Raw genomic sequence first — 144,179 nt, forward strand, 5'->3', positions numbered from 1 at the left:
TGCGGCCAGATAAGTTATTATATAAACTCATCTGTCCTGTAATTTAAAAATGGAATGACCATTTACTTCGAAACATGGCTACCAAGGAGGTAATTTGTACGTTCGTCCATCAATGCATTAATTGCTGGCCGCTGCAGTAATGTACTATTGACATATTCCAAAATAGTTATTCAACCGATATAGGAGATATCAAACCTTTATTCCTCCTTAAATATCCAGAGGAACTGAATATATAGATATCATATCGGTATTCATATTACCCATGCTTAACAGGTACCTAAGCAGATGACTTTTGTTCCTCTGGTAAAAATATAGTATGTTTCTTTGGGGAAAAATATCCAGTTTCTCTGATGAGAGACTCTCTTAAAAAATACCTAATGTTTACGATTACACCCTATATACGTTGAATACGTCAGTGCTTCGCGGCAATAAAGGGTATTATACCATACAGAGACGTAGGGGTGTCTCCCCCACGTACCATTCATAAAGTAAACTTTGTATTCATTGGAGCGATATGGCGTAGCGTTGGGTGTCACACGAGTCATAAATTCAGATTAAGGAGTGAAACGATAGTTCGTTGCTGTCGTTGATTTTGATACTGAATTATTAAATAGTATTTATATTTCTACTAATTGTTTGTATCTATAATCAGTTTACTGTTGTAATCTTTTGGAGGAATCAAGAGTATCTATCTATCCAATAATTGTTGAATAATTGAAAAATTTCGAAATAAGCAGGATTTATTTATGAATTAGCAATTATATAGTAAATTACCAAGTATTCAATTTATCATGAACAGCCGTTACTTATCCACTGCTGAACATAGACTTGAGCCACCTGCATCCATTAACTCGCTACAATGTATTTGAGGTCGTCACTTCATCTAGCAGGGGACGTTTTATATATACTATGTTTGCCCGTGTGAGGCCATCACTCAAGAAACTTTCTTCCCCATAGGTTGTCCGTTCTTCGAGCTATGTTACCAGTCCATTGCCAATTCAGCTTGCTGGATAAGCAGCTATGTCGACGTGGTCGTTCATTTATGGTCGTAATTATTTTTCATTTTATATCATTATATGGTCGTACTATAATGGAAAGATTTGATTTCATTTTCAACTGATTTCAAAAAGAAGGTTCTTAGCTCTCTTTTATTTTTGTTATGTTTGTTACCTCACAACTTCGTCAATTATAAACCAAATTGGGTAATTGTTTGTTATATGAAAGGATATACTTACAAGAGAGAAATATATCAAATACGGCTCAGTAGTTTAGTTTTTAAAATAAATAAAACTGATTTTGTGATAAATAAAGTGAGTGTTTTTTAGGGACACTGATTTTATCACAACTGAAGTTAGTATTTTCAGGGATACAATCTTTTCTTCACTAGTATATCCATGTGAAATCAAAGAGCTGGTTATACGGCGGTTGGTTATTATGAAAAACATAACATTCGACATGCCAACATTTCAACGAGAATATTAGAATTTAATTTAGTAGGAGATTGAGTCTCCTAGTACCATCGTCACTTGAATTAATTTATTTTACCAAAAATAATGAAGAAAGTATCAAATGAAGTGTGCATACCGTAAGTGCGAACTCCCACAACTAGAGTTCGTATAGTCATGTAGCACATGTTTCAAGAAACTTTCACCTACTGAAATTTGAGTGAATTTAGATTAAACTGCTGTCTAAGTTTCCTTTAAAGGTGTTTGTAGTTGCAGCAATAGCTTAACTTGTAACTGCATGAACCAACAACCTGCTGTACGGTACATAACAATATAATGCAGACTCGAACTAGTTTATTAATCTAACCACTGGGGAAATATGAGTTATAGATGGACATACCAAATGATAAGTAATTAAAGAATGTGCTTCGGCTTCAATTGTGACAAAATCTTTGGAATCAACCTCCAGCAGCAGTATTTCCGAACTGATACGACAACATAACCTTCAAGAAAAGAGCATATTCTCTTTTAAAAGGCCGGCAGCACACCTGCAATGCTGTTGGTGTTGTGGGTGATCACGGGCGGTGGTAGTCACTTACCACTAGGTGAACCGCATGCTCGTTTGCCCCCTTTGTTGTAATAAAAATATGAAATATGAAAAAAATCTGTTATTTTGGTCTAAAAATTTAACTACTAAACCAATTTAGATAAAATTTCTACAAGACTAATCACTAAATATATCTTTTCAGATAAAAATAGAATTTTCCGAATCGGTTTAAAACTGACGGAGTTCTGAGGTAAAATAACATAAAAAAAGAAAAAAAATATACAACCGAAATAATCCTTTAAGGATATGTCAGCCCTATCATACCCTAACCTTATAGGGAGGGGAAAGGGATTGTTAGTAATGGGGAGGTTAGTCCCCTATACCCTATCAGGTCGACCTCCACGCGGTTCCTCGTGGAAACTATCGTGACTAATTCAACGATAAATTGAGGCTAACTGACCTGTCTTTTCATCCTCACCTATCGCCTTTCACTGGTACCCCGCTAGTGTATACCAATAGCGCAGGCGAGGTGGATTTTCTATTTCATTTTCACTCATTGAAAAAAAAAAAACTTTATAGGGAATCTCCTTTTTTTGAAATTTGAATCAAAATTTGAAAAAAATTACAGCATATACATTTTTTTTTAATATCACAAAGGTGGTAATCAAGCATACAGTCCGTCTGATGATAACCGGTCAGTTTAGTCTATGGACGCCTGCAACACTAGGGATGTCGCGTTGCTGACCCTGTAGAAACCTTAATATATCCATTTTGAAGAACCATTTATATCAATTATATTTATATCAATACGGATCCGTTTTTTTAGCGATTTAAATAAAGTAGGAGATTCTTAACTCATCAGTATTCTCTGTACAAATGTTACACGAGGAAAATACCCCAGTTCGGAATTGGTTTTGATATTTTAATCGAATGGAGCGTCTTTTAAATGATTGCAGATCTTTTTTTATAATATTTAAATTGGCAAATAGGCTGAGGGCCCACTTGATGGAAAGTGGTAACAGTCGCCCATAGATATGAATTGTAATGCTCATAGCACATCTTCATGTGTCGCTGTTCTAGAACATCAGTACTGTTATGTACCGTCTAATTTCACTGCAATATCCCATTATTTAACCTAACAGATAGCCATGAATTTTCAGAGTATAAAGGAATAGTATTTGAGTCCACAGGAATGGCAACGCATGGGGGGTATCATGGGCGAAACAGTATACTTTGTTATGTCCATGGTACTGCTCATGTCGATAGGCGATGGTTACCACTTTCCATCAGGCGGGTCGTATAATATAATATATTAAATAAATATTAGTAAATGTATAATATATTATATTATACATTTATTGTTCTTTATAGTAAATCTATTCACGCAGCACGGATAAAAAAGTTGACCTGTTTCTGGCGAAGCATTTTTTTTATACCACTGAGGTGGCAATCAAGCATACGGCCCACCTCATGGTAAGTGGTTACCGTAGCCTATGAACGATTGCAATATCAGGGGTATTACGCGCGCGTTGCTGACCCTGAAGAAACCTATTTACCACCCTTTTGAAAAACCCCATGCTGTAGTCTCTTGGGAAAACCTCGGTAGGGAACTCATGTGGAGACATTTATATGGAAACAATCTATCTAATTACGTATAATCTTTGCGTATGCTCGCAAGGGGTCGCCATTTGAAAACGCCTAATTCCGAGTACCAACTAAGTAAATTAAATTGTGACAACTTACATTTCCAAGAAAACAGATTTGTATAAGTTATGGATTAGCAAACAAGTTGTACATGTGGTGGATAGTAAACGACGTTTATAGGAGTAGACAGGAATGGTAACCCCTTACGTTGCCCCCGAGGACTATGGTTTTATGCCATCACTTCCAGGAATTTCAATTAAGCTTTGAATTTGAATAATTGTAGTTCGCGATTGCTTCATCGAGACCGCCTGCGAGTTCCAACGAAATATCTCCGTTCATATCAAACGGCAAATCTGGAATCGAAGGGCGTCTTGCGTCAGTTATAAAATTTCGATTTCCACTCGATCGTAAAATGTCATGATTCCTTATCTCAGATGTCGAACTGAGATTTAATTTTAAAGCGGACAACTTGTGATGAAATTCGGTGCATGATTTATTTAGAACATATTCCTGAATCTGTAGAACGTATATCAACTGGGGGGAAAGGGATTGTTAGTAATGGGGACTAATAGCACCATTGCTGGCAATATACCCTCTCAGGTCGACCTCCACGCGGTTCCCCCTGAAAACCATCATGTTGAATTCCTGTGGAATTCATCATGGTGGGCCAACTGACCTGCATTCATCCTCACCTATTATTACACCGACGAAGCACCAGTGGAAGTGCTTCGTCGGTGTATACCGATAGCACAGGCGAGCTTACCATTACATTGTCATCCATAAAAAAAAAACATATACATATATCAACTGCTAACTGTCCATTGCTAAACATAGGTCTCCCCATAAGGGTTTTTGTCAGTAGCTGCCAGCAGGAGGGTTGGCCACCGTAGTTTTTTTTTAATGGTTGATAATGGAATGGTAATCCCACCTGCGCTATCGGTATACACCGGCGGGGCATCAATTAAGGATGATAGGTGAGGATGAAGCAGGTCAGTTGGCTCATCGTGACGAATCCAACAAGAATTGTTCACGATGGTTTCCAAGGGAAACCATGTGGAGATCGACCAATAGGGAATATTGCATGCAATTGGGCTATCAAACTCCATTACTAACAATCCCTTTCCCTCCTGGCAACCGCAGTTACGCTTTGGTGTTGATGAGGAACGCTGCTGCCTATCTTTCAACCATTAAGTTTCCTTAATCGCTTCTTACGACATCCACGGGAAAAGAAGGATAGCTTGTTTTATGCCGGGGCCAATTTGTATGTTTGAACAAAATTGCAAATGTTTAATACTATGAAGTAAATACAACAAATAATTGGTGTGGTCTAGCTTTGTAAATACTTGTGTTGTAAATACTTGAAGTTTCAAATTTGATACCAGGTTATAAATTGCATTGGACGCCTACAATCAATTTTATTATAATATTTGGCTGTTAACATGTTACCAAATGTTTTTTTCAAAATAAATATATAAAAATATCGTTTTGATTTTTTTTTTACTATTTTTCCCCACTAGTAAACACAGTAATTTGATTTAAAAAATCAGGCTTTTAAGGCGATCTGGCCTTCAACTATAGTATTTATGAAACTGTATAAATGTCTACAAGAAAGATTGAGTGTTGGTATATTTATATTCTATGTAAAACTCGTATGATGCATGAAGAGAAAATTTATGCATTTTAAAATTTATACACATATTCCTTAGAGAAATTTGTTTAGTCTCCTGGTTGCTGTCGTTGAAATTCAACTCTCATACAATTTTTTTTTATATTTTTTCAGTCTAGACAATACATATGTACTTAATTAGTTTTGGTTTAATATAGATGTGTATAATTTGTTTTAAAAGAACTATATAAAAATCTAAACGAAATAGTAATCGGTCCGACTATAAGGTACCATCAAACTGTGATATTCAATAATAGAAAAATGTAACCTTTAAGAAAAGAGCATATTCCTTTTTAAAAGGTCGGCAGCACACCTACTACACTACACGATAAATAACCCTTCTAGCATGGCTAAAAATATAACAGGTATATGTATATAAATATAAAAATTGAAGCTGGTAGTATAAACGTCTCCATTCTATTTCAAAAGAACTTAATACTCGCAATAAGGTGAAGAAGTTAGCTAGTTGTTCTTCACCTAGCTAGTTGAATTACTATAGAAATACTCTTTATATTAAATTAATAACAAATCGAAACATTTGGTCGTTTATTTTTTATAACATAGAAGGCAAACGAGCATGCGACTGACTTGGTGGTAAGTGATTACCGCCGCCCATGATCACCCACAACACTAACAGCATTGCAGGTGTGCTGCCGGCCTTTTAAAAAGGAATATGCTCTTTTCTTGAAGGTTATGTTGTCGTATCGGTTCGGAAATACTGCTGCTGGAAGTTGATTCCAAAGAGTGGTTGTGCGTGGAAGAAAGTGCCTTGAAAAACGTACGATGGCGGACCGCCTCTCGTCCAGATGGTTGGAATGAAATTTTAGTTTATGACGGGTTGTATGTATACATATTTTAAATACACTATCAGGACTTATCCTGATAAATTGAACGTTTTATATGTAAACGTTTCGACGTATCCGACAGTTCTGTTATGACCACGACGTGGTGCAATCCACGTTGCTACGTTGGCAATAAAGAAGCAGGTATGTAGGTACCTATTGACTTGCAAATTTTTCATCGCGTTAAGTCCCGATAGTGTATTTAAAATCTGATCTAGTTCACCATCTAGTTTGCAGCGGAATTGAAATGTCATCCAGTAAACTTGACGACTATCAGTGTGTAAGACGAATCTGCAGGAGGGAAAGGGATTGTTAGCAATGGAGTTTGATAGCCCCATTGCTAGTAATATGCCTTATTAGGTCGACCTCCACTTGGTTCCCCTGGAAACCATCGTGAACAATTCTTGTTGAATTCGTCACGATGGGCTAACTGACCTACTTCATCCTTACCTATTATCCTTCACTGGTGCCCCCCCGGTGTATACCGATAGTGCGATAATGGGGTTACGATTCCATTATCATGCATTAAAAAAAAATACGAAATTGCACGTACCGCAAATTGGACGCGCAAACTTGACCGTGTACGACTGTTTTTACAGAATTAAAACCAACTCTATTCATTTACCCTGGTGCCATTCGCAGACGTCTGCACGATAGATTGCCAAGTAAATACAGAAATAAAAGTGACATTGTCAAAGGAAAACTCCAACTTAAGGTGGAAAAATGCATTTTATTTGAGCAGAATATATTCAGATGCAGTGCAATGATCCAATACATACTGCGAATAGGTACAGACGTGTACTATGTAGTAGCTTACATATTAGAACGATCAACTGTCTGCTTTTAAAAAGTAGAGAGTGTTTATAGGTATTATATACATTTTTATGATAGTCGCGACCGTTCAGTTTTAACGACCTCTGCGGGACAATAACCAGGCACGTCGCTTAAAGAATGATTCTCGGTGGAGCCAGTTAAAGAATAGAATTGGAATAATCTTTCTAAAGATTGAAGGTTGTAAAACTTCTGGTGGTAATTATCATCATCTTTTCAACCATTATCCGTCCACTGCTGGACATACGCCTCCCCCATAGAACACCGTAAGAAACAGCCCTGAGCCACCTGCAAAAGTTGTACAAAAGTCGATTGCTTGGGTCCCTCTGTCCATTGTATTTGCATGGCTGTGTTTCGGTTTAAAGGGTGGGATATGGCGTAAATTTACAGGGTACAGAGGATTAACATCTGAGTCCTCAAGAATGGTAACGCATGGGAGATATCATGAGCGAAACAGTATATTCTGTTAAGTCCATGGTACCGCTCATGTCTATAGGCGACGGTTACCACTTTCCATCAGGTGGTCCATCAGCTTGTTTGCCATTCTAAGTTGTATAAAAAAAACTGACTCCCTGCAATGCATTTGACGTCGTCACTCCATCTAGTTGGGGGTTGTCCTACACTGTATTTACCCGTACGAGGTCGTCACTCAAAAAACTTTCTTTCCCATCAATTGTCGGTTCTTCGAGCTATGGGACCAGCCCATGGCCACTTCTGCTTGGTTATCTTTCGGGCTATGTCGTTTACTTTGGTTCTTTTGCAGATATCCTCGTCTGGTAGTAATAGGGGTGATCAATCTTCAAGTGTTGGCAGCCACACACATACTAATGGTAGCAGAATTAAACAAAATAATTCTAATCAAATAACCAAATGGACTTCCACAAGATAAAACCTACTTTATTAAAATAAAATAAATAAATGGATGATCATGCTTTTTTATATCTGTTTCGTAGGGACCATTTTTTCATGCGTATTAATCTGCCTTCAGACATTATCATCACATGGAATCTCTCGCAGTCGAACTGAAAGTACTTCCAACATCGCACTGTTCAAATATATTTGAGTCAGCAGTGCTAAATTGTATAAATAGCGGATATTCGTCGCATAAGTTTTAATTGCAAGATTCAGTTACATTCCAATTCGGACAGGAACCATTTGCGGTATGCATTGGCTCCGCTTCTAATTATTTCAGCGTTTTCACATTTTGAAAGGAATTTACTCTGCAGTCTCATTATAAATGAAAATTCTTAACTTATAAGTATTTTTTTGTTGTATGTTGAACACATCGAAAACTCAAAAATCCACTGACATATAAAACCAAAGATGGATACAAGCTACTGATTGCACACAATCTTAACATTGAATCAACGACTGTCAGAGGGATATAAAAACCTTTGATATATACAAAAGTCGATTGCTTGGTAAATAGTTTTTCCTATCTGTCTCATTCGTGTTTCTACCGTGAAGCAGTTGTGTTTGCATGACTGTGTTTCAGTTTGAAGGGTGGGATGTTTACCAACAATATTATATTAAGCGTTACAGGCCAAGCTTTGTATACATTTAGGACTTCTTGCTTAGGGCTGTAGAAACTATGGGCCCATGGGTTCCAGACGCATAAAAAAAAAAATCATTTTTATCATTCGATCACAGCGCGCCTCATCAAGCTGCTTTGACCCAAGAACCGGTAGCTACGAGTCTATGGCCCCTCAACGTTTAGAAATCCTTGGAACAATGAGGATTCAAACAGAAGATAAGTTTGGTATATTTTTATAATCCAAATGCTGCCAGAAAATTCTTTTTTTATCTTGGGAACGCTGCTATAGAAATTTTATTAAAATGGTGCGTTTATTTTTCTCCCAACGCTAGTTTTTTTTTATTTTTAATATTTTATATGTTAGTATTATTATTTAAGAAAATATTATATAATATTTTGGATGAAAAAAACCTTTGACGGAGAAGAAGCGAAGAAAGCTCAAACAATGGTTCGCTTCTTCTCCGTCAAAGGTTTTAATTATTGTATGATGATATTATTAAAATGGAATGGTAACCACGCGAACGTTCTTAAGTTACGTTAGCGGACTACTAGGGCGGCATGGTAAGTGAGGATGAAGTCACTGCAGTTGGAGCATCGTGTCAAATTCATTATAAATCAACCAGGATACCAGGAGCGTCTAGGTAGTGGTTAACTTGACACAGTTTATTGTTAGCAATAGCAATTTGTACAGGGCTGTAAAAATTAAGTAAATTATCCGACATAACGTAGCAACAACAAGAAAGGTAACGTACAAAAATTCAGTTATAATTTAATTTGACGGACGAATTTACTTGAGAGGGTATTTTAATGGCTTTGATGTGACAACTCGTCTAAGAGATGAGATAATAAGATTTTTGAAATGTTCCTTCGATAATTGAAATGAAATAAAGAATGGAATAAACAATGAAGTATTTATTTGTTGTGACTATAAAGGGAAGATGAGGTATATTAAATTTTAATATTTGAAAAATTTATATGTCAAAGGTATTTTTCAAGGGTCGTGTTCGTTAAAAGATACTTTTAAAAGCTATTTGTTTTAATGTAACGCTGATTATCATCATTATCATTCCAGCCATTATTCGTCCACTGCTGGACATAGACCTTTCTTCATAAGCTGCCATATGGAATGGTGAATTTGCGGTCGTCACTCCATCTGGCGGGGGGTCGGCCTACACTGCGTTTGCCCATACAGAGTCGCCACGCAAGAAGTTTTCTCCCTCAGAACGCTGAATAACATTATTAAAATTTTGATTACGTGATAGACTTTTTATGTGCTTTTATTTGAAAGTGTATAATTTTTATCACATTTCTTTGCGTAATGAGGTGTCCGGTTCAATTCTTGATCAGACCAAGTTTATAGGACATAACTTTTCTAAATTGGCTCAGATCTGAATAAAGTTCCCGTTGTTCGTTGTTTGGAATCGTAGTAGGTAGATCAGGCGATTAGTTTGTTTTTACTTTTTTGATTGTGTAAAAAAATTTCGCATTTGGGCGTTTTCTTTTTTCCATCTGTCAATATATCATGCTTATTTTTTATTTTATATTTGTAATAAATTTGTTAATGTCGAATTTAATTCCAAATTTTATATAAATTGCTTGAACTTCGATCCATTTTAAACGTCATTTTTAATGATAAATAAATAATCAACAAAATCAGATTTATATAAATACAAATTTATATATTATTTTGCGACTCGCCCCGGTTTCGCCTGTTTTTTTTTTTAATAAAATATATACCATGTTATTCTCTGATAATGTAGCTGTCTATAGGTGAAAGAATTTTTAAAATCGGATCAATATTTTTGAGTTTATTCATTAGTAATTAATATATATATGGTATTAATACGTGAAGCAAAAACTTTGTACCCATTTTTACTAAAATTGCGCGGACGGAGGAGTATGAAATTTCGTACACTTATAGTTTAAACAGAGAAGGTATCTAGAAATAATACTTTTGTAAATAAAAAAAAAATATTACACACACCAGTATGTATTTGACACACGCACACACACATATATACACTTTTGTTTATTGTTAAAGTCTGTTATTAAATTGAGAATAAATTAATATTGTTTCTCCTTAATATTACTTGTCTATAGTGTTACTGAATGTCAAACATAACCATAATATATTCATTTATTACAATATATGTATATAATGATCGAATTTCAAACACTAGTATAAGACCACTAGTATTAGATTAAATACATAAGAAAACTTTACGATAAAACATTACCAGATGGAGAGTTTGTACAAAAGTCGATTGCTTCGGCATCTCTGTCCCATTCGTGTTTCAACCGTGAAGCAGTTGTGTTTGCATGGCTGTGTTTCGGTTTGAAGGGTGGGATATGGCGTGATTTTACAGGGTACAGAGGAATAACACCTGAGTTCTCAGGAATGGCAACGTATCATGGGTATGGGTATCATGGGCAAAACAGTATACTCTGTTATGTCCATGGTACTTACTGTTCATGTCTATAGGCTACGGTTATTATTTTCCATCAGGTGGGCCGTTAGCTTGTTTGCCATTCTAAGTTGTATAAAAAAAAACATTATTTAATTACATTCTATTATTCCATTATTGTTATTTCATTTTATAATACAAGTAATATTAACAAAGAAAACTATTTAATAATATAAAAATCTTGCTAAGTTCGCTTGCTTTATCTTAGTCCAGCAGTTAGTTACACGTCTACTCTATGTACGGGCAACATCGCCCAGGTGCTCCCTCTGTCGGGCGTTGCCTTTACGCGTACAAGTTCTTTTAAAGAAATTTATTTCATTTATTTATTTGGGTAGACACACAGTTATCTTTACTAATATTACTATTTCCAATTTTTTTTTTAATATTTAAGGGTATTGCGATTGATCACGATCTCACCCGAAAGCGATTTGGTCCAAAATGGAGTACGCGAACCTACGAATAACCTATTCACATTTGCCACATAATTCTGTACTCAATTATTCTCCACTAGCGACCCGTCCCGGTGTCGCACGGGTGGACATTTTTACATTTTAAAAAGTGCCCATTAAGGCTGCACACGCGACGGTAGCTTAAAAATGGAATAACTTCTCCCGTTTTCCCAACATTTCCCTTCACTGCTCTGCTCCTATTGATCGTAGCGTGATGAAAAGTATACTATAACCTGCCCAGGAGTATAAAGAATAATTGTACCAAGTTTTGTTAAAATCCGTCGAGCAGTTTTTGTTTCTATAACGAATATACAGACAGACAAAATTTTACTGATTACATTTTTGGCATCAGTATCCAACCCCTGATAGTTATTTTGGAAATATATTTCATGTACAGTATTCACCTCTCTACAGATTTATTATAAGTATAGATGAGGTCTCTTCTTTCTTCTAATGTTTAAACTATTGATAATATTTGTCCTCATCTGTCTTATGTATTTATTTAAATATAATGTTATATGTACATTTGCATACATAAAAATATGTCTACAGGGCGGACTTAATTCCTAATGACATTCTCTACCAGTAGACCGTTACGTTAAAGAGAGAGAGAGAGTAAATGGCGGTGTATTAATGGGAGACTTTGTACAAAAGTCGATTGCTTTGGTACCTCTGTCCCAGTTGTGTTTGTATAGCTATGTTTCAGTTTGAAGGGTGGGATATGGCGTGAATTTACAGGGTGCAGAGGAATAACACAGGAGAGCACAGTGAGTCCTCAGGCATGGCAAGGCATGGGGGGTATCATGGGCGAAACAGTATATTCTGTTATGTCCATGGTACTGCTAATGTCTATAGGCGACGGTTACCACTTTCCATCAGGTGGGCCGTAAGCTTGTTTGCCATTCTAAGTAGTATAAAAAATATGTATAATAATTAATGTGACACAGTATGTATGGTACGGGAGAAAAGGGATTGTTAGTAATGGAAACTGAAAATCCCATTGCTACCAGGTCGACCTTCTCGCGGTTCCCCCTGGAAACTATCATGGTTAATTTCTGATGAATTCGTCATGATGGGCTAACTGGCCTGTTTTCATTCTCATCTATCACCCTTCACTGGTGCTCCGCCAGCGTATCACGTTAGCGCAGGCGGGGTTACCATACTATTCTCACCCATCAAAAAAAAAATGTAATAATAAAAAAATTTAATAAAAAGCTTTAAAGTGGAACCACGACATATTCTCAGCGATGCATACATCCATGATCTTATGAGATCCGTGTACAAATTGCCTGCAGCTTTACAAACTTAGTGCTAAAATACGAAATAAGGATTCCTAACCCTTTCGCGTTTAACGGAATGACAGTCCCGCCCGTTATAGGCGATCCCCAATTAATGTGCATTGCGTAAAAGAAAAATAAAAAAGGAATAATGTAAAGAAAAAATGGTGTCCGCTCGGGTACAAGGGAATCACGGAAAGCAATTTCCTGCTTTTTTTGCCAGAAATCCCTCGGTCTTGACGTGGAGGCATTTTGAAAGCGTGATGTTCGAATCACTTCCATAGTTTAAGTCCGTGGGATTCGCATAACGGTTGTGTTCCAAATTATAAGAGTTTAGCTGGTTGAGTGCAGAATTGTTTGTATTGTTTTTTATTTTAATAGAAAATCTAGCCATAATGGTTTGATTCAATGTAAAATTATAAACTGTAAAGGTTTATAATTATATTTCTTTGCCAGAATATGCGACACGTATAATGCATGTAATATGTTTTTTATATAAAATGGATGGGATATGAAATATTATATGTATAAAAGTAATTAAAAAAATTAACTTTTTCGTACGGGGTTAAAAAGTTGTGTTAAAGAAGCTACATATTTAAAAGTTTGACCATGAAGATCTTTGATTATGAAATTTTGAGTGACAAAAAAGAACAAGATTTGAAGGGTGGGATATGGCGTGAATTTACTGGGTACAGAGGAATAACATCTGAGTCCTCAGGAATGGCAACGCATGGGGGGTATCGTGGGCGAAACAGTATACTCTGTGATGTCAATGGTACTGCTCATGTCTATAGGCGACGGCTACCATTTTCCATCAGGTGGGCCGTCAGCTTGTTTGCCATTCTAAGTTGTATAAAAAAGAACAAGACAGAGTAAAGCATGAGGTTTACATATATGATATTCTGCAATAAGGTGGCACCTAAATAATGGAATATTATTCTGGTTTTATTATTTACCAATTGTATTCCGCGACTTCACCTGCTCAAAGAGTCTATTCATGTACTAAATTTTATTTAAATTCGTTCAGTAGTTTTAGGTTAGAAAGAGTAATCAATATCCATCCATCGTTACAAACTTTCGGATTTATTTATATTAATAGGCTAGGATATCGTGCAAAAAATGCCATATTATGTAGCCCCGGTATAGAATGGGCCAGTTCTTCCTTTTTCGTGGGTAACGTAAGAGGTAACTAAAGGAAATTTAATAATTATTTGATTAGAATTATTTTGTTTAATTCGGCTGCCATTAGCATATGTGTGAATGCCAACATCAGAAAATTGATCAGCATTATTACTACCAGAAGTTCCACTACCTTCTATATTAGCCATCAATCTCCGACTGCCGTTTTGTTCACGTACGTTATGCGACATGTGTTTGACCTTTAATCGAGGCATCTTCAGACAAATTATTGGATAGCTGCTAACCGTTTGGCGCCAAAACTACAAATTTATATTGGACGAGAGATGAGCAGTAGCGTTCCACTTAAAACACTACCAAATTCTAATTCTGATTGCAATATTTCTTAATCGCTATATCTTATGCCTTGGACCAGATCTTAACTTAGGGTTTAATTGAGTGTTCCGAGATGGCATCGCTTTACCATTTCGTATTTACGATTCTAATATTCCCGATGGTATAGCTTTTTTAAATATATAAGTAATTACTTGATGACCTCGCTAGTACAACCGTTAAGTACCTATATCGTAAAAGTAAACAGTAAACTTAACTGCTTATAACTGTTGTTTTGTCTGTCACAACAGACTAGCATAGGGTTCTTCAAAAAAGGTGTAATAAAAATTCTTAAGGGTCGACAACGTACACGTGACAACCCTGGTGTTACAGGTATTCATAGGCTATTGTAATCCAGTTTTATCGTCAGGCAGGCCGTATGCTTCTTTGCAACTGTAGTAGTATAAAAAAAAGACAATAAAAATGTAAACAGCCGAATAATTTTTTATGCCAGGTTGTCTGTAAGAGATTGCTTTTAATGACAAGGCCGCCTTTTGTATATGCACATTCTGTATAAATACTCCTTGTATACATCTCTACTGTGCGCAATAAAGAGTTTATTATTATTATTATGAATTGGCCAGACCATGAGACAAAAATCTATCAATTTGATGTTTCGATTTGCTAATAATTTATGAGTCTTTGTGTGTTAATTTAAAAAATGCTTTATTATCTTTTTGTTAAGCTTGAAATTGAAACTACCTACATTCATACATATTACATTTAGACACGCTTTTGTCGAATTACACCTAAACATATACTGAACTAGGTGTTGATTTTTTCGAAATTTCTACTATTTTGCAGTAAGACAGTTAATGACTAAAAGTCAATGATGATGGTACATCGTTACGCTGATACATTCCATTATGACGTTCAATCATCCTTCCCTTTGTTTGAGCGTAATCATGGAATCGCATAAAGTCATTGCAGTTTACAGCTGTTTTACAGTCCCAGGGGTATAAATGTCGGAGCCAAGTGTCCATAAAACTTCAGCTATTATTATCCTACACTCTGAAAGGCAGTTCCATCTTTCTTAAATTAAAAAATAAACAATTTTTCTTCTGTCGAACGTTTGTCTTAAATATCTATGTACGAGTAAGTCTTTATTTGGATCTTACTAAATAATTTATTAAATGAGAGAGATAAGTTGATTGTTTAACAATTTCAAATTCATGAATATAATCACAGAGACATCAGAAATGGTAACGCATGAGGTGGTAGATACAGTATACTCTGTTATATCCATGGTACTATTCATGTCTGGAAGTGATGATTATAACTGTCCAACAGGTGGATTGAGGGGGGGGGGTAAGGAATTGTTAGTAATGTGGACTTATGGCCCTATTGTTAGCAAGCCCTGTCAGATTGACCTCCACACGGTTCCCCCTGGAAACCATTGTGATTAATACTTCTTGCATTCATCACGATGGGCCAACTGACCTGCTTACATACTCATCTATCATCTCTCACTGGTGCCCCGCCAATGTATACCGATAGCGCAGGCGGGGTCGCCATTTCATTATCATTCATTAAAAAAAACAGGTGGGTTGTCAGCTTGTTTATTTTTTTTTATACAACTTAGAATGGCAAACAAGCTGACGTCCCACCTGATGGGAAGTGGTAACCGTCGCCTATAGACATGAGCAGTACCATGGACATAATAAAGTATACTGTTTCGTCCATGATACTCCTTTCGCTATGAGTATATTCCTTTTTAAAAGGTTGGCAATACACCTGTAATTATATCGATGTTACGGGTGTCCATGAGCAGCGATATTCACTTACCATCAGGTGAGCCCCATGCTCGTTTGTCCTGTGTTATAAAAAAAATTAAGTCGTTTCAAGGTTAATAAAAAATCAAACATTAGTGTGCCCTCATACGCGAGATATACAGGCTGATGTTGGAGCGACGAAATGAAATTGTTCACCGCGACGTTAGCACCTGGCCGGAAACCGATTAAAATGATAAAGCGATGTGCGGATTTGAGCCACGGATAAAGTATTACATGAAGTGCCTCATAGTAAAATAACGGTTACTTTTTATAAACTTAACAAAAACGAATTTAGCAAAATTTGCAAAAAAGTACTCGAAAATAGAGTACTCGTAAACGTTTCGTCTGTTTCCAATTAGGGTAGACGAAAAATGTCAAATGCTCCGATGCAAACAGACAGATCTCTTTCGCTTCCTACACATTCATTAATGTATTTACACGCTCGCCAGTTACGGGTACTTTTAATTTAGCCGTTTTTCAACATGTCGCCTATTTGGCCACCATACATCTGTGTAGAGCGGGCCCTACTGACATCTCCATTTATTCGTGCTCGATAAATCTCTTTTGTAATTCTTCTTTCTTCCATCCTCTTCAAATGACAAAATCGACTCAACTATAAGTATTGTCTCCCATGAAATGGAATTTAAATAAATAAAAAAATATATTAAGTTTTGCACACATGTGCACACATGTACATGCACAGACACGTATATATGCGCACGCACACGCGTTCAGGCACACAAGTGCCCAAGAACACATGTACAAATATGCACGCGTGCTCACCCATACTAATTCACATGCGTACACACGTATACACATACACACAAACTTAGTATTTTATGGATTACGACGTATAAAAATATTTAACAAATACCGCTTCCAGCGACATATTGGACGCTGTAGTCACATTGGATTTAATCTTTCATTCCGGTTGTATTCCCGGTTGAAATTTTTCAACCGTCGCGTGTCGCGTCAGTATGACAAATGTTTTTAGAGCATCCTGTATGTGCGAACAAATTACGATCTGTTCCGCTCTTTTTAATTGGCCGAGAAATATTGAGTTTGTCATAGAATAAGGTATAGATTTTTATATTTATATTTAACATTTTTAATATATTTATAATGACAATAAAGCTGATTGACCCTCTGATGGAAAGTGATAGCCGTTGCTTACAGACATGTACAGCACCATAAATATCACAGAATGTACTGTAATTCCCATATACCTCATGCGTTGCCATTCTTAAGGAGTATGGTTTTATGCCTCCGTACCCTGCAATTCCACTGCCATATTCCATTTTAATCTGCCGTTAAAATGACGATGTCGACGATGATCTGTACATAGAATTTTTTTATGCAACTTAGAATGACAAACAAGCTGACGGGCCACCTGATGGAAAGTAGTAACCGTCGCCTACAGACATGAGCAGTACCATGGACATAACAGAGTATGCTGTTCCGCCCAAGACACCCTCTATGCGCTGCCATTCTTGAGGACTCAGGTGTTATTCTTCTGTACCCTGTAAATTCACTGTCATATCCTATCCTACAAACCGAAACACAGCCATACAAACACAACTGCTTCACGGTACAAACATGAATGGGACAGAGATGCCCAAGCAAACGACTTTTGTACAAAATCTCCCTCTGGTATATTCAGAAAAAAATATATGATGAGCCTTAATAAAGCAATAGAAGACAAGACAATTACTTTCAGAAATTTTATCTGTCTGTCTATTTGTTCCGGCATCTCACGAAAAGTACCTCACCAAATTACATGGGGGTTTCACAGTAATATTCTTGAAGGTCTAACCTTAAAGTCTGGTATAAGTTTTGTCTTATTAGATACATAGCATATATCTAGAAGTAGCCTATTTAATTGGTTTTCCTATTTCTGAATTCCACCTGTACGAAGTAGCGTGGAAAAGGCTAGCATTTGATAAATTATAACGTTTTCAGTACAAAACTCCACTCAATTATACATTATGTACACAAATCGTTTGATCCTGTTTGTATATCATTAGTGACGAGAGGCCGGAATTTTGTTTTTTTTTTTATTTATTTATTTAATTAATGTTCAGAGAGAAGGAGCGTAGATCATTACTCGCTCTCAAACAGACTGAAGCGCTCGCAACCTAGTTGCTTCTATCGATTGGTGTCGATCAATGAGAACAGATTGAATTAATATACTTGTATAATTGTCGCATGAACACGGAATAGAATGGACATTCTAGGCGACTAAGGGAACTTAATAGCCAAAGGATAGGCAGCAGGGTCCCTCTTAAAACATCACCAAAGCCTAACTGCGGTTGCAAATCAGCCTGAAAAGAGAGTCAACTACCGTCATACTCGATTCGCTGAAATTGCGTAGAGATGTTGCATATCTGTGCATCTTCTATCTAATTTATCATGAGGAGTGCTCTGAGGAGTTGTTCGGATTGATGCTTGCTGCTGATTTTCACCACCGTACAACCCGCCATAAACTAAAGTTTCATCGCAACCATCTGGAAGAGTGTCTGTCTTCCATTCTTCTTCTTCTTTTCGTTCTTCCACTTTCTTCCCCGCACAACCACTTTTTTGGAATCCACTTCCAGCAACAGTATTTCCGAACCGATACCACATCTTAACCTTCAAGAAAAAAGCATATTCCTTTTTAAAAGGCCGGCAGCATACCTGCAATGCCTCGTTTATACCATGAAGATAGCAGGTAGGTAGAAGGTAGGAACAAGCATACAACCCATTTGGTGTGAACGCACTTTAGCCTATGGACGCTGGCAATACTAGGGATGTCACATGCGCGTTGTCAATTTTGAAGAAAACTTAAGAAGCCCTATTTGAAAGACTCTATGCTATAATCTCTAGAGAAAATACGATAGGGACTTCATTTCACAGTTTAAGCCTGAGAGGAAACCATTAAGTAAGAACTGACCTAATTCAGCACGCTCCCTTAATTCACTCAGTACGGTTATTAAATAATATTATGAACATCATTGATATATTTAGTAGTAGCCCGCCAAAGATATTAGAAGCGGCTCAGAAATATCTAGACTCAGGGTTAAATACATTTATTATAACGTTGTATGTTAGCACACTAGGTTTATAACATTGATTTGGCTTTTGCTGTTATAATGTTGTAATTATTTTTAATGAATAAATAAATAAATAAATAAAATGTTTAAACCACTCTGTACGCGGCCATTTAGTTACTAACATATTAAATTCTCTGTCAATGATGAGAGTTGCGATGGTAAGAAAGGTTTAAAATGATTAAAATTTATTAAGCTAGGTTGTCTGTAAGAGATTGCCCTAGATAAGACCGCCTTTGTACCTTTATATATATATATTTCGATCTATACTTCACGCTACTGTATTTCAGTTGAATTGTTTATATGTCATTGTTTATTTTTATGTTTTTGTTGCAATAAAGAGTTAAATAAATGAATCAGCAATTTTCGACTTCCCATGGAATTGGCTGTCAGTATGTTACTCTATGTATTTTTTTTATACTGGCATCATAGATATATTAGATGTTGCAAGAATAAATATAAATAGTTGGTCATGCATAACAGCTTTCTCTCCCTAACAGAAAGGCTTCACCGTAGTCTCGTCACGCGTGTGTCTGGTCTCCACGCGTACTGTACGCATATAAATGACCGGAGGTTTATTATACAAATCTGTCCAAAATTTCAGAACGACGCTCGATTTAGGATTTTTTTTTTAAATATGAAATGGTAAACGATGAATAAAATAAAATTCTGTTTAAAAAAAAAAAAACGTTCATGCTCTCTTTACTTTATTTAAGTAGTAAGAACTTTATATTATTCTCATTTTCGTGTACAACATAGTATATTTTATATATGTGTAAGTATATATGTTACTTATATATATCTATTCGTTTATAAATGTAATTTTAGTATGTATATACTTAAATAATTACTAGTACCGTATTCGAGTACGCTCACACTTCCCTACAGTTGACACATAAATGTATTAACGAATAAATAAATAAAATAAATGCTTCTGTAATGGTGCAATTTCTATCGTTGTGACCCTTTCCAGGAAAAAGGCATTGTAATTGTAAATTTTTTTTATTTATTTATCATTTATTTAAAAAACTTTATTGACCAGAAGAAAATATGGTACAAAAGGCGGATTTAATGCTCGTAGCGTTCTCTTCAATCAATCAACCTTTGGGATGAACTGTGACTCATGTTTATTGGTAGTCTTCGTGAATTAAATTTTAAATTATTTAAGACTTAACTCATTAATGTCATCTTTAAAACAAAACTTAAGGACTTTTATTTGGGCAAGTTGTCATTTTCTTAATTTGTTTATTTGTCTGATTAGCACACTTATTTCTTCAGATATCTAAAAATTTTATAACTTTGTGTTTCACGTATAGATATAGACGTATAGATGTATACTACTCACATGTCTACGTGAATACCGCACTCGTTTAAAGTGGCTCCCAATTAGACATCGTCATGAGACACATGTCCTAGCGGTCCTATATAATATCCTTAATAATCCCAATTCTCCTTCCTACCTTCGTTCCCGGTTCCAATTATTACCTCCTCCTTCCAGACCTAGACGTCTTTGTCTGAACCAGTCCAGGGTACTGAAGCTTCCCTGCTGTAAAACCCATTTTATGGGTAACTCATTTGCATATCGTGCTGTACAGCTGTGGAATAAACTTCCCGTGAATATTCAGAATAGCCCGTCTAGCAGTTCCTTCAAAAAAAGATTAAAATCATTTTATCTTTCCAATTTAATTTAAATATAAAAATGATTAGAAGACTGTCATCATTGTGTTCTCTTGTATTTGATATTTATATGTTGTATTTAACGTGTGTATGTATGTGTGTATATGTATGTGTATGTGTATATGTATATATATGTGTATGTGTATGTATGTATATATGTGAATGCATGTGTGTATATATATAATTATTTATAATTTATGTAAATATTTATTTAAATTTCTGTCTTGCACTACTACTGCCCACTCACTACTTCCTATGCCACTGCGTTAGGTTGACTGGAAGAGATCTCTTTTAGAGATAAGTTCGCCTTTGCTAACATTGTTATTAACTTATTGTTGTTACTGTATGTTTTTTGTGCAATAAAGAATATATATATATATTTTTATGTATTTGTGTAGGTGTTTATATGCATGTGTGTATATATATAATAGTATATAAGTTATTATATAAATAAGTAGGGATATATAATTTAAATAAATTTCATCGTGCCTCCGATCAAACTGTTTATAATTACTCCTCTCCATCCAAAGGTTGCCTGGAAGAGATCGCTTTTAGCGATAAGGTCGCCCATTGTTTTCTCATTGTGATTATTTCTTGTGATTGTTTATATTTATAATAAGTTTCCTACTGTAATCTTTTGGAGAAAACAATAAAGAGTATCTATCTATATAAATATATATGTAATAATTATTTATTATTGAAATATAACTTGATGACTTTCTAAGATATCCTGGATAGAGCTAACTACAAGGGACTAGATATTATTACACAATAAAAGCAAAACCAATTATTTTGATATAAAAACTACTAAACTGATTTTGATAAAATCACTATGACACCAAAATGAAAGAATAAATTAGAATTTTTCAAATCAAAAACAAAGAAATACAATCGAATTGGGAATCTCCTTCTTTTTTTGATGTCGTTTGAAAATGGATTATTTTTATCCCCAAGGATGAATGAAGAAAAACTATATGAAAAATGACTTACTATATATTTATATAATAAATAAATGTTACTACTATAAGGTGGGCCTTTTTTTTAATGGGTGAAAATGGAATAGTAACCCCGCCCGCGTTATCGGTATACACCGACGAGGCACCAGTGGAAGATGATAGGTGAGAATGAATGCAGGTCAGTTGGTCCACCATGATGAATTTTATAAGAATTAAACATGACGGTTATTAGGGGAATCCGCGTGGAGGTCGACCTGGAAGCGTATATTGCTAGCAATGGGGGCTATTTGTCTTCATTACTAACAATCCCTTTCTTCCTACTATGAAGTGGGTGGTGGGAAGTAGCTTCTTTGCTTTACGAAGACGTATATAAATATATATATTTTTTTCATTTCTACCTTCAAGGTTTCTCAAATTAGGGAATGACCTTGACTAGTGTGTCCACTCACAGGTCACGACCTCACCCCGTCCTAATAGGCAGTCCGCTCACGTCGTCGTATGGCCCTCCGCCTGTGTACCACGGCACTGATTTCTAAACTGCTCACCACCTCGAATTATTAAGTTACAAAATACTAATCCCTTAGTTTTAACACTAAATACGAATACCTAAATGTATTCGGTTGGTATTCTATTATAGTAGTTAAATTATAAAATTAAATATCAAAGTTTATAAATGAAATTTTGTACCTACATTCTATCTCCTAAATTAATACAATATAACAATTTTTATCTAAACTCATATCGTCATAGTCGTAGAATACTGACGGATCTTTATATGTAATCTTTGTCAGATCCGTCAGTATTCTACGACTATGACGATATGGGGGAAAACGCGGGGCATAACTAGTCTAAACTAATTAACTAATTAATAACTATTGGATTTCTTTGTTATTTTTTTCTCGTATATATGTTTGTGAATTTGTATATCTCGACAGTTGAGGTTGATCATAGATGACTTATCTTGTTTTATCATCCATTGTTATGTATCCTTACTTGTTACTTTATAACGCTTTAATGACTTAACAGTGAATTTACTGGGTACAGAGGAATAACACCTGAGTCCTCAGGAATGGCAACGCATGGCGGGTATCATGGGCGAAACAGTATACTCTGTTATGTCCATGATACTGCTTATGTTTATAGGCGACGGTTACCACTTTCCATCAGGTGGGCCGTCAGCTTGTTTGTCATTCTAAGTTGTATAAAAAAAAACTAATTACTTTGAAATTTGGTATACAAGAATTATATGGGATGAAGAAGGATATAGAGTACTTTTTATCCCGGTAAGTAAACATATCCCGGGCACGTGCACGAGGTCACGGGTAAAAGTTAGTCTAAGTATAAATTTAATACCGATTGTTAAAGATAGTTGTTATTGACACTTTGTTTGCACAATAAGAAGTAAATGCAAACTATTATATTAACAATAGGAAAATGCGATCAAAAGCGACAGACGCCATAATATTTGCTCGCCTGACCAAATTGTTTACTCAGTTGGTTGATATTGAGATTATATAGATAAAGCATCATGTGTTAAAAACGTGACAACTGTCAGTCAGTCAGACGTCATATTAGCTGTCAAAAGGATTTTTTTTTAATTAAATAAACACATTTATTTTTTAGTGTTGCAAGTTTCAAATCGGGAAAATTTTTAAATAACAATTGGGAACTATTTTTCTGATACGATATAAATATAAATATACAAATGTATATATCGCTTACAAATTAATATACATGTATTAATAAAAACGGCGGCTATTTTCAATATTTAAAGAAAAATTGTATAATTTTTGTTTATTAATTTATTCTTAAAATATATTTTTTCCATATATTGAGTAATCAATTAACATAATGGTAGCCCTATTTGCGGGGCATGGATAAAAAAGTTGGATCTGTTTTAAGCGAATGAATGAATGATAACTTTATTTATTTAAATACATTACAAGTATATAATGTTAAACACAGTCTCTCTGTATTCAACTGTATGAGTGCAAATAATAAATTTGCAACTTGTTCTTAAAATTTTAAATTAAACTACTGTTCAAGTGAGTAAAAACATTTCTTAGAAAGCCAATTAATTGTAATGTTTCTCATTAAATAAGCATGTAACTAGTGTGTATGGAGATACTCTATCTATATAATCTAAGGTCTGGTATTTGGCGAGTTGCTAGCGAAAATATGAGACGATCCAGGGGTAATATATAGGAAATATATATTGGCAGAAATTGTTTTGCGAAGCAGATAAATATGTCCCATCGTTGGAAGCTGGGACATCGATCAAAAATCTTCTAGTCACGCTGAGAGAAAATCTATCTTGGATAGATATGTCGGCAGAACTACGAATTTATATGGAGAAGGCATTAAGATTATTACGTGTTTTTTTTTTTAAAGTTATTTGGATTTAGTTACTATTACCTTACTTGATGTATCAAATGGATTTATGTATGAAAAACAAGAATATCAATCAATAGGGGAAAATGAGGTATAATGATCCCCTTAAGGGAAAAATTTAACTGTGGCTAAAGTTGAAGGCAAAGTCGCAAGATTTCTATTGTTGGAGATAGTGAATTTATTTAACTTTGTAACTGCATACTTATCTTTTATTATATGTATGTAATTCTTTTGTATTAGAGGTTTTTGTTAAAGTTTAGTAAAGGATCATTTTATACACGCCTATGTATAAAATAAATACATATAATAAAATCATAAGTGGTCGTTGTCTGTACATGGAAGATATATAAGAAAAACTATTATAGGGGGCTTTAGAACGCAAGAGAACCCAAAACAATTATTTTTAGAATTTTTGTCTGTCTGTATCTCTGTTTGTGCGCGCTAATTTCAGAAACAGATTAACCGATTTGAATGCGGTTTTCACTAATGCATTGCGGTTTACTCCACTTAACATTTAGGAATCGCGTGTAAAAAAGTAACTAGTCTTTTACCCGCTATTTCGTATGCGTGGATTTCAGAAGTAGAAAAAGTGACGACATAGACTACCTCTAAATGGCATATCAAGATGAAACACATGAGATTTTAAATTAACCTTTCAGAAACACAACTGTGATAACTTCATCGAATTTGGTGTAGTAGTTTTTTCCTGACACCGGAACAAAGATACAAACCGACAGATTAACAAAATTGCTACAAAATATTGTTTTGGCATTTATTGGTCTTATTAAAACCCTTCATATTAAAAGCTGATGGCCCACTTGATGGAAAGTGGTAACCGTCGCCTATAGACATGAGCAGTACCATGGACATAACAGAGAATACAGTTTCGCCCATGATATCTCCCATGCGTTGCCATTCCTGAGGACTCAAGTGTTATTCCTCTGTACCCTGTAAATTCACTGCCATATCCCACCCTTTAAACTGAGACACAGTCATGCAAACACAACTGCTTCACGGTAGAAACACGAATAGGACAGATGTGTCCAAGCAAATGACTTTTGTACAAAGTCTTCTGGTAAAGTCAGTTCAGTAATGCAAAAATTGCTGTTCTTTTCTGAGCAGAGTTAACATCGTGTGTAATAATGCCATATCTAAATTTAATTTCTCACTTCTTAGTTCCGCCTTCGTCGTATAAGTCGCTTGAGCGGATTACCGCATCGATGCGCGATTTATGTCACCGCAGTTAACGACTAGTCGTGCTATCAGCTCTTACTATATAGATATGTGCTTTCCAATTTTTATTTAATGTAGATATCTTAAAGTAAAAGCTGAATATTTACAAAATTGATAGATAGATAGATAGATAATTTATTTACTTACAGCACACAAATTACAATAAAAAAAAAAAAAACATACACATAATACACAGCAAAAGAGATAAAAGAATGAAAATAAAGAAGCAACAAAACAAAAAAAAAAACTAAATATATAAACCAACAAGTGTGCCATAGTAATACAAAATGGCCACAACTCAGCTTTTTGTTTTGTCCTAAAAAGAGCAAAACACTGATATTCTGTTGTGGCCAAAAGTGAGCCGCGAAATACTACTGAAAAAAATAATAAAAAAAAAGAAAGAAGATATATTTAATGTAGATATCTTGAAGTAAAAGCTGAGTATTTACAAAATTGATGTATCTAGGATATACATATATTGAAATGAGAATATCTGTAAAATAACTAAAATTACTGACATAGTTCGAAAGATAAGTAACCTGAATTGGTAATGGCTCACATAGCTCGAAGAACCTATCACCGATGACGAACAAAGATTCTTGAATCCCATTAGATGGGAGTGACTACCTCATATGTGTTGTAAGAATAAGTGAATGCAGGTGTTTCAAGATCATTCGTTATGGCAGTCTATGGGGGAGACTTATATTCAGTAGTGTAACATAGATAATGACTGAGATGATGATATATTTAAATATCTTGTAACTTAAGTTGAGAGCCTTACATTGCGTTATAATTTCGCTCATTTTTTGTTTAAACTAATTTAAGTAGCGAGAATTCTGATTCTATTACTGAATACAATATATAATTAAATCTTAACATGTTGATGTCTCCTGTATGGTACTTTTTTTTTTTTTTTTTTTTTACAACTCTCCTAGTACATTAGTACATTACAAGTCAACTCTATAGCAGGAGTGGAGGCTATTCCCATTGCTAGCAATAGCAATTTCTATCAGATCGACCTCCACGTGAACCCTAAAAACCATCGTGGTTTATTTTTAGGTGTTTTTGCATTTATTTTTTATTTTTTTATGCAACTTAGAATGGCAAACAAGCTGACGACCCACCTACTGGGAAGTGGTAATCGTCGCCTATAGGCATGAGCAGTGCCATGGACTATATCTATCCTTTTCCATTCCTTTTAGTACTTGTATACCAAATTTCATAGTGATTGGTTGCGCCGTTAAGACGTTATGAAGAAATAAACAAAGAAACTCACTTTCACATTTATAATGCTAAGACAGGTTGCCTGCTCTCAGTTATCCAAAATTTAGGGTTGCCTTACTTCCCTAAATATTAGATCAAACTCCGCCCTTAACAAATGGAATATAAGCAGAACAAATTTTCACACACTGATAAGCTGAGGAACACCCAAAAACACATTTACAACATGCAAGCCCGAGCGAGCAAGTGTACGCAACTGCAATCTAATTCCAGCTAGATAGCCGCAACGACAAATAGCCGTCCCGGATTCGCGTTATCGCATCACCCTCGCTCCCGGGAATCCCGCGGGACGCACAACACTTATTCCCGCTTATCCAGTTGCCCGTTAAACCCTCTGTCAGAACTGTTAGACCACAGTTTAATGTGGAAGTTGACGGTTTCGATGCAAATAAAGTACGTTTGTTGTTAATGATTAATTTAATGAGTTTGCGGCCTGTTTAAACGATTCCGTTTATGAATGTTAAAGATTGTGTTTGTGATGAATGTGGAAAATATTGTTTTGTTGTTTTCATATTAATTCTATTGTGATACATATTTTTTATTTTTTTTTATTTTATCTTTATTTGGTCTCCTAGCAATTGTTACATTGATAAGATTTAATATTAAAATCACTGTCTATTTATACTTAGTGTACAATCATTTTAAAGGAAACACAGCGTGCTAATTAACAAATAAACAATAATACGATATAACAAACTCTTGAGGTATTTGACATAGGTATAGGTATACCTATATATAATGTTATATGGACTATATAAAAAGGACTCTCTGTACAAAAGCATATTATAAATTAAATGACTATTTAAATGACAAAACTGCATGGATTTGAATTTTGTATTAATGTGAATTGTATTGTAAATGTAATTATTGTATTTTTTTTTTTAAATCAGTATTATTTTATATAGTAATTATTATAATTATAAATTGACGTATCATAAGAATCTGTAACAAATGTATATGAATAAAGATGATTGATTGATTGATTGATATCATTGTCAGTCAGTTACTGTTTTAAAGAATTCTTTGATGTTAGTAAACTCTTATAAAATGTAAAACTATATAAAACGTTCTCTTACTGAGTAAGTTACAAAGAGTTTAAAACGCAGAAATGTATTATATTTTCAATATTTTGTTCGGATGTATTTAATATATATATATATATATATAAGTCACGAGTAAATTCCAGTATTTAAGTATTTATACATTTTTATAAAGTACGGTTATATACGAGTATATATAAAGAAAATGTTATACCATTATCGCTCTTTCCTTTCATTTTCTCTAGTAATGTGATCTTTTTGCGGGATAAAAGTATCTGATCTAGCAATCAGTAACTCGAAATCTCTGAGATAGAGCTCTATTTTTTGATCGTAAACTCCTGTAGCATAATAGACACGTTTACTTTCTGATCTGTGCGGTAAAGTACTTTTATAACAATATAATTTACAGGGTACAGAGGAATAACACTTGAGCCCTCAGGAATGGCAACGCATGGGAGGTATCAATGGCTAAACAGTATACTCTGTTATGTCCACGGTACTGCTCATGTCTATAGGCGACGGTTACAACTTTCCATCAGGTGGGTTTTTTTAATTGGTGCAAATGGCATGGTAACACCGCCTGCGCTATCGGTATACACTGGCGGGGCACCAGTGAAAGGTGATAAGTGAGGATAAAAAAAGCAGATCAGTTAGCCCATTGTGATGAATTCAACGATAAATTAGTCACGATAGTTTTTAGGGGGAACTGAGTGGAGGTCGACTTGATAGGGTATATTGGTAGCAATGGGGATTAACCTCCCAATTACTGACAATCCCTTCCCCCATCCATCTGGTGGGCTGTCAGCTTGTTTGCCATTCTAAGTAGCATAAAAAATCCCGACAGTGTATTTAAAGATATAATATTTACTAGATCCAGGTCAAATCGAAATTAGGTGTTTTGATAAACATCACTATTAGACATACGGAACCCCAAAACAAGAAGAGTGGCCAATAATAACCCACGTTGGGCTCGTTAACCTTGTCGGGTCACGGAGCAGTCGGCCAATCAGCGCGGCCCACAGCAAATTGCTCCATTACGCGTCAGCAATATGGATGTCAAACATTGAACGAATCGGCCCGCTGGGGACAAAAGTCAGAATGGCTTTCTATTTCATATCGTATGTCTATACGGTTATATTATATACTAGCAACCCGTTCCGGCGTCGCACGGGTGGACATTTTTACATTTTAAAAAGTGGCCATTAAGGCTGCACACGCGACGGAAGCTTAAAAATGGAGTAATTTCTCCCGTTTTCCCAACATTTCCCTTCACTGCTCTGCTCCTATTGATCGTAGTGTGATGAAATGTATACTATAACCTGCCCAGGAATATGAAGAATAATTGTACCAAGTTTCGTTAAAATCCGTCGAGTAGTTTTTGTTTCTATAACGAACATACAGACAGACAGACAAAAATTTTGCTGATTGCATTTTTGGCATCAATATCGATCACTAATCACCCCCTGATAGTTATTTTGGAAATATATTTCGTGTACAGAATTGACCTCTCTACAGATTTATTATAAGTGTAGATATCAGATTTTGGCCGTGACTTTGTCTACATGACCGGAGTGAAAAGTAGCCTATGGTCTTTTGGATGGCTGAGTTTGTATGGCGCTATATTGCATCGGAGACCTCCACGTGGTCTCTCCTGGAAACCATCGTGCTGAATCCCAGGTGTATTAATCATGATGGGTTAATTGACCTAGCCTTTTCATTCTCACTTGTCATCCTTCACTGGGGCCCCGTCAGTGTATATTGTTAGCGTGGGTTAGGATTGCCATTCTATTATCAATTAAAAAAAAAATGACTCACAACGAATCCGTATCACTTGATGCAAAGTGATTACCGTCAATTATAGACATGTATTATTCGTACGATACTCGATACTGAATATCGGGATTTTTACCGACTTTAAAAAGAGGTGTTTATATGTTCCATTATATATATGTATATATATATATATTTTTATGCAATTTAGAATGGCAAACAAGCTAAGGGCCCACCTGATGGAAAGTGGTAACCGCCGCCTATAGACATGAGTAGTACCATTGACATCACAGAATATACTGTTTTGCCCATGATACCCTCCATGCGTTGCCATTCCTGAGGACTCAGATGTTATTCCTCTGTACCCTGTAAATTCACGCCATATCACACCCTTCAAACCGAAACACAGCCATGCAAACACAACTGCTTCGCGGTAGAAACAGGAACGGGGCAGATGTACCCAAGCAATCGACTTTTGTACAAAGTCTCCCAGTTTATTTTACCTGGGATAAAAAGTAGCCAAGCCCCTCTCTCTCTGACAAGACAAAATACAAATTGTTATTATTGTTTGTTTGTTTGTCTACAATTATAACTTTCATAAAAACAAAAACTTTCTTCGCTTTCCATGTTACCTATAAAGTACTAGGAGAACAGAATTATGTAAAAGATGTGTATAAAGGATGTTATGGATATTCCTTCTTTATAAAACTGCAAAATTTCAAGATTGGACAGCGGATGAATTTATAGAATTAGTTTTCTTGTTTTTAACCGACTTCAAAAAAGAGAAGGTTCTGAATTCGGTGTTTTTTTTATGCTTAGCAATCTTATCCTTTTGGAAGTCTTTTAAAAATATAGTGCCAAAAATGTAATGAAATTTTATGTCATGAAGACGGCAAACAAGCCCGTTCAATGGTAAACATTCACTTCAGTCTACGGACGCCTGCAAGACCAGCGGTGTCACGTTCGTGTTGCCAACCTTAAAAAAAAGAAACCTTTATGAGCCTATATGTACAATGCCCATACAATTTAAAACTATTGCACAGAGTAAAAAAAAATACCTATAATATTTTTATTTTGGCAATAAAAAGCTACTATCAAATTAATTGGATAAAATATTAATCCTTTGAAATGCTGACGAAATTTAATTTCGCGTCGGCCGCCGACTTTGAGTGACGTCAGCCTGTCATGGTTTCGTTGGTATATTTTTACTCAACTGCCAAATAAAAAGGAGTTACGTTTTTGGTTTTATGTATTTTATTTTCAACTTAGAATGGCTCACTTGCAAGCAACTTGCAAGTTGACGTCTCACTTAACAGTAAGTGGTAACTGTAACCAATAGAAAGAAAGGCACTATGAATATAACAACACAAATAGACGTCTATAGTACGTTTTTTGAGTCGCATATTCTTAAGGACTGCCGTGTTTTTGGGATGGGAAAACCGATGAGGAAGAAAGGTCCTTAAGTGGCGACCTCGTATAGGTAATTGTAGTGTAGGACGACCCCCCCTAAATGGGGTGACGACTTCAAATGCAATACAGGCAGTCAGTGTAAACACGTGGCTCAGGACCGTTCCTTATGCCAGTTTATGGGGTCGGTCTATGTCCAACAGTGGACGGATAATTAAATGATGATGATGATGATGAAGATATTTTTGTATTAATGCGTGAAAATAGATCATTAATTAGTCATTCGTAGTTTGGGTGCCGAACGGTTAACACAAGGCTCCGAGCAGCGATCTAATAATTTGCCTGAAGATGCCTAGTTTAGAGGTGAATATGTGTCGCAAAACGTGCGTGGACGAAATGGCAATCAGTGATTGTAGGCTAATATGGAAGGTTGTGAGACTTTTGGTAGTAATGGTGGTCAATCTTCGAGTGTTGACTGTCTATGAGTTTACGCTCGCGGGGTACTAGGGCGGGATGACTGGTGAAGAATAGTGAGTTGACCTCTCTTGACGATTTCACCAGGAATAGACCATAGCGACTTCCAGAGAATTACTAGCTATGGGCTGATAGTCCTCGTTAAGAATTCCCCCTCTAATATATAAAAGGATACCCCATTGTTGATTGTTGAAAATATGTTACGCTTCTCTTGTAGAATTACAATTTTTTGTTCTCAAAGTGAGTAGCGAATGAAGGAAGTTTGAGAACCTGTCTACACAGAATTAATGTCCCAAGATGTTTACATCAGTTATCTGGTGAGATTACATCGGCTTATTTATAACTGGGAAACTGTTTATCAAACCTTTAAACAGTAAATTCTTAGGGTTGTCGCGTGAATATTCATTAATTGAAAATTATTAACTTCCATTTAAGCCAATTTAGAGGCAAGTCAGTCAAAGTTACGGATTGAGGAGGATAAGACAAATATTTTGTAAAATAACTTGCATATAATAATAATTTTATTAACTGCCTCGGGGAAGAAAGCATTGTTAGTAACAGCGAGCAAATTTAGGTTTATTTCCACTTAGAAGGCTTATTGCTCTGACTACATCTTCACCTCTTATGCTTTCCTGGTATCTCGCTAGAGTCCCGTTTTTATTTACAAAACAAGTGCTTGAATCTGTGAATGCCGATTTTCGTGTTTCATTCAGATATTTCTTCCTATGTGGCAGATTTATCTTTTTTAAAATACAATTTTAAAACACATTATTTTTAATTAAATTAAAAAAAAAAAATTTTTACATTATACGGTTCTTTTTATTTTATTTATTTATTTACTCATTAGTACAAATATGTGTACATGGCGGACTTAATGCTAAAAGCATTCTCTCCCAGTCAACCATAGGGAAGTGTCAGAATACTCGAATGCGGTACTACTAATTATTGATATACATACATACTAGAATTACATATATAAACGAATAAATATATATAAATAACAAATATACTTACACATATATGACATATACTATATTATACACGAAATTGAGAATAATACAAAGTACTTACTGCTCGGATAAAAATAAAAAGTGTGCGTTAACGCTTTTTTTGAAAGATGGTTTTTTTTTTTTTTTTTTTACAACACAGGGGGCAAACGAGCATGCGGCTCACCTGATGGTAAGTGACTACCGCCGCCCATGGTCACCCACAACACCTACGGCATTGCAGGTGTGCTGCCGGCCTTTTAAAAAGGAATATGCTCTTTTCTTGAAGGTTATGTTGTCGTATCGGTTCGGAAATACTGCTGCTGGAAGTTGATTCCAAAGAGTGGTTGTGCGTGGAAGAAAGTGCCTTGAAAAACGCACGGTGGAGGACCGCCACTCGTCCAGATGGTTGGGATGAAATTTTAGTTTATGGCGGGTTGTACGATGGTGAAAATCTGCAGCAGGTATCAATCCGAACAATTCTTCAGAGCACTCCCCATGATAAATTCGGTAGAAGATGCACAGAGATGCAACATCTCTACGCAGTTTCAGTGGGTCGAGCCGGACAGTAAGACACCGATCGTCAACAATTCGAGCTGCCCGACTTTGAATGCGGTCTAACGGAAGGAGTTGGTACTGTGGCGCTCCTGCCCACAGGTGAGAACAGTATTCCATGTGTGGCCTCACTTGAGCTTTATACAGTTTCAGGCGGTTTTCTGGCGTGAAATACCGTCTCACCCTATTGAGCACCCCCAACTTTTTGGAAGCTATCTTAGCTTTTTCCTCCAGATGACCGCAAAACTGGACGTCGCTAGATATATCGACGCCAAGAATCCCCAGACTCGACTTATTATCAAGGGAAGTGCCCTGAAAGTGAGGTGATACGACAAACGGTGTCTTTTTTGCGGTGAACGCGCAGACTTGTGTCTTCTTAGGGTTAAAGTGAACAAGATTGTGTTCACCCCAAATCGAAACTTTATCGAGTGAAGTTTCGATTTCAGACACAAGTCTGTTCCGGAGCTCATCGGTATGTGCCCGCGAGATCTTTGCATGACCGGTGTATAATGCATCTCCTGTACTGTCGTCCGCATAACAATGAATATCACTGATATGTAACATATCATTGATATGCAGAAGAAACAGTGTTGGAGATAGTACACAGCCTTGCGGGACACCAGCATTCACAGGTTTTAAGTCAGAGCATGCTCCGTCGACTACGACCTTAATGCTACGTTCGTTAAGAAAGCTGGCGACCCAACTGCACAATCTCGCAGGCAACCCAAACGAAGGTAGTTTTGAGATTAGTGCCCTATGCCACACCCGATCAAAGGCTTTCGCAATATCCAGACTAACAGCTAAGGCCTCTCCCTTATTCTCGATTGCCACTGCCCATCGGTGTGTTAAATAAACTAAAAGATCACCAGCCGAGCGTCCCCGTCGAAAGCCGTACTGGCGGTCTGAGATCAGCTGGCGATCCTCTAGGTACCGGAGCAGTTGATGGTTAATAACTGATTCCATGACTTTCGAGAATAAGGAAGTGATAGCTATGGGCCTATAGTTAGCTGGATCTGAGCGGTCTCCTTTTTTAGGGATCGGATGCACCAGAGCAGTCTTCCAAAACTTTGGGACTATACCTGATGAGTAACAGAGCCGAAAAAGACGCGTAAGAACCGGAGCCAACTCTGGTGCGCACGTCCTAAGCACAATTGGAGGAATGCCATCGGGCCCGCTCGACTTATGGATTTCAAGGGAGAGAAGTGCTCTACGCACTGATCTTAGCGTGAATTTAACATCCGGCATAGAGCTCCTACAACACGGGATGGTCGGCGGTAGTTTCTCCCCGTCATCCAACGTCGAGTTTGATGCAAAGAGAGATCCAAGGAGATCGGCCTTCTCTTTGGCGTTCAGAGCCAACGAGTTATCCTCCCTGCGCAATGGTGGAAAAGATGACTGACAGAAATTCCCTTGTGCAGCTTTGGCAAGAGACCAGAAAGCTCGAGATCCCGAAGGTAAACTAGCCAATCTCTTGCCAATTCTACCAATATGCTCTGACTTCGCTGTGGCCAAAACTCTTTTGAAGGACCTAGAGGCAAAGTTATACTTCTTTTTAAGGGCACTGATGTTAGAATCTCGCGATGCCACACCTTTGGCCCAGGCTAGGAAGCACTCCTGTTTCAGGCGAGATGCTATTCTACAAGAGGCTCCATACCAGGGCTGGGATTTCCCACCGACAGGTACCACAGAGTTAGGAATAAATAATTCCATTCCCTGGAGCACCACATCGGCGATGGAATCGGCGATGGCGTTGGGATCCCCCAGTGCGAAGCAAACCTGCCTCCATGGGTAAGATGCGAAAAAAAATCCGCATCTCATCCCAGTCTGCCGACCTGTAGTGCCAAACACGACGTCTACCCGTAGAACGTGGTGGAATCGGACTCATGAGAGGCACCTCGCTCCGCACCAGACAGTGATCCGACGATCCAAGCGGAGCTTCGACGGAAATCACATAGTTGTCTGGGTGGGTGGTCAGCAGAAGGTCCAGCAGTGAAGGTGAATGGTCCAACACATCAGGTATTCGCGTGGGCGAGGAAACAAGCTGCGTCAGACCATAAGCCAAAGCAAAGTCATGAACAGATCTTCCCGCATAGTCGGTTGTACGTGAACCAAGCCATTCGGTATGGTGGGCATTAAAATCGCCAAGAATCACGACTTCAGCGGAAGGAATCTGTTCGAGCAGGGAATCTGTAGCCATTTGGACGTGCTCAATGAGTTGGTCGGTTTCGATGTTACCGCTGTGGGACCTGTATAGGCATGCATAGACGCGAGGATGGTCATTGCAGTCTACACGCAGCCATAAAATAGACAGGTCCGTTCCTTCAAGACTTCCAAGGCGGCGACAACAGATATCCTCTCTGACATACGCGCATACACCGGCACGCGAAACAAAACAATGTTCAAGTTTATAGCCCGGGTACGTCAGGTATGAAGTTTCGTTTGGAGAGGATATCTGTGTCTCCGTTAGAAAGAGCAATGCCGGCCGCGCCGTTTCTAGGTGGTGGTGGACAGCGTTTAGGTTAGAATGTAATCCCCTGATGTTGCAGAAGCTCACATTGAGCGAAGGGGATGCCGTAGAAATATTGCTCCGTTTGCCCTTGGTTCCAAAGAGCGGAATTTTGCCCCCCCAGAATACGCAGGGCAGCCCGAGCGTGGTTGCTCGAGGGAGGATTCTCCAGCAACATGGTTACTGGTACCTCCCTGGGGTATGTTATTTTTTTTTAATTCCACTGCCATGGTTGCGTGTTGTAAGATAGGGGGACGGGGTTGGGGAAAGGATTTTAGGAATAGGAAAGGGATGGGTATGGGATGGGTTTGGGATGGGCCACCGGACTCCCTCACTCACCATACGGAATGTGATCGCACTAAAAATGCAACCACTTAGCGTCGGTATTCTGTGAGGGTGTGGTACTTCCCCGGTCGAGCCGGCCCATTCATGCTGCAATACCATATAGGATTACAGCGTGGCTCTACCACAGTAAAAATGTAATGGTTTAGTCGGTAGTCTCTTAATGGCATCAGGAAGCGCGTTCCAGAGTCGTGAAGAATGTAGGAGAAAAGAGTTTGAAGCGTAACTAGTACGGTGAGAGGGGAAAGATAATTGGAGAGTATTATTGGAACGAAGGTTACGTTCGTGAGTTTCAAAAAGATAATGGAATTTACTCCTTAAGTAGTTAGGAGACTGGGGGTTTCGAAGAAGAGTGTAAAGGGTACAAAGAGTTCTAACGTTTCTGCGTTGACGAATGGAAAGCCATTTGAGCTGATACCGATATAAAGAAATGTGATCGAATTTGCGGAGGTTGAAGATAAAGCGTATGGCTTGGTTGAGGAGACGGTTGGTTGAGAGAGTTTTTAATCTTTTTAAACAAAAAAAAGTTTCTATGCAATTGATTAATTGAATTCATAATTTTTATTTTTAAAGTACTTAAGTCCAAAATACTAATAAAGGCATATGATAAATAATTATATGATGCTATGAATATTAATTTATTTTTTATTGACCACATAACAAACAAAAAAAATATACTATTTTTTTTTGTTTGTTATGTGACATAAAGACGAACATAATAATACATAGCAACTCTCAGTTAATTATTTAATTATTATGTTGATATTTCTAGTTAGTTGCAGAGATTCATTTTCCAGGTTATTTAATATAGAGTCATGCCAATTTTTAAAAACACATAGTAATAATTATTTGGGATGGGTAACAGAAAGCATTACCTGTATATTTTAGTTGAAATAAATAGATATTGGCACAATATAGAATATTTTAAATATCTTGTTACTGTCCAATATATAATATCAAAATAAAGGACCCGATCGAAATAAATCCGACTTGTATGAGAGTTACCAAAATTAATGATGACCTTTTTCACCTTCAATGACTACAGGAACCCAACATATAGATATTAAAAAAAATATCAATATTATACATGCCTAATAATAATTAAATTAAATCTTCGATTACAATGTAAATATTTTTTGGTTTCGTACTTATGATTGCATTGTCAGTCCGTAAATACGTTTTCCTACGTCTTGTCAGTCCGTAAATACGTTTTCCTACGTCTATGATTGAATCAAAATAGCCAAAAACAACTAGTAATATAATAAAAATTAAACAATAAATAATAACTCACACGACCTTTCGATAAATTTAAAAATTGGTCAAGGTTTTTTTTTATGCAACTTAGAATGGCAAACAAGCTGACGGCCCACCTGATGGAAAGTGGTAACCGTCGCCTATAAGCATGAGCAGTAACATGGACATAACAGAGTATACTGTTTCACTCATGATTCACTCCATGTGCTGCCATTCCTGAGGACTCAGGTGTTATTCCTCTGTACCCTGTAAATTCACGCCATATCCCACTCTTCAAACCTAAACACAGCCATGCAAACACAACTATCAGATATGACCAACTCTAGATTTAAGTATTTTTTTTATGATATTTAAAATGGAAGACATAAAATTATATTCAGGTGTATGTGCAGAGGCATAAGGAGTGTGGAAATCAATGTGCCTGTATTATGTTAAAGTTCTCTAAGCAGAAAACAATGTATCTCTCAGAAAAGGCCAATAAGAAAGGTCAAATAAGAAGTGACGCCTCTCATCACAGTACAAAGGTATAACCTTTATTAAATTGTAAACTTCCAAAAATCTGTCAATGGATGTTTAGTGCTGAGTGTATTTTTTATTAGTTTGTCCTCCAGAGTTCGTTGCCTTATTGCTCCTATCCTAGTAATATAGGCTGAGGACGAGACAACTGGACTCCTTTTACCTTTTTTTCTCTGAACGATATTTTTAGAGTTAGTGTTTCGTATCTTGACAGGTCATAAGTTAACAAAAGTAGTTACTGTTAACTTAAAAAACATGGTAGTACTCATATCTATAGGCGACGGTTACCAATTTCCATAAGGTGGGCCAGTGTCCTGGTTGATGATGTAATGGTGACCCCGTCTGCGCTATCGGTATACACTGGCGGGGCACCAGTGAGCGATGATAGGTGAGGATGAAGCAGGTCAGTTAGTGCATCGTGACGAATTCAAGAAGAATTATTGAAAATAGTTTCCAAGAGGAACCACGTGAAAGTCGACCTGATAGGATCTATTGTTAACAATGGGGTTTTTAAACCCAATTACTAATAATCCCTTTCCCCCCATCAGGTGGGCCGTCAGCTTGTTTGCCATCATTCTAAGTTGTATAAAAAAGTAATACTATCGGTTTATATTAGAGAAGTACCAGGCTAGCATGATAGGTGAGGATGCACTCAGGTCAGTTGGCCTATTGTGACTAATTCACAGATCACGGAACAGCGTGAATATCGCCTTGACATGTAATGGCGGTTGCTAGTGTTTTTAGAGTTGAGACATATATAGAAATATTATATCTATATATTTTAATTATAACATATTGGTCCAATAACGAATATTTTAAAAGTCTATTATCTAATCAATAATATTAGATAACAGATTTTTATTATTCGAAACTTTAGCTAACTATATTTGAAATTTTATCATAAGGAAGACTTTTTACTAAAATCGTTTTCTATAGGCATCTCTGTCCCATTCGTGTTTCTAACGTGAAGCAGTTGTGTTTGCATGGCTGTGTTTCGGTTTGAAGGGTGGGATATGGCGTGAATTTACAGAGTACAGAGGAATAACACCTGAGTCCACAGGAATGGCAACGCATGGGGATACCCCCCATGCGCATGGCCGAAACAGTATACTCTGTTATGTCTATGGTACTGCTCATGTCTTTAGGCGACGGTTACCACTTTCCATTAGGTGGGCCTACAGCTTGTTGGCCATTCTAAGTTGCATAAGAAAATATTCGAAAATAGAGAGGATATATTCCTATATTGGATATATATATATATATATATATATATATATATATATATATATATATATATATATATATATATATATCGGTACCCATATAACCTACGCCTAGTGTCTTTACTAACAATCCATTTACGTCAAAATCTATTAATTACTTACATAGCATTAAATACTAAAATACACTTGAAATAGAAACGATTATAAAATCAATACTAATTGGAGTCTTAGTTTTTGTTTACTGATTATAATGCCTCAGGCATAAATAACAACTTAATTAAATGTTATTAAATGCACGAAACATAACTGTACAAGATGAACAACTTACAATTAAGATACAATTGTCAGATTCATTGACTTTGCTCTAATCGATCAGTAATATTTAATAGATTTAGCATAGATATCTAACAATGAATTGATTTGTGTCTATATTGCCTATTTATTAATATGTAATATAGGGGGGACAGGGATTGTTAGTAATGGAGACTGAGAATCCCATTGCTAGCAATATACCCAACCAGGTCGACCTCCTCGCGGTTCACTAGCAATGGGATTCTCAGTTTCCATTACAAACAATCCTTTTCCCCCCTATTACTTAGGTTTAAAAAGTTTATTTTCTTATAAAAAATTAAGTTTAGTGCGATCTTGGTATAGAATGGATCACCACTTCATTTCCCGTGGGTGTAGTAATAGGTGACTAAGAGAACATAATGATCGAGCGATGAGCAACAGCGTCCCTCTTAAAACATCTAACTGCGGCTGCCAATCCGCAGGAACCCAATTCAGGGGGAACCGCGAGGAGGTCGACCTGGTTGGGTATATTGCTAGCAATGGGATTCTCAATCTTTATTACTAACAATCCCTTTCCCTCCGACACAGAAATATTACGTAGATTTTATTGAGGAGAAGAGGAGCAATATATCCTGTCAGGACGACCTCCACTCATAATATACTGTGTTTAGATGAATTGTTCAATATGATGTCCACGGCCGCTTTCTATCATAGTTCAGCCATCGCCATCGACAGGAAGCTCATCCTCGTACCCTAGAGTCTACATAGTCGCATACAGCGTGGTTTTAGAGATGTTTCGTCCCACCAACGCTTAGATTATGGAATAAGCTCCTTGTCGAGGTATTTGCAGGATACTACAGCATAAGATTCTTCAAAAGGGGGGTAAAGATGTTTCTTTAGGGTTGGCAACGCGCGCGTAAATCCCCTAGTATTGTAGGCGTTCATAGATCATAGTAACCGCTTACCATCAGGTGTGCCGTATGCTTGTTTGCCACCTTAGTGGTATAAAAAAGAAATGGTCCCTACTGAAAACCATCGTGCTGAATTCCAGGTGTATTTAAGGTGGGATAACTGGTCTGAAGTCTGCAGACATGAACACGAATTATTTAAAAATAAAGAATTAAAATATAGCGAACTAATAAAGGTAGAAATTTCAGTAAATTAGGTATAAAAGATGACACCCTATTACAAACAAAACAATGTAGTTCTTTGATATATTTAAAGTAGCAATGCCCGAAATTAATACAACTACTAATTATCTCATTAAGCAATTTTTTTTATACCACAAAAGTGGCATAATGCCATTGGTGTTGTGGGTGACCATGGGCGGCGGTAGTCACTTACCATCAGATGAGCCGCATGCTCGTTTGCCCCCTATGTTGTATAAAAAAAATAAAAACAAGCATAAAGCCCGTCTGATGGTAAACGGTTACTGTAGCCTATAGACGCTTGCAGCACTAGGGGTGTCGTGTCACGTGCACGTTGGTTATTAGTGGTTTAAATCAAATTATTAATTAGTAGAATCATTCGAGTACAAAAATTAGTATATTACTAATTTTGTAGTCGAATTATAAAATTAGTAATTACTAATTTAATAATCGAATTATAAAATTAGCAATTACTAATTATTCGAATAACAAAATCATTCGAATTCGTATATTGCTAATTTAAAGCAGGCTAGTGCTGTGATCGAATACTAATACCTATATAACGTTCGTTGCTAGACAGGTCTTGCGTCTGAGTTTACAGTTCCCATTCCCGCTGCCATTGATCCCACACGCGCGGTAGAATTACGACGTCACAATGTTTGTGGAGTTGCTAATATTTCTTCTAACATTTTTAATAGCTTATTATCTATATTTTTATTATAAAATACACGATTTCTTTAAAAAGAGAGATGTTAAATTCGTGCCCGGTATTCCTATGTTCGGAAATGTGTTTCAAAGTTCCATTTTGAAGAAGCACCTTTGGGAAGATGTCGACGCTGTCTACAGAGCTTTTCCGGACGAAAAGTAAGTTTTTATATTGTTTCTTATTTAAACTACAGTATAGTTGAATTTTAAACTTTATTTTTGAAATTTGACGTGACGCGATTTCGCAGTAAGTTACACTTGTTGCATTATTTTTACTTGTTTTATATTAATTATTTTTAGTTAATACCAAGTTTAATTATAACTGAACAAAAATAGTAAAATATATAAAATTACAAATTTATGTAATAAAATATAAATGTCTTAAATTATATATATATAAATATATATAAATTGAAACATTACTAGAAATAAATGTTTATTTAACATTTGTTACGATTACTAATATATGTTTATTATTTCAAAATATTTCTCTGCAGTTTGTTTATTTTTAAAATTGCAAAAATATTTGGCGATTTCGAAAGAAATATTTTATTATATATATCAAGATATTTGTCTGTCTGTTGTTTCTGTATTACGTAATAAAACGTACATGTATGATCATATTTCATATCATCATAATTTTTTAACTGTCCACTGCTGAACATAGGCCTCCCCCATAAGGGAGGTTTTGCCAGTAGTTACTTCTAACTTCAAAATTATATAAACCCCCTTATTTAAATCCCCTTACACAGCGTACTCATTTCTTGATTCTCGTGCAAAAACAATTCAAAAAGTTCATTGTTGTTCGAGCTGTATTGTTGTTTGTAGTCATAAATTCTGTAACCATTTACAGCTTTACAGCATTACAGCTTGCTTAGTAAATTTTAATAATCTATTTTAGCCTATCACAAATCAATTATTGATTGTATAAACTTTACCAGAGGGAGACTTTGTATAAAAGTCGTTTGCTTGGGCACCCCTGTCCTATTCGTGTTTCTACCGTGAAGCAGTTGTGTTTGCATGGCTGTGTTTCGGTTGGAAGGGTGGGATATGACAGTGAATTTACAGAGTACAGAGGAATAATACCTGAGTCCTCAGGAATAGAGACGTAAGGGGGGTACCATGGGCGAAAAAGAATACTCTGTTATGTCCACGGTACTGCTCATGTCTATAGTTCGTCTTTGAACGGAGAAACTTTTATAAAATATATAAAAGTTTCTCCGTTCAAAGACGAACTACGAGATTAGTCAACGATCCTATGTCACACGTAGTATCGAGCCCTTAAGTCTAAGGCGATATTTCGCCTTCCCTTTGCGTGTTCTACGGCTTGTATAACGGATTGTTTTCTTATAAATTGTTTGAAAACATACCCACAGCCACTTTTTGTCATCATACTGCTCGCCATCGATAGAGAATTCATTCTCACCCACTTGAACCTTCCACGTCACGTACAGTCCGTTTTCAAAGGGTTTTTCTCTTGCGAACACTCAGGCTGTGAAATGAGCTCCCTGCCGAGGTTTTCCCTAGAGACTGCAGTATGGGGTTTTTCAAAAAGTGTATATTAGATTTGTTCAAGGTCAGCACCGCGCACGTGATACTTCTAGTGTTGCAAGCATCCATACGTAACCGTTTACCATCAGAAGAGCTGTATGCTTGTTTGCCACATTCGTGGTATAAAAAAAGTATGTTAGCAAATTTAATCTTTAACTTCATGAAAGATTAATGACAATAAGTAATCGTATTGTAAAGACTGTATTCCTCACTGCATACTTGGTGACAAAAGATTTTATAATGAAATGATTTAAATTAGTATTTTGTAATTAATATGTAATTTAAAAATAATAATAATAGTTTTTATAATTAATAATATAAAAATAGTAATTAATTAATTAAAAGGAAATTTTTATCATAATAACAATAAACTATGGGTAAATTCCTGAAAATAAAAGATTTATTATTATTATTAATTTATTATCGTGCATATTGTATTAGATTTACCAATCGAAAATTGTGAAAAAAAATAATCATTTATTGTAATAATTAGAATTGTATTTAGCAAAAAAAATGTTTTAGAGATATATGGATTTTACATAATTACATATAAACAATTTATTAAGATATTTACGTAATTTTACTATCAGTATAACGTTTTATAATAACGCATATAGTTTGTAAACAAATGTGCTAGGTCACATATCATTTAGCCCTCTACTTAATAGTCATAATGTGTATTAAGATATGAGTTTTAAGTTATAAATATCGAGACGAGATGATTTAAAAATGAACAATTGTATTTTACAACAATTTAATTTTTAATAGCAATTTAAATATTTGCAGAATATGCAATGCAGAATAGAGCATGAATTAATGCAGACAAAATAATGCAGAATAGAGCATGAATTAATGCAGACAAAATAATGCAGAATAGAGCATGAATTAATGCAGACAAAATAATGCAGAATAGAGCATGAATTAGTTGCACCAATAAGAGGAAACTTTTAAATGAAAATAAGATGTAGGGAGTCAGTGGATTCTTTATGACAGTTTAAGGGTGAAGCCTATGTTCAGCAGTGGACAAGTAAGGGCTGAGATGATGATGATGAAATGTCGTCTACAAATGAATCTTTCTTAGACACATTATATTCTATATATTTATAACCCAGAGCTGCGAATAAAAATTTGTTTTGAAAATTTTGAAAATCAGTTTTTGCTCTGCAATGTAAAACGAATTTTAGATTCGTTACAATTACGTAGTGATTGTTAGTATAATTTTAATTTATAAGGGATCTTATTTATTGGATAGTGTTAGGACTGACTTAGTGTTGATGGAAATCGCTTTTTTCGGATGAAAATTTATCTACCTACTTATTGAACTGTTATTTCAATAAAAATAATTACTAAGATTGTTTATATACTTAGTATATAAACAAACTTATATATAACATACAGGTCCGGCATTCTAGAAAGATGCAAAATAATGACGTTACAGCGCGGGGATCATACCTTGTTATTTGATGTGCATCGCGTCGCGCCTAACTGCACGCAACCGGATTCATTCTGTCTCTCTCTCTCACATATTTGTCCATATACAAGGTTTTTTAATGGATAATAATAGAATAATATCTCTGCCCGCGCTATCTATTTACGCTGACGAGGCGCCAGTGAGAGATGATAGGTAAAGATGAAAGCAGACCAGTTAGCTCATAGAGACGATGATGCTCATAGATTTTTTTGTGGTAGAGCCACGCTGTCTATATGGTATTGCAACATGAATTTTCAGTAGTGGTTGCACTTTTAGTACGATCACAGTCCGGAGGCCCATCCCATACCCATCCCATACCCATCCCTTTCCTATTCCTAAAATCCTTTCCCCAACCCCGTCCCCCTATCTTACAACACGCAAGGGAACCTTGTGTGGTGGAACCAAGGGCAAACGAAGCGCATCCCCTTCGCTCAATGTGAGCTTCTGCAGGGGATAGAATGACACAGCTCTCTATCCATTGTTTTGTTTTGGGAGGGAAGAGAGGATTGTGAAGGTGCGGACCTGTCTATTTTATGGCTGCGCAAAGACCAGTTTGACAGTCCCATTGCTAGCAATATACCCTATTACGTCGACCTCCACGTGGTTCTTCCTAGAAGATATCGTGAACAATTCTTGTTGAATTCCTCACGATGGGCTAATTGACCTGCTTCATCCTCACCTATCATCCTGCATTGGTGTCCCGCCGCTGTATCACCTATTAAGAAAACCCCTTCCTTTCCGGTGAATGTCGTAAGAGGCGACTAAGAGAAATTAATGGTCGACAGATAGACAGCAGTGTCCCTCTTAAAACATCACCAGATCCTAACTGTGGTTGCCAACTCGCCTTTCTTGTGAGGGACCGCATGGAGGTCGACCTGATAGAGTATATTGCTAGTAATATGGTCGCTAGTCCCCATTAAGAACAATTCTTTTCCCTTCCCATATATGAGGATTTGTAGTTTCGAGTTTTGTTTTTTTTTTTCCACTGATGTATTTTGTTTTGTTCCTTTAATCATCTTTCATCATATTTAGGGGATGAAAGAGTTAAGTCGACTATCATCTTCTCGGAAACGATCGTAGTTAATTCCTAGTGAGTTTTATGTTAATTTCCATATCACCTTGAACTATTACATCATGCAGATTTAATTCTGTCCAATAACAACAATGATTGGAATTAGTAACGTGCCGACTGTGGGCAGGAGCGCCACAGTCCAGTTTGCTATATAAAAAGCTAAGTGATGGACGGTATTTCACGCCAGAAAACCGCCTGAAACTATATAAAGCTCAAGTGAGGCCACACATGAGGAGCTGATTCCGTTAGACCGTATTCAAGGTCGGGCAGCTGATTGTTGACGATCGGCGTAGGTACTAGCTTGAATACCTAATATGTACTCAAGTACTCGAATATTCGATACACGGAATTCGGGATACATAATACTCGAATACAGTATTCGAGTATTTTTGGTACTTATACCAAATAGTTCGTACTTACACGAAATAATTGACAGTCCGACGATCTGGACAATTGTTGTAGGCAAGATAGAGGGATAAAGATCACGCGGCCGATCACCTAGTCGATGGTCGAACCAAGTAACCACTGTTACAGGACTGTCTGTTACAGCTGACCTGCGAGAGACTGTGCGAAATGGAGTAATATCATAAGATAGGCAACATACACCTTTCAAGGACACGACCTTCAGTAATGAAGTAGACGAAGAGAGAGAGATACCAAATAGATTGTCAAGTACTCAAGTACTAAGTATACGAAGTTCGGAATACATAATACTCAAATATAGATCACGCGGCCGATTTTCGAGTATTTGCGTCTGTTACTTGCGAGAGATACCAAATAGCAACATACACCTTTCAAGGAGACCTTCAGTAATGAAGTAGACCCAAATAGATTGTCAAGTACTTAATATACGAAGTTCGGAATACATAATACTCGAATACTGTATTCGAGTACTTACGGTATTTGAATACTGATCATGTACTTATTGGAAAGTTTCATTTTATTATATTACTTTATTAATTCTTTCTTAAATTACCAAAGAAAAAATATCAAATGACTTAAAATTCATAAGTAAAATGAATTAAAAGAATATTCGAGTCGGATGAAATACTCGAGTAATATACTCGAAAAAAGAGCTGAGTCCTCAGACTTGAGTCTGTATTTGTTTATTATATTTTTTTAATCGGTATCAGAGTACTCAAATATCAAAAAAGACTGACATCACTAATTGAAACATGTTTATTAAGTACAATATTAATTTATTTCATTGTAGAGTTAACGCCATCCATTATTACATATTAACATTGTTTTTTTTTTATATTGGCACCATACATTGACTCCATAGCTATCTAATGGTAAGTAAATATGGAATCTATCTGTGTGAGCTACAGGTTCAACGCAAGATTGCATCTAACCTGTGACTCATACTTTGTCGGCTTATAAATGTAATAATAACAATATTTTGAGCAAAAAATATCGTTTAATGAATTAAAGAATGAATGAATGAATGGTTTATTATTCCCTTCACAAAATGTAGTACAAAGTAACAGTTTGAGGTACAATTAAATATGCGATTCCAATTTTTGCGAGAGATTGGTGCCTGCAGTAGGGTTTGAAAAGACCTATGTTACGAGGCACTTTGAGTTCTAAATTTTAAAACTTTCAATAGCTGTAGATTTTTTTTTTAATTAATTTAATTCATATTATGATACACTGTGAAAATTTTTTCACAACCAGTTCAGCCAATTTTACATGAAATACTAACACACACAAACAAAATAAATATTCTAAAATTATTGTTTTCAACCGGCTTTAGATAGAAGGATATTCTCGATTCGGTTATATTTTTATGTTTGGCACCTCATAACTCCGTCAGTTGTAGACAGATTTGGAAAATTATTTTTTGTATCTGATAGGATATATTTACAGATGTATCTTCGGTAGTTTAGTTTTTAAATAAAAACAACTAATTTTGCCACAATTTAAGTAATATTTTTTGTGAAACACAATCTCATATTCTATGTTTAGATAAAAATAATCAAAAAATTACGCAAAATTGATATACGACTCTAAAATTGTTTGATTGCATGCATCCTGTACAACAATGGAAAATTTGATTGCAGCAAAAACATACTAAAATTAGACAATCATTAGAGTTATTCACATTAAATAAAAAATAGATTACAGAGCCTCGAGATCTATCATTATCAGTTTTTAATGAAAATGTAGTTTTTATTTGCATGTTGCATTAAAATAATTAAATGTAATCATGCAACCATATGGTTAGTGTTTCCATTCTTGGGAACTTTATTTTGTATATTTGATTATTTGTTTATAACATTTTATTGTATAGTCAAATCTTAAAATCTACGTATTTACTAGGATGTACTTAACCCATAAAGAGGCAAAAATTTCGTCCAGTCAGTTCTCCTAATTGGAAATATATATATAAAAAAAATAGTCAATGAAAAAAAATAGAGAGAGTTTAGTTTTCGAAATTCATGTCACATATTAATCACTTATGTCAACTTAAATAAGTGAAAATTTTGAGGTTAAATTTGAAAATTTACAGAGTAGTAATACAACAAACAATGGATACGTTGTTAGTAATCCTTACTAATATGCACATTATACGTACAAATTATTATTATAGTATTAAACTATACATTAATTCCTAAAATATCAATTTAAATAATTGTATTATAAATTTAAATAATTAATATAAACTATAATTTCTCTTTAGAGATAAGAAATTCATGTAAATATTGCGAGTATATGTTAACAACTTGTTGACATATTTAAACTATGTAAACAAGTTGTTTACAGAGTTTAAGGTATTTTTATTTCATAACCTTCCAGAGGGAGACTTTGTACAAAAGTCGATTGCTTGGGTACCTCTGTCCCATTCGTGTTTCTACCGTGAAGCAGTTGTGTTTGCATGGCTGTATTTCGGTTTGAAGGGTGGGATATGGCGTGAATTCACAGGGTACAGAGGAATAACACCTGAATCCTCAGGAATAGTAACGCATGGGGGGTATCATGGGCGAAACAGTATGTGTGTGTACTGCTCATGTCTATAGGCGACGGTTACCACTTTCCATCAGGTGGGCCGTCAGCTTGTTTGCCATTCTAAGTCGTATAAAAATATATATAAAACTTTATGCCACTCCATATGTGTATGTCAGCAATAGAGTATTCATATAGATATAGCATATCTTCATACATATAATGTCATTGTAAAAGACACGTATTGTAATCCTGTCGTTGATACATGATGTAATGTGGGTGGGTGGGATGTTGTAGGTGGTTTTTGAGAATTTTGAGATGATTGTTTTAGTATATCATGGCTCATTTAGTCATCTGAGTGTTAATGTAATAAATATTTTTGAATTTTCGCTGGATCTTTTCCTCTCTTTTCTGCAACCGTACCACACGTAAATGTCAAAGGCTACATCAATTTATAGTACATGTAAATCGACCACGTACAGCTAAGTTGTTGTTAAGCTTTTTTTTCGTAATGGATGATAATGGAATGGTAACCCCGCCTGCACTATCGGTATACGCTGGCGGAGCACCAGTGAGGGATGATAGGTGATGACGAAAGCAGGTCTGTTAGCCCATCGTGACGAATTCCGCTAGAATTAACCAGGATAGTTTCCAAGAGGAAACGCGTGGAGATCGACCTGATAGGGTGTATTGCTGCAACAAGTCAGTTAGATCCCATTACTAATATAATACTAATAAATGGTAATAGACATAATCCGTCTCTCCCCCGTACAGCTAAGTTTGACAAATCGTACTTTTGTCGTACTATTAAAACGTAGAACGACCTTCCATCCTGCATTTTTCCTTCAACTTAAAAATTGGGATCTTCAAAAGACGCGTGAAAAGCTACCAGTAAGTCAACATAGCGGGGTTAAGCGGTTATGCTTTTTTTTCATTGGGTGAAAATGGAATAGTAACCCTGCCTGTGCTATCGGTATACGCTGACGGGACATCAGTGCGAGATAATAAATGAGAATAAATGCAGGTCAGTTGGTTCATCGTGATGATTTTAATTGCGATGGTTTCTAGAAAGAATCGCGTGGAAGGCGACCTAACAAGGTATATTACTAGCATTGGGACTTTTAAACTTCGTTACTAACAATCTCTTTTCCCTAAAGCGATTATGTTAGGTTCACCTAGCTTACAGGTAAACCCTGTTCACGGGTTGTGCATCGAATCTTGCTCTTGCAGGACATTTGCTGCACCATCATACGAGTACCTACGTGGAACTGTTATAAAAAATCTATGCACGTTACGTGCATACGAACAATTGTAAATTGTAATAATAGCAATTAATTTTACAGATATGTCGGATTCATCGAAGGCACTGTACCTGTAATCCTTATCAGGGAGCCAACGTTGATAAAAGCAATTACTGTTAAGGACTTCGATCACTTTGTCAATCACAAGGATTTCTTTGACAAAGATATGGAGCCCTTATTTGCAACCAGTTTGATACAGATGAAAGGTAGAGTAATCATTTAATATATCTATATATCTATGATATATTTTTAACAAAAAAAAGGTAAAAACAGTTGTTTGGTATATTGCACAAATGTTATAATAAAAAGCTATATAGTTTTATAAGGATTAGTCACAAAATAAGCTATGTTAAAAAAGATATTACTACAATTAGAAACTAACGAAATGTTTGAGAAACTAGCCACCTTTTGGAGACTGTTGTTGTTGCACAGTGTTGTTTTTTTTTTTTTAATTACAAAGGTAGCAAATAGGTGTAGCTGGTAAACGGTCGCTGTGGCTTATCGATGCCTGCAATATTAAAAGTATCACTGAAGAAACCTTATTACGTCCATTTAAAAGAATACGGTTCCTAGGAAAAACTACGACAAGGATTGCACAGCCTGAGTGTCCAAAGAAGGAAACTCTTCTGGGGTCTTCCATGATATAAAGTAATGGCTTTAGAAGTTCTGTACGAAGTTTTAGGATATTTAATATTTTTGTTTATTAATGCAAACAAAAACAAGACTATAGTTGAAATGAAACATAAATTTAATTGAATCTAATCTAACTAATTTTTAATTTCAGGATGGTACTTTATAGCGAATCTAAGAGAGATGTATATTTAGCAGTAGATAACGAATAATTTACAATAACTAATTATAATTTATAATTGCAGACGACAGATGGCGCGATATGCGAGTAACCCTCAGTCCAGCGTTCACCGGCTCCAAAATGAGACAAATGTTGCCGTTCATGACTGAAATCAGCAAGAATATTGTTGACTATATTAAAGGTATCGTTGTATTTGTTACTATTTATTAAAAAGTTATTATATTGTAAAATAGTAAATATATTAAAACATTTTCTATTCTCTTATAATCTTTTATAGTCTCATTAGATTAATTTAGAGATTTACAAGTGACAATACTTGTACTAGGTCAAAAGCACTTGCACGAAATTTATGCAACTTGTATATTGATAATTTGTAAATGTTGAACTATAAAAAAGCTAGATCTTTTATGGTAGCTATCATCAATGTTTTGAATAGAGGCATGTTACGAGTATAAATACATATTTCCAGAATATAATGAATATTTATTTATTTATATTATTGTATCGGAACTTCTAGTTGCTAGCATAAATTCATTGTTCAATTTCATTAATATATGGAATACAAACAAATGTAGAGGTTTAAATACCGCAGTGATTACTATTTATGTGCTTTATATTACTTCCACATATTTTTATTTCATTATAATAATTATATAATCATATTAAGACATTATTAATGGATGTATATATAGTACAATTATTTTCACTAATCCAATACAAATTAAAATTCACAAAGTGTCAAGAATTTCCAACAACAGAATGTACCTAAACCATTAACATCCAAAATTTTATATCGTAAACATGTCTTTTGTCATATCAGATCATCCTTCAAATGAAAGCCACGTAGACGACCTTGTTCGTCGGTATACCGTCGACGTCATAGCATCAGCCGGCTTCGGTCTCCAAATCAACTCTCTTAAGGACAGAGACAACGATTTCTTTAGACTGGGATCAAACTTATTCAACTTCAGCTACAAGCAGAGGGTTGTAGAGTTTTTATCTAATCATTGTCCGATAATTGGCAAGGTAATATAATATTTATTAGTTTCATCATTTCAGCCGTTATCCGTCCACTACTGGACATAAGTCTCTCCTATAGACTGCCATAAGGAACGGTCCTGAGGTTATGGCTTTACTCACGTAAATTAGCATTCAAAGTGTTTATTATGTTAATTAAGGATTATAGTATATCTGTGTATTAAATACCCTCAGCAATTTAAGAGTAATTAAGTAAATAAATATTTACATCTCTAAAGATCATTACATTTTTAATTAAAATTTAAAAAGCCGTATAGCAACATTTTGCAGAATTGTATAAAATACTTTTTGTGTTACATTTTGCATATTCAATATAACATTAACAGATATTTGGACTCAAATTATTCTCACAAGAGACAATGGACTTTTTCAAAAACACTGTTCGAGATACAATTAGTTATAGAGAGAAGAACAATGTTGTGCGACCTGACATGATTCACCTGTTGATGGAAGCTACCAAAGGTAAGATTATCAAGCAGATAATTATCAAAATAATAAGTCTAAATAGTCTCTAAAATCCTCACTGTTCTAATAAGTAACTTTAAGGTAAAATGAAAATAGAATAGAAATATTAATGTTGTATTAATATTTCTATTGCCATATGTTGCCATAATATTTTGCATGACATTTCCAAACTAAAATTTAATTCTTAGAATCAACTTTATTATTATAAGAGATATCGTTATATTATGTTGTTAAAACACAGAAAATGGTATGTATTAGCATGTGGATATAAATTTCATATTGATATGTCAAAAAACGCTATGCATAGACGAATTAATGTTACTTTTTAACTTTTAAATTTTTAATTTTTTTTTAATATTTAGGAACTTTGAAAGATAGTGACAATGAGAAAGATGATGCTAGTTTTGCCGCAACTGAAGAGGGTTTAAAATCTCGGAACGTTACCAGAGGTATGAAATTTGTAATCATGTTACAATTAAATGGTTTTTAAAAACAACAATAATTTTAATAGCTAATAGTATTTTGTGATTATATCAAGCAGTTGGATTAAATTAGGCTTCGTGCAAGTTCAAAAAAGGTGACATAAAGTAGCAGCACAAAACAGAAAAAATTAAGACTTGAACAATTAAAACATTTTTCTTAGTTTAAGGTTTAAAAAGGTCTTAACACGGCAGTGATAATAATGTTGCTAATTAAAAAAAAAACTTCAACCGCCGTTCTATCACAAATAACCATGAATATTTTATGATTTGCCATGTTGTTCCGGTACAGATTCTATCATGTAATGTTTAATTTGTTATTAGGTGAGTCTATTAAAAGTTCGATATAATATAACTAAAAAAAATTTGTTTTCTAGAATGGACTGCAAGGGAAATAACTAGCCAAGTGTTCATATTTTTTGCGGCTGGTTTCGAGAGCACAGCTGGAGTAATAACCATGTGCATTCACGAGTTGGCTTTGAATCCAGAGGTGCAAGAGAAGTTGTATCAGGAACTCAGAAACTTTAAGGAGGAACACAAAACTTTGACGTATGAAAATTTGAGCAAGATGAAATATTTGGATGCTGTAGTTACTGGTAAACAAAATTTGGAACTGCATAATTACTATTTTATATAATTATTTTAGAATATTACAGAGAACTTTCTTGCAGAAACATTGAGGAAATGGTCAATTGCTATTTTTATGGATCGTGTTTGCAGTAAACCATATGTACTACCACCACCGAGAGAAGGAGGAAAGCCATATCAAGTAAGTTTTGGCATTATTTTGAATGCTATTATCATTTGGGTCTATCAAATCATCATCAAAGTCTTACAAAATACTTTCTACGAAATAAACAAATTTAAAATATTTGACTTTTTCTCCTGACAGATAAGACCCGGTGATATTGTATACAACATGGTGAATAGTATACAAATGGACGAAAAATACTATCCACAGCCTGAAGTATTTAATCCCGACAGGTTTTCTGACGTTAACAAAGCTAACATAACACCAACTACCTACGTGCCTTTTGGTAATGGCCCAAGAAATTGCATTGGTATGTAATTTTTATGTTTATTTTCATTCGTATCTAGTGTAGGTTTTTAGTGATAATCCGATAATTTGAAATAATCTATTTAATTTAAAGGATTTATTAAGTTGAAGTAGACTTGAAGAACCGAAACAAGATGAATTCAATATAAATTATATTTTGTAATAAGTTTAGAGTTTTCTGCAGAATCAATTTACAAAAGAATTTAAAAAAGAAAAGTTAATAAGCATTGTAATTAGTTAGATCAGTTCCTTTATTATTTGAGGTTTTACGATAAACACAGATTATAGAAATCATGTTTATTATAGTTTATTGTAAATGTAACCAGATAATAATGCAGTTTCGTTGCTAAATTTTTTTTTTAATGAGAATATTATTTTAACTCAAAATGAAATTAGTGCCTGATTTGAAGATTGATCGTTTCTGAAATTCTTAGTTAATCAAGTTATTAAGTCAAAATCAAGAGTGCTTAATATGAGAACTCCTCAAAATGCTCGTATATAACTTAAATCAGTAATTTCATTTCGATAATATTGATATATATTTCTATTAGGTTTCACATTTGCATTAATGGAGTTCAAAATTACTTGATCCGTGAACTCTCCAAAATTTGTAAATTGATAAGTTAACAATTCCATTGTGAATAATGTAATATGTATGTTTCTATATTAGGTTCCAGATTTGCATTGATGGAGCTCAAAGTGCTAATATCTGATCTGGTATCGAACTTCAAGATACTCAAAAGCAAGAAGACCTCAGATCCTATTCGTCTTCATCACAATGATTTTAATATCAAAGCTCTAGGGGGTACATACGTTAAATTTGAGCCTAGAACATACAATTTAGTTTATTAATATTGCATTTTTATCGACTATAATTCGAATCTCAAATTATGAATAAGTTAACTGTTACAATATTTAATTTAGTTTAAGTTTTGTGTGAAATATTAAATCAGGATAAGTATTTAAAAATATTTACAAAGTTTTATACTTCTTTATGATACATGAAAGTCGACTTTTAATTTTCTAAAGTACTTAATACTTTAGTAGTCTCCGGCTAGGTCTTTTAGACTTCAATATCAAATTGGAAATTCTTTAAAAATAATATATCTGTTGGACTCGTTACTGGAATTGGTAGAAACTATTAATACTGAAATAAAAATAAATACATAAATCGATATAATATGTTTTACACATATTATATCGATAAAATAAATTTGGTTTTTGGATTTCATAATGAAAGTGTGATTAGTTCTTCAATCTAAAAAAAACTCTGAAGTTAAAATCTAAAGATAGAAATAATAAGAACAAGTAACATGTTTTTTACGATATAATAATCTTTACATTTTAATATTTAATTGTCAAAATATTGTTATACATTATTATAATAAATAAGAGAAAATGTATTGTATGTTTCATTGAAAATACCTTAGTGATGTTATTTTGGATTAATTTATGGTTGTATTCATGGAGTTAAAATTTGATTTAGTAATTGATCGTAACAAAATTAGTCGGATAATTGCACCACATTCCGTTACTGTTTATAATGCTTGTTATTCAACAATTAATACAGGGACAGTGGCATTTGACAGTTTACAAAGAATTAAAACATATAAATAAACCGACTCTTCTGCTTCATTATATTAGAAAACAAAAAAGATCTTTAATATTTTTATATATAATTCAGACATTCAAGTCTTAAAACAAAGAGTCTAATGTGAGTTATATGGATTTACGTTAAGACAATTAGAAGGCAGAAAATCAAGTTCCTCACATTTATACCGTTAGGCAACACACACAAACACACACACACATTTACACACACACAATTTTTTTTTTAAGTTAACATGTAGGCTACTGTGTTTAAATTGTCAATTTTTTTTTTTAATTATTGTAGTTTATTAGTATTGTAGTTGGTTGCTAGATATGGCAAAATGTCTCCGTTGATGTAACTAGCTACCATACGTTTTAAATGTTTATTTTGGAATCCTGCAATGAGGAGGAGGGCGTTGATATTCGCGACACAGTTTTATACTTCTGCGGATATCATCGTTTTTTAATAATATTGTAACCAATGTTTTTGTTCCAAATAAAGAATTATTATTATTATTATAATAGACCGAGAATTTTTTTTTGGTGAGTTTCGACTGATTGATAAGGTGTAGACTAAATTTATATACGTTTATGTAAACAAAATTTTTTTTAATGTTTAAAATGTGATCATAATTTTTTTTTTATAAAACTTAGAATGGCAAACAAGCTGACGGCCCACCTGATGGAAAGTGGTAACCGTCGCCTATAGACATGAGCAGTACCATGCATATAACAGAGTATACTGTTTTGTTGTATATAATTCAATGAGACTAAGATTGCGTATGAAGAAAAAGAATACAAAAAAATATCTACAGTATCTCATATAATCTATACTTATAATAAATCTGTAGAGAGGTCAATTATGTACATGAAATATATTTCCAAAATAACTATCAGGCGGTGATTAGTGATCGATACTGATGCCAAAAATGCAATCAGTAAAATTTTTGTCTTTCTGCCTGTCTGTCTGTATGTTCGTAATAGAAACAAAAACTACGCGACGGATTTTAACGAAACTTGGTACAATTATTCTTCATACTCCTGGACAGGTTATAGTATACTTTTCATCACGCTACGATCAATAGGAGCAGAGCAGTGAAGGGAAATGTTGAGAAAACGGGAGAAGTTATTGTCCACCCGTGCAAAGCCGGGACGGGCCGCTAGTATTTTAATATTTTTGACTTAAATCTATTAGAAAATTAGTTCCTATTAGTCCTTACGAGTATATCCGTGAAGGTCGATTTGCTATGATGGTCGATGTTAAGGAGATGTTTTCACAAGTTCAGATTAAGAAACAACACGAAGTTGCATTTAGGTTTCTTTGGAGATACAACAGGCTCATAAAAGACTTCAGGATAATGACCGTTATTTCTGGCATATGCCGTAGACTATTTATTGCATAATTCATGAAAAAGGACACTCATGGGTATGAACACGTGTAAATTAAAGCTACAAATGCTTATTGCATTATTACGTAGATGACTACATGAAATCGTTGTGTGATTTAGACCAAGTAGCACAATTAACATCTGATATTGTCACCGTTTGCGCTGCTGTTTTTTTCGAGGATGCGGAGTTGGATTTCCAATGAGCCCGCAGTTTTAAAACTTATCCTAAAGGATCTTCGCGCTGTTCAACCATCGGAAATTAATCTCTGTACCTCTGTCAATAACACCCAATGCCCACCACGGGCATAGCATGAAATTCTATAACAGACAACTTAGGCCTCCATACTGGTTTACCAAAATCTACCCAAATCCTTTTATGAAATTAAATGTCTAGTCTCTTGGGTCTAATAGGTCCTGTAGTCGTAAAGGGTTAAATTTTATTTAAACAACTCTGGAGGTCATTTTTGTTAATGCTGTTTTCTCCTAATTTCATGTAGTGGAAATAAGATTTCTTACTTTCAATTATAGACTATGAATGATAAATACTGAATAATTCATAGTCATGAGTATTATTGTAGGTTTCCTATTTCTTCTAGCCTCTTACTTTATTTTTAAAAATATGATGTAAATTATTCAAGAAATCGAATGGGCTTATGACAAGCAGTAGAAATGTTTGTAAGAACAATATGATATATGAGTTCATAAAATGTTTGTTCAGCTATTTCAACAACCAATTCAACCAATGTTAATGACCAATCAATGTTCTACGTAAATGAAACCGCTAGTTATTATACTAAAATACAATATCTTCTAGCTCACAGTTTATAATATTATAATTTGCGGAATTATATTTAAATCTATTCAAAGCATGGGTGTCAAATGTCATAGGTTTAAAATTAATATTAATGTACACTTAAAATTAAAAGTTTGTGATGATAATAATAATAATAAACGTTTATTTGTAATCTCCAATTAAACACATACAAAATCATACAGAAAAAAAGCAATCATAGTTTCCACAACAACATTATGGAAAAAAGAAGACTATAACTCTCTGCGCCATAACATTACAAAAAGGTTACAACTACAGATGGGCAAAGCACCGGGTTTAAACCCGGTGCTTTGGTAAAAACCCAATAAACACCCATAAACTCCCATAATCACCCAAAAAAATAGGTCTTTACGTATTTTTTTGAAAATATGTAAGTAATACCAATAAATTATTTTTATAAATTGTATTGATCAATTCTACAATATTAAATAAAACGTTAACTAATAATATTTCAGGAAATTTTAAAAATCTATATATAATAAAATGAAAGTAATTAATTTTCAGTGTTTTCATGTTGCAGTTGATCAACATGTTGGCCTTTTGCTTCCCGTAGATACTTTAAAATTTCTTCATAACACCTCGTTCGCACACATGGCCGTATATATTTAAATTCTTGAGCCACTAACAGTCCGAAATACTCATTTCTTTTATCCTCTTCTCCATAAATTAAGCATTTAGAACAGTTTGTTTCTTCTTTCAGTAAATTTTCTTTTACTTTATCCTCGTTTTTTTCTTTGTTGCGACGACGCTGGGTAAATCATCTGGACACTGGGTCTCACTATCGCCAAATATATTTGGAGATCGGCTTCGGCTACGGCTTGGCAGACATTTTTTTCTTTCTACAATTTTAAATTAAATTTATTAGAATAAATGCTTCGAACACACGCGATCTAAGTACCTTTTGTGTTTATTATACCTTACCTACCTAGGTATAAAAAGAGTACTTACGTAGATTTTCTTTTATTAACTGTTTTATACGAAGATCTTGATCTCTCAAATTAGCATCCATTTTACTTCCAGTGATTATCAACTAAATTAATAATCCACAAAGTATTAAATAACGTTTTTATGAAATATTTAGCACAAAAACAATACCCTTTAAATATCGATCGTCAGTAACTGTGGCTGACTTACCTATATTCTAGCAAGCAGGACTGCCAGATGTGAAGGGGAAATCCCCAATAAATTGTTGCATGTGACTGATGATGTGAGCATGTTCGTTTCATAATAAAAATGTTGCCAGGTAACCAAAAAGTCGTATGTTTTTGTGCGAATTACGATCATAATCTTTACGATCGTACATTAAAAAATAGACAAATAATAGTATGAGTACGATTTAAATCGTATATCTGTCAACCCTGCTAGCAAGACAGCGACAAAATCACGTTGCATAACAATGTAGCCCAAGCTTATATCTTATGAAATATACGGAAGAGATACGGACTTAGAAAAAACAGAAATGTTGTTCTTTGTGGAAGTCATTGATGAAATTCTATGTATTTTAGCCCGCAAACTTTCTTCAAACAAAAACAGCGCCATCTAGTATCGAGTTCTGTAATTATCTCTTTGTTTATGGATTTGAAGTAAGACCGCCACGCATGCAATACATTATGACTGGGGATTCCCCTATTCGTCGACGCTGAATATGAGGCGACGACAATCACTGTCAAACGTGTTCACTATTACTCTGACTCTGGTAACGTGACTTCCTGGTAACGTGTTAGGTAGGAAAAGCAGTAAAAAAGTGCATATTAAGGGAGCAGATTTGAAATAATATTTATACTTAACAAGAAATAATTAAAGGTAAGTGGATTTTTGAATGATACAATTATATCATGATCACTTAACAATTTTAACTTAAAATTAGATGTATTATTACAAGCTTTTATTTAGCTTGCGTTATGTAAATAAAAGTATGTAGGTATGTTCGTATGTTGATGCAATTATCCTCAATCCTCAACCGACTGGGATAAAATTTTCCATACACGTTTATTTTGGATGATAGTGCATAGTTAGCTGAGAGTCGTCATTGGATAATAATGGTGGATAGCCTAAGATGTGTACTAGATATTTATTTTTAACATAATATGCGTAAGTACCTAATCGAATTAAAGAAGTTGCTGAGAAAAATACAGAACAATACGATAATAAACTAGCGTCTGCGTTTAATCCTCCGAGGAGATGTAATTTTACAAAGGTTTTTTGTATTTATTTTATTATTTTTTTAATAAATTTATTGTAAATAACAAGAAATAATCATTGTAAAAAAATAGGCACTCTATTGTTGAATTTTCGTCAGACCAACTAATCATCGTTCATTTTTTTAGGTTCAATGGGGAGACCTAAAGATTTACGCATATGGGAGCACTACCGTACTTTACCAAACAAGTCTGTTTCTTGCAAGCTTTGTAATAAGGTCTACAAATTCAGTAATGCTGCCAAAATGCTTCAACATCTTATCACTTGTCCAAAATCTCCAGAAACATTAAAAGACTCTATGAAACTTATAAAAGATAGCTCGTCCAAAACCAAAATGTCTGGACTGTCAGAGATAGAGACAAATGATTCTTTTATAAGCCCCTCGTCGTCTGCTGACACTACAATAAATGCTGAGTTTCAAGACACCGATGATCATATAAAAACAGAATTAGCGAGAGCTATATTTGTAACAGGGACGCCATTATCGATGGTGCAACATCCTTTATGGATACAATTTTTCGAAAAATTGCAACCAAAATTTAAAATACCTTCACGTAAAGCTTTAGCGACAAAATACTTAGATAAAATATATAGAGAAATGCGTTTTGAGTTAAATGAGGAACTAAATGCTTGTAGTTACTTACACCTTCAGTGCGATGGCTGGTCTAATTTAAGAAATGAAGGAATAATAAACTTTCTTATATCAAAACCTCAACCTGCATACGTTAAAAGTTTGAATACAGAAAGTAATCCTCACACTAGTGAATACCTTAGCCAAGAAGTTGAAAAAGTAATGAAAGTGTATGGAGCAAATAAGTTTCTTGTACTTATTGGCGATAACGCTAGAAATATACAAAAGGCATTCGAATTAACAAAACTCAAATATCCACATGTTGTTCCTCTCGGTTGCTGTGCACATATCCTTAACTTGTTGTGCCAAGATATTGTAAAGATACAAGAAGTAACTGTGTTTATTATGCAAGCCATAAATATAATAAAAACTGTTAAAAGGAGTCAACGATTAAGTTCCTTGTTGATAAAATCAAGGCAGGGTGAAGATTCTACACAAACACTAAAATTGCCTTGTGCTACAAGATGGGGAAGTCATGTTACTTCGTTAAAAAGTTTGAAAGCAAATAAGATAGCTTTGCAAATATTAACAGTTAGAGAAGATGTGGTAATTTCAAGAGATATTAAAGATTTAATTCTAAGTGATGATTTCTGGACGAAGACAGGGGAATGTATAAGTATTTTGGAACCAGTCACTGAAAGCATATTTTACTTAGAGAGCGACCAGAATCGTTTGCATCGCACATACATTACATTTAGAGATGTACAAGCTAAGATACGTTTTGCATTAAATGAGATTTCGACATTGAGCGAAGAAAGCAAACAGCAGATTCTAACATCAGTATCTTCAAGATGCAATATGGCAATGAGGCCAATACATTTTGCAGCATATATTCTAGACCCCAGGACTCTAGGAGTCGAACTTACTCAAGAGGAAGAACTTAAGGGTATGGAGTTTATCTACAATTTAAGCCAACACTTAAGTTTGTCAAATGTAATGGCAGATTTGGCGTGTTATAAAGCTAAAGAAAACTTTTGGGCCAGAGGATTTGTATGGAGCTCATTAGATAGCATTGAGCCCCTAATATGGTGGAAAGGTATTTGTGGTTCCACTGAGTTAAGCAAAGTAGCGATTCGTATTCTATCAGCTCCCTGTACTTCGGCAGCCACTGAGCGTTCCTTTAGTATCCAAGGCTACATACATAATAACAAAAGAAATCGACTTACAACTGAAAGAACTGAAAAAATTTCATTCATTTGTTATAACTGGAATCTTAAACATAAAGCTGAATGCGAGGACATTCAGTTTAATGAAGAAAATACCTTAGAAGCTTTCATTGAGCAAGTAAATGAACATAACAGTTTAGACGAAATAGAGCCTATCGAACCTATACAATTCATCGCTTGTAATAACTCTGAATCTGACAGTGATTGACTGTAGTTTTACATTTTACTTTCATCTCTTTCTTAATAAACTCAAAATCAAATTAAAAGTTTTTTATTCTGTAGGCTGCATAATAATATTGTCTATGTCCAGTATAGTGGACGTCTTGCGGCTGAGATGACGATGATGAAGTACAAAATCATAAACACCCAAAAATTTGGGTGTTTATGGGGTTTAAACCCAATAAACCCAAAACACCCGGTTTTTACCCACCAGACTTTAAACCCACCCAGGTGGATTGCCCATCTCTAGTTACAACTCTGTGTGAAGCTTCGACCTATTAGACAAAACACTACTTTTCTGCTGGGATCTGTAATCAGATTTAGGAGAATATGTTTACTAAGCCATACAATGTTGTAAACATGCAACAATTAATGCATATAAAAACATAGTTACATTTATTAATAGTATAACATAAACAGAAGTATTAAATAATAATTTAATAATGACATCACTTACTGATAATAATAAAATGAACACACGAAGGTCATCAATTAATGAAAAACAATAGACAAATTATCTGTTATTTGATGCATGATACCAAGCAATTTCTCTCGTGCAGCAGGTGTTCATTAGTGACGGTAGCCGCTTTCTATCAGGTGGACCGTTTGCTTGTAGTAGTATAAATGGAATGAAAAAGTAGCTTCATGAAATACCTAATTTCTGCAGATCAATCAAGGATTTTTGGAATAAAATTTGAAGGTGCCCACCTTCAAAATTTAGTTAAGTGTCGATTAATCGAAATAATATTTTTTTGTGGCTCGACACGCTGTTTTATGGAGATAACAAGCTAGAAGAAAAGGTATCGCTCTAATGCTGTGATTAGGTAATCTTGCCAATTTATTTGTAATTATATAAGTATGTAATAATTTACAATTATTATCTAAAATCTTAATATAATAAAAAAGTAAATTCTTTGTGTTTCCCTCTCCTCGTTTATAGAGGCCAACTTACATATCTCAGGCATGACCATTTAGAATTAAGTACGTTTGTCTTGTAAGCAATCGTTTAGTGTGCTTATTTCATATATTTCAAAAACCTTCTTCATTAAATTTCTCTTAGTAAATACTATAGTAGTTATTATATATTTTACTTTACCAGAGGGAGACTTTGTACAATAGTCGATTGCTTGGGTACCTCTGTCCCATTCGTGTTTCTACCGTTAAGCAGTTGTGTTTGCATGGCTGTGTTTCGGTTTGAAGGGTGGCATATGACGTAAATTTACTGGGTACAGAGGAATAACACTTGAGTCCTCAGGAATGGCAACGTATGGGAGTATCATGGGCGAAACAGTATACTCTGTTATGTCCATGCTACTGCTCATGTCCATCAGGTGGACCGTCAGCTTGTTTGCCATTCTAAGTTGTATAATAAAAAAAAAAAACTTTATTGCTAGTTATTATTACTTCAATGTTATTACGAATGAACTCCTATGATATTCAGTTTTTGTTGCAATTTAAGTCAATCACGTTTTTAAAAGATATCTTAGAACTCACTACAATTACGTAAACAGTGTATTTTCATTGAAAAACAATGACACTATTCATAGATAACCTCTGTGGTATTATTGCGATGCATTTTGCTTACTGCTGTAATTCAAATTCACGAATTTGTTTCTCAATTAGGATAATTTTGGAAATGAATCTGGTTGTGTTGTGTTGTTGTTGTTAACACTAAGGCAATAGAGAGCTCCATATTTCTGCATCCACAATATTTTTTATTTATTTTATTTATTCATTAGTATAAATATGTGTACATGGCGGACTTAATGCTAAAAGCATTCTCTCCCAATCAACCATAGGGTAGTGTCAGAATACTCGAATGCGGTACTACTAATTATTGATATACATACATACTACAATTACATATATTCATCCAATTCTAGTGGTAATTTTATTGACAGAAATAGTTCTGGCCTTATTCGCCAAGTTCCAATCATGAACTTGTCTTCTTAGTCATCAGAGGTCAGACGATGGTTTCCAGAAGTAACTACGTGGTGGTCGACCTGGCAGGGTATATTGCTAGCAATGGGACTTATAGTCCGCATTACTAACAGTCCTTTTGTCCCCAGTCAAGTTGGTTAGCCCATTATGGTGAATTATTCTTAGTGGACAATAATGGAAATCGTCCTAATCATAGACATGGGGGGAAGGGATTGTCAGTAATGGGAAGGTTCCCATTGCTATCAATATATCCTCTGTAACATACAGTAATCTCAAGCGGAAATCAATGTGTCGCTCACAAAAGTCCACCTGTACAAATATGAAGTAATGACTTCCATTACAGTACCGAGATAGAACGTCTAATAAATTTTAAAACTGAAAAACCTATCAATCTATGTTTGAAGCTGACTATATTCTTTATAAGTTTGGCCTTCAGAGTTCATTGCTTTATTACTTTTATCGAAATAACATGTGTTGAGAATCAAACAATTGGTTTTGATAGTGTGGCGCGTGTTATTATTGTTCTTTTAAGTTTTTCCCCTGAATGGTATGTTTACATTTTGTATTTCGTAACTACAGATATTCATTTTACAGAAATAATTGATATAATGTGAATTTAAAGAAAAAATATTACGAAAGAAATATCGGCTAACCTATCGGTTTGCATTAGAGGAGTACCAGGATGACATGGTAGATGAGGATACAGTTACGTCAATTGATCTATTGTAACGGATTCAAGGATAACGGAACAGCGTGAATTTCTCCTTGACCTGTAATGGCGGTTATTAACAATCGATTTAGCTAAAAAGCTAAAATGTACAGAGGAATAACACCTGAGTCCTCAGGAATGGCAACCCATGTGGGTATCATGGGCGAAACAGTATACTCTGTTTTCTTCATGCTACTGCTTATGTCTATTGGCGACGGTTACCGCTTTCCATCAGGTGGGCCGTTTGCCATTCTAAGTTGTATAAGAAAAATAAATCTGTTAATTACTGAATAGCATTCGACGCTAAAATATGCCACGAATGGAAACGATTATAAAATCTATACAAAAACCAATTGGAGTCCATTTTTACTGATTATGATGTCTCAGGCAAAAATAACAACTGCATTAAATGTCATTAAGTGCACGATATATAATTGTACAAGATGAACAACTATCAATTAGGATCCGATTGTCAGATTCACTGACTTTGCTATGATCGCTCAACAATATGCAATATGAAATCAATATATCAATCGACACTAATATTGGGAAAGATTTTTTTTGTTTAAAATGGATAAACTCCAAAACCGATTTTAAAAATCATTTCATCTACTTTTGATTTAATTTTATCTACCCACACGAAGGAATGGCAACGCATGGGGGGTATCATGGGCGAAACAGTATGCTCTGTTCTGCTCATGGTACTGCTCATGTCTATAGGTGACGGTTACCACTTTTCATCATGTGGGCCATCAGCTTGTTTGTCATTCTAAGTTGCATAAAAAAGTTGTAGATAAAAATTTTACTCTGAAATTAGTGCTGCTTAAGTATTTCTACAGCTGCTTTTTCCTGCTCTAAGTATTACATAACCGCGTGCTCCTGATATAGAATGGGCCACCCTTTCCTTTCCTGTGGGTATTGTAAGAGGCGACTAAGGGAACTTAATGATTGAGAAATGGCAATGGCAAGCAGTGAGAAAAGAATTCCAAGGATACCCTGAATGCAAGTCTTCTCTTTCAATTCGATTTGTCAAACCGTTAAAGCGTTAAGAAATAACAAACAAACATACTTTTATATTTGTAATATTATACTAGTAAGAAATTAATAGTAAAATGTTCCAACGAATGAAAATGAAAGTGAAATAAATGCAGCTGAAATGCGAGGCATGCGAAGAATGCAGTAGACGTAAGCTCGCGGAACGTATTCCACCGAAGTTGCAAAGGAAAGTTGGTTCGAAAGAATTTGACGAATCTAATATCCCTAGTTTAATGCAAAATTTATTTATTTATTTATAGGATTACCAACATATGATACAGCTAAACATTTTAATACAATACACTGGCAGATTAGATCTTACTGTTCCTACATTTATAGGCAACCACAACATGCCTTGTGTTTGATAAACATTAAAATATAATTAAATTATTAAATGTCATTATATGAGTAAAGATATTAACAATATGAATAATACTTTTTTTTTTTTTTTTTTTATACCACTGAGGTGGCAAACAAGCATACGGCCCACCTGATGGTAAGCGGTTACCGTAGCAAATACAATATAAATAATGGAAAATTGTATTTAAATTATTATAAATTATAAATAAAGATAATGTAATGGGGAGGTACATCAACATTTTAATTTAGCCATGAATACAGAGTGACTATCTTTGTGAATATCAAGTTCAGGCTTTGTTTTTACAATATCGTTATACAGACGCGTTATGCGGACGATAGGTGATTCGCGACCAAAGTTTGTTCGGCAAGCTGCATTTTTAAATAGATTGCAAGAATGCCGTTATATAAAAAAAAATACTACGTTATATAAAAATAAATATTTACTAATATTATATATGTAAAAGTAAGTCTATTGTCACTTAACATCTTTATCGAATCAATCTTAATTAAAATTTGCTTGGTAAAGGACATTTCTTTCAGTCCGTTTATTAGTGTCATTATTAGTATACTTAACAATAGTTTTTTTTTTACAATACAGAGGGCAAACGAGCATGCGGCTCACCTGATGGTAAGTGACTACCGCCGCCCATGGTCACCCGCAACACCTACGGCATTGCAGGTGTGCTTCCGGCCTTTTAAAAAGGAATATGCTCTTTTCTTTAAGGTTATGTTGTCGTATCGGTTCGGAAATACTGTTATTAATACTGAAATATTATTAAGTCCAGGCTATATTTATTCTAGTTAATCAACTCACCCAAGATATGCAGACAAAGTGGCAGATAAAACTATGGTCTACATATGTGTTATATTGTTAAGCTATTAAAATAACGCGAGGTTAGAAACGATCGGTTCTTTAAATTGATGTGTAGTATAAATTATCGTCATGTTATCATTAACATCATCAGCAACATTAACATTAACATCACATTTATAAAAATTCAAGATCCAATTCGGGCTATCTATTACGCCAAATATTTAGCATAAGTATGCAATTACCTATCTATCTATCCTATTTAAGAGCTGCACTCTTGTCGGTGGAGCTCTTGCCACTCACTACGATTTTCAGCGAGTCTCTTCACCTCTTGATACGACACGACACCAACTCCTTCCTTGATCTGCCTGATGTAACTATGTCTCGGTCTCCCTCTCCCCCTTCTTCCTTCTATGCAAGTACATACACTCGAAAAACATTGTTCTTATTTCATTGGTATTCGAGTAATTGTATTACTAGAAATTACGCAATACTTACTGTTGAACATACAGTATTAACTTTATGTATATATTTACAGTAAGTTATTGAATGGTTTCTAGGAATCTAACAAGTTGTTATTATGTTTATTGTACTTACTTAACATTGGACATATGAAAAAGATTTTATATACAATGCCGAACTTATACCAAAGAGAGATTTAATATAGTCAACCTTTAAAGAGCTATAAGAAGTTTCAGCAAAATAAAGCAGAAGAATAGGATAAACTTAACTATGACAAAGCAGATGAAGCTCAACATGAGAAATTTAACTGGATACATGATCGCACACATTACATGAGTTTAGCTTATGAGACTGTAGATATTACAGTGTGGAATTGGAATCTATGGAGCATTTGGTGTGCAATTCTGGTTCATTGACAAGTTTATTTTATAAACCGTTGAGGTGGCAAACAAGTATATGGCCCACCTGATGGTAAGCGGTTATCGCAGCCTTTAAACGCAAGTGATAAGTATTGAGTGATTCATATTAGTCTAATGAAAATAGTATAAACAAAGTCACATTGTTACATGCGTCCCAGGTTGTAGGTGCATGCATATTGCTCTTTAAAATTAGTAACATAGTTGATAGAAGTGGTAATGAACTGTTCATTATTGCATTTGAAATATTTTACTGAACTCTATATTAACTAAACTTGCGGAAGTCCATATTGCTGGTTATTTGAACAAAATAATTTTGTTTAATTCCACTACCATTGGTATGTGTGTGACTGCCAATTTCAACATTCACAGTTTAGGTGCCGAACGGTTAACACTAGGCTCCGAGCAGCGATCTAATGATTTATGTAATGATGTCTCGTTTAAAGGTGAAACACGTGCAGCAAAACAGGCGCGAACAAAATGGCAGTCTGAGGCTTATGGCTAATATGGAAGGTTGTGGAACTTCTGAGTCTTGATTAATCAATCGAGTATTGGCAGTCATACACATACTAATAATAGCGGAATTAAACAAAATAATTCTGATCAAATAACAAGTGAAATATTAACGGTTGGAATGTATCTAAATTAATTAATAATAATAAAGTATTATAACTGTTGTTATGATAAATGACCTTGAGTTGCGAAAGTAGCCCTCATAACATTAATATATAAGAGTATATATTTAAATTGTATTTCTCAAAAAAGAACCAAATTCAGTTGTGGTAAAACCATATATTTTGATTTAAAACCTAAACTAATGAACTGATTTTGTTAAAATTTCTACAGGATTCTTACGTAAGTATCATTTCAAATAAAAAAGAATTTTCCAAATCGGTTTACAACTGAGTTATGAGGTAACAAAAATTAAAAAAAAAAAAAACATACAACCGAATAGAGAATATCCTTCATTTTGAAGTCGATTGAAAATAAAAACAACGTTGAAGTCAGAAATTACAAGGAGTTTTTGAAATAAATTTAGTTCGACCTAAAACCGATTTTAATTTCAAGAGCACTATTTCCATAATGGCAAAACCAGCTATTTTAAAAACTAAACTACTAAACTGATTTTGATAAAATTTCCATGAGATCAATTTGTAAGTAAATCCTTTTAGATGAAAAAAAAAAAATTCCAAGTTGACTTACAACTGACGAAGTTATGAGGTAACAAACGTAAAAAAAATATAACCGAATTTAGAGTCAATTCAAAACTTCCTTGAAGTCGGTTGAAAATCAGCCCGCAGATCTAGCGCCTGAGTTTTCACTTCCACTATTGCTTCCATACACGCGGTGAACATACGACGCCACAATGTTTGTGGAGTTATTAATGTTTTTTGCCACATTTTTAATATCATATTATCTGTACCTTCATTATAAAATACATGATTTCTTTAGAAAGAGAGATGTCAAATTCGTGCCCGGTATTCCTTTGTTCGGGAATATGTTTCAAACTTTCATTTCGAAGAAGCATTTTTGGGAAGACGTCGACGCTGTCTACAGAGCTTTTCCGGACGAGAAGTAAGATTTTATATTGTTTCTTATTTAAATTATATAATATAGTTGAATTTTGCTTAATTTTATTTTCGACAATTTGCGACGCAATTTCGTGTTAATTTACATATCAGGTTACTTTGAATTGTTTTACATTATCTTATTTATTCTGTCTCTCTCTCTCACGAATTTGTCCATATATAAGAATTTGTAAAGTCTGATAATGGAATGAGAACCCTGCCTGTGACATCATAATATGCTGGATGGGCACTAGTGAGGGATGATAGGCGAGAATTAAAACAGGCTAATTGGCTCATGGAGACGAATTCATCACAAATTATTCACAATGGTTTCCAAGGTTAGTTAGTACCCATTATTAATAACCCTTTACCCTAGCATATGTGTCGCTTACTTATGTTTTGTGCTTCATTACTTTATTCACCTTTATTGATATCTTGAAAATTCTTGCGGAGATTGTTAGTAACTAAGATTATGATCACAAGCTGCCAAAGAACCCAGTCAGGTCGAATTTCAGGTGGAATTCTCCTTGGAAATTATCGTGTTTGATTCCTTGTAAATTCACCACGGTGGCCCAGCTAACCCCTTTCAAAAAAGGAGGTTATATGTTCGGCTGTATATATGTATGCCCACCGATTTCTCCGTCAATTGTGGACAGATTTCAAAAATTTTTTTTTCTTGAAAGTGTATGAGCTGGCGATTCTTTGAAAGTGGTTCCACTGTCACCAAGTCAATCTTTAAATGCTTTAATCATGTTAGTCTGTTACTTGCTATACTCTCTTCACTTCAGTTACTGAGGTGAGCTGATTGTAGAAGGTCTAACTCCTCAAGGATTAGGAGTTAGGGGACCATTCTCTGAATATTATAAGCACATATAGACCGTTTCTTAGGTTTTATCAAGTTACTTGAATGATTGCTTCTGGGAGTTATTATTTCATGCTATTGAGATGATAATGGAAAGCACAACTCCTTAATGGTTAGGAGCTAGAGAGTAATTGTTTAGATACTATAGATACGTATAATCCGTTAGGTATTATACTCCCTTAAGTAATCCAGATAAGCTGATGATGGAAGAAGTTAGGAGTTTAGGGATAACCATAGTAAACTCCTCGGTTAATTTTTTGATGGGTGAAAATGAAATCGTAACCCCGCTTGCGCTAACGGAATACGCTGGCGGAGCACCAGTGAAGGGTAATAGATTAGAATGAAAACAGGCCAGTTAGCCCATCATGATGAATTCATCAGGAATTAACCATGATAGTTTTAAGGAGGAACCGCGAGAAGGTCGACCTGGTTGGGTATATTGCTAGCAATGGGAGTCTCAGTCTCCATTACTAACAATCCCTTTCCCCCCAAACTCCTTGGTTAGGAGTTAGAGAATAACTCTGCTATGATACAATAATAGTTCGATTGTATTATATGAAGTAGTTATTTTACTCCTTATATATATGTGAACTAATAAAAAGCAACTAAATTCAATAAAATATTTGATGTATGGAGCGTAAATCATTCTCTTTTCGGTTAATCGAGTTCATGTACCATATTGTCTCTGTATTCGCTCAGGATGGTGTGATGGTGTGGCAACATGTCGTTTTACAATAATAATAATTATCATCACCATATCAGCCTTTAACTGTCCACTGATGAATATAAGCCTCCCCCTTGGGGGGTTTTACTAGTAGTTGCCACGTTTAGCCGGCGGATTGGCAACCGAAAGAAAGAAAGAAAGAAACTTTATTTTACAGAAATATGCGACAACACAGGGGTTAAAAAAGTCATATATTAAGAATTATAATAAAGAATAACACAAGAAATATTTACATATATATATAAAAAAAGAATATAAAATTAAAAAAGAAAAATAAAACAATTCGTATTATAACAGTTTCATCAAAGATGAGTGTATGTGTGCATGCGTCGCAATACCTGCAAAATGAGGTCCGTGCTCAGCATTATGCTGTAGTGTCAGGGACACTACAGCATAATGCCGCCAGTTAGGCTTTGGAGATTTCAAAAGGGACGCTGCTACTCGTCCCTCGCATTCCCTTAGTCGGCTCTTACGACACATACGGGAAAGGAAGGGATGGCCTATTTTATAATAAATAAATAATAATAATAAATAGTAATAAATTAAAATACGAATACCTGTGTCGTGTTTTAATTTATTACGAAGTATAATATAAGTATAAGTAATATATAAGTAGGTAAACAAAGTGTTTCAATGAGTATTTTATTTGCTCAATTCTGACAGAATTTTCTGACAATTTGCAAGTTGAACAGTTATATTGTGCGAATTTATTAGTCCAATAAGAAAAATAAATGAAATACATTTGTTTGTACAGTTGTTTATATTACTACACTAACTTGTGTAATATAATGTAAATTCGTCCCCCATTTCCGCATCGAATGGTAACTCCGCCTGCTCTATCAGCATACACTGGAGGGGCACCAGTGAGGTATGGATAGTAAGGTGAGAATGAAAACAGGTCAATTGGCCCGTCGTGATGCATGACATACAATGTATACTATTTCGCCTATGATACTCCTCATGCGTTGCCATTCCTGAGGACTAAGGTGTTATTCCTCTGTACCCTGTAAATTCACTGCTATATTCTACCCTTCAAACCAAAACACAACCATGCAAACACAACTGCTTCACAGTCGAAACACGAATAGGACAGAGGTACCCATGCAAATTACTTTTGTACAAATTCTTCCTCTGATAGGGCGATTATGTACATGCAAATAATTATAAATCTTTAAAAGGTCCATTCATTTTGATTTACAGATATGTCGGGTTCATCGAAGGCACTGTACCCGCAATCATTATCAGAGAGCCAACATTGATAAAAGCAATCACTGTTAAGGACTTCGATCACTTTGTTAATCACAGGGATTTCTTTAATAGAGACATAGTACCTTTGTTAGCAAGCAGCTTGATACAGATGCATGGTAAAGTAAACATTTATATATGTATTTATCTATACAGTGTGTAAAGAACAGGTTGGCATAAACTAAAGTAATGAATTCAGACCATTATTTTGAACTGAAACCCAGTGGAAATTTTTCAACATTTTTCCTTTTTTTTCTTTTAAAATAATGTTATCTTTGATATTATGTTATATAACAAATAATAATACTGTATAGTGACATACTATGAAATATTAAAAAAATATAAATGTAATATTCATAGTAAAAACTTACCGCGACGCGCGGAATCAGCTGTGTAAGGTCAATGCCACTAGCATACGAAACTACCCACGAAGAAGCGCCATTGAGCGCTCTGTGTAGGTATCGCGCGTCGTGTGAATCGAAAAATCTCAAATACATTGGGCGGCATCAAAACTAATAATTATTAATTATATGACTGTGCTGGTTTTCCGGTAGGAAAATAATCTGCTATCAGATTCAGAATGTTTATCTGAATCAGCTGTTTTAATTTTGGCTAACCTGTCCCTTCCACCCTGTATATGATAAATTTTAAACAAAGTGGATATAGCAGTTAATTATATTACATAAATTATAATTAAATAAATTATAAAATGAATAATATCCTTAAATATTAATAAATAAATCGCTATTACTGTAGTTATCCCTGTAAATGGTAAAAGAAAACTACAATTAGAAATTATTAAAGAGTTTGTAAAACTGACAACCTCGGGTAGACTATCACTAATTGGGGTACTCCATGAGATAGTGTGGTGATTTGAAACATGCTATAGTGTTTCTCTGAATGTAGAGGGTTCAGGAATAATTGGAAATAACTAATTGTAATTTGCAGACGACAGATGGCGCGATATGCGAGTAACCCTCAGCCCAGCGTTCACCGGCTCCAAAATAAAGCAAATGTTGCCATTCATGACTGAAATCAGCAAGAACTTAGTTGACTACATTAAAGGTATCGTTGTATTTGTTACTCTCTCACTTTTTTCATTTAAGAGCTTTCCCTTGTCGGTGCAACTAATTCATGCATTCTCTTTCAGCCAACTCTATTCCAGTCCATATCTTTGACCTCCCTATACGACATGACACGTAGTATTTCCTTTATCTGTCCCATTATTTGTTATTACTTACTAAATAAATATTATGATGTAAAATTATAAATATATTAAAAAAATAGATAAATATACAGATTTAAAGTGGGAACACTAGTAATAGGTCATAAAACACTTATAAGAAATTTATGCAACCGGTTTATTAAACTTGTAAATTTTACAGTATAAAATACCTAGATCATTTATGGTAGTTATCGACATCGATATTTTGGGCACAGAGACATATTTATAAACAGCTTGTCGACACTTCTAGTTGCTGGCTTTAATTTATTCTAGTTTCGATAATAAATGGGTTACAATACAGTATGGCATTTTAAATAACGCAGTAATTACTGACTTTGTAACTTGTAATACTTCTACAAGCTTTAATTTAACTATAATAATTATATCATCATAAGAATATGCAAGCTGGAGTGGCAATGGACTGGCCACATAATTCGAAGAAGTCACAACCGATGGAAATGAAAGAAAGATTCTTGGGTAACGACGTACGAGTAAACGCAGTGTAGGACGACTCCCACTAGATGGAGTGACGACCTCAAATGTATTGTAGGGATTCAGTGGATGCAGGTGGCTCAGGACCGTTCCTTATGGCAGTCTATGGGGAAGACCTGTCCAACAGTGGACAAATAACGGCTGAAATGGTGATGATGATATCATCGTATCAAATATTATGGAAAAGATTTTGCCATCACAAAGATATGAAAACAATACAAGTATTTTCACTAATCCAATAGAGCTTTTAAATTTTACTAAGTTTCAAGAATTTCCAGCAACGAAATATATTTAAGATTATGAATTGTAAAATCGATGATATTATTCTTCTTGTCATATCAGAACATCCTTCTAATGAAAGCAACGTGGACGACCTTGTCCGTCGATATACGGTCGATGTGATAGCATCAGCGGGATTCGGACTTGAAGTCAACTCCGTTAAGGACAGGGATAATGAATTCTTTAGAATGGCAGCAAATTTATTCAACTTCAACTACAAGCAGAAGATTATGCATTTTGTTACTGCTCAGTGTCCCATAATTAGCAAGGTATTATTTCTTTACTAGTTACGTTTTACTCACGTTAATTAGGATTCAAAGTATTCTGCTGTTGTAAATGAATAGAATAGAAAATATTCATTGCCAGGAATACATGCAGTTACAACAAAAAATACAGAAATATTTTACATAAGAAGTGTCTCATATGTATTAGGCAAAAAGAACTAGATCAGATGATGTTGTGAGTGTCCCAGTGCAATGTGTACAGTTGCACAGCTCTGGTTTTCAGTCTCTCTCTTAACAAAAGTGTATTATTTATAGATTATGCTATATCAAATTTAATTGAAATCTACTTTGCTATTTATTTATTAACTTAATTGTAATTAAGTAACAAATTGCCGAGTGGTTTTAGAATAGGTCCTAATACAGAATAGGCCACCCCTTCCTTCCCTGTGGGTGTCGTAAAGTCGAGGGAGACTTTGTACAAAAGTCGATTGCTTGGGTGCCTCTGTCCCATTCGTGTTTCTACCGTGAAGCAGTTGTGTTTGCATGACTGTGTTTCAGTTTGAAGGGTGGGATATGGCGTGAATTTACAGGGTACAGAGGAATAACACCTGAGTCCCCTGGAATGGCAACGCATGGGGGGTATTATGGGCGAAACAGTATACTCTATTATGTCCATGGTACTGCTTATGTCTATAGGCGACGGTTTCCACTTTCCATCAGGTGGGTCGTCAGATTGTTTGCCATTCTAAGTTGTATAAAAAATAAATAAAAAAAAAAGACTAAAGGAATTTAATGGTTGAGGCATGGACAGCAGCGTCTCTCCTAAAATATCTCCAAAGCGACACTTCGGTTACAAATTCATCTGTCAAGCATGGCAACTATTGTAAAAACCCCCCAAGGGGGAGGCTTATGTTCAACAGTGGATGGTTAAAGACTCATATGATGATGAAGTAACAATTAGTCAAACATTCAAAGATCATAATAATCTACATCACCATTTAGAAAAGCTGTAGCAAAATTTAGTAATATACATACATTCTGCAGAATTGTATGAAAATATTTTTTTATACTTTATATATTTGGATACAGATATCGAATGTCAAATTATTCTCACAAGAGACAATGGACTTTTTCAAAAACACTGTTCAAGATACAATTAATTATAGAGAGAAGAATAATGTTGTGCGACCTGATATGATCCACCTATTAATGGAAGCTACTAAAGGTAATATTAACAATCAAACGAGAAATTTAACAAATTATTTATTTATTTAACTATTAATCAGAATAGTCTGTAGTTCTAGTAATAAGTAACATTGAGATGAAAATAAAAATAAAATAGAACCATTGATAGACATAAATCAACGTATTGCCATAAATAAGGCAAGCCTCATTAATATAATAACATTGAAACTAAGGTATATCTGTAGAGGAGATACTTAAGAGAAATTAATATGAGAAATCTTTATAACATCTAATGATCCTACCATTAGATGTTAAAATAATAATTTTTAGAAATTTAATCTGTCTATCAGTCTGTATATTTGTTTAATTGATAAAAATTTCATTAATATTATTATTACAGTGGTATAACATTTTATACCGAATATAAAATATACTTAATAACATATAGATATATTGGAATATGATTTTTATATTTTAATTATATTTCTACATAAATATAAGTTTAATATAGATTTAACTAGCAAACACCTGTATATAAACGATAACATTATATGTTAATAATTGACGTATTTCTTTTAATGAGTGATGATGAAAACGTACTCAGCCTGCGCTATCGGTATACGCTGGCAGGGAACCAGTGAGTGATGACAGGTGGGAATGAAATTATGACCAGCTGGTCTATCCTGATAAATTTACTAGAAATTGACGACGATGGTTTTCACGCAAAGGTTGACTCGATAGAGAATATTACTAGTAATGAGGTTGCTAATCCTCATTACTAATGATCTAACAATAATTGATTTTATAGAAACATTAAAATATTTTTACAGGAACATTGAAAGACAGTGGCAATGAAAAAGATAATGTTGGTTTCGCTGCGACTGAGGAGGGTTTAAAATCTCGGAACGTTACCAGAGGTATGTAATTTGTGTATAACGTTTTAAAAGAATAACAATTGTTTTATTAATACTTAATTGTATTCCGTGAACATGTCAAGAAGGTGAAAATTAAATTTGGTTTCTTGCAAATCATTAAGGACGAAGTAGCAGTAGAGCAGAGAAAATTAAAACTTGAGCAATTGTTATGTTTAAATAAAAAACGTAGCTGGAAGTCTTTACTCAAAAGAAATCTACTTGCTATTGTTTGGATCATCAGTAGTCTATTACAAGTCTGATGTAAAATAATAAAAGAAAACCTTTTTCTAGAATGGTCTGCAAACGAAATAACTAGCCAAGTGTTCATATTTTTTGCGGCTGGTTTCGAGAGCTCAGCTGGAGTTATAACCATGTGCATCCACGAGTTAGCTTTGAATCCAAAGATACAAGAGAAGTTGTATCAGGAACTCAGAGACTACAAAGAGGAACACAAAACTTTGACGTATGAAAATTTGAGCAAGTTGAAATATTTGGATGCTATAGTGTCTGGTAAGCAAAAAGTACAAAAAAATAGTTAAAATATCTAAATGTCATCATCGTCATCATATCAGCCATGTACTGTCTACTGCTAAAAATTGGCCACTATCAAGTGGGGGTTTTGCCCGAAGTTGGCAGGCGGATTGGCAACCGTAGTTAGGCTTTGGTGATGTTCTAAAAGGGATGCTGCTGCCCATCGCTCGATCATTAAGTTCCCTTAGTCGCCTCTTATCACACCCATGAGAAAAAAGGGAATCTAAATATTCTAATTACGTATATATACTTTTAATATATATGTTTATTTTATTGCAGAAACATTGAGGAAATGGTCAGTTGCTATCTTTATGGATCGCGTATGCAGTAAACCATATGTGCTACCGCCACCAAGAGAAGGAGGAAAACCTTGCCAAGTAAGTTTTGGTGACAGTTTAACTAATATTAATACAAAAGAAGTATATTAAACTAATGAATATCCTGAATTGTATTAAAAGTAATATATCTGTTTCTTAAAAAAAAATGAATATTAAACCCCATTACAATGTTTTCTACTAAATAAATAGGCTTTAAAATATTTATTTTCCTTCTCTGGCAGATAAGACCCGGTGACATTGTTTACAACATGGTAAACAGTATACATATGGACGAAAAGTACTATCCAAATCCTGAAGTATTTGACCCTGACAGGTTTTCGGATAAGAATATAGCTGATATAAAACCAACTACCTACATGCCTTTTGGTATTGGTCCAAGAAATTGCATTGGTATGTAACTATCGTATTTATTTTCAATAAATATTAAATCATTCTTAGATTCTTGGTAATTTAAAACGAGAATGCAGACGAACTAGAATAATCAATTTAGTTTGAAGGTTATTAGAAGTAATTAGCAGTTTAGTTTAAATAACCGATAAAAAAGAAATAGGAAACTTAATAGAAAATTAATAGACATTGTATATTGATAACTGTAGTTTAAACACTAGGCGTCATGTCGTATAGGGAGATAAAGGATATGGTCTAGTATAGAGCTGGCTGGAGGAAGATGCATGAATTAGTTGCACCGACAAGAGGAAACTCTTAAATGAAAAAAAAAAGTTTAAAAATCTGTTGAATCTATCATCAATAAATCAGATGGTCATTTTAGTAGCTTAGATCAGTTCCTTTATTATTTGAGATTTAAGAAACACATATGGCAGAAATGTAGATGATTACAGTTATATTTTAAATCTAACCAAAATTTAATATAGTCTCACAGCTAGATAACTAGCTCGTTTTTAGTACAATAAGAAGAGATTGTCACATTTTTTTCTCATTACCAAACTCTAAATTACGGTCGGTTCACCACTTGAAGGTTGATTGTTCGTAAAATTCTTATTTGATCGAGTAATTAAGTCAAAATTAAGAGTGCTCGATATGAGAACTCCTTAAAAGCTATAAGTTGATTAGTCAGCAATTTTATTCTGATAATTTAGACATATATTTCTATCAGCTTTCACTTTTGCAGTTCTTGCACTTGAGTTCCAAGAGTATTTGATTTTAAAACTTCTCAAAATTTAGAGGGTAAAATGGAAATTGTTAGCGATGTGTAAAACAAAGTATCATCCTATCCGAACGTGTTGGGTTTGATATTTTGTGTTTTTTTTTCTTTTTTTTTTTATATAACATAGGCCGTTAGCTTGTTTGTCGTTCTATCTAATGGAAATTGGTAACCATTCCCTATAGACATGAACAGTACCATGGCTATAACAGAGTATACGGCAGTCGCCTATGATACCACTCATGTGTTGTCATTTTAGATAACTAAGGTGTTATATTTCTGTACCTTGTAATTTCTATGCTATATCCCACACTTCAAACCAAAACACATACACACACCTATTTTAGACCCATATTTCTTTGGTGAAAGTGTTTCGTTGGTTTCATATATAAAATATTTACTCTATAAATTGAATAACCAATAACTTCGTTCTGAGTAATATAATATGTATATTTTTATATTAGGTTCCAGATTTGCGTTGATAGAGCTCAAAGTACTGGTGACAGATCTGGTACTGAACTTCAAGATCCTCAAAAGCAAGAACACTTCAGATCCTATTCGTCTTCTTCAAGGCGATTTTAATATCAAAGCTGTAGGGGGTACATATGTAAAATTTGAAGCTAGAACATAAAATAGTATCCTTTTACTTAAATTCAAGAATTCAAATAGTAGAAGTAAACGGTGTCAATTCTAGTGGATCTTATATTGAAATGGGTGTGCCTCAGGGATCTATTTTGGGTCCTTTTCTTTTTCTTATATACATGAATGACTTACCGTATCATGTTCAAGATTTGTCTGATATTGTATTATTTGCTGATGACACTTCACTAATGTTTAAAGTGAATAGAAATACACATAACCTTGACCATGTAAATGTTGCTTTGTCTAAGGTTTTGATATGGTTTACGTCAAATAATCTAGTACTTAATTAAAAAAAAAACTAAATGTATCAGATTTTCCATATCCAATACTAAGCAAGTGAATACCGCTATTAGATTAGACCACCAGGATTTAGACTTTGTAGATAAAACCACTTTTCTTGGCATAGTAGTTGATTATAAGTTGCAATGGGGCTCCCTTATATTTGAATTGGCCAACAGGCTGAGTTCAGCTGCTTATGCTGTTAGAAAAATCCGACAATTAACTGATACAATAACAGCTAAGCTTGTATATTTTAGTTACTTTCACAGTATCATGTCATATGGCATTATATTATGGGGGAGGGCTGCTGACATCGATACAATCTTTGTACTGCAAAAAAGAGCAGTTCGGTCAATATTTAATTTGCCTTCTCGGGAATCTCTTAGAGAATATTTTAAGCAAACAGGTATACTTACTGTTCCCTCGCAATATATATACGAAAACATTATGTATGTACGTAAAAATATAAATATTTTTAAAAATAACAGTGACATACATAATTTCAATACAAGAAATAAAAACAAATTGAATGTTCCTTGTTATCGCCTTAGAAAAGTCAGTACATCTTTCATGGGGAACTGTATACGTTTTTATAATAAACTTCCAGATGACGTTTTACAATTAAATGAAAGAAAATTTAAGACATATATAAAAAGGACTCTCTGTACAAAAGCATATTATAAATTAAATGACTATTTAAATGACAAAACTGCATGGATTTGAATTTTGTATTAATGTGAATTGTATTGTAAATGTAATTATTGCATTTTTTCTTAAATCAATATTATTTTCTATAGTAATTATTATAATTATAGACTGACGTATCATAAGTATCTGTAACAGATGTATATGAATAAAGATGATTGATTGATTGATTGAGTAATAAAACTTAATACAGTCAGCATTTAATTATTATCCACTATGAGTTAAATTTCATATATTAAGTTAATTATTATAATTTTTAAGTTTCGTGTGAATAGTTGAAACATTTAAAACGTTTATCAATGTTTTATACTTCGTTATGATACGTGGAAGTCGACGTTGATTTTTCTAAAGTACTAGTTACTATTCAATCTTTCAGACCTAAATACATAGCGTCTATGTATATATAAATAAAAATAAAAAGTTAATAACAATTAAGCCGCAATTGCGAAATAAAATGTTTTCGTTTCTTAATTTCAAACGTGCGACTTCTCAGTAGTCCAAAATGAGAATCGATAGAATAAACAAATATATACTAATAATTTAAATAAAGATCTGTTTATTTATATTCTAATATATAATAATCTTTATATTATATATTTAATTGATAGAATATTCTTATACATTATTATAATAAATAACAGGAAATTACATGTTTGTTTCATTGAAGATACTTTTGTAATGTTATTTTAGACTAATTAAAGATCGCGTACGAGTTAAAATTTGATTTAGTAATTGTTCGTAACAAAATTCGTCAAATAATTGAACCACATTCCGTTACTGTTAGTTATTCAGTTATTAATAAGGTAAGATTGTCTTCTATAATAAACTAACTTTAATTGTGATATAACCAGTTATGTAAATTTTTAGACTTTTACGCTGGAGAATCCAGCGTAAAACTAAAGGTCTAGATAATTCAAGTAAATTATCACTGTTTACCTAAATGAACACATTAATTCTTGTTTCATATATATAGAAACCAGCTATTTTAATTTTAAAACTAAACTATTGAACTGAATTTGTTAAAATTTCTATGAAACTGATTTATAAATAAATCCTTTTTGATAAAAAAAAAATCCAGTCTATTTATAACTGATGGAGTTATGAGGTGATAAACATAAAAAAATACAACCGAATTCAGTATTTCTTTCTTTTTGAAGTCGGGTGAAATTAATGACATGCGACAGGTAGCAAGTAGATAAGATCGTACAAAGTGTATCGAGTATTTTCCCATTTATTTTTTAACGGGGAAAAATGCCTTTTCACGTCTTTTGCGATGAAAATGCTCATTCTGAAGCAGACTTCTAGAATCATATTGCTATCCAAAGGTTGCTTGGAAGAGATCGCTTTTAGCAATAAAGTAGCCCATTGTTTTCTCAGCAGGCTGTTGTTTTTTTGCTATATGTACTGTAATGGATTGTAGCTAGACCCAATTTTAAGGTAGGTAAAAGAAGTTTTTAGTAGGGCAAAAGCCTTAATTAAGTGACTTCGAAAAATCTAAATTTGTCTAATTTTCTTGGAACCTTTCATTTTTAGGTAGGGTATTGGGCCTTTTAAAGTAGGTCATTGCCCCTCAAAGCTGAGCAGCGGCCATGCTTGCTACGTTTGGCAGTTTGCAGTTGCAAGCTTTGGTGATGTTTTAAGAGGAACGTTGTTGTCCATGCCTCAATCGTATAAGTTCCCATAGTCGCCTCCTACGACACCACCAGGAAAGGAAGGAGTAGCTCGTTCTATGCCGGACTACACGATATGCTGAGTACGAGTATATATGTCACAAAAGATCTTTCTTAATACTTTAAATACACAATCGGGACTTAACGCTTAAAAATAGTAAAACGTAAAAGATGTAAAAAGTAACGTTTGACAATAAATAAACAGGTATGTAGGTACTATTTACTTGTAAAGATATTTAAATCGCGTTAAGTACCGATTGTGTATTTAAAATATGTGTAAACAACGCGAAAGTTTAAAAATAACTACCCATCTTAATCTTTTTTTTATATAGAAAAAAGTTTGAATGGAAAACATTCAAATCTTAAAACAGAGAATCCAGTGTGAGTTGTATAAAGTTTGACGTTAATTAACATTTACCTTTATGTCGATAAGTTTGTATGGAAATCTGAGTTTCCAAAACTATCCACTAAAAGCGCAAATAAGTTATTAATACACATAATTGTTATAAACGCTAATGTTATTGTAACGTAAATCTATGTATATATAACTATCCACTCTGAACTAAAGCGTTCACGGTCAACATAGTATGGTTTTCAATGACCCCTTTGCCAAATAAATTGGTGGGAGACCGCTATATATTTTGCACGGAGTCTCATCAGTTTAGGGACGGCTCGGGGTCAAGATTGATTCAATATTGTATCTCTAAGAACAATGATGGGTAGAGTTTTGTGACAAAATGAGTAACAGTAGTTACCTCTCTAGTAACATATATAATAAATATATATGTTACTATATTTATTTATTTAATTCTTTATTGCATCATAAATAAAAATATACAATGAAAATTGAATAGTTCAAGTGAAATATAGTAACATAAATACGGATTGAAATAAAAATATAAAAATACAAAAGGCGGTCTTATCGCTAGGGCAATCTCTTACAGACAACCTCTGGTTAAAGGAGAACAGATAGAAGTGGGTAAGTGGCCCAGGAGTGATTAATAATACCTTTTACATATACCTATTATTATCTGTTTTTTTTATTATGACAACTGACGAAATGATGTCTAAAGGTAATAAATAAATAAATAGCTAAATAAATTAATAAAAGAAAATAAAATAACATTAATATTTCTGGCATTCATAGGTTATAGTAACCGTTTAATATCAGACGGGCTGTATGCTTGTTTGCAACCTTCGTGCTATAAAAAAAGTTATACATTAATCAAGTAACTATATTTTACTCCACAATCTATCATCTGTTAATCTGTCATGGTCATGGAATATACAATGGTGGGGGTGAATTGGTCATGGTAGGTCAATTTACTTGGCTTTATCCCCATTAAGCTGGATTTATAATAGGCTCGGCAAGACCGGCATTATATACATAATGCACTAGTCAACAAATAGAATAGAATAGAATAGAAACATTTATTGCCAGTAAACTTACAATATAAAATATAAATGACATATACAAAAAGTGTCCCACACCCGGCAAAAGGAACCGGCTCAGCGGATGCTGTGAGTGTCCCAGCGCAATGTGAACAGCTACACAGCGCTGGTTTTCAGCCAGTCCCTCTCTTATAAAACAACCAAAGTGCAGGGTACCACTGTACATTACTTTTTACAAGAATTATTTCTTGATACTAGTTAAAAAAAAAATACTAATATATATATACACACACATACATACACACACACATATACATATACATACATACATACACATATACATACACACACACACATACATACACATATACATACACACATAAGTAAAATATCATATTGAGGATCAGATACTACCGATAGTTATGTTCTCCTTTATTTTGTTTCTCCAATAGTACTCGTTTTAGTCTATATTTGAAACAGAGCTGGGACATTTCCTCGTGGAGAGGCGGAGGCAGATCGTTCCAAATTTTAGCCGCGGAGAACTTAAAACTTCCTCTGTTTGCCGACTTCCTATGTATAGGTAATGATAACCCGCTGCCACTCTTGCTACGTGTATTAAATTAACAAATAGTGGGTATAGCAATATCTATATATATATATATATATATATATATATATATATATATATATATATATATATATATATATATATATATATCGAACTGATACTGAAATGTCTTGGTTCATTCAAATCCAAATCGGTTTGAAACTAACAGTGTTATAAAAAACAAAAAAAAAACGACCTTCTTTCAGAAGTCAATTGAAAAGTTGTTATTTTTTTATATCCATTGTAATTGAATAATTATAGTACTGAATAATCTATTCACTTACAAAGACATATAAAAATCTATGACATAAACGCCAAAACGGTGACAGTACGGAATAGTTAGCGGTCGCGCCTGGCGTCTATGGCAGCGAAATTAGCATTAAAATAACTCAAACTGAACGCTAACTACCTGCCTGTGGTCTCACTTCCATTTGGAAGTTGGGTCTGGGCCATTTTCAAACATTATTGCAGTTAAAGTAGGCACCCAGGTCGACATATTTTGTGGTGAGTATTACTAGCCAAATTGTGGCAGAGAAGAATTTAATAGTCGACGAAGTTGATAATTATTGGTATACGAATTAATTTTTGAACTTCAAATTGTTATGATATCAATTATTTTAACTCCCAGGATTTCAGAGACGTATAGGAGATTAAACGTAAAATTATTTCAAAAGTATAAGACTTTACCAGAAGTAACTCTGTACAAAAGTCGTCTGCTTGGGTACTTCTGTCCTATTTGTGTTTCTGCTGTGCAACAGTTGTGTTTGCATGGCTGTGTTTCAGTTCGAAGGGTGGGATATAGCAACAAAATTACAGAATGCAAAATCAAAACACCTTAGTTCTCAGGAATGGCAAGGCATGGAGGGTGTCATGATACCGAAACAGCCGCTCTGTGTTGAATAAAAAAAAAAGCAATTTCTGTATATTATTATCATCTGTGGTATCATTCTTTAAATGTATTTAATTAATAAACATCACAAACTCTTGTGAAGTAGTAGAATTTCATTACCCTGGTTCTTTGAAAATAACTGTTCATATTTCATTTAATTCAGTCAATAGGATATTTTCTATGCATAATAATGATGAAAGATATTACCGTAAATATTTTACTGAACTACGTGTTATGTTTCGAGAGTCCATGTGAATGATTATTTAATTAGAATTATTTTGTTTAATTCTGCTACCATTAATATACTTATGTATGACTACCAATACTGGAAGATTGACAACCAGAAATTCCAAAACCTTCCATAATAGCCATCAATCTCCGCTTACCATTTGGTTCAAGTACATTTTGCGAGACGTATTTCGCCTGTGAGCGGAATTAAACAAAATAATTCTAATCAAATAGTCAGTGATTACAAATGTTTTGTTTAATTCCGCTAGACACTGAGTAAGTGTTGGCTATAGCACGCGTACTAATGTTAGCGGAATTAAAAAAAGTAATTCTAATCAATTAACTAGTTTTTTTTTACTGTGATTATATCGTATATATCAATTTCATCATCATCATCATCATCTCAGCCACTATCTGTCCACTGCTGAACATAGCCGTCTCCCATAGACTGCGACAAATAAACAAATATATTTAATGAAATATATATATACTGATTATGACAAAGCACTAACTGGTTTACAATATAATAACAACTAGGTTGATTATTTAGGACTCATTCATTTGCTTTGTTCAGCAATATTATGTTTCAAAATACCTTCACTGTGCAAATATTTAAAACAGGAATTATACCCGGCGTTGGATTTCCGGAAACCCCAAACTGCTTCGTGGAGTCAAGTTAAAATGTGCTTGTTCTAAAAACACGACTAAAGGCTGCCAAATGTATGCAATTTGCGTAAACATACGCCACAAAATTTTGTTTATTCACGTGGCGTTCTAACTTTTTCCTAATTACTTGTTACTGGTGTTTATAATGAATTTTTTAGTTATATATAATTTTCTGGCACTGGTTACTTCGCTACTGCTGTGTGGTCCAAGCAAAGAATGGACTATTTCTTCCCGTTCCGCGGATGTCCTAAGAGGCGACTAAGGGAATTCAATAGTCGAGGAATGGGCAGCAGCGTCCTTCTTAAAACATCATTAAAGCCTAACTGCGGTTGCCAACTTACCTGGCAAGTGTGGCAACTATTGGCAACAATATATTTCAACCGTAAAGCAGTTGTACTTGCATGGCTGTGTTTCGGTTTGAAGGGTGGGATATGGCGTGAATTTGCTGGGTACATAGGAATAACCCCTAAGTCCTCAGGAATGGCAACGCATGGGGGGTATCATGGGCGAGACAGTATTCTGTTATGTCTATGGTACTGCTCATGTCTATAGGCGACGGTTACCACTTTCCATCAGGTGGGCCGTCAGCTTGTTTGCCATTCTAAGTTGTATAAAAAAAAACACCCTCTTTATGATGGAGCCCTATGTCCAGCAATGGACTGTTAACGGCTGACAATAATAAATATGTATAATAGATCACACAAAACTCAACTTACATCAAATCTTGCCGAGCATATTTGAGATTAACGTGGCAGAAAAGGAGTTTATGATGTCTCTTTGATTACTTTAGTTTGTTTATAGTTTACTTGAACCGGTGCAAGCTTAGTAGGGTAAAACTTGTTGCAATCTGAAGGCGTAATAGAATCATAGTTTATGATTTTTTTAAATTCACACTCCATTACAGTTTACAAGTATAAATGCATTGAGGTAATATTTTACTAAACGCCTGAAAAACAAATTCGTATGTTTTTTTGTAAAACGCGTATGTTTATTTGTGTGAAGCTTGTGAAGTTTTTAATGTGCAATTCAATAAAATGTCACTTGGGTTACATAGAATTGCAGCGCTCTATATTTGTAGATTTATTCATAGAGTTATTAACAGATATTTAATTTGATATATAACTCCAGTTTAAGGACATAAGGTTTTAGAATGTTTTCTTTTTCTTAACTAGGGTAACGTTTACAAGTTTAGCTTTCACTGGTGGTAACTGTTGTTTTCAAGCAGTATCATTTCTAAACATTAAGATGTAATATTTATTATATTTGTTAAATAAAGGAACTTCATTGGAATTTTAGCTTTGATCACCTACTTCATCTCACATTAAGGTCGCTAATTCAGGACTCTTAAAAGGTGAATCGTCGATGTATATTTTCAATCGTTTATGTATACGTGTATAGAAAATAAATACAATAATAAATTATTTCTAGACTCACTCCAAATAAACTCACGATTTGCGAATATTTGCATCAAATTCCAAAAATAAAATGCAGGTCGACATGTCCGGTCTTCCATACAAAATTACACTACTGGCAGGCAGGAGTGTCCATACATTTCCGCAGGAGTGTTCATACATTTACAGGGACATATATATACAAGTATATATATGTCCCTGTAAATGTATATATATGTCCCTGTAAATGTATGAGAGTCTATTTTAAATCACTGTTTGGGTTTTATTAAAAAATACAAATAATTGTGCATATACATTTTTATAGAAAAATTTTAAAGTTACATTAATGTAATATTTATTTAATAAAATATAGGTGGTTAGCATTAGTATGCGCAATACTAATGGCGGTGGAAGTAAATATAAAACTAATAAACTACCTAACAAGATTGATATTCGTTTAACACGATTACACAAGTACACGTAAATCTGCATGCCAACTACAGTTCGTTAACATCTTCAATCTCTCGGTTCAAATTTAACATAAGTGCCACCTAAAGCTCTTATGTTGAAGTCGTTGCTGTGCAAACGAATTGGGTCCGATGTCCTCTTACTTTTGACGACCTTGTAGTGTAACACTAGGTCGTATAGGAATACCTTCATTTCCAGAATAGCAAATCTGGATGCTGTAAAAGAGAAATACGATTTTAGTGAACACAACATTAGATTTTTATTTTATTTTATAGTACTTAGAATGGCAAACAAGCTGACAGCCCACCTGATGTAAAGTGGTAACCGTCGCCTATAGACATGAGCAGTGCCATAAATATAACAGAGTATACTGTTTCGCCCATGATACTTCCGATGCGTTGCCATTGATGAAGACTCAGCTGTTATTTCTCTGTACATTGTAAATTCACTGTCATGTCCCACCCTTCAAACCGAAACATAGCCATGCAAACACAACTGCTTCACGGTAGAAACACGAATGAGACAGAGGTGCTCAGCAAATGACTTTTGTACAAAGTCTCCCTCTGGTAAATTCTATGTAATAATTTGAGATAGAAAAAAAAATTGAGAACTAACTTGTTATTGATTCTTTATTTATTATTCATTAAAATAATTATAACGTTATGATAGTAAAAATTAAATCAATATTATAATTCTAGTGCTTAATACAAAATTATATTAACGGTATTTAACCCGACTCCAGATATTTCTGAACCGCTTCTAATATCTTTGGTTAGCTACTCCTAAAAACATAATATACATAGAGACCTACGTTATTAATGAACAGCTAACATTAGTGGACATTAGTGGACAGTTAACAGCTGATATGATGATGATGATGAAATCAGTAGCTCCAAAGACCTTTGAAAACAAACCAGTTGTAATAACTTACCGATACAATTTCTTGGTCCCATGCCAAAAGGTACGAAGGTGAAGGGTTGTATTTTGTGCTTGTTCTCATCAGAGAAGCGGTCAGGGTCAAACACTTCGGGTTTAGGATGGTATTTTTCGTCCATATGTATGACATTCACCATATTGTATACTATATCGCCGGGGTTCAACTGAAAATTGTACAGATAACATCAATAAATTTAGATAGATGCTTTGTGTAGTTCTGTTATAGAAATAAACAAAAAAATGCACAAAGAAAGCATTAAACAGTCTTATCGCCAAATCGATCTCGTCTAGGCAGTTTGTAATCGACTTCAGAGACAATGAGGTTTTTAATTCGGTTGTAATTTTTTTATGTTGATTACCTCATATTTTGACACATACCAGGTAAGGTTTTCCTCCTTTTCTCGGTGGGGGTAGCTCGTAGGGTTTAGTGCATACTCGATCCATAAAAATTGCTGCCGTCCATTTCCTCAATGTTTCTGTAATGACAATTGCATAATTCATAAATTATCGTCTTCCTACTCTTATATTTAGATATAAGTATATATATATATATATATATATATATATATATATATATATATATATATATATATATATATATATATATATATATATATATATATATATATATATATATATATATATATATATATATATATATATATATATATATATATATATATATATATATATATATATAATTATATTTAGGGCTATGCTCTTTCACCTCTATTCTTCACTCCCATTCTGGCCATATTTTCTTTATTTTATTCTTATGGCCATCCACATTTATACCTAATATTTAATTAATAATTAATAAATTTTCTTAAAGAAAATCTTTCCATTCTTCATGTATGACATATTTATTTATTTGTATTATACCAATACAAACGGCGAGTTGGTTACAGGTAACCTATAAATATTATAATTATTCTAGGTATGGATGGGGTCAGCACCTTCGAGGGAAGCCAGTCTTGTGCTAAACTGGTAATGATTGGTCAATTAGCACTTAATCAGACGAAACTCAATCAAATATATACAGGATCTTTATTTTATTATTGCACTAATTAAATTACTAACTCATTATGTGTAGTTACACGATGTTTGCTAATTCCGAACCTTTGAAAAGTTATTTCCAAAAAATTCCGAAAATTTATTTTTGCAATGCATAAGGTTTAGTCCTATTTTGATGCAATATTATTTTGGCATGGCATGGATAGCAAGTGTTGCATTGTTCAAAAACTAACTCTTTACATAAAAGCATCTGTCTAGTTATTCGCTATAAGTTCCTAGACTGTAACCAACTGTAAGACCGTCATCAAGACGTAAGACGATCATCATATCGGCCATTATCTTTCCACTGCTGAACAAAGGCCTTCCCATAAACTACCATAACGAACGGTCCTTAGCTACCTACATCCAACTTTTTGCAATTCATTTGAGGTCGTCAATCTATTACATCCACAGTAGTGGGTATCCTACATTGCATTTGCACGTACGGGATCCCCATCTAAGAATCTTTTTCCCCATCAGTTGTCGGTTCTTCGAGCTATATGGCCAGTCATTTTAGTTTGCATATCCTTCGGGCTCCGTCTGTCATTTTGGTTCTTCTGCGGATATCCTCATTTCGGATGCTGTCATGCAAAGAAACTCCAAGCGTAGCCTTTTTCCATAGTTCACTAAATAATTTGAAGCTTTTCCATACAGACAATTGTGTAGGACCATGGTTCGGTTTCATAGGTCATCGCTCAGACAGAAAATGCATAAAATAACTGATGCAGCACAATATGCCGAAATCATTGTAGCAACAATTGACTATAATATTAAGTCAGAAATCGACAAATAATCGGCTAATGGAGTCAGTTAATTGGTTGATTGATTCCATAAGCTTTTTCTGCAATCAATTAATTGAAAAACTCATCATAATATATTTGATGTTGTTGCTTTAAAGAACGCCATATAGTGTAGATACTTGTTTTTTTTTATATATGACAAACAAGTTGACGGGACAACAAAATGTACATAGAAATCGTCACTTAAATAACTTCGAACATCGCAAAATATGTTGCGAAGTCTACTTCCTCGGATAAACTTTCTTCCCTCTAGGTGGTATGGCGTAGGAGTCTGTTTTGAGTTGACCTTCTCTTGTAATGGAGTACTGTGTGTTGTTATTTACTCGCCTTTTAAATTATTTTGGGAGTTAAAAGGAGTAGAATTCTTATTCTGTTGTTATATTTTTTTAAATATATATTTTAATAATTATTAAGTAACTAATAGATAACGACAAGCCCGCTTCGATGATTTTTCAATCACTCCTTATTATACTTATTGTAATATAAATTTCATATTTTAACGATATTTCTGAATATTTTCGATCTCAGTCAATGATCTAAACTCAAAACTTACCGTTGATGACACAATCCATATATTTCAACTGGCTCACATTCTCGTAAGACAAAACCTTGTTGATTTTCTCGAATTGTTTGATTTCCTGGTACAATTTCTCCTGGACCTCTGGATTTACGGCCAATTCGTGGATGGCCATAGTTATAGCTCCAGCGGAACTTTCAAAACCAGCAGCAAAGAATATGAATACTTGACCAATTATTTCATCTTCCGTCCATTCTGAAATTATAATTTTATATACATCACGTTTCTTTAAGATATTTTTACAACTTTTAATAATTTTATGCTCAAAAACACTATTTCTTCTTCAGAATTTCTTTTCGAGCATTAACTGTGCTTGTAAGACTTTAGCAATATTTAATAAAATCTCAAATATTTTTATGACACCTAGCAAAATATAAGCATGTGAAATAAATGCCATCATAATTTCAACACTCAACAAAAGTATCAGTTTACATAAGTTAATTTATTTATATCTTACGTTAATTACAATATTTACCTCTTGCAACAGTTTTTGATTTCGAGTCTTCTGTCGTGGTAACTTCATCTTTCTCAGTATTACCAGCTTTTAATGTACCTTGAATAATTTCAAAATTAGTTGCAACAAGTTTCAAATTCAAATTCAAATTCAAATTCAAAAATCATTTATTCATGTAGGACATTTTAGCCGCTTATGAACGTCAAATTTTTACATTATAATTTTATATTTTCCCTACCGTCCAGTTCGGTATATAGATCCAATTGAGAAGAACTGGCAAGAAACTCAATTGAATTACTTTTTTTTTTTAAAGCCAGTTTATTTACAATGTATATTTATATAGGTGTCTATGTCTAACATTAAATGAAAATTCAGTGCATGAACAACTATTGCCATGCACACTCGTCATTCAAGTAATCGTTTAGTGAGTAATAGGCTTTGCTCAGTAAATATGATTTAACAGATGTTTTGAATTTATTTAAGGGTAATTCCAACATATCCTTTGGTATCTTATTGTAAATTTTTATACCTATTCCCATAAAAGACCTATTAACTTTTTCTAAACGATACTTGGGGACAGCAAGTTTGTCTTTAAATCTAGTATTAATATTATGAATATTGCTGTTTTTTGGAAATAAGTCAAGATTTTTATGAACATATAGAATATTTGAATATATAAATTGAGAAGCAACGGTGAGAATATTTGCCTCTTTGAATTTCTCTCTTAATGAGTCACGACTCTTCATACAGTAGATCGCTCGAACGGCACGTTTTTGTAATATGAATATATTCTTAATATCTGCCGCTTTTCCCCATAGTAATATTCCATAAGAGAGTAAACTATGAAAATAACTAAAATAGACTAATCTAGCAGTATCAGTATCAGTGTACTGTCTAACTTTACGCACGGCAAAAGCTGCTGAACTTAGTTTCGCTGCAAGGCTTTGATATTAATGATCATATTAAGAACATACAAATTTATTATTCTAGAGTAGCTATGTCTTATATAAATGTAAATTAGTGTTCAAAATATTTTAAGTGCTAAGTTCTGATATAACCTACCCACATATACAATTTAATCCAATTTTTATAAATAGTTTTTACATGAAAGACTAATAAATATCCGTTAATCACTACAAATTTTCAAATTTATTATATAATAGAATATATTATAGGATTTATATTAATGCTTATTGACAAACCTTTTGTTGCTTCCATCAATAGCTGGATCATATCTGGGCGCACCACGTTATTATTTTCTCTATAACTTATGGTATTTTTAACAGTTGTTTTAAAGAAGTCCATAACCTCTTTTGAGAAAAGTGTCAATCCTAATTTCTGTAAATGTATTTTTATATTTAAGATCTTATTGATAATGATAGTGAGAATGATAAGATGAAGATGCTTAAGTCAAATTCAAATTATCTTTATTTCAATAGATCTGTTCACAAGCATTTTAAAATCGTCATTCCTTTCTAAATCTACTGCAGAGTTTGGAAAGAGCCCGCGAGAAACTCAACAGTTACTCTTTTAAATCTCTGTTAATATTATGCGTATTTATTTAAATGTATTATGTCTAAAATGACATGGTTATTAAAAGTCCATGCATGATCGACTAACACCATGCACATTTGTCATTCTAGCTAGTAATGATAAATTATCGACATAAGGTTTTCCTATAGTATGCTATGAGAGTAACTACAAAGATAGAGAATTTTATTTTATAAAAGTGGATGAAGCAAAAGATTTATATATAATATTAACTCTTCTTTTCATTTAAGAGTTTCCTCTTGTCGGTGCAACTAATTCATGCATCTTCCTCCAGCCAGCTCTATCCTAGGCCATATCCTTTATCTCCCTATACGACATGACGCCTAGTGTTTCCTTTATCTGTCCCATGTAGTTAATCCTCGGTCTTCCTCTTCCTCTTTTGCCCTCTATCTTTCCTTCTAGTATGCTCTTAAAAAAATCGTCATGTCGTATAAGGTGGCCCAGTATTTTGCCTATTCTATTCTTATAATATAAACTAAGATACGAATATTCATATAATCGATTCAAATAAAGGTCTACTAATATGTAGCAAAAACTACGCACAAGAAATATTAAAATATGCACGTAGCATTAATTAAAAATGTTGTGATTATGTTATACTAAATCATCATACCAATTGTCTGAACTTTATAATAGGAAATTGAATTTAAATTTGCGCTAATTGAAGCACAACTCAAAAAATTTTGACCTGCAATATTTCAAAAGTTTGTTTTCTAAATTAGTCAGATGGAAAGTTAAACCCGGGATTTTGTTTAGGCAAATCAAAATGTCCACTATTGTGCAACTGATATCGTTATATAAATAATAATAACAAAATAAAAAAAAAATCTAGGGTAATTTTATTTCGAGTTTATAGTATAGTCCTATGTAACATTTATAATAATAATGGCATAGGTTCCAATATAATTAATAGAATAACTATGGGGCAAGATAAGAAGAAGACAATTGAAAGAAAAATAATTGAAACTTTAGTTTACCTTTCCAATTTTAGGAAACTGTGTAGATATGAATATGATAATTTTCTGCTTGATGTTAAAATAGAATAAATTAATGCCCATTTTGAAGAAATCATTTTTTTTGTCTTTAACAGAGTTGACTTGAAGCCCGAAGCCTGCTGATGCAATGACGTCAAGGGTATATCGGCGCACCAGGTCATCAACGTGAATTTCATCAGAATTATTTTCTATAAAAAAATATCATATAAAACTCAATTTTATTGCTGAAGTTTTTCATTTGTAATTGGTTTCATTATAAACCTATGAATAACGAAACTGAAGTTATCTTAATCATTTATTGCATTGCTACTGCAGGCAACAGTTTAAAACAAAACTGGTCTCATATATTTAATTGTACCTCAAGTTACTTTTTACTACCTACTGTGAAGAGAAAAAGAAAAAATTCATTCATTTTTGTATCGATTTTGATGATTTTTAATCTTTACGAATTGTTTTCGTGATGTTCTTATATATTTTTTTTTATCAAACCCTAACTATTTTTTCCATACAATATAATTTATTATCTCTTACTATAATATTACTATTTTATCAAAATATACAGCAGCAATAAAGTAGTTTCATGAAACATGTCCCCCAAAAATTATTACAGCGTGTATTATTGCCATACAAGGTCATAACCATTCCAATTTATTCCGTTCGTGTAGGTATAAAATGACGGGCGTTGCAATCTTCCAATTGATCCGAGAGTTATAAAATTTATAGATGGCAGCAGTCACTTAGCAATACTAAGATATATATATATATATATATATATATATATATATATATATATATATATATATATATATATATATATATATATATATACAACCTGTATATAATATGTTCTAAAATATATATTTATGAATCTTAAAAGTAAACGAATATACCGAGTACTGCTTGATAAAATATAGTGTTTTGTTAACAAATAAATCGTTAATGCAATGGAAATAACTTTTGCATTGACAATAGACGATATATCAGTGATAAATAATAATCAGAACAGAAAAATAATAAATACCTTTTTCCAAAGGTTTTCATTAATAAATTGTGTAGAGAATTTTGTATAATCTCATTAATTATTTGTAGTTCATTTATAAACAATACAATATAGTAAATTTTTCTGTTTCACATTACCTTTTAAATAGTCCATAATGTTATGGCTGACTTCGCTCATAAAGTTCATCATAAGCCTCATCTTGGAGCCAGTGAACGCTGGGCTCAACGTGAATCGCATATCTCGCCATTTGTCATCTGTAAAGAATAAATTTTTGTTACTGAGTTTCACAAACTTCTTTAAATACTCTAATCAATCTAGCAGTAAGTAACTGTATGTATGCATACAATCCTTCATGACGTAAATCAAGATTGACTTTTACTTACTGTTTCCTTTCATGCGTTCTAATGTGGCCAATTTTGTTTTTGAAGATTTGGTCACACTGGCCAGGTTGGCTAGATTCACTGTACTATAATCAGTGATTAGTTTTTAAATGATCAGTGAATTGATAAATGAAACTCGGGAGTCAGACTAAGTAGGTAAGAAAGAATTGGAATGATATCATCCTGTGTGTTTTAATAAGAAGAAAAAAAATCTTCTTTGCTTTGTTAAATAATAAATTCGGAGTGCATCGTAATTTCAGGTCTCTCAAAGTTCTGTCGAACCGAAAAGCAAAGTATGGACAATTGAAAGTAAATACGAAATAGTGTTATTAAAATTGGTGGACCACAAAATTTGTATGTACCTTTCATCATGAAAAGACTACCGCCAAACAACGGATCAGTGTCTTTACTGAAGAAGTCCTTATGGTTAACGAAGTGATCGAAGTCTTTAACGGTGATTGCTTTTGCCAACTCGGGATCGCGGATCAAAATAATTGGTGTAGTTCCTTCGATGAAGCCCACATATCTGCAATGTTTTTATATATTATAGACAGGATTCATAAGATACATTAATTTCTTTTAAATTATATTAGATACTACACTAATATTATAGAGAGGAAAGATTTGTATTTTTGTGTGTATGTATGTTTGTAATGAATAAACTCAAAAACTACTTTGCCGATTTCAAAAATTTTTTCACCATTAAAAAGCTACATTCACCCTGAGTAATATAGGCTATATTTATTGCCAGAAAAGATTAGGCATCCTTACTAAAACTTTAGTAACATGTTACAGTGTTAAAAATGCTACAAAATATCTTTGGTCGCGTGCGCTGCGGAAACTATTGGTGATAGAACAAAAGTATGTTCTACAATATTGAAGAAAATATCAATAACTACAAAAAAACCTCGCGATACTATATGTCCCACTAATATCGTTATGTCACAATAACCACTTTTTAAAATGTTGTAAAAATGACTATCTGTACGAAGCCGGGACGTGCCGCTAGTTAGTAGATAATATCATATGACGATTGGTCCTTTTGCATAGAGTGGTTTAAATTACTGCTTACTAGTTAGAAAAAATCAATACGTTAGTTATTTTGTATTTAAAGTACAGATTCGCTTAGTTTAGTACTAAATGTTAGTGTATAACTTGCCCACTTGTATTTATTATTTTAGTATCTTTCGAGTTCAGAATACAAATAAGAAATAGAATAGACGTAAGTAATGAAAGAGAAATAACAATATTTTTTTTCCCATCAAATGTAGAAGCCTACATATTTTGCATGTCATTTAATGGTATCTAAGTACATTGTTTAAGAAAGGTATTAACACGAAAGTTAACGAATGTTACAAAGTAGTTATTATTAATAATTACTTAGTTAAAGTCTTTTTTACACTGCTTCATATTGTAATGTACAAATATTGTAGTATTTATTACATAGGTATCAACTTCAGTGTTTTTATGCGATATATCTCTCGTTGGCACTATTCATAAATAGAATTATCAGTAAATATGTGCTCAAAGGTTTTTATGTTATTTATTATTTTTTCTGGGTTAAAGATCGTCACCTATTCATATCTAGTCACCTTTTGGTTAACGGGTATAGAAACAAATATTATCTATTAGGTTAAAAAATATAATGAGATATATCTATGCCCATTAAGTCGTTATCTACTGTTGTATTTAGAATCTTTTTTACGTTTTTTTTTCCTTTCGTGTGTATATATATTGCGCCTTGTGTACATATGTACATGTATGTACAATCAAGCAGTTATTCTTGATTGGTTATGTTTTGGTTTAAAGAGTAAAATCATCATTTTCATATTAGTCGTTAACTGTTCATTGCTCAACAAGGGTTTCTCCTTCGGGAATTTTGCTAGTATCACGTTAGGTAGGCGGGTTGGCAGCCGCAGTTAGGCTTTGATGTTTTACGAGGGACACTGTTGCTTATTTCTCGCCCATTAAATTCTCTTAGTCGCCTCTTACGACACTTACGGGAAACGAAGGGGTGGCCTATTCTATGCCTAGACCTACACGGCTATGAAGACTAAAATATAGAAGTGAAATTACAGGATGTAGAACCATAACAAAGTTAGTTATTAGAAAGAGGCAGAGCTGCAGGGATATTAGGAGCTTTCCAGAATATTCTGTAGTATTTATGATATTGTTTAGATCTATAAGCGGCATTTAAAATTCATCAATAAATTTCTATCAGAGGAATCATCAGTTTGTTTACCATTTTTAGAATAATAAACTATAAAAAATAATAACAATTTTTAATTTAACAATTTGGTAATTTTAAGCTAAGTATTTATTTATTTATGTACACTTTATTGCACCATTTATAAAATAGTAGACACATTTAACTGTAATAAGAAATGATACAAAAGGCGGCCTAATCGCTAAGCAATCTCTTCCAGACAACCTTTTATGTAAAAGTAAACTGTAATTTTGATAAAATATTGTTTATTAAAATAGATATGGTAGCTAGAATTATTAAAAGAAAAAATAGAGGGGATAACGAAAAACCTAAAAAAGAACGATAATTAAATTAAAAGTAACTCACCGTTCATCAGGAAAAGCTCTGTATACAATTTCGAGATCCTCTATGAAGTGTTTCGTTGTAAATAAACTGTTACATACGTTTCCAAACATAGGTATACCGGGTAGGAATTTGACGCCTCTCTTCACAAAGAAATTATGTATTTTCTTATGCACGTACAAGTAATAAAAGAATAATGATGAAATTATGAATATTGCTAGTTCAACAAACATTTTTATTTCTTTATGTATTGCGTAACAGTACTGCTCTTTATCGCTCAGGCCAGGGGAATGGCGTTGAACGCAATGGATTCTGTATTGTTGATAACTAAATTGTTATGTTTCAAACACGCAGTTGTATTATCGTAGAGATTAGTTGATGCTACTTAATTTAACTTTTTTACTTTTGATTAGCCCTACTCGTTATCTTTTCCTATTCATAATAAAAAAAATCTCAAAATAATAAAAAAATATTTCTTCGTATTGACTGTAATCGACGTTTAAATACATCATTATGTTGATGAAGTTATTCATCTTATTTTACTGAATGATACACACGGTAAAGTACACAGGAATACACTACACTACATCTAATAACACACTCTTCATACATTTATCTCTAAAACTAAAATATCGTAAAAAAACTTACCTTCAAATAACTGTATTGATATAATAATATAGATATACAGTAATATAATGTAAGATCCCGGAGAGCCTAGAACTCTGTAGTACAGGTTTCGATCTAGTTCCAACTCCAGACTCTAATAAGAACCAATATTTAAAGAAAACAAAAGGTTTTTAGAAACCTAAATAGTTATGCACTGTAATGTATTCATTATGAGTGGTAAATAAAGATTATATATCCATTTATTTATTGTTATATACCTTTAAACTAATACCATAAAGACATTGATTTCCCTTTCCACTTTGGGTTCGCTGGGAGAAAACTCTTTTAGAGTTGAGCTCGCCTTTGTACATTTACTTACCTCTGTCATATTTTTATGTATGTACTACCAGTGTGTACAGTAAAATATAAATAAATAAATAAAGAAAAAAAAAATGTAGAAATCAAAACTTTTAGATAGGTCTTCTGTTAAGGTCGCCACAACAGAGAGCCATCTATTAAAATTCATGTCTGTTGTGATGCGGTTGCTAAATTGCACACATACATACACATACTTAATTGCACACATACAACAGGAGAGAATGAAAGTGGAAGATGAAGAAAGAACACGGGAAAATAATACTTAAAGGATTATTTGTTATATAATTGTAATATAGTTATACAGTATATGTTATTGTTTTGATGTTTTCTTCGATGAGCGTATCGGAAAACTGTAAAGTAAAAAAAAATCTTTTGCAGTCCGGCTTCAAGTTCTTGATTCAAATTTGACGTAAGTGCCACCACAGGCCTTGATTCTAAAGTCGTCCTTCTTTAAGCGAACTGGGTACGATGTCTTCTGACTTTTCACAATTTTGTAGTGGAGAATGAGGTCGTATAGGAATACCTTCATTTCGAGAAGGGCAAATCTGGAAGCTATAATCAAAATATTATGTTTCACAAAAAAAAAAAACCGACTTAATTTGTGGTAAAACCAGTTATTTTGATTTAAAAACTAAATTATTTAACTGATTTCGATAAAATTTCTATGGGGCATGTTTTTGCATCAGCCTTTAACTGTCCACTGTTGAACATAGCCCCCCCCCATAAGGGGGTATTGGCAGACGGGTTGGCAACTCCAGTTTGGATTTTGGTGATATTTTAAGAGGAGTGTTACTGTCTATTCCTCCACCATAAGTTCGCTTAGTTGCCTCTTACGACACTCACGGGGAAGGAAGGCGTGGCCTATTCTATGCCGGGACCTACACAGCGGTGGCGGTGACGGCATGGCGCGTGTATGATCTAATATATAAGTTCTATGATATTTTATTTATTTAAACTTTAATGCACAGCAAAATTCTATGTACATTTGGCGGACTTAATACTGGACGGTGTTCTCTACCAGTCAAGTATTGGGCAAACTGAGAAATAGGTAGGCAGTGCATTTTTGTATAGAGAAAAAAATAAAGCAATATTTGATACATTCATATAATATAAACATACACATAATATATTAAATAAATAAATGTATACATACAATAAATACATGAAATATTACTGTATAAAACAATTAAATAAAACAACTGCAATAGAAGAGCAAATAGTAATCTATGACTCGAACAGAGTGATGTCCTTTCAGATGGAACAATAATTTTTTTAAAATAATATTTCAAATCTATTTATAACTGGCAGAATTGTGAGGTAACAAACATAAAAAAATACAACCGAATCGAGAACCTCTATCTTTATGAAGTTAGTTGAAAACTAGAAATTTTTCGCATCGCTCAATCAAACTGATTACTGATGCTCCAAGGAATAAAAAAGTGTTTTGAGATGTTCGTGGTGTTGTTCAGCCAGTATTTTTGCTATTTCTAGTATCATAAAAGCATATTTATTGAATTAGATGTTATCTTGTGGAAATCTATATCATTAGTTATCTGATTAGAATTATTTTGTTTAATTCCGCTACCATTAGTATGTGTGCGACTGCCAACACTCGATATTTGACCACCACTATTACTACCAGAAGTTCTATGACCTTCCATATTAGTCATTAATCTCTGACCATCATTTGGTCCAGGCATGTATTGCAATAATTTTTGTGGTCATCTTCGAATGTTGGCAGTCACACATATACTGATGGTAGCGGAATTAAAAAAAAATTATAATCACGTAATTAATCATAATCGGTTTGAAGGGTGGGATATAGCGTGAATTTACAGGGTACAGAGGAATAACACCTGAGTCCTCAGGAATGGCAACGCATGGGGGGTATCATGGGCGAAACAGTATACTCTGTTATGTCCATGGTGCTGCTCATGTCTATAGGCGACGGTTATCACTTTCCATCAGGTAGACCGTCAAGTTGTTTGCTATTCTAAGTTATATAAAAAAAAATATCATAAAAGAAATGACTTTTTTTGTAACGATATTATGTAACGAAAATAAAAAAAAAAGATATGTTTACAGTCTCACTTTCATCCTTATTTGTCATGCCTCCCTAGTACTCTGCTAGTTAAGTATACCCACAGCGCAAGTTGGGTTTACCTACTCTCCATTTTTAGCGTCTTGTAACAGGAGGACATTTTTAATTCTTCTTAATTTTTTTACTATTTTTATGCAGAAAACAAGATGACAGGTGGAATAAAAAGTGCTTAGTGTTGTCTATAGGTGTGAACAATATTAATCTCCCATGCGTTTCCTGAATTGATTGACTTTAGTAATTCTTATTTTAAGATTGTTATTTTTTTCGAGTTTTCGCTATTTAACCGTGTGGTCCTGCCAAAAAATGGACCACCCCTTCTAAAGACAACTAAAGGTGCTTATTGGTCGAGGGATGGGCATCAGCGTCCCTCTTAAAACGTCACCAAAGTTAAAAATGCGATTGCAAACTTACCTGCCAAGCGTGGTACTAGGAAAGTACTAGGAAAACTCCCTAAGGGGAGATCGATGTTCAGCAGTGGACAGTTAACGGCTGATCTGATAATGATTTCTCTTTGCAGAATAAAATCTATTGAATGAATGAATGAGTATACTTTATTTGCATTATACAATATAGGAAATAAACAAGACAATTTACAAACATAACGATACAATTGTATAAGTACAGTAAGGCGGTCTTATTGCTGAGAGCAATCTTTTCAAGACAAGCTTATTTTCTTCTATTTATGGGCATCCATTAAAAAAAAAAAACTTACCGATGCAATTTCTCGGACCCATACCAAAGGGCATGAAGGTGAAGGGTTGTATTTTGTGCTTGTTCTCATCAGAGAAGCGGTCAGGGTCAAACACTTCGGGTTTAGGATGGAATTTTTCGTCCATATGTATGACATTCACCATATTGTATACTATATCGCCGGGGTTCAACTGAGAGGAAAGGAAAATAATGTATTTGATTAAATAATAAATTTTCTATATGCGTAGCGTAAACAAAACTATAGATTTTATTAACTATATCATGATATTTATTTATTTATTATATTTACTAACTAAAGGAGTTTGGCAGTTTCCCAATTCGCTCTCATAGCAACCACAATATATGAAACATCATCGTCATTTCAGCCACTATCAGTCCACTGCTGGACATAAGCCTCCCCCATAGACTGTCATAAAGAACGGTCCTGAACCACCTGCATCCACTGACTCCCTGCGACGCATTTGAGGTCGTCACTCCATCTAGTGGGGGTCGTCCTACACTTCGTTTGCATGTACAAAATATGAAACATAATAAAATTTTATTTACTAAACGCTTTCTAAATAATTTATTGTCTTCTAAACTCGACAAGTTTACAAGGAAATATATCAAAGTCCGGATACGGGCTTATGACACCGTTGAGCAGAGTCAGTGCTAGTGGAAGATGAGCATTCTCCCACAAACACTCAGGTTATGGAATGAGCTCCCTGCCGAGGTTTTCCCAAGAGACTACAGCATGGGGTTCTTCAAAAGGGGGTAAAGAGGTTTCTTCAGGGTTGGCAACGCGCGCGTAATGCCTCTGCTATTGCAGGCGTTCATAGGCTACGGTAACCGCTCATCTCGCTCATACCGCTCGCTCGGTACCATCAGGTGGACCGCATGCGTTTGCCACCTCAGTGGTATAAAAAAAAGAGCATGTTTTGCTAGCTTTATTCTTCTGAACGGAACATGGAAATTCCTGTCGACGTGCTAAAGCATAATTAGAAGGCGCTCGAGAGGATATCGATGCTAGGATGCTCTGAATATTAAATGTATTCCATGTCTTTGCCTGCATGAATATATAAAGTAGTAGTATATAAAATGTTCCAAGTTAGGAAATAATTTTTTTTCTACAACTTACAATAGTAAACAAGCTGACGGCCCGCCTGATGGAAAATGGTAACCGTCGCCTATAGACAAGAGCACATTATTTTACCATGGACATAACATAACAGAGTATCCGTTTCGCCCATGATACCCCCCATGCGTTGCCATTCCTGAGGACTCAGATGTTATTCCTCTGTACCCTGTAAATTCACGCCATAGTCTATCCGTTGACGTCAGGCAGGCAGCTGGTCGTAGGACTAAATCTTGGCTAATATGGACAAAAACATATTACGCCGACTTCAAAATTTATATAATTGGGATAAAGGTAGGACGACTTCAATTATTTGTTATTTTAATTTACAAACTTAACTATTGAACCGATTTTGATAAAATTTCTATGGAAGCAATCTATAAATATATCCTTCCAGATAGTATATAACTGACAGAGTTATAAGGTAACAAATATAAAAAAATACCACCGTAAGAACCTCCCAATTTTTAACTCGGTTTAAAAACCGTTCTGTTGATATTTAATTATAGATCAATTGATTGTATGTTTCTATTTATTACTAATTTCTTTTACATAATGTCTCTATGATTATTTAAGGAAAACTTATGTACCGTTTTAACCGAATTTAAGAAAAAGAAGGTTTTCAATTAGATCGTATGTTTATGTTTGTTACCTCATAACTATGTCAGTTCTAAACTGATTTGGAAAATTCTTTTTTTTATGTAAAACTATATACTTACAGATTGGTCTTATATTGGCATTATATTTATTATATTATTATTTATACTGGTATTGTTACAATTAAGGACTTTTTTTACGACACAATCTTTATCATTAAGTTCTATCGACATAGGCTCTAGATACTTACTTGATAAGGCTTTCCACCTTCTCTAGGTGGCGGCAGTTTGTAAGGTTTACTACATACCCTGTCCATAAAAATCGACGGTGGCCACTTTCTCATTGTTTCTGTGAATTTGTCGATAAAATTTTAAAAAGCATATTAATTAAAATAAAACAGACAAATATGAAAACAAGTATTATTATTGATAAGGATTATAAATAAACAACTAGTATATATCTAGTCTGGCCATAAATACTTTTACATAAAAACTTTTCTTATTTTTAACTTTTTAATAATTTTGAATTTGAAACACCTTTATTATTTTAAAAACTTTTTTCGATTTCGCGCCATTTTACATACGAGTATTTTTTCTTGTTCATTACCAAATTACAATATAGAATGGGGCGTTACAGAAAATATGCACCAAGTGGGTATGGAGCCGTCGGTCATATTCCAGAAACTTCAAAAGCTTGAAATCAATCACTGCAATCCTATTGAATGGCAAACAAGCTGACGGCCCATCTGATGGAAAATGGTAACCGTCGCCTATAGACATGAACAGTAGCATGGACATAACAGAGTTGTGTCGCTCATAATAGCCTTCATGCATTGTCATTCCTGAGGACTAAGGTATTATGCCTCTGTACCCTATAATTTCACTGGCATATCATACTCTTCAAATAGAAATATAGCCATGCAAACAACTGTTTCACGGCAGAAATACGAATAGGACAAAGGTATCCAATTAGACGACTTTTGTACAAAATCTCTTCAATTAAATAAAATGTTACCATTGATCACACAATCCATATACTTCAATTGTGCTACGTTCTCGTAAGACAAAGTTTTGCCATACTCTTCGAATCCCTTGATCTCCTGGTACAATTTTTCCTGGACCTCTGGATTTACGGCCAATTCGTGGACACTAAAAGTTATGGCTCCAGCCGTGCTGTCGAAGCCAGCCGCGAAGAATGTAAACAATTGACTGATTATTTCATCTTCTGTCCATTCTAGAAGCATATTAATCAACTTAATGAAATCTTATGTATTATTTATTCAATTTCGTTAATAAATATGTATGTAAAACATTTCGTTAAATCTGTGGTGAGATAATACTCACCAATGTTTATTATATATATGTATATCAACTTTTTTAATTTAAATTTTTATTAGTTAAAAACAAGCAGACAAACTAACATTTTGTTATATATATATATATATATATATATATATATATATATATATATATATATATATATATAAATAAATAACATGGCGCTTGGTCACAGGACTCATTCGCAAGATGCGCGCGCAGGTCGCGCAGGCGCTTTGTGATTGTTGACTGCGCGCGCATCCCGCGCACGGGCCAGCGACTAGAGAGTGTTTTGTTAACTTGGACATTTTAAAATTTTATTTGTTTTATTGTGAAATACTTATTGTTTTTTTTTAATTATTGATTAAATTTATTTACAATATGAACCTTACTATCAATCCTATAAATCTATCACGGCTTTCTAAATATAGCAAATAATGGCGGTAAGATTAACATTGATATACGCACATATACATATACATAACTATTAAAGTAATATTATTATTTCCAAATGAAATATTTACGAATTAAAACTATGTTTTATAATATGTAAGAACATTAACAAGATATTTAGTTACAGATTTCGAGACTGATTGAATTGAGAAAATCTAATATACTGTCGACTGGTACGGTATACTGGTAGACTGACAGATAACGCCATATGGTGTTAAGTCGATCATTTACACTTTCATTCATTATCATCATTATGTAGGTGTATTAAAATTTAATTAATAAATACGTAAATATCTATTTATTTTGTCATACTAACTCCTTGTAACACTTCTTGGTTTCAGGGTTTCTTCTGTTGTAGCGAATCCGACGTCATCTTTTTCAATAGAAGTATTTTTCAAAGTTCCTTAAACAATATGCAAATAGAATTACTGCAGTTAAATAATCACGCCTCGAGCAGTTCTTGAAGTCATTTCGAATTATCACAGTATAAATATTGATATAATATTTTCACCTGGTAATAGGGAAGGTAAAATGAAAATACGGTTACAAATACATTTTGACACCATACTGTAATTATTGTGCTACTAAAGCTAGTACTCGCGACTTCGTCTGCGTAACTGGGATATCTTTTTATTTTATTTTATTATATCTTGTTTTATATTTAATTGAATTTTGTAGGAAAGAATATGTAATTGTAAATTTAATTTATTATATTAATTATATTATGACATTTATATACATATAATCTGTAGTCAATGTTGTGTACGCCTGCTATAGGTATGCATATCAGCATACTACATAAGAAATGTTTTTTTAATTTATGTATAATATGTATACTGTTGGTGTGCCTAATTCAGAATAAATAAAATAAAAAATAACTGGGATATCTTTTTGATTGTGTATATTGAATAACTGATATCTAATATATCTGTTATTGGGCAAAATATATATATATATATATATATATATATATATATATATATATATATATATATATATATATATATATATATATATATATAGGGGGGAAAAGGGATTGTTAGTAATGGGGACTAAGAATTCCATTGCTAGCAATATATCCAATATAACCAGGTCGACCTCTTCGCGGTTCCCCCTGGAAACTGTTATGATTAATTCCTGATGGGCTAACTGGCCTGTTTTCATCCGCATCGAACACCCTTCACCGGTGCCCCGCCAGCGTATCCCATTAGCGCAGGAGCGGGGTTACCATTCCATTTTCATCCAATAAAAAAATATATATATATATATTGTTTTATATTATCCACATACCTTTGGATGCTTCCATTAATAGATGTATCATGTCATGTCGCACCACATTGTTCTTTTCTCTGTAATCCATTGTTCTTGTAATGGTCTTTTTAAAAAAGGACGTGATCTCTTCCGGGAATATTTTAAGTCCTAATTTCTGTAAAAGAATTTGTAAAATAAAATTATAAAAAAAATCCTATATTATACGTAATATAAATGAGAAAGTTTGTAACGACGGGTGGGTGGGTACAATGTATGTTTGTTACTCTTTCATGCAAAAACTACTAAACGGATTTTTTTTTTTTTTTTTTTTTTTTTTTTTTTTTTATAGAACTTAGAATGGCAAACAAGCTGACGGCCCACCTGATGGAAAGTGGTAACCGTCGCCTATAGACATGAGCAGTACCATGGACATAACAGAGTATACTGTTTCGCCCATGATACCCCCCATGCGTTGCCATTCCTGAGGACTCAGGTGTTATTCCTCTGTACCCAGTAAATTAAAATTACGGATTTGTATGAAATTTGGTTCACGAGTAGGTTATATACTTACTAAAATTGTGTTAATTTTCTTAATTATACAATACATACTTATACAACAATTGGTCCTAAGGTTGTCTTGAAAAGATTGCTCTCAGCAATAAGACTGCCTTACTGTAATTATACAATTGTATCGTTATATTTATTAATTGTTTTGCTTATTCCCTATGTTATGTAATGCAAATAAAGTATACTCGTTCGTTTATTCGCTCATAGAATATTTTATGTACCGATTCTAAGAAAAAGCCGGATGAAATAGCTAGTAATTTATAATTTTGATATAAAATGTTGTATCTAGTTTAATTTTATTCATTCTCTTACACAGAGGCCTCAGTTTGTAATATTATGAATAATTTATTAATTAAGTTATGTATTAATTAATTGTGTTTGTTCATCGACCCATATTATTTTTTGTTTCTAGACAGATTATAACATTAACAAATGCGAACAAGTTATACAAAATCATAGCGTTTCGTATTATTTACTAGTTTTTGCCCGCGATTTCCTTCTAATGTCATGCTTATTACGGTATCTGCGTTAACTTCATCCACTGCTTTTCCTTTATTCACATTATGTTACTAGCTGTTGTGTATCTCGTGTACTTAATTAGTGCTAGTTGTGTACAAAGTATTATTAAAATCCATTCATAACTTTTTGCATGAAAGAGCAACAGACATCTAACTTCCTTATCATTCCGAAAATCCTTACGAATTCTCTCGTTTACAAAAGTAGTTGGACATATTTTTTTTATACAACTTAGAATGGCAAACAAGCTGACGGCCCACCTGATGGAAAGTGGTAACCGTCGCCTATAGATGTCTATGGTACTGTTCATGTCCATAGGCGATGATTACCACTTTCCATCAGGTGGGCCGTCAGCTTGTTTGCCATTCAAAGTTGTATAAAAAAAAATATTTATTAAGCTAAATTGTATGAAAAAGTTGACCCGCTTTTCTCGTATCATTTGTATGGAGATACTCTATCTATATAATCTAATACTTGGTCATAACTTTTAATTACCTTTCCAAATAGTGGGTATTGAGAACATATATACATTGCAAGTTTCCGATTGAAATTAGAAACGAATAGATCTGTGCTCATTTTGAAGAATTCATTTTCCTTGTCTTTAACAGAGTTGATTTGAAGCCCGAAGCCTGCTGATGCAATGACGTCGAGGGTATACCGACGTACCAGATCCTCAACGTTAAATTCATCAGAAATATGTTCTGTAAAGATAGAGTCAACAGTTAAAATTGAGTTCCACAAAAAAATTTATTTCAATTTTGAACATTAATTTAGGATAAACTAGTAGTGGTAGTAGGTAGTAGGTAGATATTTGATAGAGTTATTAATTCATATTTACATATATTCCTGAGTTTATCCTAAACTAAATTTCCTTATAAACCAATTTCAATTAGTGTAAATAAGTTTCTTTTTTTTTTAATGATGGGTTGGTGTTCCTGTTCTCACTTTGATATTATATTTACTTATAATATTTAAAGAATATTTGTGTTGTTAAGCCATATATATATGTTCATTATTTACAACTCTGTATGTATTTTTTTACCAGAGGGAGACTTTGTACAAAAGTCGATTGCTTGGGTACCTCTGTCCCATTTGTGTTTCAACCGTGAAGCAGTTTTATTTGCATGGCTGTGTTTCGGTTTGAAGAATGGGATATGGCGTGAATTTACAGGGTATAGAGGAATAACACCCGAGTCCTCAGGAATGACAACGCATGGGGGGTATCATGGGCGAAACAGTATACTCTGTTATGCCCATGGTATTATTGTTCATGTCTATAGGCGACGGTTACCACTTTTCATCAGGTGGGCCGACAGATTGTTTGCCATTTTAAGTTGTATAAGAAAATATATAATAATGGAATGACAACTCCGCCTGCGCTAACGGTATACACCGGCAGGGCACTAGTGAGAAGAATACATCTGGAATTCAGCATGATGAGTTCTAGGGGGGACCATGTAGAGGTCAACCTGACAGGGTATATTGCTAGCAATGCAACTGGCAGTTCGCATTACTAACAATCCCCTCCTGACGATTAGTAGTTCGGTATAAGTACAATGATTTAGTGAGAAAATATGAAAAAAAAAGATCGTTTACAAATTTGATCACATTCGTGGTCAGTTTTCTGAAAGAAAAAAACCTTGCATCCAAAAAAAAAAACAAGATGGCGGAAACTATTCAACAGTACGTGCATACTGTTAACACTTAAAAGTTTTGCTGTTCAACCTTTTATGTGATCCGTGATGTTATGGCCGACTTCGCTCATAAAGTTCATCATGAGCCTCATCTTGGATCCAGTGAACGCTGGGCTCAGAGTCACTCGCATGTCACGCCATTTGTCATCTGTAATTATTTATTTATTTATTAAACTTTAATACACCTAGATAGTGTAAATGGCGGACATAACACCATAATGGCGTTATCTACCAGTCGACCGTAGAGAGTAGTAACAGAAAATATAATTCAAACGTAATAAACTATATTAATTTAAAACAATAATATAGTATTATTAAAATATTATTAATTATTAAAATACCTTATAAACGTTATTTTATCAAATACTATTTGACAATAGGTATTTGATTGAAACATTTTGTATTGGCTTCTAAGAACAATTTGTACGAAGGGAAAAATTGGAATTTTACGTATTTCCTGGTAATTTTTCCAATTTTTCACTTCATAAGTACGTGCATCGGATTTCAAAGAGTATTTGTGAAAAAAATAATTATCGATTGGCCCAACCATTCTCGAAATTTTCACATTAAATGATTTATTATCTTTTTTTTTTTTTATACAACTTAGAATGGCAAACAAGCTGACGGCCCACCTGATGGAAAGTGGTAACCGTCGCCTATAGACGTGAGCAGTGCCATGGACATAACAGACTATACTGTTTCGCCCATGATACCCCCCATGCGTTGCCATTCCCGAGGACTCGGGTGTTATTCCTCTGTACCCAGTAAATTCACGCCAATCTTTTATATAGATAAAGTTTTTGTCTATATCAATAATGTGAATAGTGTGGCATAGAGACCGAGAAAAAGAATAGATATTGTATTATTACTTTTACCCCCAGGATATGAGACCATTAAAGGGACAAAGCACAATATATCAGAAGAAGGAAATTATTGCATGATGACCAGTTTGGCAATAAACAGTTGGCTAAATAGGCTCCTCTTACAGTAGAGAGTGAATATGGCGCCCGGAAGTTAGTCAATAACAAACAAACATGATTCGTAATTGATTGTAGTTCTCTTGTCATTTTATCAAAAGCTCAAGTTTTATTTGAAAAAAGTTGAAAAGCAACAGCTAAGTTTTTTGTCCGTTCATCTCAGCGGAAATTTCATTCCGAACTGGGAGGTAAATTAAAAAAAATTATCAAAATTATATAATATATTATATTTTAATATTTATAATTAAAATAAAATATTTATTTATTTCAAAAATGAAAATTCACGAGAATGTTTTTTTTTTATACAACTTAGAATAGCAAACAAGCTGACGGTCCACCTGATGGAAGGTGGTAACCGTCGCCTATAGTTCGCATGTTCGGGCATAATCTAAATCCGTAGTGATTTATATAATCCCTTTTTTTTCTTATGAGCTTATTCTTAGGATATTGTTCACGAAAAATTTTTATACGAATGTAAGTAAATAAAAAATACTGATCACTATAATACATACCTTTCATCATAAAAAGACTTCCACCGAACAACGGATCTATGTCTTTATCGAAGAATTCTTTGTGGTTTACAAAATGATCAAAATCTTTAATGGTAATCATTTTTATCAAGTCAGGATCTCGGATCAAGACTATTGGCGTACAGCCTTCTATGAGACCAACGTACCTGTAAATATTTGTAAACGGATTTCTTTTTTTATTATTATTTTTATTAAAGAATTTCGAGACTGACTCTTGGTATCAACAGAATATCAGTGTTTTGCTCTTTTCAGGGCAAAGCAATAAACTGAGTTGTGACCATTTTGTGTTATTATGGCACACGTATGAAAGAAGGAAATTGTTGTTTTATATATTTTGCTTTTTGTTTTTTTTTGTTGCTTTTTTGTTTTTCATTCTTCTATCTCTTTTACTGTGTATGTCTGTTTTATGTATGTGTATGTTTGTATTGTTATTAGTGTGCTGTAATGCATTTAAATTATTTAGGTGTCTATCTATCAAAACATAATTTTTTGGCGTAGCTTGTATTTTTTATTTTTTTCTGTATCGGTGAGAGATGGTAAATGAGTATGAAGTCAGGATAGTTAGTTCATCGCGACGACTTCACCAGGAGTTAATCACAATGGTATTTGATGGTCAATTTAAATGTAATTATTAGTTCTTATTACTAACAATCCCCTCTTATTTGCGGGTAAAAATATGACTTAAAACATTGGGCCAAGATCCCCCAATGGTAAACTGCTATAAGGAATGGCCCCTTTCCATATGGTAGTATATGGGGGAAATCTATGTTCAGCACTGGACAGATAAACGTTTAATATGGCGATGACATGATTTAAATATATAAGTAGGGGGAGGGGATTATTAATAATGGGGAGGTTAGCCCCTATTGCTATTAATATACCCTTTTCAGGTCGACTTCCACACAGTTTCCCCTGAAAGTCATCATGACAATTTTTTTTTTATACAACTTAAAGTGGCAAACAAGATGCGGTCCACCTGATGGAAAGTGATAACCGTCGCCTATAGACATAACAGAGTATACTGTTTCGCCCATGATACCCCCATGCGTTGCCATTCCTGAGGACTCAGGTGTTATTCCTCTGTAACCTGTAAACTCACGCCATATCCCACCCTTCAAACCGAAACACAGCCATGCAAATACAACTACTTCACGGTTGAAACACGAATGGGACAGAGGTGCCCAAGCAATCGACTTTTGTACAAAGTCTCCCTCTGGTAAGTAAGTAAGTAATTTATCGTTGTATTCGCCACGATGGTTTAACTGATCTAACCCAGAGAATTCATCGATGGAGTTGACATTGCTAGCGAGTCCGTGAGATAAAATGAGATAGCAACGTCGAATGTCTCATTCTAATTTTATCTCACGGACTCACTAGCGATGTCGATTCTATCGATGAATTTGCTTGCCACTTGTCTAGAGGGCCTGCCTTTTTATCATCACCAATAATCCCTTATTGTTGCCCCGTCAGTGTATAATATATAGGTGGACAAAATTATCTGCTAGAAGAAATATCTACATGAAAAGGTTTTGCTGGAAGAAATCTCTTATTAGAGATAAGCTCGCCTTTGTACATTATTTTTATAATGAATTGTGATTAACAGTATGTTTTATGTACAATAAAGTATAAAGATTCTTTATATATTTTTTACATGCAAACTTTAATAAAAAAATAGTAATCAACTAAAACTCACTCACTTTTCATCCGGGAAAGCTCTGTATACAGCGTTTAAATCTTCTACATAATGTTTTTTGGCAAATGTACTGTCATACATGTTTCCGAACATCGGAACGCCGGATAGAAATTTCACACCTCTTCTCTCAAAGAAATAGTGTATTTTCTTATACACGTACAAGTAATAAAAAAATGTAGAGGTGATTATAAATATTATAAGTTCTCCAATCATACTGTCGCAGTACTAGTTGTTGTCGCTTTTGATAGATGAATGGCCGTGGAGCAGAATTGACCTTGCTTCGTTGATATTAATATCATATTGTGATTGAAGTACATACGACAGATTCTATAGTTGATGCGACATACGTAGAAGGTTTTTGATTAAATATATTTTCTTGTACTAGACGTAATACGAAGGGTACATTTATTAAGGTATTATTATTTGTATATTTATTTATTAACTATATATATATATATATATATATATATATATATATATATATATATATATATATATATATATAACTGACCTGCTTCTTCCTCACCTATCATCCTTCACGGGTGCCCCGCTGGTGTATACCGATAGCGCAGGTAGGGTTACTATTTCATTATCATCCATTAATAGATAGCAATGACGTTGTTATAACCCATTACTAATGACCTCTTATCCTCAAAATCGGTTCAGATTAGGTAACATAATTAGCACAGACACAATAAACAAAGGAAATTGAGAACTTCCTTTTGAGAGGAGAAAGATATTGTATTATTATTAGATTTGTATTTGTCGTTCTATAAGGATCAATCCTGGGGCCACTTCTCTTTGAATTCAATGAATAATTTATGTGATGCAGGTAAAGCGTGTCAGATTTCACTCTATGTAGAAGGTTATGTCCCTTTTACTTTGCTCATTCCAAAAATAGTATTGTAAATGAAACTCTAAATATAAATGCTCTTGAGTTATTGTTACATGAAAAGAAAAAAAGCTACAGTTATATTAGAGAAAAAAGGTATTATATGTTTTAAGGATAAAAATATCTAAGTACAGTTTGAGAATGCGCAGCTGTATTACAAGGTTACGAAAATATATAAAAGATTTCACGTATTAATTCTATTGCATGTTATAAAAATAAACTAAAAGAATTTCTTGTAGAAACTCCTACTGAATACTAATTACCTAGTACCTAATATATTATTATTTAATTAATATCTATCACTCCATAATAGCTTTCTCTTAAAATAACATCAAAGCCTAACTGCGGTTGCCAACCCGCCTGCCAAACATGGCAACCACTGGCATCTCGTATAGTGATGCCTATGTTTAGCAGTGGATAGTTAACAGATGATGGGAGTAGGAAAAATAAGAAATGGAACATGTTATTTTTTAAAGAAGGTACTCGTTTTATACAATATATACAATAAGAATGTTCTAACATAAGAGAAGTAATATAATGATGTAGATTCAAGTATATTCAAGTATATTTTCTAAACTTCAATTAATTCCAACAAAGTTGTTTTTAGATACTAGCTAGACATCGAATTTGTCTAAAAAAATATACGTACATTCGAAAAACATTACTCTCCTTTTTGCGGCAGTCGGTTTAATAGCATAAAACGTTTATTTACATTGATCTGAGGCACCTACTTGCGGAATTTATTTCAATATTTTGTATTTGTATTTGTATTTATTGGAACCATAAAAAAAAAAAAATTACAATTGTAGGGTAGTGTACGATAACAGCCACATTAATTAAAAATAACTGTGTCGTGGCTGTCAACGCCCACCTCCTCAAGGCAGAAGCGCTAGCGTTCCAGTATAATAAATAAAACTGTTAATTAAACAAGAAAAAAAACATATACCTACATGTAGCACATATATATGTGCTCAACATACATATAAATATTTAGACATTTAGTTTTACATTTATTTTTACATTTTATTATTATGTTGTTATATTATATTAGTTTAGTTATATAGCATGCAAAGGAACTAGTATAAGTTATATAGTATTTGGAAGTTAGTGTGCGTGCGTGTGTGTGTATGTGTATGTGTATGTGTATGTGTATGTGTATGTGTATGTGTATGTGTATGTGTATGTGTATGTGTATGTGTATGTGTGTGTATGTGTATGTGTATGTGTATGTGTATGTGTATGTGTATGTGTATGTGTATGTGTATGTGTATGTGTATGTGTATGTGTATGTGTATGTGTATGTGTATGTGTATGTGTATGTGTATGTGTATGTGTATGTGTATGTGTATGTGTATGTGTATGTGTATGTGTATGTGTATGTGTATGTGTATGTGTATGTGTATGTGTATGTGTATGTGTATGTGTATGTGTGTGTGTGTGTGTGTGTGTGTGTGTGTGTGTGTGTGTGTGTGTGTGTGTGTGTGTGTGTGTGTGTGTGTGTGTGTGTGTGTGTGTGTGTGTGTGTGTGTGTGTGTGTGTGTGTGTGTGTGTGTGTGTGTGTGTGTGTGTGTGTGTGTGTGTGTGTGTGTGTGTGTGTGTGTGTGTGTGTGTGTGTGTGTGTGTGTGTGTGTGTGTGTGTGTGTGTGTGTGTGTGTGTGTGTGTGTGTGTGTGTGTGTGTGTGTGTGTGTGTGTGTGTGTGTGTGTGTGTGTGTGTGTGTGTGTGTGTGTGTGTGTGTGTGTGTGTGTGTGTGTGTGTGTGTGTGTGTGTGTGTGTGTGTGTGTGTGTGTGTGTGTGTGTGTGTGTGTGTGTGTGTGTGTGTGTGTGTGTGTGTGTGTGTGTGTGTGTGTGTGTGTGTGTGTGTGTGTGTGTGTGTGTGTGTGTGTGTGTGTGTGTGTGTGTGTGTGTGTGTGTGTGTGTGTGTGTGTGTGTGTGTGTGTGTGTGTGTGTGTGTGTGTGTGTGTGTGTGTGTGTGTGTGTGTGTGTGTGTGTGTGTGTGTGTGTGGTGTGTGTGTGTGTGTGTGTGTGTGTGTGTGTGTGTGTGTGTGTGTGTGTGTGTGTGTGTGTGTGTGTGTGTGTGTGTGTGTGTGTGTGTGTGTGTGTGTGTGTGTGTGTGTGTGTGTGTGTGTGTGTGTGTGTGTGTGTGTGTGTGTGTGTGTGTGTGTGTGTGTGTGTGTGTGTGTGTGTGTGTGTGTGTGTGTGTGTGTGTGTGTGTGTGTGTGTGTGTGTGTGTGTGTGTGTGTGTGTGTGTGTGTGTGTGTGTGTGTGTGTGTGTGTGTGTGTGTGTGTGTGTGTGTGTGTGTGTGTGTGTGTGTGTGTGTGTGTGTGTGTGTGTGTGTGTGTGTGTGTGTGTGTGTGTGTGTGTGTGTGTGTGTGTGTGTGTGTGTGTGTGTGTGTGTGTGTGTGTGTGTGTGTGTGTGTGTGTGTGTGTGTGTGTGTGTGTGTGTGTGTGTGTGTGTGTGTGTGTGTGTGTGTGTGTGTGTGTGTGTGTGTGTGTGTGTTTATTTAATATATACAAACGTAGTTATTTTAATTTAAGTACATAATAGTTTTTCGGTGCTGTCATAGTCTAATTTATGAAGCCATTGGTACAGTATTTTTTTACATTCACGAAATGTACGTGGATATATGGTAAGTTCTTTGTTAACTTTATTATATAATACTGAACTTTGATATTGGTATTGACGTCGTACTGTTACTAAATTTGTGAATGGAGTGTGACAAATCTTATTAGGTCTACGTTTGTTATTGTCATTAGCCGCATTAAATGTAGTATTCGAATGTCTACGTAATACTGTTCTAAATATATATGTTTGTCTTACAGTCAATACATTACAAAAACTATAGAGCTCATTTGTTGGGTGATAAATTGGTTTATTGATCATAACTTTCAAAACAACTCGTTGGGCTCTTTCCAATTTTAAAAATAAGCATTTTCCAGAGCCTCCCCAAACTGGGATACAATATCCTATAATAGAATGAGCGAGGGCAAAATATACATTTTTCAAGGTATTTAAATCTGCGCAATTTCTGAGGTTTTTAAAAATATAAATTAATTTTCGAACTCTTGATATTAATGATTCAACTTGAACATTCCATGACAAGGTACTGTCAATTTGTATACCGAGGTATTTTATATTATTAGTACGGGTAATTTTAACACATTGACAATTGACATTTGATGACTTACACATATGTGCAGTCAAGGAAAACGAGGGAGAGGGTTGAGAAGATAATCTTGGAGCAAAAGTGATGTATTTTGTCTTATCTAGGTTTAGTGTTAATAAATTATAGGAAAGCCATCGCATCACATGTTGAAGTGAAGATTCAGCATACATCTGAGCCTCAGACCAATCCTTACCATGAACAATTATGACAGTATCGTCAGCGTAGGTTACTATTTTACAATTTGGTAGTTCGATCTTACAAAGCTCATTTACATAAATCAGGAACAGCGTTGGTCCGAGGACGCTACCTTGTGGAATGCCGTAGTTAAGAAACTCTTCCCCGCTAATATAGTTATCAATTTTTACAAATTGTGAACGATTGCACAAGTAACTTGAAAAGATTTCAAGCGATATACCTCTTATACCAATTTGCTCCAATTTGCGAATTAATAACGGGACAGAGACAGTGTCAAATGCCTTTGACAAATCGAGAAATATTGCAATAGTCTTAAACTTATTATTAATGTGGTTAGTTACAGAGCCAGATAATTCCAAAATGGCATCTTCTGTGCTTTTTCCAGATGTAAAGCCGAACTGGTTAGTAGCAATAATATTATGTTTATTTAAATATTTTATAAGCCTATAATTTAGAATTTTCTCAAAGATTTTTGATAATGTTGTTAATATAGAAATTGGCCTATAATTACTGACACTATCTCTGTTTCCGCTTTTATATATAGGATGTACAAGTGCTTTTTTAAACACTACAGGGAAAATTCCAGAAGATATACAAACATTAAAAACATGACAAATGATTGGAACTAAAGTATGTTTAGCAGCTTTAATCAAAGTAGCTGAAATGTTGTCATAACCAATCGCACAATCCGATTTTAGACCTGTAATAATGCGTTCGATTTCTTCATTGTCTGTGTTATATATAACCATAGAATGTAATGGTTGAGCTATTGAGCATTGTAAATCAACATCAGAATTAGAGGTGGTAGAGGAAGAGACACCAGGACAGGATACAATTTTCGATGCTAAATTTTTTCCAACATTAGAAAAATAATTATTAACTTCATTAATTGACTGTAAAGGGTCAGTATGCATTGAAAGAAGCTCACTAGCCGACACTTTTTTATTGTGAAGATTAGACACAGACTTTATGAGATTCCATGTACCTTTTAGATTATTTCGATTTTTATAGAATTCCCTTCGCTCATATTCACGTTTTACTTTTTTAAGTAAATTATTACAAAAATACTTGTAACGTGCATAAATTACCTTAGCTATATCATTGTTTGGGTTTCTTTTTGATTTTTTATAAAGTTTATCTCTATTACGTATACATCGCAAGAGTCCTGTTGTTATCCAAGGTTTAATGATTCTATTTTTGTTAGAAATATTTATAGTGCGAGTGTTATTGTGAACTACTTTAGAAATAATATTGACCAAGGTGCTAGCCGCAGCATTTGCATCATTAGAATGTATTACGGAAGAAAAGTCAGTCTTATCAAGTTCAGATATGCAAGCAGAAATATCTGTTCGCTTAGAAAAACTAGTATGTTTTTGTTTAACGACTTTAAGTGTGCAAAGAATAACTAAAGGAGAATGATCTGTAATTAAGGAGTCAAGAATCAATGTCATTGCTGGTTTATTAGATTTAATCATTACATGATCTAAACAGTTTTCGTTACGCGTTGGGAAATAGTGTCCTGGCAGCATACCATTCATTAAAATTGTATTAAGATATATATCTGAATTATTGTCATTGTTATTAGGTGTTATATTTATATTAATATCACCAACAAGCACTATAGTTTTAAATATTTTTAGCGAGTTAAAAATTATATTCAGACTATGTATAAAATTGTTAATATTTTGATATGATGGAGAACGATATAATGCAATAAGAACTACCTCAGTAGAAAGTTTCAAGATTAAACAGTTAGCATCAACAAATACTGGCTTTTCAATAGTATGAGCGATATAGTGTCTAATATAAATTACTACTCCATCATTTTGATTTTTGAAGTCAGTGCTATGGGATACAAATTCAGGTATAACTGGAATAAATGGACACTTACTAAGCCAACACTCCGATAGAACAATGACATCAATATTTATGCTAATTCTTTTTAGAAGTATTAAGAGATTATTAAAATTTGTGGTATTACCTAGACTTCTTATATTGAGATGTATAATTTTAAGGGAATCTGTAACATTAGTTAAATAAGTGTTACATTGCTCTGGGGAAGTTATATAGGAATTAAAAACTGTTAATTGATCTATATCATTAGCGATTTGTGTACTATCCATTATCTATAGATGAAATTAACATGTTATACGATTTTACAAATATTTTCGAGGTATATAAATTAAGTTTACTATTAAAGTTACAATTATCTACAATATAAATAAAATTAATAATATAAAAAATGTATTGAAAAGAATTGGCTTCTTTTAAATTAGAATGAATCTGCACACACACGAAAAAAAATATGTGTAAGTGTAAAAATGTTGTGTAAAGTGTAATATGATTAGAACAGTTTATTGTTGCATATATCAGATAATTAAAAGTATTTGACAATAATAAATAGTGGTAATAAATTAATATTGTGACAAAAATAGGGATCACTACAAAGATTATGGTTAAATGGAGTACAATACAAAGAATACAATTACTGCAGTGAACAAAAACAACTAGTCACTTAGCGGCACTCAAATTTTGTAAATCTATCTCATCTTTAATATAATGCAAAGTATCACCATCATTTTTTCTTATAAATATTTTTCCATTGACCGTCCAGCAGTAGCGGTAACCATTACTCTTCGAGAAATCTCGAGCAAAATAGAATAATCTCTTCATCTTAGGTGACAAGTTTTCAGATATAAATAACGGTTTTGATGGCCCACTAATTTTCAGATGTTCAGTAGTTAATGACTTTCCCTCTTTACGGTACCTTTTAGACATTTGAATAAATTTTTCTTTCAAAATATTGCTGTTGAAATCTACAATGACGGTCTTATTTGATGGATCTCTCGCGGTTACACGAAAAACATTCTTTACTTCATGTGGCTGAATAGAAACATTAATTATAGCCCCAGTCTTTATTACCGTGTTCAATAAATCCTCTTTAGACTCCTGTTTCTTTACAGGGATATTTCTAATTTCTACACAAGTAGATCTAGCGCTACGTTCCATTCTTTCCAACTTATCCTCTAATTCTCGTATATGTATCAAATTACTGTTACGGTCCGCCTGCAACTGGTCAATTTGATGTTTTAAAATTTCGTAATTTTGTGATAAGAAATTTATTGACAATTGTATATCACTATTCTGCATCTTAATTTTTTCCACCGTTTCATAAATCTTTTCCATATTTTTATTCTGTTGGTCTTTAAAATCTGAGATCATAGTTCTTATTTCTAACATAAAAGCTGATAAATCATTGTTTAGATCTGATCTCGAGTCCGAACATTTGCGTTTGGCACGTGATGTAATACACAGCGATTCACCATCAGGATTATTTGTTTGTCTATTGACTGCAATATTTGGCTCAGATGAGCTATGTTGAAGTGTCAGACAACTTAATTTGGTTGTCGCTGAAGGTTTCGTTGGAGAGCGATTTATAGGCATTCTGGTTCTTATATAATCTATAAATCGCTTTGCAATATAATATTCACACTGATTGAATGTAAAAATTATTACAAGTGAAATTAATAATTACTCACTATAATCGCTGTCGCTTATAATCTAAGCGGCCGACAAGTGAATGCACGCGGGGGGAGTGGTCACCGCACGCGCTGCGTAGTTTACAATGTTGTCTTCGTCTTAACTCCCAAGTATTTCCAACCTTAGATCACTAACAACTACAATTACTTTTTGCTTGCCAAGTACTCGGTTTTTAATTTATTAAACAAATAAATAAGTGGACACGTCTAAACGCTTCCGCGGTCCGGAGGGAAGAGGATAAAATAATAAATCAATACATATAGTAAAATCGTAACTGGTCTGTACATGGAAGATATATAAGAAAAACTATTATGAGGGGGGGGGGGGCTTTATAAACGTCTTAGAAAGGCAATTTCTTATTTATAATATTTAATATATATATAAAATGATATGTGGGGTACTACGTAATACTAACTTTACATATATGTATATAATATATTCTTTAGCAATATAAAAGTTGTAAGCCTCTTAGTAATAAATAGAAATAAAGCACAAGTTTTTATAGTTCCTTTAATTTAGATATTATACTATTAAATCATATATTTACTTATTTTACTTTATTTTTGATATATAACAAATAATATAACATAAATACCCAATTTCTGTTAGTCCATTGACACTTATTTAAATATAGCTTCTTTAGGACTTCCATCAACAATAATTGTGATATATTTTATATAATGACCACGTGGTTTACTATAATTGTTCACTCTTGATACGACAGGGAGCTCCGCTATGTTCAACGGTTGGACAAGAAGTGTCTCCCTACCCAAATGACAATCTTTTATATCCACACGGCCGAATTTGAGTGAACAAGTCAGTGAGACCACGTGTTCTTACAATTTCATTACTTTTTATTCAAGTCTCATGAAATAATTATAAAGTTAATTAAAATATAAATTAGTGTTCTATATACATTACAAGAATAATTTATTACCAAATTTGGTATAATAACGATTTTAACGTTTTATTATATTTAAAGTAGTTAGTCTGATTTTTATTAATAAATGTAGATACACATTTTAACACAAGATGTTTAAGAAAATTAATATAATTTAAAATACATATCTAACAAACGCAATAGAACACAAAACAATTTTTAGAATTTTTGTCAGTTGGTCTGTTTGTCTATATGTTTGCGCAAGCTAATCTCAGAAACGGCTTAACCGATTTAAACGCGGATTTCACTAATTCGTTTTGGCTTACTCTATTGAACTTGTAATGTTTGTTTTACTTTAATCGGTTCATAAATAAATAAAGTTATATTAATCTAAAAAAATCACATAAAATAACCGATCAGTTGAATTAACTGAAACTTTATGAAGGTATGTAAATATCATTTAAGTATATACTCGTAATACAATATACAATCAGATTCATGAAGATTTGCAATGGGAATGATATACGGAACTAGAAAAGTAGAAGCAGGTAATACCGCGGGAAACGGCTAGTAGCAAAATAAAATAATATAATATAAACAAGTATATCCCACAGTTTTTGTTTTCTAGAGTAAAAACCACAAAGTTAATTTTAAAACATTTTAATACAGTTATAGATAACCCGCGACCTACGATAAAATGTTGTACTTTTATCATACTAGTCTGGCCTTAAATACTGTTACATAAAAACTTTTCTTTTTTTTTAACTTTTTAATTATTTTGAATTTGGAACACGTTTATTATTTTAAAAACTTCTTTCGATTTCGCGCCATTTCACATTATTTTCGTGTTTATTAACAAATTACAATATGGAATGGGGTGTTAAAGAAAATAGGTCGGTCGGTAGGCTGTCGGTCATATTACAGATATTTCAAAAGCTTGGTATCAGCTGTATGTTCGTATATCGTACTATCAACAGATACAACAACACTTCCTCTGTGAAAGACTAGATCCGATCTTTTATCGGGGCGGCCGCGTGCTGTTAGAACTGCAAATGCTGTTAATGCTGTTAAAGTCAGAATTCAACGAAACCCCATTAGGAACTGGATTAGGTACATAAATAAGTCATACTTTTAAATGAAATTTATTGTAGATTAGCTGTATCCCTCGACTTTTCTTACGTGAATTTTTAAGTACATAAAGTATCCTATGTGCTAAGTTAAGATATAACTTACTCGTGTACCAATTTTAATTTAAACCCGTTGAGTAGATTTTGAGTGACACATTCACGACAGCACAAATATTCGTCCATCCATCCATATATCTAATTATCCATACAAAGTTTCGCATTTATAATACAAATATATTGTTTTTTTATACAACTTAGAATGGCAAACAAGCTGACGGCCCACCTGATGGAAAGTGGTAATCGTCGCCTATAGACATGAGCAGTACCATGGAAATAACAGAATATACTGTTTCGCCCATGATACCCCCTATGTGTTGCCATTCCTGAGGACTCAAGTGTTATTCCTCTGTACCCTGTAAATTCACGCCATATCCCACCCTTCAAACCGAAACACGGCCATGCAAACACAACTGCTTTACGGTTGAAACACGAATGGTATAGAGGTGCCCAAACAAACGACTTTTGTACAAAGTCTCCCTCTGATAAATTGAAAAGAAAAAATAGTTTCATGTTTAATTTCAACCCCCTTTCCCTTCATTCCGCAAATTTTTAACCTCCTCTCGTATTCATCATCATCATCATCATCATATCAGCTTTTAACTGTCCACTGCTGAATATAAGCCTCCCCTTAAAAGGGTTTTGCTAGAAGGGAGACTTTGAACAAAAGTCGATTGTTTGAGTACCTCTGTCCCATTCGTGTTTCTACCGTGAAGCAGTTGTGTTTCGGTTTGAAGGGTGGGATATGGCGTGAATTTACTGGGTACAGAGGAATAACACCTGAGTCCTCAGTAATGGCAACGCATGAGGGGTATCATGGGCGAAACAGTATACTCTGTTATGTCCTTGGTACTGCTCATGTCTATAGGCGACGGTTACCACTTTCCATCAGGTGGCCGTCAGACTTTTAATGATGTTTTAAGAGGCTGCTGTCCATCTTTCGTCCCCCCTTAGTCTCTTCTTACGACACCCACGGAAAATGAAGGGGTGGCCTATTCTATGCCGGGACCATACGGAAAATTTATAATACTATTGTATATATACACATTATATTTGTATTAACGTAATATTATTCTTTTTTGTCATGATACATGAATGTCGTAAGCAAAGTAGATAGTGGTTTAGTTTTTACTGGTTTATCATCATTGCCACTCATTATCACATAATAAATATAAGTGCAAGTCATTTTAGTTTATATTTTTAACCGACTTCAAAAAGAAGAAGGTTCTCCATTCGGTTGTATTTTTTATTTTTGTTACCCATTACTTCGTCAGTTATAAATCGATTTAATTTTTTTAACTGAGAGGGTATATATTCTCAGATTGGTCCTATAGAAATTGTATCAAAATCGACTTTTGACTGCAGAGGAATAACATCTGAGTCCTCAGGAATGGCAACGCATGGGTGAAAAAGTACACTCTCTTATATCCATGGTACTGCTCATGTCTATAGGCGACGGTTACCACTTTCCATCAGGTGGGCCGTCAGCTTGCTTGTCATTCTAAGTTGTATAAAAGTCTTCCTACGATGAATTTCTTGCAGGTTCTTCTTAGCAGGTAACAACATTCCGAACTCGGCAGTAGGATCTTAAAAAATGATAATTTAAAATAGTTTCAAAAATAAAAATTTATTTTAATGAAGATTATTTCAATTCTGTATATATATATTCACAATATTTCTTTTGGTCGGGTCGCTTACTTGTTTGTTTACATTTTTATTAAGTGATATAGTTTTTCGTGATCATTGTGTAGATCTAGGTTCAAATTTCACATATGTACCACCCATGGCCTTAATGTTGAAATCATTATTATGCAAACGGATAGGGTCTGAAGTGTTTTTGCTTTTGGCAATCTTGAAATTCAGCACCAGATCGTATATGAACACCTTTATTTCCAAAAGCGCGAATCTAGATGCTGAAAAGTATAATTAATGCTTACTTTAATGATTGCTGAAGATGTAGAAGCATGAATGCTGAGCTACTTTGTCATGATATCAAGTAAATGCATGAGAATGGATTTAACAGTTTTGTGTAATTAGTTTGTTGATAAAGATATTTAACAGCATTCATAATTTACCAAAAATGGCAATGCAATTACGAGTATATGTCAATTTTCAAAAACAATTGAACAAAATTTAATGTTTTTAACTGATTATTTAAAAAGCGCTCTGCTAACGAATCAAAATGCTGATTATTTATTTATTTATTACATGCACTGGGTGAGCCTTACAGTCTTCCAATACGAGTACAATAACATATAAAAAGTAATATTACACAAAAATAATATAAAAAGATTTAACTCTAACAAAAAACGTCTGAACACAAATACCATACTCTGTGGTCACTCGACGAAACTCCTGAAAGTTGGAGGCAAATACATCCAATTGCGGATACTGGCTCAAAATATCATTGACTAGTTTCAATGCAAGAGATAGGGGAGTTTGCTTAGTAAACTTATGAATCTATTGCAAAAAACTTTGCATCAATTGCTTGGGATTTTTTAAAATATTTTTTTGTTATCAAAATTTAAACTTTCGATAATGGCTTTATAAAAGAATATAATGGCACGATTAACGTTTTAGATCCCTAGTAGATCAATCAGATCAATCAGAAACATTGAAAAAAGATATCAATTGGTAAACTATGCAAAAAATTAATGCAATTTACGTACGCCAGCAAAGGATTTAGGGTCAAAGGTAACAAACATTATTTATTTTTTACAAGTTCTAGCGACTTACCAATACAGTTTCTCGGTCCCATGCCAAAAGGCATAAAGGTGAAAGGTTGTATTTTGTGTTTGTTCTCATCAGAGAAGCGGTCAGGGTCAAACACTTCGGGCTTAGGATGGTATTTTTCATCCATGTGAATTAGATTCACCATGTTGTAAACCACATCGCCAGGGCGGAGCTGATAAAAGGACATTAGATAAATTGAAAATTATAATCATATTTATTATATCAACCAATTAACGTAATCTATTAATCTATATCTGGGTATTTTTACGCATTCACATACTGTAGACGAATTGTTAAATATAAAATTTAGATTAGAAATCAACTACGTCCTGAATTAATGAACAGATAATTTTTTCCAGTAGACTAAGACTGTACAAAAAGTAACTTATTTTGCAATAGATGTTGATACAAAACTACGAATTAATAAATAAATTATAAACTCTAAATGCAGTTAGTTGCCAATGAAGATTTCTATCTTTCTTTTTACAGATATATGTTAAATAGATTCCAATTTATAATCAAATTTTGCTCTGGTGATAATTGATAAATAAATCTGTGTACACTATAGCATGCATGTGAGAAAAATAAAATGCAACTTGCTGACATTTCATCTGAAATCTTGTTATAAATAAATGAATACATTTGTAGTGTAAAGGATCTTATATATCTATTTTATACTCGTATTTTCAACACTTACAAGATAAGGCTTTCCACCTTTCCGCGGTGGAGGCAGTTCGTAGGTTTTATTACATACTCTGTCCATAAAGATAGCTCCAGTCCATTTTCTTAATGATTCTGTAAATGCAGTTTAATATCATTCAAATGCTTATCTCATTGTACATATTGTTTTATATAATTATGACTTACAAGTAACATTTATTTAATTCTTATAAAGTCACACATCATCTTCGTAATTTTGAATTAAAGAACTTGTAATCTTTTAGTGTCTAAATTCAGCTTCATTTAGCAAAGATATTCTATATAAATATAATCTCTTGCTAGTTATTTAATCATATTATTAGTTCCTAAATGGCTTTTATTCTCTCTAAATTTAACTGGCTCAAGTAATATTTACCATTGACTACACAATCCAAATATTTCAGCTGGGTCACATTCTCATAAGATAAAGTTTCGTTGGTCTGCTGGTGATTCAGAATTTCCTGGTACAGTTTCTCTTGGACTTCATGATTTAAGGCCAATTCGTGGATACACATGGTTATCACACCAGCAACACTTTCAAAGCCAGCCGCGAAAAATACAAATACTTGTCCAATTATTTCATCTTCCGTCCATTCTAGAAGCAATTGCTAAATTTATTAAATGCTTTTTAAAATTCCACTCTGTCTAAATTTATTTATTATTTTCGCATGATAATTTATAGTATTTTAGAAATATGAGCTGCAAGTTATTTTAGTATGCTGTACTATACAAACATCATTAACTTTTGTATAAGGAAGAATTAAATGTATTACAAGGAAATATGAATCTTTGTTTAATATTTTAGACAAAATGTTTTCATTTTGTTGATATTTACCTCTTGTGTCACCTCTTGGCTTCAACGCTTCTTCAGTAGTGGCAAACCCAACATCATTTTTATCAACACTGCTATCTGTTAGTGTCCCTGCAGTTACATTTTAAAAATATATTATACTACTGAGGTGGCAAATAAGCATACTGCTCACCTGATGATAAGCAGTTACCATAGTTCATGAACGTTTGCAATACCAGAGACATTACGTGCGCTTCGCTGACTCTGAAGAGACCTCTTTACCCATTTTTTGAAGAATCAAAAATAATAAACAAATACGATAAGGAAAGATACAGTAAATATTTCCGCATTTTTTTTACATTTAATTGCTTTATGGAATAGAAATATAAAAAGTAAAATCATTATCGTTCTTAAAAGCGAAAGACATTCAGATTACTTACTGCATCATAATATATTAGTATATTATAATTTATATCGATATGCAAGGCAAGTTTAGAATAAATACCATTATTTTATGTTGGATAATAAAACAGACCCCATAACTCATAACTTAGTTTATATATTCTTTATTTTACTCTGCACAAATTTTGTCTTTTTAAAGTTACTTTGAAAGTAACTTAAATATATTTATCTCAGGGCATAACGATATTTATTCACACCTTCCTTATATTTACCGAATATTACTGTCTTACTATTTTACCAGTATTAGTCTATACAGTCAGGGTGGAAGGGATTGTTAATAATGTGGACTATCAATCCCATTGCTAGCAATATACTCTGTCAGGTCGACTTCCATGTGGTCCCCCCTGGAAACCATCGTGCTGAATTTCAGGTCTATTAAGCTGCTTTTTCATTCTCACCTATCATCCCTTACTGGTGACTCGCCAGTTTATACCGTTAGCGCAGGCGGGGCTACTATTCCATTATCATCCATAAAAAAAAAAGAAAAAAAGCAATGTAAACTTGTAAATCATACTGTTGACGAGTTTTTTTTTATTTCAGTTTGTCATAATACATAATAATAATAATAATAAACTCTTTATTGCGCACAGTAGAGATGTATACAAGGAGTATTTATACAGAATGTGCATATACAAAAGGCGGGCTTATCGCTAAAAGCAATCTCTTACAGACAACCTGGGTAATGCACGTTGTTTGTCAATTTTGTTTTCATTGCTGTTTTGTATTGTACTTAAGTATATGTGTAAATAGTAAGTTACGATTTTTGCAGCTAACCTTTGGAAGCTTCCATCAATAGCTGGATCATGTCAGATCGAATCACGTTGTTCTTTTTTCTATAGTTGATAGTGTTTGTAATAATATCTTTAAAAAAGTTCATCACCTTAGGTGGGAATATTCTGATTCCCAATAACTGTAAAAAATATTTAGACCAATTTAATTCTTTAATTTTTTATTTTAATTTTTAGTCTTTAGTTTTCAATCAATCAACCAGTTAATTTTAAAATTACCTTTGCTATTTGAGGGCATTCTGCTGACATAAAGAATGCAAGTTTCTGTTGAAAGTCGAACGTGAATAATTTCATGCCTATTTCAAAGAATTCGTTGTTTTTGTCTCTCAAAGAGTTCACCTGAAGTCCAAAGCCAGCTGATCCAATGACATCCAGAGTGTAGCGACGCACCAAATCGTCAGCGTGAATCTCTTCAGACAGATGCTCTTAGACATAAATAGTAAATTCTTAATAATTATTTTTTGTAAATTTTGTTATTATTATTATTTCAGCCATTAACTGTCCACTGCTGAACATAGGCCTTCCCCATAAGGGGAGTTTTGCCAGTAGTTGCTACATTTAGCGGGCGAGTTTACAACCGCAGTTAGACTTTACAGATGTTTAAAGAGCAAATATATAAATAAATGTAAATAAACTAACAATTTACCGTAAGACCGTCTGTTGATGTCCAATAATTGTACAAATAAAAAACCATTCAATCTATTGAATAATTTGATTTGTTCTTAATTTCATTTATGAAAATTGAACATCAATCACATGAAACATATAATTAGATTAACCCTGTTCGCCGCACCATAACTGTAAAATTACTTGCTTTGACTTCCACGAGGCAGGCTTTGCCTAGTGTGGGGTCATAGCTATATTGTACCATAGGCTAATTTTGTTGAAGGAAATAAAGATATTCTTAAAAGAAATTATCAATGTAGTTGTTAATTTTTTTGTGATAATTTCAACAAAACATGGACGCCTATCTTTAAGTAGACTATTAATTTATTAACTCATTACATATAAATAAAATAATATACCTTTCAAATAATCCGTGATGTTGTGGCTGACTTCGCTCATAAAGTTCATCATGAGCCTCATCTTGGAGCCAGTGAACGCTGGGCTCAGAGTGACTCGCATGTCACGCCATTTGTCATCTGTACCAAATCATCTAAATGACTCTGTTTTATTTATGTTTCTGGCGCTTAATAGTTGTATTTGCAAATTTCGATTTGAAGAGTAGGATATAGTAGTGAAGTGACCGAGTATACAGTAGGCATAATACTGTAGACTGTGGAATACTGTGGACTGCTAGCTTCATTGCCAGTCAATCTCACGCAATATAATTATAACTCAATATAACGCCATCTAGTTTCAAATTAAATAATGCATACATCTGATGACGATTGATCATTATCGTCATCATATCAGCCATTATCTGTCCACTGCTGAACATAGGCCTCTCCTATAAACTGCCATAAGGAATGATCCTGAACGACCTGCATCCACTGATTTCCTACAATGTATTTGTTGTCGTTACTCTATCTAGTGGGATGACATTACGTTTGTCTGTACGGGGTTGCTACTCAAGAACCTTTTTTCCCAATCGGTTATCGATTCTTCGAGTTATGTGACCAGTCTATTGTTACTTCAGCTTGCTTATCATTCAATACATACATACATATGTATATTTGTACCCATAAATAAATATATTGTCCTGGAATCGAATTTGTAACCATTGGAATGTAAGCCTGTGTAACATCATCAAGTCTACGTCGTCAAAGTCATCATTGGGGTTCAGAACAAGTACAGTACAAATTACTAGGAGTTCATAAATTGTGTGTACCTTGTACCTGAGAATAATAGAACACAAAACTGATTCATATGCGAGGATGTGGATGGTATCGGACAATAAAAATAACACTATGCCAAGGAACTGTGGTTCTTCGACAAACCAAAACTGATACAAACTGTGGACAAAAATTTACGGAAATTTGAAATAAACCAATAAGATGGTTACGACAAATGGGAAAAAGTGGAATGAAAAATGAGGAATGAAGGGGACATGGTAGTTAAGAGTGAGGAAAACTTAGAAGGAAATTAAATTAGCTAAAAAACCTGGAAATTAATATCCGGCAACAAGCTGCACTCCTACGGGAGGCAAACAAAAAAATTGTGTGTACCTTTCATCATGAGAATGCTTCCACCAAACAACGGGTCGATGTCTTTATCAAAGAACTGCTTATGGTTCACGAAGTGATCAAAATCTTTAACTGTAATGGTTTTTATCAACTCAGGGTCTCGGATGAGGACTATTGGAGAAGTACCTTCGATGAGGCCTACATACCTGTAAGTTTTATAATATATTGATTTTACCCGCGACTTTTTTGACGTAACTGGAATGTTTATGAATGAATGAATAAGTATACTTTATTTGCATTATACAATATAGGAAATAAACAAGACAATTAATAAATGTAACGATACAGTTGTATAAGTACAGTAAGGCAGTCTTATTATTGAGAGCAATCTTTCCAAGACAACTTTAGGATAATGGACTAATTTATTTATTAACTTTTTATTGCGCAGCTTAAATAATAATACAAAAATATTAATAATATTTCACCAGAGGGAGACTTTGTACAGTAGTCGATTGCTTGGGTACCTCTGTCCCATTTGTGTTTCAACCGTAAAGCAGTTGTGTTTGCATGGCTGTGTTTTGGTTTGAAGGGTGGGATATGGCGTGAAGTTACTGGGTACGGAGGAATAACACTTAAGTCCTCAGGAATGGCAACGCATGGGGAGTATCATGGGCGAAACAGTATATATACTCTGTTATGTCCATGGTACTGCTAATGTCTATAAGTGACAGTTAACACTTTCCATCAGGTGGGCCGTCAGCTTGTTTGCCATTCTAAGTTGCATAAAAATTTTTTTTGTGATTCCCAAAAAAATTTACTCCAATTATAGCAAAACCAGTTATTTTGTTTTAAAAACTAAACTACTGAACAAATTTTGATAAAATTTATACATGATCAATCTATAAGTACATTGTTTCAGATAAAAATAGAACTTTCCGAATCGGTTTGCAACTAACGGAGTTATGAAGTAACAAACATAAAAACAACAGGCGAATTGAGAACCTCCCTCTTTTTAAAGTCGGTTTAAAATATAAGTTATATCACGCTTATATAATTATATATGCTTATATATAACGTTTATATATTATATAAAAGCAGTCTTTATTTATTAATAAATTGCTTTATTAAGCAGTCTCTTCAAGATAACCTTTGGGTAGAGGAGTAAAAAAGAAGGCGGTAGCTATTTGTTACAAGAAATATATCTAATAAAAAAATGTACATATTAATAAAACATATACTAATAAATGTATGTATATCTTACACATATACAAGTATTTATAATAGTATATGTTACATACATTTAATTTCATACATTTATAATATAATAACATAAAAATCGCTATCTGGTCCCGGTATAGAATGGTCACCCCTTCCTTTCCCATGAGTGTCCCATGGGAATGGGCATTAAACGTTATAATAAGATATTCTGGATATATATATATATATATGTTAACGGAGACTTAAAATTACTTGTTTATTTGATTAGACGATTTGAATTTAAATTAATACGCCAAGAGATAACAGACAAACAGTTTATCATTTATATGATTACGAGTAGTATCTAGGAAGGATTTATTGATTAACATTACGGAACATCTTTATTATCGACTTTTGTTATCGATTGAAAAACTTTGATTTTATTTATCATCTATTTTAATTAGGTACAAATATGTTATTTATATACTTTTATGATAAGTGACAAGGTAGGTAAATATTTTATTACCAGCTTTTATCCGCGACTACGTCCGTGTAACCGGAATATGTTTTTTTTATACCACTGAGGTGGCAAACAAGCATACGGCTCACCTGATGGAAAGTGGTTACCGTCGCTCATAGACTGATATGAATACCTGCAATACCATGTAATACCTGCAAAATGTTCTATATCTTTCTAAGTCTCATATAGTACGTACGTCATCATCATTTCAGCCATTATCCGTCCACTGCTGGACATAGGCCTCCCCCATAGATTGCCATAAAGAACGGTCCTGAGCCACCTGCATCCACTGACTCCCTGCGACGCATTTGAGGTCGTCACTCTATCTAGTGGGGTCCTCCATTTCAAGAACCTTTCTTCCCTATCGATTATCGGTTCTTCGAGCTATGTGACCATATAGTACAACAAACATACTCACTTTCATATTTATAATATTTATACACCTATCATAGTATTTAGATATTGCATACATACGCTTCCTAATTTCATACATACCCTTCATACGCTTTCTAATTTTACCTAATGGTTAGCTGGTAAAGAATGCCATATGGCATTAAGCTCGCCATTTGTACAAAATTTTTATTGTGCAATAAAGAATAAATAAATAAATAAATATTGTACTAATATAAATTTAACATAGAAACTTAGTGAAAACCGCATGTTTAAGCATAGTATATTTTGTTTTCACAGCGCAGTAGTCGCGCTTGCGTGGCTGTGTTTCGATATAAAGGGTGGCCTAAATCAGTAAAATTACAGGTTACAAAGGCATAATATTTCAGGACAGGAATGCATTAGGAGTACTGGTCGCCACAGTATACTCTGCGATATCCATGGTACTGTTCGCAGATCGTCATCAATTTTTTTATTTTGTTTTATACATCAAATTCAAATATCGAATCGTCTTCATACAAATAGACTTGTTTACAAGCACTTTTAAATCGACATTTTTACTGCAGGATTCAAAAAGTTATAACTTGCTGAGAAGAATCCGCAAGAGACTTAACAGTTATTTATTTATTTAATTTTTATTGCATCACTTAAAAATATTACAAATATATATACATTACACTTATGAAGTAAGTAAGGCGGTCTTATCGCTAAAGCAATGTCTTCCAGACAACCTTTAGATAAAAAAGGAAAGAAAGCAAGCGGTGACTATTGGCGTCAGAAATGTATATAGTTACTCTTTTAAATCTCTGTTAACATTATGTGTATTTATTTAAATGTACTATGTCTAAAATTATATAAGGCAATTAAAAAGCGTAAATAAAAATTATTTATTCTATTCTATTCTATCCCGGTCATACAGACAAAGTCGCGGGTAATTTCTAGTCATCATCATTATCATCATATTACCAGTTAACTGTCCACTGCTGAACATAAGCTTCTCGGGGGGAAAGGGATTGTTAGTAATGGAGACTGAGAATCCCATTGCCGGCAATATACCCAATCAGGTCGACCTCTTTACGGTTCTCCCTGGAAACTATCATGGTTAATTCCTGATGAATTCGTCATGATGATTTTAATTTTTTTTTTTTTTGATATATCATTCTATACATATCGAAGCAGGTACCGGGCCGCTAGTTACATATATATTTTAACGTCAACACGGTTATGTCGGATGGTAATAATTATTAATAGACTAAAAAATATACACAAGATAAATAATAAAAAATATAAAAAATAAAAAATAAAAGATAAAAAATAGACACTGATATACTTTTGTATATATTACTACAATTTTATATTACTATGACTCCAAAAAATTTTTTATACCACTTAGAATGGCAAACAAGCTAAAATTTATAATATTAGTAAGGATTGGTAAGAAAGAAAGAAAAAATTAAAAAATAACTCACTTTTCATCCGGAAAAGCCCTGTATACAACATCCAAATCTTCTAAGTAATGCTTCGTACCCACTGTACTATGATACATGTTTCCAAACATCGGTATACCAGGTAGATACTTCAGGCCCTTCTTTTCGAAGAAATAGTGTGTTTTTTTATATACAAATAAAATATAAAACAATAGGGTTGTAACTAGGAAAATTAATATTTCTGCAATCATTTTGTCGACCGTCCGCACTCTGTCGTTTTTGATACAGCAATGACGGTTACGCGTCCACTATATTGTTGATGTCCGAATTATCGTTATGACTGGCCCACGTATTAGGGATGGGTTGACAATGGTACCACTTCAATATCTATATATTGGGTTTCTCTGGACATGGCGGAAAAAAGGTCATGGACCATTTCTAATATGGTCTGTACCAGTAGGATATATGTGTTATTTTCGATTTGGTTCTTTATTTTATAATTTCGTTAACTGTACCTTCATATATCTGTTACAGAGAGTGAGAGGAGAGAGAAGGGATTATTAGTAATTAGATGTAACAAAATACTTTAACAGGTCGAACTCCATGCGATTCTTGTGTCATCTCTCACTGGTATCTCTCTAGCGCATGCCGATAGCGCTGGCGAAATTATCATTCCATTTTTATCTATTGAAAAAACAGGCCAATATATAAATATTTTAGATATATAGATATTACTATATATTACCGATCCCTAGTGAGGATAATGAAAAAGGTTTTTATCATACGACTCTCTCTCTCTTTCTCTCTCTCTACTTACTTACCCCGATCGAAATTAGATTGGGTATTTTATTTTAATATTATATATTGGACAATTGATATTTAATATTGTATTTATTTATTTATTTATTCATTAGTACAAATATGTGTACATGGCGGACTTAATGCTAAAAGCATTCTCTCCCAGTCAACCATAGGGAAGTGTCAGAATACTCGAATGCGGTACTACTAATTATTGATATACATACATACTAAAATTACATATATAAACGAATAAATATATATGAATAACAAATATACTTACACATTACGTTCGTTACTCTATCTAGTGGGATGACATTACGTTTGTCTGTACGGGGTTGCTACTCAAGAACCTTTTTTCCCAATCGGTTATCGATTCTTCGAGTTATGTGACCAGTCTATTGTTACTTCAGCTTGCTTATCATTCAATACATACATACATATGTATATTTGTACCCATAAATAAATATATTGTCCTGGAATCGAATTTGTAACCATTGGAATGTAAGCCTGTGTAACATCATCAAGTCTACGTCGTCAAAGTCATCATTGGGGTTCAGAACAAGTACAGTACAAATTACTAGGAGTTCATAAATTGTGTGTACCTTGTACCTGAGAATAATAGAACACAAAACTGATTCATATGCGAGGATGTGGATGGTATCGGACAATAAAAATAACACTATGCCAAGGAACTGTGGTTCTTCGACAAACCAAAACTGATACAAACTGTGGACAAAAATTTACGGAAATTTGAAATAAACCAATAAGATGGTTACGACAAATGGGAAAAAGTGGAATGAAAAATGAGGAATGAAGGGGACATGGTAGTTAAGAGTGAGGAAAACTTAGAAGGAAATTAAATTAGCTAAAAAACCTGGAAATTAATATCCGGCAACAAGCTGCACTCCTACGGGAGGCAAACAAAAAAATTGTGTGTACCTTTCATCATGAGAATGCTTCCACCAAACAACGGGTCGATGTCTTTATCAAAGAACTGCTTATGGTTCACGAAGTGATCAAAATCTTTAACTGTAATGGTTTTTATCAACTCAGGGTCTCGGATGAGGACTATTGGAGAAGTACCTTCGATGAGGCCTACATACCTGTAAGTTTTATAATATATTGATTTTACCCGCGACTTTTTTGACGTAACTGGAATGTTTATGAATGAATGAATAAGTATACTTTATTTGCATTATACAATATAGGAAATAAACAAGACAATTAATAAATGTAACGATACAGTTGTATAAGTACAGTAAGGCAGTCTTATTATTGAGAGCAATCTTTCCAAGACAACTTTAGGATAATGGACTAATTTATTTATTAACTTTTTATTGCGCAGCTTAAATAATAATACAAAAATATTAATAATATTTCACCAGAGGGAGACTTTGTACAGTAGTCGATTGCTTGGGTACCTCTGTCCCATTTGTGTTTCAACCGTAAAGCAGTTGTGTTTGCATGGCTGTGTTTTGGTTTGAAGGGTGGGATATGGCGTGAAGTTACTGGGTACGGAGGAATAACACTTAAGTCCTCAGGAATGGCAACGCATGGGGAGTATCATGGGCGAAACAGTATATATACTCTGTTATGTCCATGGTACTGCTAATGTCTATAAGTGACAGTTAACACTTTCCATCAGGTGGGCCGTCAGCTTGTTTGCCATTCTAAGTTGCATAAAAATTTTTTTTGTGATTCCCAAAAAAATTTACTCCAATTATAGCAAAACCAGTTATTTTGTTTTAAAAACTAAACTACTGAACAAATTTTGATAAAATTTATACATGATCAATCTATAAGTACATTGTTTCAGATAAAAATAGAACTTTCCGAATCGGTTTGCAACTAACGGAGTTATGAAGTAACAAACATAAAAACAACAGGCGAATTGAGAACCTCCCTCTTTTTAAAGTCGGTTTAAAATATAAGTTATATCACGCTTATATAATTATATATGCTTATATATAACGTTTATATATTATATAAAAGCAGTCTTTATTTATTAATAAATTGCTTTATTAAGCAGTCTCTTCAAGATAACCTTTGGGTAGAGGAGTAAAAAAGAAGGCGGTAGCTATTTGTTACAAGAAATATATCTAATAAAAAAATGTACATATTAATAAAACATATACTAATAAATGTATGTATATCTTACACATATACAAGTATTTATAATAGTATATGTTACATACATTTAATTTCATACATTTATAATATAATAACATAAAAATCGCTATCTGGTCCCGGTATAGAATGGTCACCCCTTCCTTTCCCATGAGTGTCCCATGGGAATGGGCATTAAACGTTATAATAAGATATTCTGGATATATATATATATATATGTTAACGGAGACTTAAAATTACTTGTTTATTTGATTAGACGATTTGAATTTAAATTAATACGCCAAGAGATAACAGACAAACAGTTTATCATTTATATGATTACGAGTAGTATCTAGGAAGGATTTATTGATTAACATTACGGAACATCTTTATTATCGACTTTTGTTATCGATTGAAAAACTTTGATTTTATTTATCATCTATTTTAATTAGGTACAAATATGTTATTTATATACTTTTATGATAAGTGACAAGGTAGGTAAATATTTTATTACCAGCTTTTATCCGCGACTACGTCCGTGTAACCGGAATATGTTTTTTTTATACCACTGAGGTGGCAAACAAGCATACGGCTCACCTGATGGAAAGTGGTTACCGTCGCTCATAGACTGATATGAATACCTGCAATACCATGTAATACCTGCAAAATGTTCTATATCTTTCTAAGTCTCATATAGTACGTACGTCATCATCATTTCAGCCATTATCCGTCCACTGCTGGACATAGGCCTCCCCATAGATTGCCATAAAGAACGGTCCTGAGCCACCTGCATCCACTGACTCCCTGCGACGCATTTGAGGTCGTCACTCTATCTAGTGGGGTCCTCCATTTCAAGAACCTTTCTTCCCTATCGATTATCGGTTCTTCGAGCTATGTGACCATATAGTACAACAAACATACTCACTTTCATATTTATAATATTTATACACCTATCATAGTATTTAGATATTGCATACATACGCTTCCTAATTTCATACATACCCTTCATACGCTTTCTAATTTTACCTAATGGTTAGCTGGTAAAGAATGCCATATGGCATTAAGCTCGCCATTTGTACAAAATTTTTATTGTGCAATAAAGAATAAATAAATAAATAAATATTGTACTAATATAAATTTAACATAGAAACTTAGTGAAAACCGCATGTTTAAGCATAGTATATTTTGTTTTCACAGCGCAGTAGTCGCGCTTGCGTGGCTGTGTTTCGATATAAAGGGTGGCCTAAATCAGTAAAATTACAGGTTACAAAGGCATAATATTTCAGGACAGGAATGCATTAGGAGTACTGGTCGCCACAGTATACTCTGCGATATCCATGGTACTGTTCGCAGATCGTCATCAATTTTTTTATTTTGTTTTATACATCAAATTCAAATATCGAATCGTCTTCATACAAATAGACTTGTTTACAAGCACTTTTAAATCGACATTTTTACTGCAGGATTCAAAAAGTTATAACTTGCTGAGAAGAATCCGCAAGAGACTTAACAGTTATTTATTTATTTAATTTTTATTGCATCACTTAAAAATATTACAAATATATATACATTACACTTATGAAGTAAGTAAGGCGGTCTTATCGCTAAAGCAATGTCTTCCAGACAACCTTTAGATAAAAAAGGAAAGAAAGCAAGCGGTGACTATTGGCGTCAGAAATGTATATAGTTACTCTTTTAAATCTCTGTTAACATTATGTGTATTTATTTAAATGTACTATGTCTAAAATTATATAAGGCAATTAAAAAGCGTAAATAAAAATTATTTATTCTATTCTATTCTATCCCGGTCATACAGACAAAGTCGCGGGTAATTTCTAGTCATCATCATTATCATCATATTACCAGTTAACTGTCCACTGCTGAACATAAGCTTCTCGGGGGGGAAAGGGATTGTTAGTAATGGAGACTGAGAATCCCATTGCCGGCAATATACCCAATCAGGTCGACCTCTTTACGGTTCTCCCTGGAAACTATCATGGTTAATTCCTGATGAATTCGTCATGATGATTTTAATTTTTTTTTTTTGATATATCATTCTATACATATCGAAGCAGGTACCGGGCCGCTAGTTACATATATATTTTAACGTCAACACGGTTATGTCGGATGGTAATAATTATTAATAGACTAAAAAATATACACAAGATAAATAATAAAAAATATAAAAAATAAAAAATAAAAGATAAAAAATAGACACTGATATACTTTTGTATATATTACTACAATTTTATATTACTATGACTCCAAAAAATTTTTTATACCACTTAGAATGGCAAACAAGCTAAAATTTATAATATTAGTAAGGATTGGTAAGAAAGAAAGAAAAAATTAAAAAATAACTCACTTTTCATCCGGAAAAGCCCTGTATACAACATCCAAATCTTCTAAGTAATGCTTCGTACCCACTGTACTATGATACATGTTTCCAAACATCGGTATACCAGGTAGATACTTCAGGCCCTTCTTTTCGAAGAAATAGTGTGTTTTTTTATATACAAATAAAATATAAAACAATAGGGTTGTAACTAGGAAAATTAATATTTCTGCAATCATTTTGTCGACCGTCCGCACTCTGTCGTTTTTGATACAGCAATGACGGTTACGCGTCCACTATATTGTTGATGTCCGAATTATCGTTATGACTGGCCCACGTATTAGGGATGGGTTGACAATGGTACCACTTCAATATCTATATATTGGGTTTCTCTGGACATGGCGGAAAAAAGGTCATGGACCATTTCTAATATGGTCTGTACCAGTAGGATATATGTGTTATTTTCGATTTGGTTCTTTATTTTATAATTTCGTTAACTGTACCTTCATATATCTGTTACAGAGAGTGAGAGGAGAGAGAAGGGATTATTAGTAATTAGATGTAACAAAATACTTTAACAGGTCGAACTCCATGCGATTCTTGTGTCATCTCTCACTGGTATCTCTCTAGCGCATGCCGATAGCGCTGGCGAAATTATCATTCCATTTTTATCTATTGAAAAAACAGGCCAATATATAAATATTTTAGATATATAGATATTACTATATATTACCGATCCCTAGTGAGGATAATGAAAAAGGTTTTTATCATACGACTCTCTCTCTCTTTCTCTCTCTCTACTTACTTACCCCGATCGAAATTAGATTGGGTATTTTATTTTAATATTATATATTGGACAATTGATATTTAATATTGTATTTATTTATTTATTTATTCATTAGTACAAATATGTGTACATGGCGGACTTAATGCTAAAAGCATTCTCTCCCAGTCAACCATAGGGAAGTGTCAGAATACTCGAATGCGGTACTACTAATTATTGATATACATACATACTAAAATTACATATATAAACGAATAAATATATATGAATAACAAATATACTTACACATATATGACATATACTATATTATACACGAAATTGAGAATAATATAAAGTACTTACTGCTCGGATAAAAATAAAAAGTGTGCGTTAACGCTTTTTTTGAAAGACGGTTTAGTCAGTAGTCTCTTAATGGCATCAGGAAGCGCGTTCCAGAGTCGTGAAGAATGTAGGAGAAAAGAGTTTGAAGCGTATTTATTGGGTCAATATCTATATATTGTAGCTATAATATATACATGTTACAAATGACCCATTCCTAGTAATTATTTAAGAGTCAGCACTGCTCTGTATTGATAAAACTGAAAAAAGGAATCTATGCAACCAATTAGAAGTATCAACATAACAAAATAACCAACGATAATGTTATAAGCGACCCCCGTGGATGGTCTTTGGTGAATAGCCCAGTTATACAATTTTTATGGTACTGCTCATGTCTATAGGCGACGGTTACCACTTTCCATCAGGTGGGCCGTCAGCTTGTTTGCCATTCTAAGTTGTATAAAAAAAATATAAACATACACCTAACATATTAAATATATTTTAATGTTAAAATGAATACATACATAAATAAATACATAATATATTACAATATAAAACAATTAAATAAAACAGCTATGATAGAAGAGCAAATAGTAATCTATGACTCAAACAGAGTAACCAGCAAGATTAAGTTGAAAGGGAAAGTGATTTTTCTAAGAAATTGGTGCGCAATTTGTGTTTAAAAGCAAGCTTACTTAAAGTTAATCTTAAGTCAAGTTGGAGTGTGTTCCAGTGTTTAAAAGCTTGAACAGTGAAGGAATAGGAAATGAAGCCAGTGCGATGAGCAGGCTTGTGAAGAAGAAGATTCCTGCACGGATGACGACAACGATTGGTAATGTCCCCATGAGAACAGAGGGCCTACCATGAAATATTTTCCGAAGTTCGGGCACGAACGAAACAAAAATTTGATGTTAAAATTACATAATACATGCCGTTTAAAATTATTAAAAATGTTAAAATATCATTCCTCTGGATTATTAGGATAAGATTTATGATGAACGAAATGTTAAGCTCCATTTACTGGGTCGATTTTGGTACGAACAAAACCACGAAATTGATCCCGAAATTTCGGAATTTCGTTCCATGGTAGACCACCTGGTTGTCACGAAGAAAACGCCTAACTATATTCCTGAGCAATCGAAGTATTTTGTGGCATATTGCTAATGCTGGTTAACAGCTATAATTTGTTTTTTCTTTTAGTTTGGGCTATAATAGTGTTTAGAAAGTGAATCGTATAACTAAGTTTATTATTGACGGTTGTTTCATAATTTCTCATAAACTTAATTAAAGTTAACTGTCGACTCCTAAACATAGGCCTTCTTCATAAATTATATAATATTATCATACCTACTTGTATAACAATTAGTCCATTACCCTAAAGTTGTCTTAAAAAGATTGCTCTCAGCAATAAGACCGCCTTACTGTACTTATACAATTGTATCGTTATATTTATTAATTGTCTTGCTTATTTCCTATATTGTATAATGCAAATAAAGTATACTCATTCATTCATTCATTCATTTATTCAGTATGGATGTAATTCTTCTCAGTCCGGTACAGACTCGAGTCCCATTAAACTATGGTTATTACAAGACTGTGTCATAAAATTGGAAAGTTGCCCCCATTACGACGTATGCCCCATGAAACTGCATATAAGAGCCATTCCGGCGCGATTTAAAGCTAATATTGGGACACGTTTCAAAAATAATGCCAATATTATGGTAGTTCTGGAATTAACTTCTCAGATCCAATTGTTATTTTCAAGCGATTACCTCGGCTTGATTCAAGCGATGAGTGATATAAATAGTTGTGTTGTCTGAAGTTAATTTAATCCTTTTTTTATGCCACTTAGAATGACAAGTAAATTGACAGCGCACTGGATGGAAAGTGGTAACCGTCGCCTATAGACATGAGCAGTATCATGGACATAACAGAGTATACTGTTTCGCTCATGATAACCCCCATGTATTGCCATTCCTGAGAACTCAGGTGTTATTCCTATGTACCCAGTAAATTCACTGTCATATCTCACCCTTCAAACCGAAACATAACCATGCAAACACTGCTTTACGGTAGAAACACAAATAGGACAGAGTTGTCCAAGAAAACGACTTTTGTACAAAGTCTCCCTCCGGTATGCAATAATTATCTAATATATAAAATTCTCGTGTCACGGTGTTTGTCACCAAACTCCTCCGAAACGGCATTACCGATTTTTATGAAATTTTGTGTGCATATTGAGTAGGTCTGAGAATCGGCCAACATCTATTTTTGGTATCCCTCAAGAATAAGGATGGCCTACCCCTAAATTATTTCTTTTAATTTTAATTTTATTATGATTTAGCATTGAAAAATATATACAAATTAAAATTTTCACGCTTTTACGGCCAACCCCTATTTTTTTATTGCGATTTTTATATGGCGCAATAGGGTTGAAAGATGACAATCGAATATAATAATTGTAATACGAAAAAATACCATATATAGTTCTCGAAATAATGTATATGGTAAAACAACGTTTGCCGAGTCAGCTAGTAATATCGTATCATCATCTTCCTACCCTTATCCCAATCATTTGGGGTCGGCGTAATATGATTTTATCCATATTACAAAAAGATTTGTTTTTTTTTTAGTTTTACGACCGGCCACCTGCCTGACGTCAACCCTCTTTGGGAATATAATAATATCATAAAATAATAATAATAATTTTCAACTGCCTGGTAGGATATATTGCTAATATGGTAATTTTTAAACCTACATTACTGACAATTCCTATCTTTCTAGACTATTATGACTCCTGTTTTTCAATGGGTGAAAATGGTATGGTAACCCTGCCTGCGCTAACGGGATACGCTGGCGGAGCATCAGTGAAGGGTGATAGTTAGGAATGAAAACAGGCCAGTTAGCCCGTCATGATGAATTCATCAGGAATTAACCATGATAGTTTCCAGGGAGAATCGCGAGCAGGTCGACCTGGTTAGGTATATTGCTAGCAAAGGGATTCTCAGTCTCCATTACTAACAATCCCTTTCCCCCGCATGACTCCTGTTATGACTTCATGCTCTGTAATTTACTGGTGAGACATGGATCCTTCAAACCAAAACATAGCCATGTGAGCAAAGCTGCTGCAAGAAAATATTACATGAATAGAGGTTCCTATGCAAGTCATACAAAGTTTCCATACAGAGTCGCAACTTTAATAGTCACGGAATTAATACCGTAACCTGCACTTGAATGAACAAAATAATTCCAAAAAGCTTACATGTTTACATGAAAACAAATATATAGGCGATATAAAAGTAGGTACAAGTGTTTTTCTCTTAATATTAAATTCAGGTGAGTTGAGAACAATTTTGAAGTGGCTCAAAAAGTTCAATATTTATATATCACTAGAGATCCGCTGGAATAATTATTGGGTGCTTTTATAATTTACAATGGAACGGTACAATTTTATCGTCACGATATAATCCTCATTTTTATAATTTTACGTAGCGATTCGATATAATGTATATTGTAAACATGCAACTACATGTAAAAGTTTTCGTGATATTTCAGTATACAGATAATTAGAAACGATTCCCACAATTGCATATAATTTTTCCCCTTTTTATAAAAAGGGGAAAAATATATATCATAGCAATAAAATCGTACGATATCATATTATGCTATAGAAAATTATAGAAATATTTAATTGGAAAGCGCAATATATAAAATTGTATGAAAATGCTTTTATTTTTCCACGACGGTATTGTATATGAAAATAAAAGCATTTATATAGAATATTGTTAGAATTTACCATTGCGCAGTACCAATATTCTACCTTTATATCATCATGAAAACTTGGATCTCCTATTATATCGTTCATGACGATAAAGTTATACGATATACTAATTATTAATATTAAAAGAAATGTATCATATTATTGATATTACATTATTAAATCACTCATTTACTCATTTTATCCTATACAATTTATTATATTTTCCACGACGTTATCATAGACGTGCACGAAAATGTATTTTTTGTTGTGCTCTCCTATTATATCGTGACGATACAATCGTACGATATCGCGCCGTGCCACGGTACACTATAAAAGCGCCCATTTACTCACTTTTCATACACACCTAAACGTAATAAAGAGTGGAGCAGGAGGGAGATTACAGCTACTTTACTTTTAAGTAGCACTTATTTACGTTGTCATAGCGCGGGCATCCATTACCTGTTTCTCGAGGAACAATGGCGTATGTACTCTATGGAAAAACATTTCTTAAGAAAACAAGCATATGCAAATTTTTTATGCATCCTTTTAATTAAATTGGTAGTAATTGGTAGGTGTTTAATGCATTGCTTAAAAAAATCGATGGTCGCGGATTCGATTCCAGGGTATTTGTATATTTGTATTCATTAAATTCTGTGCATAAAAGTCTAGGCGGTTTTCTAGTATAATTATATAGTTATACTTTTTTTTTATACAACTTAGAATGGCGAACAAGCTGACGGCCCACCTGATGGAAAGTGGTAACCGTCGCCTATAGACATGAGCAGCACCATGGACATAACAGAGTATACTGTTTCGCCCATGATACTCGCCATGCGTTGTCATTCCTGAGGATTCAGGTGTTATTCCTCTGTACCCAGTAAATTCACGTTATACCAGAAAACCGCGGAAATATGCTGTATTTAATTAAATTTATGTATATTAATTGTCTAGTTTTATTAATAAACATTTTGCTTGTTATTATTTTTGATATTTTTCTCTTTATTAGTAGTTAAGCAGATTTTAAGAGATTTAGAAAGAAATTTATTTTATTTCCAAGTTGAAATTGATATAATTAACATTGTATTTCACAAAAAAAAACCGACTTTAATTATGGCAAACGTTTTATGAGGTAATAAACATAAAAAAATACAACCGAACAGAGAATCTCATTCTTTTGGAAGTCGGTTGAAAAGAAAATATTTTAATGAAACAAAATCTTAGTTTTTCTTTTTTTTTTTAAATTAAAAATGGAATATTGTAAGATTGGATGCTATATTATATTATTTAATGTCTAGCGATATTTAATTATTTAATTAAATTCTTATATCACCAGAATAAAACCAATTATTTTTTGTGGAATTAATTTTTAAGGTGCCTATGTTTGAAATACTAAATTTAGAAAGAAAGTCTTGTGTATTATTAGATAGTGTATAAAAATATAATGAAATACTATGTCGCTTACGTCATTTTGCAACCGCGACGCCAGATTAGCCCGGTCGTTAGGGAGTATTGTTGTAAACTCGCAACTCGACTACCGACTCTAAAATGTACGTGAACAAATGGGCTTTATTAGAGATAATGAGTGCCGTACGTCTGCATTAGCGATGTTGTTATTTCTTGTTCCCCCGGGCAGGGGGACGGGGGTTAGAGTCAATATTTTTTTTAATGGACGGTAATGATATGGTAACCCCGCCTGCGCTATCGGTATACACTGGCGGGGGGAAAGGGATTGTTAGCAATGGAGTTTGATAGCCCTATTGCTGGCAATATGCTCTATTAGGTCGACCTCCATGTGGTTCTCCTTGGAAACATCGTGAACAATTTTTGTT

General features: G+C 33.7%; 7 protein-coding genes across 9 annotated transcripts; 3 read left to right on the top strand and 4 right to left on the bottom strand.

Annotated features, from left to right (window-relative positions):
- The first annotated feature begins 40,689 nt into the window (after nucleotides 1–40,689).
- Nucleotides 40,690–54,416, top strand: LOC113514104 (probable cytochrome P450 9f2). The gene is made up of 10 exons (XM_026898102.3): nucleotides 40,690–40,981; nucleotides 49,206–49,369; nucleotides 50,039–50,155; nucleotides 50,795–51,000; nucleotides 51,339–51,474; nucleotides 51,840–51,926; nucleotides 52,334–52,552; nucleotides 52,628–52,725; nucleotides 52,849–53,017; nucleotides 53,684–54,416. Exons 1-10 carry the CDS (start codon nucleotides 40,773–40,775, stop codon nucleotides 53,863–53,865), a joined length of 1,587 nt encoding a protein of 528 aa, XP_026753903.2. The 5' UTR covers nucleotides 40,690–40,772; the 3' UTR covers nucleotides 53,866–54,416.
- Nucleotides 54,417–57,658: 3,242 nt separating this feature from the next.
- Nucleotides 57,659–61,293, top strand: LOC128200519 (uncharacterized). Its single transcript, XM_052894182.1, has 2 exons — nucleotides 57,659–58,626; nucleotides 59,151–61,293. The coding sequence occupies exon 2, from the start codon at nucleotides 59,156–59,158 to the stop codon at nucleotides 61,025–61,027; it is 1,872 nt and encodes a 623-aa protein (XP_052750142.1). The 5' UTR covers nucleotides 57,659–58,626; nucleotides 59,151–59,155; the 3' UTR covers nucleotides 61,028–61,293.
- Nucleotides 61,294–68,047: 6,754 nt separating this feature from the next.
- LOC113513991 (probable cytochrome P450 9f2) lies at nucleotides 68,048–78,898 on the top strand. Its single transcript, XM_026897977.3, has 10 exons — nucleotides 68,048–68,347; nucleotides 71,127–71,290; nucleotides 72,120–72,236; nucleotides 73,231–73,436; nucleotides 74,481–74,616; nucleotides 75,407–75,493; nucleotides 75,782–76,000; nucleotides 76,301–76,398; nucleotides 76,581–76,749; nucleotides 77,986–78,898. Exons 1-10 carry the CDS (start codon nucleotides 68,139–68,141, stop codon nucleotides 78,150–78,152), a joined length of 1,572 nt encoding a protein of 523 aa, XP_026753778.2. The 5' UTR covers nucleotides 68,048–68,138; the 3' UTR covers nucleotides 78,153–78,898.
- Nucleotides 78,899–86,292: 7,394 nt separating this feature from the next.
- On the bottom strand, nucleotides 86,293–97,064 carry LOC113513980 (probable cytochrome P450 9f2). The gene is made up of 10 exons (XM_052894709.1): nucleotides 96,777–97,064; nucleotides 94,567–94,730; nucleotides 93,962–94,078; nucleotides 92,807–93,012; nucleotides 91,481–91,616; nucleotides 90,300–90,377; nucleotides 89,801–90,019; nucleotides 87,773–87,870; nucleotides 87,390–87,558; nucleotides 86,293–86,673 (listed from the first exon to the last, which is right to left on the bottom strand). Exons 1-10 carry the CDS (start codon nucleotides 96,983–96,985, stop codon nucleotides 86,507–86,509), a joined length of 1,563 nt encoding a protein of 520 aa, XP_052750669.1. The 5' UTR covers nucleotides 96,986–97,064; the 3' UTR covers nucleotides 86,293–86,506.
- A 928-nt stretch (nucleotides 97,065–97,992) lies between these two features.
- Nucleotides 97,993–119,294, bottom strand: LOC113514657 (probable cytochrome P450 9f2). 2 transcript variants are annotated; one of them, XM_052894705.1, is made up of 11 exons: nucleotides 119,050–119,294; nucleotides 111,261–111,637; nucleotides 109,546–109,709; nucleotides 108,088–108,204; nucleotides 106,858–107,063; nucleotides 105,319–105,454; nucleotides 104,345–104,431; nucleotides 103,274–103,492; nucleotides 102,510–102,607; nucleotides 100,550–100,718; nucleotides 97,993–98,288 (listed from the first exon to the last, which is right to left on the bottom strand). In XM_052894705.1, exons 2-11 carry the CDS (start codon nucleotides 111,467–111,469, stop codon nucleotides 98,122–98,124), a joined length of 1,572 nt encoding a protein of 523 aa, XP_052750665.1. In that variant the 5' UTR covers nucleotides 111,470–111,637; nucleotides 119,050–119,294; the 3' UTR covers nucleotides 97,993–98,121. The 2 variants fall into 2 exon arrangements, with proteins under 2 accessions (XP_052750665.1, XP_052750668.1); XM_052894708.1 differs by lacking the exon at nucleotides 111,261–111,637.
- A 3,428-nt stretch (nucleotides 119,295–122,722) lies between these two features.
- LOC113519117 (probable cytochrome P450 9f2) lies at nucleotides 122,723–132,556 on the bottom strand. The gene is made up of 10 exons (XM_026904172.3): nucleotides 132,289–132,556; nucleotides 128,755–128,918; nucleotides 127,612–127,728; nucleotides 126,806–127,011; nucleotides 126,573–126,708; nucleotides 125,382–125,468; nucleotides 124,923–125,141; nucleotides 124,545–124,642; nucleotides 123,851–124,019; nucleotides 122,723–123,027 (listed from the first exon to the last, which is right to left on the bottom strand). The coding sequence occupies exons 1-10, from the start codon at nucleotides 132,495–132,497 to the stop codon at nucleotides 122,855–122,857; spliced, it is 1,578 nt and encodes a 525-aa protein (XP_026759973.3). The 5' UTR covers nucleotides 132,498–132,556; the 3' UTR covers nucleotides 122,723–122,854.
- A 261-nt stretch (nucleotides 132,557–132,817) lies between these two features.
- LOC128200641 (probable cytochrome P450 9f2) lies at nucleotides 132,818–137,795 on the bottom strand. Of its 2 annotated transcripts, none has more exons than XM_052894719.1 (3): nucleotides 137,519–137,793; nucleotides 133,987–134,150; nucleotides 132,818–132,930 (listed from the first exon to the last, which is right to left on the bottom strand). In XM_052894719.1, exons 1-3 carry the CDS (start codon nucleotides 137,725–137,727, stop codon nucleotides 132,833–132,835), a joined length of 471 nt encoding a protein of 156 aa, XP_052750679.1. In that variant the 5' UTR covers nucleotides 137,728–137,793; the 3' UTR covers nucleotides 132,818–132,832. The 2 variants fall into 2 exon arrangements, with proteins under 2 accessions (XP_052750679.1, XP_052750676.1); XM_052894716.1 differs by lacking the exon at nucleotides 132,818–132,930 and adding an exon at nucleotides 133,399–133,520 and having other exon boundaries at nucleotides 137,519–137,795.
- Between the last annotated feature and the right edge of the window lie 6,384 nt (nucleotides 137,796–144,179).

The sequence above is a fragment of the Galleria mellonella genome, unplaced genomic scaffold, assembly GCF_026898425.1.
Source record: "Galleria mellonella isolate WM207_F2 unplaced genomic scaffold, CSIRO_AGI_GalMel_v1 utg116, whole genome shotgun sequence".
Lineage (NCBI taxonomy): Eukaryota > Metazoa > Arthropoda > Insecta > Lepidoptera > Pyralidae > Galleria > Galleria mellonella.

Coding starts and splice junctions, on each gene's coding strand:
- LOC113514104 (XM_026898102.3), top strand. CDS start 40,773: ATGTTTGTGGAGTTGCTAATATTTCTTCTAACATTTTTAATAGCTTAT. Junction 40,982..49,205: donor AGAGCTTTTCCGGACGAAAA/GTAAGTTTTTAT, acceptor TTAATTTTACAG/ATATGTCGGATTCATCGAAG. Junction 51,475..51,839: donor GTTGATGGAAGCTACCAAAG/GTAAGATTATCA, acceptor TTTAATATTTAG/GAACTTTGAAAGATAGTGAC.
- LOC128200519 (XM_052894182.1), top strand. CDS start 59,156: ATGGGGAGACCTAAAGATTTACGCATATGGGAGCACTACCGTACTTTA.
- LOC113513991 (XM_026897977.3), top strand. CDS start 68,139: ATGTTTGTGGAGTTATTAATGTTTTTTGCCACATTTTTAATATCATAT. Junction 74,617..75,406: donor ATTAATGGAAGCTACTAAAG/GTAATATTAACA, acceptor ATATTTTTACAG/GAACATTGAAAGACAGTGGC. Junction 75,494..75,781: donor ATCTCGGAACGTTACCAGAG/GTATGTAATTTG, acceptor ACCTTTTTCTAG/AATGGTCTGCAAACGAAATA.
- LOC113513980 (XM_052894709.1), bottom strand. CDS start 96,985: ATGTTTGTTGAACTAGCAATATTCATAATTTCATCATTATTCTTTTAT. Junction 87,871..89,800: donor TATGGATTGTGTCATCAACG/GTAAGTTTTGAG, acceptor TTGTCATTACAG/AAACATTGAGGAAATGGACG. Junction 86,674..87,389: donor GGGACCAAGAAATTGTATCG/GTAAGTTATTAC, acceptor TCTCTTTTACAG/CATCCAGATTTGCTATTCTG.
- LOC113514657 (XM_052894705.1), bottom strand. CDS start 111,469: ATGATTGGAGAACTTATAATATTTATAATCACCTCTACATTTTTTTAT. Junction 104,432..105,318: donor ATTAATGGAAGCATCCAAAG/GTATGTGGATAA, acceptor ATATTGTTTAAG/GAACTTTGAAAAATACTTCT. Junction 100,719..102,509: donor AAGGTGGAAAGCCTTATCAA/GTAAGTATCTAG, acceptor CTTTCCTCTCAG/TTGAACCCCGGCGATATAGT.
- LOC113519117 (XM_026904172.3), bottom strand. CDS start 132,497: ATGATTGCAGAAATATTAATTTTCCTAGTTACAACCCTATTGTTTTAT. Junction 127,729..128,754: donor AAGCATTCTCATGATGAAAG/GTACACACAATT, acceptor GATTTGGTACAG/ATGACAAATGGCGTGACATG. Junction 125,142..125,381: donor GCCAAGAGGTGACACAAGAG/GTAAATATCAAC, acceptor AATTGCTTCTAG/AATGGACGGAAGATGAAATA.
- LOC128200641 (XM_052894716.1), bottom strand. CDS start 137,727: ATGATTGCAGAAATATTAATTTTCCTAGTTACAACCCTATTGTTTTAT. Junction 134,151..137,518: donor AGGGCTTTTCCGGATGAAAA/GTGAGTTATTTT, acceptor TAAAACTTACAG/GTATGTAGGCCTCATCGAAG. Junction 133,521..133,986: donor AAGCATTCTCATGATGAAAG/GTACACACAATT, acceptor ATTCGATTCCAG/GACAATATATTTATTTATGG.